Here is a 144179-nt window from a genome sequence, read left to right as displayed (position 1 = left end):
AATTTTTTTAAAGAAAATCCATTTGAAAAAGTCTGTATCTTCAATTTACGGAGTAGGTATATATTTTGATATCATTAATTAATTAATTTTATTTAATATGAAACTACGAATCGAAACGTGCGTTAAGTATACTAGACTACATTAAGAAGAAATAGCAAGAAATATAATAAATACTTTAATAAGACAAAACAGGTATAGAAAAGAACAAATAAATAGATTTCTTTCCTTATTACAGTGAAACAAAGTAACTTATGTTTTCTAATAACGATAATTAACGATAAAAATAATAAAAGATAAATTGTATTATATTTTAAAATACTAAATAAACAAACAAAAATTAAATATTTGCTTGTGTAAAGCTATATATGATGGGAAGATGCGCGCGCAGGTCAATCGAGTTGCGTCCTCGCACGGTTCGTGTTGTGTGTGATTATGCAGTGAATTAGGACTCGGGCGATATGGTGAGCTTAACTTTTTTTTTAATTTTTAAATATAAGTGGCCTGTGTTTTACAAAAGAGGTTTTATAAAAAAAAATTACTTTCGATAGTTTTTTTTTTAATTTTTAATTAGTTTAGAATACGATAAATAGAGAAAACTCTTTTAAGTTGCTTTTTTTCTAATTTTCGTTTATAAGTGGCTAGTATTATACAAAAGAGGTTTTATGTAAAAACAATATTCATTATTATTTTTTTAAATTTTAAATACGTTTTGGATGTTAATTCTTTGTAAGTCAGTGTAGTTTATTAAATAAGTTACAATTTTATGCAAAGGACGTTGAAAGACATTTCTTATTCTTATTATTTTTTGTAGTTTAATATTACCGTTGTTACCAAATAATTCGAAAATGCTTTATTAGAAGTTTTAATTTAAAAATAAGATGTTGTAAATACTTAAAATATAGTTAGTAAGTAACATTTAAAGTCACGTTTCTAATATTATAATAAATTCAAATTAGATTCTATTGACATTAGGCGTGTTTGAACTTAAGCCTCAATATTTAGTAATAAATATAAGTTTATATCAATCTATGAAATTAATAAAAAAATATTTAAAAAAAACTATTAAGACAAATTTTAAATTATAATTTTTTCCTATGTTGTATATAATATAGCGCTAAAGAGCTTAGTAATCAAGCTGCTTGAAGCGCTTTATATTACCATGGAAAAAAAATGCAAAATATCTAATTTAAATTTATGATAGTTCTACTATAACATACTTTATTTTCTTTAGTAACGTAATATCGATGATTTCATTACTTCTATTAATTGCCTTTTACCTGACCCGTACATTTTCATATTTGAACCTAGGTCAGCGTTAATGGCGGTCACGGAACATAAACTATTACGAAAATGGTATCAATTTTTTATGCAACTGATTCGATTTAAATTATTACAAAAAATACAAATACATATTTAGTAGGAATATTATATGGAATTTTCGGAGCAGCTAAAGAAACCATCGGATACCTGAAATAACAATCTATCCGTAACTATAACGAAATCTGACATATTATGAGTCCATTGCGTTGGCGTAATTTACAGTGACTTTCTGCTCCAAGTTGTGAGTTTCGAGTTTCATTCTAGTCCAGAATCTGGATGTAATAATATATTTATTTATTTGATACGCATATTTAAAAAAAAAGTGGCTGTATCCATTACTGTAACGAAGGTAATAAGTGTGGAGCAGACGACCGTGTACATACACAATTACATACATACTATGTTAAAATATATTTATATGTTTCATATATTCGAATCTCTAGTGATATTACATTTACGAAATTTATAACTATTTCAAATTTAATTATTTTTCATATTAAAAATATGGAAATTAAATCAAAGTAATTAAAAAATAGTAGTAAACTACTTCCGTTTCCTTGCTGTTCTTTGTGTCCTGTTTTACTTCACAACCGTGTATATGTTATGGATCGTATTAATATTCAATTATCTACATCTGTTGTTAAACTTGAGTCATTTCAAACAGTGCCAAGTACGATGCACACGATTATATTTATTACATAATACATAATTTAATTTAAAAAAAGTCTAATCCTTATATTAATCTGCAACTTTGTTGGGTTAAAGCTTACTAATTTTTTTTTCTATGACTATTAATTTTTTTATTTTATTATTTATATTCATCTAAATGCTCAAAACAATCTCCATCTGCCACTTTTAGGACGTAAAACCGGTAGAAGTAAATAAAAAGAGTGATAGAAGATATAAATGACCTTTGAATCTCACCCAAGTTGTAAATGTCCCTAATAATATTAAACCATTAAAGCGACCTAAAGATTTGCTTACAACTATAACATAAAGTGGCCCTAGTACACTTTCCTTGAACGTAATACTTACATAATATTTACCTAAACACTGGCATTTAGCTGCCAGCCTTAGAAACAGACAATTGTGTGTATTTGTTAAAGATTTAGACTTAAAACTTTGTAGCAATAAATAGGTGTTGCTCGCGACCATGTTTTTGTAGAAATTTTATGTCACAAGAATATACACAGGATTAAATATATATATTAATAAAATAATTGTTGGTTCTAAAACAAAAAAAAAATACACATTATTAGGAACAACTCAAAACTCTTCAGATTTCGCTCACTCTCTCCTTTTTGAATTAAAAAAAAAAAAACATCAAAATCGCTACTCCCAGTTAAAGTATGAGGTAAAAATAAAGTAATAATAATAATAGAATAATACATACAAAAATAAAGTCGAAATTCGAAATTGGGATCCATCTTTTTTTAACCGACTTCCAAAAAAGGAGGAGGTTCTCAATTCGACTGTATTTTTTTTTTTTTTTATGTATGTTACATCAGAACTTTTGACCGGGTAGACCGATTTCGACAAATTTTATTTTAATCGAAAGGTGGTGTGTGCCAATTGGTCCCATTTAAATTTATTTGAGATCTAACTACTACTTTTCGAGTTATATCTAATAATGCGTTTTTACTTGACGCTTTTTTCGTCGACCTACGTTGTATTATACCGCATAACTTTCTACTGGATGTACCGATTTTGATAATTCTTTTTTTGTTGGAAAGAAGATATCCCTAGTTTAGTACTTATGGTAAGGAAACCAGGATCTGATGATGGGATCCCAGAGAAATCGAGGGAAACTCTTGAAAATCCGCAATAACTTTTTACTGGGTGTACCAATTTTGATAATTCTTTTTTTGTTGGAAAGGGAATATTTCTAGTTTAGTACCATGATAAAGAAACCAGGATCTGATGATGGGATTCCAGAGAAATCGAGGGAAACTCTTGAAAATCCGCAATAACTTTTTACTGGGTGTACCGATTTTAATAATTTTTAATTTAATCGAAAGCTGATGTTTGTCATGTGGTCACATATAAATTTTATTGACATCTAATAACTACTTTTTGAGTAATCTTTGATAACGCGTAGTTACTTGACTATTTTTTCGTCGATATACGTTGTATTACTCGTCGATGTAATTGAAGTCGGTTTTTTTTTCGTTTGTGAGCAAACACAATTATTCGATTAAATTAGCATTAAACTATCTTCTACGCTCTATACCTAATTCCATCTGGACCCGTAAAGTCATTCGAACGTGATTGAATAAAAGATGTCATCGTTTTATTAATTTAAATTAAATAAAAAATAAACATCAATAATAAATAATTACATTCGAAAATAAATTGATAATTATAAATTGTTACTATTTATCATTAAATATATTTTATTATAATGATAATTCTTTATTTATGATATGACAATGAAATTGGAAAGTGAACTTTTGTATTGGTTCAAAAACTCGCTACGCACAAGAATCCCGCAGATGTCATTTAACGTGTCCAATTGGTGTTGCATGTGTGTGTGTGTAGCGTTACATCACAACAATGCGTCAATACATTTGCGAAATAACGTGATTTTAAGAAAACTCTTGCTGTGCCGCTTGTATTTCGCGGGTATTGAATTTATTTTATCACACTACACTAACCGACGCCATTTTTTTCGTTAATTTACCGATTTTTTTTTTCGTAGAAACCTTATCCTGATAATAATGAACGCAAATAAACTGCATATTGTGCACATTTGCACAAACATTTGCTGCAGTCATTCGGAATTTGTTCGGTACATACATTTTAGCAATTCATTTTAGTTATATGGACTTTTATCTCATCATCATTCCCATTCGGTCTTTAACACAACCCACTGATTCAATCCAATTCGATCATATACTATTGATTTGTTTATTTGTATAAAATCGACAGCGCTTACAATATACAGTACAGTATTTAGTTCAAAATCAAACCCACGCCATTAAACACAATACAGTACCATAGGAAATTAAATATATGTTACTAAGGTCATAACTTGGGTATTTGCAAACGAAGGTAGGGACTGACTCCTAACTAGACCTGTGTTTAGGATATCCATTCCCTGCGTACTTTGTGTCTTCCTAGTACAACCAGTTTAGGTTGAACAATGATGACGTTAACTTATTGTTTTCTAATGTTTACGCGAATTTCATTCATTGAAATGAAACAACTTTTTCGGATTTTATCGCGGTTCATTAACTTTTTTAAAATTTTTAAAAAGTTGCTTCATTTCAATGACATTAACTTGTCTAGTACTGAAGATCCATTCCATCCATTTATCTCAATTTTTCCACGTGATCGGAAATGACACGGGTAAAACCTCGATGCTTAACTAGTATATAAAAACATTCTGTCATCTGTGTTAAAATATTTTAATGGCAAAAAAATGTCCAAACGTCACTTGTGATTGAGAAACATGTGCAGAAACGAAATAAGCAATTAAGGTTTGGACATCTGGACAGATAAATTGGTGTGAAGAATTTTCTTATTTAAATTTAATAATAATAAACGGAAAGATAATGTGCAAATTAATTGTTACAGTTGTAGAAATTACTTTTTTAGAGGTAACTCCTTAGAAGACAATATAAGGCGCATGGTGTGAAAAAATTGGGAGTTAAATCGTGTGAAATACGCTACTAGCATTTATTGTTTTGATACATATAACAAGCGGCAAGATTTTATTAGAGTTTAATTAATTAATTTGAATTTTTCTTAATATCACCGTCACAGTTTTTAATATTATCCATTATTTTTACCATTCGATTCTTAAGACTAAAATTTTTACAGCTGATATCTAAGAAAACTTATGCTTTCGATCCTAGTTAATGTTTTATTTATAGAATCTTAATATACTACATAATTAACTGCGGGGTATCTTCCCGTTTCTTCTCAGACTACATTCCGAATTGGTGGTAGCATTTCTTTAACAATAATAAATAATTTAATTTGTAAGTTGACGATTCGAAAGCGCTTTTGAAGCCTATTTAAATGAAGTTAATTTTTATTTTGATTATACGTCGCAGTCGTTATTTTAGTAGCAGTTATTCTTGAAGGTTGTTTATAGTGGCCATACAGATATTTTAATGGTCTGGACATTTTGAGCTATATCAGCGAACCTTGGTTTTATAATTTTATTCTACTTCCTGTTTTCTTTCTTTTCGTTTTTTTCGCATTTTAAGCTCCTTTTATTTGCTTACATTCGAATTTTCGACATACGAGTATGTTCCTATTTTGTTGTTACTAATGCTTATATATTAATGATAAATTTAGTTTTTGTATCTCGACAATCATACTTTTAAAATTTATAAATCATTGCGGTTGAGATTGGAACGGATGACGTAACAAAGGTTATTCTGAAAGGTTGTGGAGCTCCATTATGGCAAGTCGGTATAGTCGTAGAGTCGACAATTTCGCTTGTAATGCGATAAGCGAAATTTTCGTCATTGTTGGAATATTTTAAATTAAACACAATATGCTTTGAAAATTCATATTTACAAATTTTTTAAACTTTAAACTTTTTTGTACGATTAAACGGACCAATGGGCAATTGGACCAACATCGCTTAGGTTCAGTACTTACATCTAAGGTCAGGTTTGCTTGAGTAGTCGTTAAAATTTCGGATAATTATCTGACATACAATACTACCCAAGAGTTAAAATTAAAAGATGTGTTCCACCATCAAAGTTCACTTTGTCTCTTAGATATATGATCGATGTGTATTATATTAGTTGAGGTGAATATGCCTCATGTATTACATATAGATGATAAAGTCTCTGATAGTCTATTAGTACTTAGTTTCCAATAGTTTCTTTTTATTAAATTTATAAACAAATCAGTTACATTTATATCATTATGATAAATTAAAATCACGATTAAATGTTTTCAAATAATATATATTTAAGTATTGACAGTGATAGATATGGCATCATAAGATTTTTATCTCTATAACAAATCAATATCGTTGACAGTTAGTGAACAGCTGAGGAGAAGTTTTGTGCTAAAAGTCAATCAAGTTATCTGACCTTTCTAAGTGACCTTCAAGCGGTTGCGTCTTCGAGACTAAAATGATCTTTGGTGCAAAATGCTGTACGCATATTTTAATTGATGAAAGCATTTTGAAGTTACATTGTATACCTAATTACATGGCATCAATTGGTTAATAGTATCTCATATGGTTTTCACCTTAAAAATTGAAACATTATTGTTAGCAATATTGTAGTTCGAATTTAGTTTCTTGTGTAATTACTGTTGACGAATGTAATGTAACTGGTGATGTTTGATAAATAAATACCATAATAGAGTAAATAGCTAAGAAGCTTCCAGACTAAGCCCAATGCTCATATAACAGAAATATTTATTGCAACCAAACAAAAAGGAAAATTAATACAGAAGTGAAGTAAAACAATAAGTTTGCTATTGTCGCGACTTTTGTATCTAACAAAAAAATAAAAAAATAAAAAATAAAACAATGAGTGGGCTATTACATAACTTGAAACAGACTGGCTTGATAATTTTGCAATAATTGCTGTCAAATTGAAATTAAGTCGAGTCGTTATCGCTTTTAAGTTGTCTTTGCGATAACTGAGCGCTATGCGCTTCGCTTCAGCCTGTAATATCACACTGCTGGGCATAGGAATCTTTTCTCCGTGTAGGAGAACAATCACAGCTTAATCCACCACGCTGCTAGAATGCGGGTTGGCAGATATATTCCCTACTACGAGTAGCGATCAATATCAGGCGTACATGATAATAACCGCTACTCACGGCTTAACATGCTCTCCGAGACACGGTGGGGAGACTCACTTAACTTAATTTTTTGTCACACTCTTTCATGATCTATGCCAGAAAGTCGTGTAGAGTTCTAATTATCCACATTATATCACTTAAATAAATTAATTTACTTAATAACTTAACATAATTAACCCTCCACATACAATTCAAATTATAACATTCTGTATTTTGTCGTGGAGTGTGAACCTGTAACCGACAACCTGTACGAATATTTTCTATAAGTCGTCGATCAAACTCGCGGCTGCTGGTGTAACAGCCTGTTGCCCTGATCACTGTCCCAACATATCGACAAACAATGAAAATCAAACAATACCAAAAACATAAAGAACATATTTTTCCAATCGATGCACGCGCGGAACGCCACGTTCAATAGAACAATGATGGTTTTTTAATACTTATCCGAGGATCTCTACACGCTTCAGTTACAGTCTTGCGACAGACTGACATCTAGTGGCGATTGTTGGGTATGTAATGAATGATTGATTGATGATGTTTCGTTAATATTAAGGTTATTGGCAAATACATTCGGTCAAAAGTAAAATCAGTCATTTCGTGATCATTCACTCATTTTACGAGTAGTTTGAAGGCTGTCAATAATTCACAGATAACACAGATAATTTCAATAATGTCACCTATGATAGAGAATATACAAAGGATGTTGATTGGTGCGGTCGAGATTACAAACTTCGTAAAATAAATAAACCAAAGTTATTCATATAGTTAATATCCCTTAAAATAGAACAATGCAAACATTAATGTAAAAAATATGATTACATTTATATGATAATAAGTCGTTAGCTGTAATTAACAGTTAAAAGGATTGTCAAAGTCACATCCAATTAAAAATTTCACAGATTATGTTCTGTTTTGATGTATTCTTAAGTTAAAGGTTAACTATTAATTACTAAACGGTCCTTAAAATTTTATTGAGCTAGCAATCTCGACCGCATTAATCGTTGATATATAATAGAAATATTTGTTAGATAAAACCCAAGTCCTGTTTAGTAATGCTGATTGTGTAATGTTGTCTCTTTGCCAGCATTGTAACTGATGCATTAGACCTCATAACATTTACATAGGTCGCATAATTTAAACTAAAGTTATTACATATTAAACAAGATAAAATTTTGTTTTACCCAAAAAGATCTTTCATCTCCCGTTTTACAAGGAGTTCGCACTTTTATGATATCCTCGATCAGTTGTCCGAATACCGTGGATTTTTTTGTGGGTCCTCGTGCCCCTTCACCACACCTCAAAAAAAAAAAAAGTTAAGAATCAAGTTAAGTCCTGTAAAACCGTTAATTTCGGTTTTTTATTCTCCTATCTGAAGTATGAGGTTCCATTATCCCATTTAAAATAAAGAATATTGTTTTACAAAATACTTTAGACTCTGTTATGTATGACAAACATAATAGGCACGAGAACACAGCGATGATATGTGTGACCGTCAAGTCCGACACAAAATTTGCTTCTAGTATTGCATTACCGTAGAATAATAATAGGCTATTGTATAAAATGTCACTTAATATCTATTTTTATGCAGTCACTTAAGTTAGCAATCACTTATTTCATATCACACCTATCTACGTTCTAAAACGATTAACTTTAATGAAATATCAGTCAGTGGCCTATAAATTAAATTCATTACCGCCTTAAGTAATAATCAAATTAATTTTACAAGAAATCATTATTATTTTTTATAAATACGCCTCACTAAACGGCCCTCGGTCATCGTTCAAATCTTCAAGACGTAGATAATGAGATGATACAAAAATGTGTCAATGAAACATCGTCAAGTTCGATTTGTTATAATCATTAATAAAGTATAGTAATATTTACAAATTATCCACTAAATAGTTCTTTAAAACATTGCGCAAACCACCTTGGAGTTGACAGCTGATTGATATGTAAATAATATTCAAGATGCTGTATTGAGATGTCGTTTAATCAAATTGTTTTTTTACTATACTGTACCGACATCGACGACGAATTGTTTACTGTGGAATTCCTCTTTGGTATAGACTTTTGTTTTTAAGAATAGGTCGGTAAACTGCACACCATAAGTAATGCAAATGCGTTGCGGACCCTAGCCCCCAATCCCCCAGGGGTCTGGTCAACTCACTCAACACTCTTGGGGAACAAACTCTCACCACAACACAGCTTGAGAACAGTATTATTTGACTGTGAACTTCTATGAAGACTGCTGAAACGACTGAAGTACTTCTGTTAATTTGGGTTTATAGAATATTTCTCATCCATAACATGCAGTTACATTACAAAATAATAACTATATAATATATATAACTTGGATAAAATACTAAAAGTATCTGGTAGTTCATAGATGCATTAGGTTATATATATGTAGCGACATTGTTGTGTCTGGTGGGCTAAGGTTGAATATAGTTCATTTAGGCAATTAAAAATAAGGGGGGTAGCTCTACAAACTGAAGTAAGTAGGTATCTGGTGGGTAGTTCTACAAACTAAAGTAAGTAGGTAACTTTTTAATTTGGTGTAAATGCGTACGCAAGGAAGGCGATCGAGACGCAAAACCGGTTTGTTACAAACACTTACAGGATGTTCTGGTGAACTCAAAAAGTACTTGTTATATCTCAATTAAATTTAAACGGGACCCAATGACACGTACCCCTTTTCGATTAAAAAAAATATTGAATTCGATCCACCCAGTCAAAACTTCTGAGGTAACATACATAATAAAAAATACAATTGAATTAAGAACTTCATCCTTTTTTGGAAGTTAGTTAATGAAGCAGATTTTAATGCGAATATATAATCATTCAATCAATACAAACGACTGAACTGAGTAACAAAAACAATCTAATACCTGTATATAACAAAAACAGTTATAACAGAGATGATTCAAATGATGATTTACGGTTAAGTATATCGCAGAAGAAACATTATTATTATTGAAACTATAATTTCAGTTCGCGTGCGTTTCGTTCAAATTTATAATTACAATGCAACAAAAAGCCTACCATCGAGTTAATGACTGCGGTGGCACGTACATTGTATTTGTAATATTTATAAAACAGTTTATCTTTAACCAAAAACGCTATTTTACTTAATCGTTATGTTGCTCCATATTTACGCATATTATTAAAAAAAGATTTTTTTTTAATATCTATCTGTCTATGGCCTTTACATCTATTGCAGATGTTTTAAGCAGTGTAAATCCATGTTGGTTTCACTGCTCTTGAGATTGCGATGGTGCGATGCGAGTGTCCTCTCCACAGATGTTAACTGCTTTGACTGGGTTTGAATTTAGGAAGTGCAGATTTTTCTACTGCCTACACCATGCTGTGTGGCTACGGTATTAAAGAATATAGTCACCCCCCTCTCTTCCCGTGGTTGTCGTAAGAGGCGACTAAGGGATAACATAGTTCCACTACCACCTTGGAAGTTATAAAGCCGACCGATGGCGGGATAACCATCCAACTGCTGGCTTTGAAATACACAGGCCGAAGATGGGCAGCAGCGTCTTCGGTGCGACAAAGCCAGTCCGCGGTCACCAACTCGCCTGCCCAGCGTGGTGACTATGGGCAAAACACGTGAGTTCACGTTATTTTTCTCTGTCTATCTCCAGCAGTAGACTGCAATAGGCTGAAATGATTATGATGATGATGATACACCATCCTCTCGACTATGCCAGCGGGACCCACGGGAACGACAAGTCGCTACGTGTGGAGCTGGTTCGGTTGCGGGAATCCGCTCCGAGTACCTTTAGTCGCCTCTTACGATACCTGGTACTTGAGGGGGGTACTATTCTATTCTGCTGATTCCCCAGGGCTGTTTAATATACACACATGGTAATCTGTTATTAAGTGTTTTGTGTATGTATGTTTGTTGTATGTTTTATTTTAGTAATATACAATTACTGAAGTAAAACTTCTTTATACATACTGGATTTGGGGAGTAAGCTGGTGAATGCGTGACGAGAGCGTTACGAAAAGTGTGATCAGGCGAGGCGACCGGAAATTTAAAAGGGAGATATAAGTTAGTGATGATAGAATGAGAGAGAGTTACGTTTCGTAAGTTTTACTTCAGTCGTGTGGTCTAATTTTTATATATTCTAACTTTTAATATAATAAATAACTTTTAAGAGAATATAACATTCCGAAACAAAATCCTACTAATATTATAAATGCGAATAATTGTGGGGATAGATGCATATATACATATGTATATATGTGCGTATGTTTGTTACCCTTTAACGCAAAAACTACTAAATGGCTTTCAATGAAAGTTGGTACGTTGATAGCTGGAGATCATCACATCATATTCACATCGTGAAATTGCTACGGAATTGAAAGTAACGCGGCTGAAACCGCATGGCGCAGCTAATATCTGAAATATTCTTTTAAAAGTTTCAAGGACGTCTCTGTAACACGACTCTTAAGCTATAAATTTAAAAAAAAAAAACTAAAAAAACAGGTCCAATTGTTATATGATATCACGTCTATAGTCACGTTAACAAATTTTATTTAATAGAAACAATTTAAACGTAAATAAATAAAATAAAACATAGACAAAATAAAAAATAAAACAAAGCACGATTAGCGATCGTCGAATTCGGCATACAATTTCAATTTAAATAAATTGTTTTATAGTCACTTGCTTTAATTATCAATCCAGTCAATAATTCAAACACGGAGCGCGTTGATGTCTTTTGTTTACGAAATAAATTCGCTTATGTTGGGTATCTCTTTAAAATACTTGACGATCGTTGATTTTGGTTCCCGTAGGTAGCTAAGTCAATAAAAAAAAAAATTGCATGGCATCAAAAATAATACCTCAAAAATTCGCTTCAGATTAACCATAATAACGCTAAACGCTAACTTAGCAACGGCTAAGACATTTGTGCAAACCCGTCGAGTAAAACATAGTCAAAATGTATTACTCACAAAATAAATATTGCTTTTTTAATCTATACTAATATTATAAGAAACTGCTGGTCCAATTTGATAAATTTTTCCAGTGTTAGATAGCCTATTTATCGAGGAAGGCTATAGGCTACATATCATCACGCTAAAACCAATAAGAGCGGAGCACTAATGAATAATGTTTCAAAATCGGGGATTTTCTTTTCCCTTTGAGAACTTCCGCTAAGTACGCTGCGTTAAAACGTAGTCACGGGTTAAAGTTAGCGTCAACCCAAAGTAACTTCCACGCGGACGAAGCCGCGGGCAGAAGCTAGTATGATTATAATGTATAACTAATAATTTGAACAACTCTTAAAATATTACTAATGACCTTAAAATATTTTGTCACGTTAATAATAAAGTTTAAGTATATTTCGTAGTATTGAGAAAGTGATTTCTGCAAAATTGATGGATCTCCGTACGCAAGGTCCACCGGTTCGATGTTGAGTAACAACAGAATCATCTTCTGACTCATTACGTTGATATCTTTTCAAAATATATGCAAAGAAATAATGTGTATGATATTGACATTGAACAAAATTATTCCGAAATGTTTGTTAAATTAATTAATATAATGAAAAATACTGCAAATCGAAAATGTGTATGACTTTTTATTATGTGGGTCTTACATATTTAATCATATTGAAATTTTTCTCTGCAAGAGCTCTGGTTGACCTGACTCGCCAGAGGAATACAATATCACTTGAGCAGTATTATTTGACTGTGATCTCCTTCCTGTAAACGTACTTAGACAACTGTCTTCTTTTAAGTTGAGTTTAAAGAATATTTATTTCTCACTAATAACATACAGTTACTTAAATGACAAATAAATAACAATAATTTGTGTAAAATACCAAACAGCCCTCACTAGAACCTTCTTCTGTATACAAGACCACGGCGAACATTTGTATGCCTGATACAAATGCATGCCATGCGCCGGTGTTGTGATCGTTGCGCTAACGTATCGTCAAAATGTTAGCTAATTGATATCCAATCACTCATAAACTCTAAATTGTAACGGTCTGTAGAGGGTCAAGTGCTAGACACCTTTTCTTCTGAATGGTGTCATATCAAGTCACGAAGAACATCCTTGGTGACGACACGTTGGCGCAGCGGTCACAGTACTGACTGTCGCGCTGGCGGTCGCGAATTCGATCTCCGCTCACGACAGATATTTGTATTGGCCATATAGATGTTAGTCGTGGTCTGGGCATTTGTGCATGTGTGTTGTGTATGTTTCCGGACTCATAACACAGGAGAAAATCCTACTGAGGGACGTTGAGTGTGAAGCGTTTATTTACATTTATTTATTGATTTATTTGTATAATCACAAGATTGCTAATCATACGTAAAATCTTTCCACCATCGTCTGTAAAGTGAACTCTTGTAGTTGGAGTCCAAAAAACACACGATACAGACTTAAACACTTAGCCTAATACAAGAAGACCTTAAGATTGATACAATAATTTTCATGTTTCCAAAACTAATTAACGAACATATTTCAAACACGTTTTTATGTCACATGCTCTGATCACTGACGTCATCAGTCGTCAGATAAGAGCTTTTTTTGAAACTAAAATACTTAAAGGTTGCTTTACTACAGGTTGGATGGATATAAGTTTCTCTATCACATTGGATGGAAACAAGTCCCAACGAAAAAGATGTAAATAAGTATATAAACCTGTCAGTTTTGGACTGTGTCCAAGATCTTCTAGGTAGTCTGAGAACTGCTGTAGCTGTCATTTTCAATACTCCGTCTATCTCTGAAGAATTATAATCATAATAAATAAATATATACATAATACCCACACGGTCATCTGTTCCTAAAGTAAGCAACTTAATACTTGTGTTATAGGTAACAGACGACTGGTATAGCTACATTTTTTTTCGATAAACATACTTATAAATAATACATATATAAATAAATATATACAATAAACCCAGACTCGCGGTGGGAATCAAACCCACAACCCCCGGAGCAGAAATTGGGGTTATTACAAACTGCGCCAACGGGCTAGTCATTATAATATAAGTCCATTCAAATTGTGTCAAAATGTATCGCTATTTCTCAAAACCAGAGATAATATTGAAAACGGCTATAAAACACGTGTGATTACGAGCTCGTGGATGTTATATAATTAAAAAATAAATAAATAAGAATTCATCAATTCAAAAATGTATACTATTTTATATTTATTTTGTTTAAATATAATAGTATACATTTTTTAAATATGAAAAAAATATTAGGAATAATGATGAGTTTGACTTTTTAACATTTGAAAAAAGAAGGATCTCGATTCGATTTTTTTTTTATGTATGTTACCTCAGAACTTTTTACTGGGAAGACAAATTTCTATGATTATTTATTAATCAAAAGGTGGTACATGTCATTTGGTCCCATTTAAATTAAATCTAGCTCCGGCAAGTATTAACTTGACTATTTGTTTGTCGAACTACGTTGTATTACTTATCAATGTAATTGAAGACGGTATGTTTCGTTTGCGAACAAACACAATTATCTCATAAAGTTTTCATAGTTAGGTATAGGACTATAGGTATAGGTTTATATCGAAAATATCATTTTAGTGGCTTATGATTCTATTTCTAACAATATAATAAAGAAAAAATAGAGAGAAAAAAATAGACAAGATGAACATCCTTGACTTGACTTATTTCTATGATTTATACGTATATTTGATTGGAATTTAAATTAGCATTTAAAAAACGCTATAGATAGAGCTATAGATTTTTTTTTTGTTTTATTAACATTTTGTACGTATGATAGATTAACAAAAATGTTATTGTAATTCCCTTTATAATCCGTAAAAAACATTTTTAACAAAAAAAAAAACATCTCAATTAACATAAACATATATAATAGACAAAGCCAAATACCGTTTGATCAAGAAAATATACGTTATTATATGTATACTAGCTGACCCCGTAAACGTTGTTTTGCCATATATGTCATTAACCCCCTTAATCCCTCCCCTATAACTTAGGGGTAAGAAAAATAGATGTTGGCTGACTCTCAGACCTACCCGATATGCACACAAAATTTCATAAAAATCGGTTCAGCCGTTTCGGACGAGTATGGTAACGAACATTGTGACACGAGAATTTTATATATAAGAAGAAATATCCTTCTTTATGTAAATCTAAAAAAGTCAATATCAAATTTTATTATACAACTAGCCGACCCGTGCCCACTTCGTTGGGCGCTAATTATTATCTTTGTGATGCAAATATACGGTAAGGTTTTCATCTCGCTCGCATTTTTCCGGCTTGATTTACATCTACTATTATTTTCACTGAATTTTTTGTTCAATAAAAATAAAATATAGCCTATATCACTAATGAATAGTGTAGCTTTCTGTTAGTGAAAGAAGTTTCATGATTTGATCAATATTTGCGAAAATTACCCCCTACAAACGAACAAAGTTAGAAACTTTACCTCTTTATAATATTAGTTTTATATATAAGAAGATATATCCTTCTTGATGTAAATCAAAAAAAGTCAATATCAAATTTTATTATAAAATTCTCAAACAAAAAGACTATTGACAAATCACTACAACACATCGTAATCTTGAACAACGAAATATACAATTTTATTAATCTCTTACAACCAGGATATCCGCAAGACCACCGAAGTGCACAATACCAAAACATTCAACACTTAACAACCACAATTACACTTGATAGCTCTTAACACCAAACCCATAACACCTAAATTCGTAATTAACGTATTAATATGACAAATTATTCATTTATTTCAATGTCAACGGGGATACACAATAGCGAGAAAAATCTTGCGCTAACATGTCTAAAATATTCACACGACTTTCGCCCTTATAACCTCTAATCTAAAACATAAATTAACATGCACATATTAAGAGTGACATCAATTGATCTTCTAAGATAAGAGTAAATATGTCGGAGTGAGCTGAAGAGTGTTATAAGGAAGAAAAACACGGATTCAGCGATATCCGTGTTGAGTAAAAAACAACTTAAAGTTTATAGGAGTAAGTCACATTTTCGAGTGTTTACTTTTAATGAAGTGGTTGTTTTAATTGCGTCATATTGTTAACAAATTTTTTGAAATAAATTAGTGATTTGATTACAAAATTGATTGATGTTTTTTTTTTTATCTCAGTAATTATTTAAATGTAACTTGCTAAAAATGTTTAGCTGAAAGTCAAACTAAGGAATGAGGTTCTAATCATATTTAATACTAAATAAACTTAGTACAATTTTGCTTAAAAGCGGCTTTAAGCCTACTTGAATGAAACAAAGTGTAACATGAGACTAGTTAATGATACGTTGCTATAATAGATTAAGTTTATTAAATAATCTTCAATGTAGTTATTAATGAGTTTATAACTCTTTTTATAAATAATACTCGTTGCATTTGTTTTTATATTTTTGTTTTTTTATTTTATAAAAAAATTAAAATAAAGTTTTTTTAAATTTTTGATATGATATTCAAAAATGTTTAGAATTCCTAATGTGTGGGTAACACAAAAATAAAAATCGTACATATTAAAATAAAGTGTTAATAAAAAACAATAATTAAATATAAACTTTTCAATTGTTAATAATATCGATTGTATCAACAAAATTATCTACAAAAAAAGATGTATAGAAATAGTATTTGCTCGAAAAAAAATCGACTTCAATTACCTCGACAAGTAATACGAAGTAAGTGGACGACAAAATTGTCAAGCAAATACGCGTTATCAAAGATTACTCAAAAATAAGTCATTCGATCTCGATCAAATTTTAATGGGACTGCAAAACGTTTTTATTATCACTAAGGCGACAAATAAGCAAGCAACCCACCAGGAGCATCACAAACGCATTGGTGAGCTATACCCTCGCTGTCAAGTAACAATACACCGCTTCCCCAGGAGATATCTTCCTATAATATTACAGTATTTTAAAGATTAAATTTATTTTCAATTTGCTATCCTCCATGAGTTCTCTTACTTCTAATGAACTTAGGTTAAGCACAATATGACTGTCGTAGCATTAACAGCATTTTTACAACTTCGGTCAAGGCTAAAATAATTTCGTCAAACCAGCTTTGGTTTATAATACTATAATACACGGAATTCGATGATCTGGTCGTATCCGCTCCAATGTATAATTCTTTGTAATAAAAGATTTGTATTAATCTAAAAATATAGATATATCTCATGTAACTAAGATTAGCGGAATTGATTTCTTAATTATTTTTGTTGGTTTTTAATTAAATCTAATTTTTATTTATTTGTGGCAATCTTCATAAGTTTTGGTACTATATTTATTTAAATGGCTTGATAAAAAACTTTTAAGTCTGTACGATTTACGATTTTTACCAATATTTTTAATTCTCTTGATTTAAATGTACAAAACTCATTTAGGATTCCACCTCTAGACTATTATATTGTTTTTACTTACTGTTTTACAACAGTATACTTATAATTCAACTATTTTGTATTACGTGCGTAAAGACGGTAGGTACTGATGCTGATTTTTTAACGGATATACCATCAGTATGTTGACGAGGCTCAAGCAAACGGGAGCGAAAACGAAAGGTAGAGGGCGCTGTACCAGCTACTATACACTTATCTACAGACCCTAAAGGTGGCGTTCAGAAATCAATATATTCTTTTTTTTTTAACTAAATAGTGACGATCAATGACAATGAAGCAAAAACTATCAAATTGTTTTTTATTTAATTTTTACTGATAAGCGATATCCATAACCATAAGAGATTTAAGATTTTTTCTTATTTTCTAACTGAAATATGGTTCGAATGAATTGAATGATCGAAATACGATCTAATAACATTCTAAATTTAAATATTAATTATGATGATTAATTTATAAAAAAAACCAAAGTATTCCCGAGCTGTGCGGTACCAGCCTTTTCCAATCGAACAGACAGATTGGATCTAAAGCCTAATTTTACTTGTACATTATTGGATATTTACGTCCACATATTTAAAAGTCCTTCTCTAAACTTACAGATTTCTCCTTAATTGGAGACGAGATTAATGTTGAAATCTTAATAAGCTGTTAAGAAATCCACATCTTTCTAATCTTGTTTTGTTTGTTCTTTTATTCTTTTGAAATCCATATCAACAATTCGATTTGAGAGAATTTATATATTAATGACGTGATGCAAAAACTTTGTACCCCTTTTTAAGAACATTGCGCGGACGGAGGAGTGTGAAATTTCGTACACTTTATAGTTTATGTAGGAAGGGGTGCAGAATGCTATAATATTGTTTTAAAATTGTGCATAAAAATGCATTAAACCAATAAAAGAAACATTACACACACTACCATGTATTTGATATACACACATACATATACAATAATATACATACATACATATATATTAATTATGGTCGACTTTCGACCGCTGGGCGACCACTAGTAGATAATAATCACGTGCATACGATAGTCTATTATATAATCTTGGATCCTTTGATTATTTAAATGCCAACACAGACTTGACTGTGTGACTCGCTTATATAAAATTATAATTTCGCAGTTTTAAATCAATTTACATGTGTGTATGTATTATTTTTGTATACATGCTGATGTGTTTATTTGTTGTGCTCGTGTTAAGCAGCACAAATGTGGTTAATAGATTCTTAATTTAAATTTTTGTTATATTCGTGTGTAATTTTGATATTTATATTGTTAATTCGTTTAGTTATTCCAACCGCTCCATGAGTTGTATTAAGATTTTTTTACTACCTAAGGTGTGTAGTGTATCCTCACCAATATCGACAGTTCCTAAGATTATTGTAAGTTAACAAAGTATCTCCTCTTCGATATAATATTTTATTACTTGCAAAAATGTATATCTAAATAACTCAATTAAAACGCTTAAATAAATAAACAAACGCTTCACACTTAACAGTAGGATTTTCTCCTGTGTAGTGGGTCTGGAACCCCATCCGGAAACACACAATACACGCACAAACACCCAGACAACGACAAACATCTATATGGCCAATACAAATATCTGTCGTGAGCGAGGATCGAGCCCGCGACCGCCAGCGCAACAGTCAGTACTGTGACCGCTGCGCCAACGTCATTTCATCAGATATTTTTATTCGCAATCCATAAAACCCTAAAGTTCTAGTGTCTTGAGATAAAATAAGCCCTGCTAGGTTGTATTGTGTTGTGTGTTCGTGCTGATAAATCATATCAGTAACTTATAAGCTATAGTCAGCAACCGAGAAAACAGGTCATACCGTTTCAAATCACAAATAGAAACAAAGACAAAGCTAATTATTAATATCACGGTGACTCACAGAAATATAAATTTCATGCTTATTATGATGATTAAAATGAGAAATACAGATATAATTATCGTTCTTGTTAAATACGTATGTTTATAAAGATGTTATGGGAATGAAAATCATTAAAACAGATCTCCGCTGAAGGCTATTTCGAAACGTAGGCATCATGTTGGCATTCTTAGGTACTTTGTGAGATCTAGGATTGACATTAACAGCTTCCATATATAGTATTAATAACGCATTCACAGTTCTGTTAATGCTTTTGCTCAATAATAAATATAAATTAATTTAATAATAATACAACAAAGTATTTCTTTAAATAAAATATCAAAGTATTGAATAATAATCTAAAATCTATACTAATATTATATAGACGAAAGATTTGATTGTTTGTTCGTTTGCATTGAATAATAATTTCCAGTTTTCTTATGTATACATACACTTACCTACACTCATACACGCACACAGATATACACACAAACTTACACATATAAATTTATATAATTTTTTATCCATTTCTACAAGTATACTTATCCCTTACCGACAAGTTAGTGTACTTCTTATGTACATTATAAAAATATTTGCGCTGTAAGCGCAAACAATATCAAAACCTCTTAAACAATCAGTGTTCTTCTACTATATTATGCATGTATAATACATATAAACCTTCCTCTGGAGTCACTCTATTTACTAAAGGAAACCGCATCAAAATCCGTTGGGTAGTTTTAAATATCTAACATACAGACATCTGGAAGCGACTTCTTTTTATACTATGTAATGATTAAGATCACCGGATTGGCATTGAGATGTCCAGCATCCAAACAAAACCAGTGAACAAGCATCTTTTCAAACTTAATATTACCGTCATAGATGCGGATGGCAAGACCACAGTGCCTCTTGAATATTAACTGCGTGGTTAACTCACGTACGTAAGTGATGAAATAATTAAAAATACAATTACGATTAAAAGCAAATTAATCTAGGGGATATAATTGGATTTTTATTTCTGTTAACCATTTAAGTGTTTACAACCTACAGTTACCTTAGAAAACGAATGTAGAATAATCTTAATATATATAAATCTCGTGTCACAATGTTTGTCCTCAATGGACTCCTAAACTACTTAACCGATTTTAGTCAAATTTGCACACCGTGTGCAGTTTGATCCAACTTAAAAGATAGGCTATATGTTATTTTGATATATTATGTTATTATTATATTTCAGAAAAAAATAAGGTGATACGAAGTTCGCCAGGTCAGCTAGTATGTTTATATAATTTTAATTTGATTGTATTAATCCTTACATCGTATGTGTGTGAAGTAGTTAAAATCTAAATTGGTTGTATTTTGTGGAAAATGCTTATTAATAATAATAATAATTTATGGACTGACTTAAAAAAAATATTTTACTTAAGAGTAAAAAGATTCTTCACAAAGAAAAGTGCAATATCTAAATCCTTATAAAAAAACCTGATCTACAAAAATTTATAGTTAGTTAACGAGTCAGTTACAAAACTGATAAATCATCATCATAACGAGATTTTATATTGAGAAATGAAACCTTAATCTTTTCAAATAAAAAAAACTAGGTACTCACATGATGGTAAGTGATTACCGTAGCTTATGAACGCCTGCAACACCAGAAGCATCGCAAACGCGTTGCCGACCCTATCCCAATATTCCCCAGGAGCACTGGTCACTTTACTTACCAACAGGAATACAACACTGCTTGAAAACGTTGTTATTTATCTGTGATCTTCTGTAAGGTACTTCCCCAGTCAAACTGCTCCAAACTTTGACCAGAATATTTCCAGCTGTACCCACCTCAGTTAAATAAGTTATCTAATAATTTCATTTCGTTACAATGTAGTAAAATCATAATTATTTCTTCATAAAAAAAAATTGGACATAAGATTTTCCCGATGAATCTGAGACATTCTGACTCGACCTTCTCGAATTAAGTAATTTACGATCTCTTTGTGGGCTTTGAAAGTGTCAAAGGTCAATTTGCGGCTGCTGACAGTTGAGATTTTACTAGGATATAGTCGCTACAAATCATCTTGTCAACTTGTACTAAGTGCGTCAAACTTGTATATGTATGTATACGTATAGATATAGTATCATTGTGTGTGTAACCACAGGTATATATGAGAGTATTTTTGGTGTAACAATGTAAATGAACGCATGTCTTCTAGTTTTCAAAAAAAAAATGTAATTTATATTTTTATTAATTGTATGTGAACATTGAAGTGATAAGTCCCCGTGACACTTGGATTCCCTTCCTTGCTAGCTGTAGCCTAGATTGGATGATAACATTCAATGAGCATTTTCTATGTATTATTTTGTCTTTTTTTCTGTATCTATCGGTTTCACTTCCTCTATCAAAGATAGATGTGATTGATATTTCAAAAGACCTTACAATTAAAGCTTACAAAAAGTTTTCACTGTACCTTCACCATCCCACATGACATTGGCGAAATAATATGTGTCAATTTGATAAGTACAACTTAAAGCGAAGAATGGAAATGAACCTTCAGTCTACGAGAGTAAAATATATTTTAAGTTAAACCTTTGAGATATGTTTACTGAAATAAGTAAAGCGGAGACGCAGCAAATTACTTATTGAATATTCAAAGATTTTATCGCAATAAGTTTAATAATTCATGTAAATAAACAAACTGGATTGTCACTTGAATGCAATTAGACAATATTTTATTAGCATATGCTTATACATAATTTATAGCCTTTTCGCGTTAAGAAAATAGTGACTCACCACTGTTAATTAGCACAACTGTTGTCCAATCAAATCGTAGTAAATTAGAATGATTGTCTAAATTGCTTTCATTATAAATAAATGAAATCGTGTGAAAATAAAATCGTGAAATTAATTTAGTTTCACAGATGTATAATGTTTGTAATGTTTGTTAATTAATTCACATAAAAAGGTATATAAATAGGATGTTAGTACAATTATCAAGAGATATAAGAATACATAATCATCATCATCATCATTTCAGCCTATTACAGTCTACTGCTGGACATAGGCCTCCACAAGTTCGTGCCAAAAAATGGCGTAATCTCATGTGCTTTGCCCATAGTCACCACAGTGGGCAGGCGGGTTGGTGAAGAAAACATAAGTATTAACTATTTGTAACATAACGCCTTTATAGAATAAAAAAAGTACGTGCGTACAAAGTACACACGTCAGAAGTGAAACTTCTTTGGCAAACTAATTTTTAAGTCTCGTTCATATTTATACAAATATAAAGCTTTAGATTTCCGTTCCAGCGCCATCGACAAAAACGTTGCCGTTTCATGAAAACGTTGCCGTTTCATCCGTAAAAAAATTACCCTCATGCTCCTAAAGAACTTTCACTTCAAAAAAAAGTATCATAGCAAAGCCTATTGATTGGGAAAACCCTATTAAAATAAGCATACACCATACGAACATAATAAACGAGGCCAAGTTCAGTTACATAAAAAAAATCAATTTACTCGGTTGTCCTGTCGTCGGCGTCTTTAATTCCGTCAACTTGCATTGAGTAACTCCGCTGGGCCAACTGACCATTTATGGCACATGACATCGTTGTCTCTTATTCACTGCGTTTTACAGAATTACTGATACTTTACCGTGTATTATACTTTTGTGGATATCTTAAAGTATTTTAAAGTTTTTATATAAAAAGGGTGATGAATTTTTTTTGGTAGATGTTAAGAATAGATAGAAGATAATGAGAAATTGTTATGTTAAGTTTCAAAGCACATGGAAGAATTTTCCAGATCATAAGTAAAATATGGATGAGGGTTTTGCTTTGTACGAATCTCTACTACAAAACCTTCCATGTTTCTCCTATGAAGAAGGAGAAAATAGAAGAAGAGGGAAATTTCTAAACTTTTATTGTAAAGCAAAAAAGAAAAATACAGTATTTATAACTCTTTATCATGACTGTGCTGTGTGGCTACGGCACTAAAGAATTTAGCCACCCCCTCTCTTCCCGTGGGTGTCGTAAGAGGCGACTAAGGGATAACAAGGTTCCACAACCACCTTGGAACTTAAGAAGCCGATCGATCGCGGGATAACCATCCAACTGCTGGCTTTGAAATACACAGGCCGAATTCGGGCAGCAGCGTCTTCGGTGTGACAAAGCCAGTACTGCGGTCACCAACCCGCCTGCCCAGCGTGGTGACTATGGGCAAAACACATGAGTTCACGTTATTTTTGGCGCGAACTTGTGGAGGCCTAAGTCCAGCAGTGGACTGCATAGGTTGTAATGAATGAAAAAAATCATGAATTAATTTTCATAAACAATATATTTGGTAGCATTACTCTGTGATAGAATTTTAATTTAAAAATTAAAATTTACTTAGATGCGTAAATCGCAGATCAGTTATATTAAGCCAAATAAAAAAAATGTTAAATAAAATTAATGTTCAAAGACTAAATATGTAATCAAGCCAATGAGGTATTATTTAGTTAGAACGCTTGAATCGATGGCGAACAGCTGTTCTAATCCAAACTAAAAAGTTAGAGTTTTCAAGTCAAATATCATCGCAACATCGTTAAAAACTTAGAATATTCCAGAAGAAATCCTAAAACTTGTGCGAACATATTAACCAACCATTAGTGGATCTACCAAATTAAACTTATCCCTTCATAAAAGAAGCCTACAACATTACGTATTTATTGACACATGTAACTTGTCTGACCACTAATATAATACGAATAAAACAAAGATCTTTTTATCATTTACGAAGCCAGACCGTAATTTAACATGACATAATACTTGACACCGATATTTGGTGGGTCTTACGATAACGGCTACGCTTAAGGCGACGTGAGCTAAAGTCAATTGTAGTACATTTCGCAAAGAAGATCGATGGATTATAAATCGTAAGTTTTAATGGCTGAGTCTATTGTTAAATTAATGAATACTAGTTGCTTTATGTGGTTTTACCCACTCTTTTTTTTAAAACTTACTTATATAATTTGAAATGTAACTACGAATTTTCTTGCTGATTCTTCTCTGCAGAATCTACTTTCCGGATTACCGATCACAGCAAAATAATACTGTTTTCAAGCAGTGTTATGTTCTTGTTGGTGAGTAAGGTGACCAGAGCTCCTGGGAGGATTGGGGATTGGATCGGCAACGCGCTTGCGATGCTTTTGGTGTTGCAGGTGTCTATAAGCTATGGTAATCTCTTACCATCAGGTGAGCCGTACGCTTGTTTGCCGACCTAGTGATATAAAAAAAAAAGAATTGATAGTAGCTTCGTTTCAACTATAATTATTTTATAGATAATTATTTATTTATTATATATTTAATTAATTTAAAAAAATGGTATGTGTACTTGTACGCGCGTAAGAAGTTATACTTCATCGGCTAGCTAACTTCACGTTGCTAACTTCTTCTTCGTTGACTAGCTAACTTCAGGGTGTCGTTATTTTTTCGTGATTATGTGCGCGCGCATCGTAAAAATTTATTCTCGTCCGTTTTCCCTGACGCGCTTAAAGAAGTATAACTTTAAAAAAAAATGTAAATAAAATTTGTAATATAATTATTGAAAAGTGCTTTTGAAGCTTACGTGAATAAAGAAAAATTTAATTTTGATCAGTCAACGTATCTATATATATTGTCGTGTCATGTATATATTGTTGTGTCATGTATATATTGTTGTGTCAGAATCTTTTATCGATTATCGATTATTTTTAAGCGGTTACTAAAATTAGCATTGCCCCGTTGCCGTCACTACTCTCAATCCCCTCAGGAGTTCCGGCTACCTTACGACATAAATACAACACTGCTTGAAAACTGTTTTATATAGCTGTGATCTTAGCTTTCTTATTTTAACTAAGCTTTATTATTATGTATCATGATTTATAATATGCTTGTTATATATATATTTAGTAACAACTAATCTTGATCCTTATCTGCAACTCTCCCAAGATCATTTTCTCAAAGTATCATTTATCAACCTTTACTAAAAACGATTGTCATTTTCAAATTCTACTGATGGTCGAATATATAATATCTACCTATATTCATATATAGAATTGTTAAGGGTAAATCACAAAAAGAAAAAATTTAATAGTGGCACTTATCAACCCTATAAGGTTTGATAGTGCTAAAAATTATCGTAAATATTGATATCATGCCATTAATAAATTAAAGGTGAACCATTATTTCTTTAATGACAGTTAATTCCTTGATACTGCTTCGTCGGACTTTTATTGTTAAATAAAAAGAAAAATAATATAATGATGACCCGTAAAGTACAATCTTTGTGAAAAGGTCACGTTTTATTAATAGTTTTATTATATTTGAGGTCATTACATGATTTCTAACACACATATTTAAATTTGACCTGTTCGAAGAGGTCACGAGGACGACTTAACTAGAAAAAATATTTTTTTAAATCTAAATTAACAAGAAATTACTAATATTTTTTTAAAAGATAATTTAAATAATTTAGTCGATATTCATACAGATGCGTTTAACATATATTTTAATATCATTGACATTTAATATCAAAACAAAAAAAATACGTTCCAATTTATATATATATATTCTTTGTATTGAATTTCCTTTAAAACCTATGTGAGCACAGTGGTGTGAGCCTGGTAGTTACATATTAAAAATCAATTGTCTACGAAATCATAATATTAAGATATTTAGGAGTAGATTTTTATCTAAAACAGAGTACAAATACCTAAAATTCCGTTTATGTTAATGTAATTCCCTGGAGGAGTCACTTATCGTTTTGAGTTGCGCTAAATAACTACACATACTCTGGTTTATCCGTTACAACACATAGGTACTATTTTAAACATGAAAAATATTTGTTTAATTTATAAGTATATTGGTACTTTTTGTGACTTTAATTAGTGAAGACTTTTTTTTTTTTTAATTAAGATAGGTTTACGTTTGCCCACTGTTTCACCAACGCAATCTAAGATAGAACACGCTTTACCTAGAAGTAACCTATTCACTCGCGGCTTAAGGATCCCCAGATTGTAAGATTGATTAATGATTAATAAATGACGACGCGACGACGCACATGACAAACATTTGTATTGGCCATACAGATGCTAGTCGTGTTCTGGGCGTTTGTGATTGTGTATTGTATTTGTTTCACACAGGAGAGAGAGACTTGAGACAGGAGAATATCTCGACTCTATTTTATTTCTAACTTTTATATATATTAAACTGGCTGACCCTGCGAGCATCATACCGTCAGATTTTTTTTCGCAAACATTATGTTTTTTTTACCGTTCCAAAAAAGGAGGAGGTTCTCAATTCGATTGTATTTTTTTAAATGTTACCTCAGAACTTTTGACTGGGTAGACCGATTTTGATAAAAAAAAAATTATTTATTTAAATTTATTTGAGATCTAACCACTCCTTTAGACTTATATCTAATAACTAGCTGTGCCTGCGACTTCGTCCACGTGGAATTTAACAAAAAAGTTATTGTTCAGTTCGCAGAGCCATAAAGTAAATAAATTTGTAAAATAAAAGTAGCCTAAGTTACTCCTTGTTACATCAGCTATTTTCCAGTGAAAGTACCGTCAAAATCGGCCCGGCCGTTTCAGATAATAGCCGGAACAAACGGACAAACAGACAGTCAAAAATTGTAAAAATTGCTATTTTGGTATATGTAACGTGTATACATCCATATGCATTTAGTAAAAAGCTGTTATTTTAATAACAAACAGACACTCCAATTTTATTTATTTATATGTATAGTATAAGATTTGTTGATTCTATACCTTTACTATTACACAAAAATATGACAAAATATTTCGCTAACGAAAACTCAAGCTATGTCCAAAGTAAGACATACCTATTTACACAACCGAGTGCTATGAAACAAGTCAACAATACATAACCTAATTCGCTGATAACAGACAAACACAAGTACAGACTATTTCTATGACAAACGGTTATCTAATACGCTTTTCATTCATTCACAGCATCGTACTGGTTAAGTTGAAATTCCGTGAAACGTCTGTTTACGTAAACGACGTCACTTCGAGGTCAGGTTCATACGGTCTATGTTGAATAATATTAGTATTGTCAATATTCTACATACATAATATTATAGTTACTTTTTTATATACACACTTTTCTAATGTGACAATAGGAGAAGCAACCGCGAAAGATGGTTGTATTTGTAAAAATGAACTGCATTGCACGACCACGAGCCTTATGTGGAACGAAAAGACGTTGCAGTCGTTGCGGTCGCTTAGTGGAACGCGCCAATAGTTAGAAACTGATAGATTCCTATATTTAATTAGAACCATAGCCTTCTTCTATTTACAGCTTTAGTGATAAAATATTAATTTATGTAATGGAATTGGTATTTTTGTATGAATATTTCCTCTTTGACTACAAAGTAACGGTTTTGCTAATTAATAATAATAAATATACATTTATATACAATTTATGAATCTTTACGAAATAATTATTACAAATGAGATAAACAAAAAACAACATGTTGTGTGACCTTTTTGTCTTCAACCTTTGAGAGATTGCAAAGTTTTTATATAACACTAACTGTGCCCGCGACTTCATCCGCGTGGAATAAAAAAGTTATTGTTCAGTTTGAAGAGTTATAAAATGAATTTCGTAAACTAAAAGTAGCCTAAATTACTCCTTACTACGTCAGCTATCTGTCAGTGAAAGTTTCGTCAAAATCGCTCCAACCGTTTCAAAGATTAGCCGGAACAAACAGACAGACAGACAGACATAAAATAAAAAGTAAAAAATATTATTTTGGTATATACCAAAATAACAAATATTTAGTTATAAACGGTTATTTTAATATTAAAAACAGACACTCCAATTTTATATATTTGTGTAGATAAATGATATAGACAACAGAATGATTTATGTTTTATAAGATAACATACCCAAATGTGCTTTAATTGTTAAGATATTTATTAGTTTTTAGCTCTGTTTTGTCAGTGACTTTGCTGCATGCTGCAAACTGCATGTTTTACTTGTGGAGTAAGCTCGTGAATACGTGACGAAAGCGTTACGAACAGTGTGATCGGGCGAGGCGAACGGCAGTTGAGAGGGAGGTATAAGTTAGTAAAGATAGAAAGAGATCGTTACTTGTGGTAGGGAACATATCCGCTAACTCGCAGTGGAGCAGCGTGGTGGATTAAGCTCGAATCGTTCTCCTACATGTAGAAAGAGGCCTATATAGCTGTGGCTTTACAGGCTCAATCGTGAATCGTGAGTTTGTTGTGCATTTTATTTAACAATTTCAAACCTCTGTTAATAACTATATTTCTAAATAATTAACCTCCGAAACCTCTAATAAATTTTGTCATAACATTTCAGCCCTAACGGTCTTACTTATAAACGTTTCTTAATATTTAATCAATTGCTTAACAACGGATTAGCAAAAACCTCACTTATAAACACTATTTAGCGTTAAGAAGTCGTTAAGTAGGGTTTAAATAGCCGTCAAAATTAAACACTGCCGAGACATAGTTTAACTCTCGCTAAGCGGCAAGATGGCGGATTTCACATACATCAGCTGTTCTATTGTGACGTCTGATCTACTTAATTGTGTTTGTTTGTTAGAAAAAAATATTATATTTGTGCTTAAAGCATGGATGGATTGGAAGATCTTTGTGATTTCCAAAATGACGTAGCTGATATAAGCTAGATAGATGTAGCTGATTTTGATGAGAAGAAAATTATAAAAAATGTTATTTTGGTATATGTACCGTGTATGCATACATATGAATAAAAAAGCGGTTACTTTATTATTACAAACAGCCACACCAATTTTATTTAGTTGTATAGATGACAATTTAATTAGAATACAATAATCACAATAAAACTCGTTCATTTTCTTTTAATTTTCTTAATTTAATTTTCCAATTATTTTAATATTACAAACAGATACTCCAATCTTATTTATTTGTATAGATGAAAATTTAATTAGAATACAATAATCACACTAAAACTCAGTAAAATGTTTACGATAAAACTCATTCATTTTTTTTAAATTTTAATAAATTAAATAAAAATGTTGAAAATTAAATAAGTACTACTATTAAAAATGAAAGATAAAAAATTATTAAGATAGAAATTCCCGCTATAAAATATACCTACTAAATGAGCGTTATCTGTCAAATTCACGACACTCGGACATTGTCATAGATGATATAATATGGAAAAAATAGAACTTTTAACAATTTCGTTCATTCAATTTCTTTATCTAATCGATTATTTTAGGTATAATCTGTGCCAGCCATCTATGTATCGTTCTTTGTTCGTTTCATAACTAAGTAACAGCTAATCAACGTTTATAAGTAAACAAAAGTTAAACCTGGATTTATAGTTTAAGAGCGGTTTAACTAAGCGGTGGCTAAGTATTGCTTAGCGAGATTTTTATAAGTAAGACCGTAAGAGTTTATTATTACTTTTTCATTAATCAATACATCAGTTATAACCAAACAAAAAATAAATAGCAACAGACGGATAAATACATTCACATCAGTAAAACAAACTAATGTATCATAAACCATGTAACATTAGGCTTCAACCTTTTCATTGAATCGAGGACCGTCTAAAAATTGATGTTACCCGCGAGCCCGCGCGTCTCGATAGTTTATTTACATGAACTTTGACTTCGAAAATTATCGGAATTGTCATTTCGAAATTGAAGATATTTCGGTGACGTTGTGGACACCATGTTCATAGATTACTTTGATTATTAATCACATTTACTATATCTTTAAATATATACACTAGGTCGACGAACAAATGTACGGCTCACCTGTTAACAGTTGAATGGTTACCGTAGCTTATAAACGCCTGGAACACCAGAATCATCGGAATTGCGTTGCCGCCCCTACCCCCAATCCCCGAAGGAGCTTTGGTCTCCTTACTCACCACAGGAACACAACACTGCTGCAAGAAAGCAAGATCGGTGCTACCCTAGTCAGACTGCTCCAGATTTTGAGCAGGATATGTTCCGCTGTGCCCTACCTCAGTTAAACGTGTAACGTAAGCCTGCGCTTATTATTGAAATGTTCACAGGCATCTACCGTATAATATCGTATAATAAATGTCGTGATCATGAAGTCATCGGTACCTTAAAATTCAAGAATTCCAAATAACAGAACCTTGGAGGAGTTTTATAATGACAATACTATCCCTGTAGCGTATATCAAATCCCTGTAGCTGACCGTGCTTGCCTGTGAAAGCTTAAGCCTATATTAATATTTAAATTAACTAAGCATAATTATGATGCATGATGTATAATAAAAATCATCGGCATTTTAGAACCAATGGATGTTAAATTTAAAATTTAAAAAGTGTGTATGTGTGTCAGCTCCGATGCGTGACTGGAGTTCACTCCTTCAAATCGACTGTCTAAATAGGCACAAAAAAGGATTACTAGTCTAATAAAAAGATTAATACTATGTCAAATGGTAAATAAACGAATCAAATAACGCCATCTATCGGAACTTAATAGGGTTGTAGATGGCGTTAACTAAAACGTAACGAGGTCATTTGTTCAGTAGATTTGACTGATCATATTTTTTTTCATAACAGGGGTCCTATATGGAATCGATTCTTAAATAGTAAACTCCAAGACCCATTAGTATGTTAATCAGTGTTCTGTTGTTTGCCAGAAAATGACATGTTAGTATAAAAATATACACAAAACGCTTTTAGATATATCAAAATGTGCGAAATCTTATGTTAGGCATAGGGCTTTAAATCGTGGCCAAAGAAACTTACAGGCCTTGAAACGTTGCTAATAATGTTATTTGACGAGCAGCTGTATCGAATAGATAAAAGTTTCTCGTAGATGTATATTTTATTTTACTTATTATGTTTTAACATCAAACACCACTTGTCGTATGTTAAATATTTCTGTTTGCAAAATTTAATAAAAAAGTTACAGTTTATTGGTGAGTCGAAACTGGCCCTCAAGACCTCCAACTGATAAGCTCTATCACCAACTTATTTGAGAGGTTAAACAGGCCTTAAGATTTGATACATTTGGAAGCGCTTGCTTGACAACACAGTAATCGCAACTGGTTTTAACTTTAGGATATTGAAGTTATGTCCTGTGGTGAGTAAAATAGCAAAAGTCCTTGGAAGATTTAGGACAAGGGTCGGCAACGCGCTTGTACTGCTGATATTAAAAGCAGCCAGTGGATACGGTTACTGCTTAGCAACATCCGAATCGCACGATTGTTTGCCATCTTTGCATTATAAAAACTACACCTCAGAAAGTTTTATTTATTTATTTATACTTTTTACACCACAACTGCATATTAAGCATTGTAAGAGAGTTACACATTGTGAAGTACAATAGGCGGATTTAGGGCTATTTAGCCATGTCTTCCAGACAACCCAAAGTATTCATAGTTATCAAAATAGTACAACAATAAACTGGTAACAATACGTAAACTACTTTTAGTATCAGTATGTACAAAGTATTTATAAATCCTTGTCATTTAACAAAGCGGTACATCACTGTATTTCAATTAACGATTCTGTTCTCGGACTAAATTTGCATATAGAACAATGCAACCGTGTCGCTGTTCGTCAGCCCACGTGAATCCTACATATACTCTAAGATTTATAGTCATTGTATTTGACAAATACGAAGATGTGAGTCTTTGGTCATAATTATATATAAATATCAATGTTCTTCTTATTACGAAATATTTCTCCATATAAATTTTTGTATCTTGCGCCTGTTAATTTAATTGGGCAATAACACACGAATGACTTTATTTTCTTGTTATATATTAATAGGCGTATTAAAATTCAAGGTCGATTGCGTAATTTTAAAACTAATTTATGAGTATTAATCAATATGATAATCGAAAATAAAATTTAATTTTTATAGTTAATTAAAATTTATAGTTTAATTTAGGTAATAAATATTATATGTATTTATTTATTACCTATACTATTGACGCGTTATCAAAGATCACTCAAAAATTAGTAATTTGATCTCGATCAAATTTAAATAAGACAACATGACAAGCATAATTTTGGATGAAAGTAAAATCATCAAAATCGATAGACCTAGTGAAAAGTCATAACTTTAAAAAGTAGTCAACTAAATACGTATTATCAGATATAACTCTAAAAGTACTCGTCAGCTCTCAATGGTACCATATGACGCGTAACATCTTTCAATTAAAACAAAATTCATCGAAGTCAGTCGACCCAGTCAGAAGTTCTGATGTAACATACATTTAAAAAAAATACAATCGAATTGAGATCCTCCTCCTTTTTGGAAGTCAGGTAAAAAGCAAAACAGTGAGAGTTTAGTTATATTATTGGTGATATCACGAAACATTATAAGATTATTTATTTTAATTTATTACTTAATCTAATGAAGATTATTGATTGTGTAAGACGATCCCCATTCATTCACATGGCTGAATGATTATTATAGGTGTGTGCATCTATTAGCGACCTAAAAAAACAATAGTTACAATTTATTTCTTTAATTGTACCATTAGTAATTCCAGTTTTTTGAAGTAAAACTTCTATACGCACGCTTGACTTTTTTTTATTTTTTATTTTATTTTATTGTTAAGGAACACAAACAGTTAAAAATAAACACATACAATTAAAGTTACAAACATAATACACAAACCAAAACTGTGTCCACAAATAAGTTTAACACGATCAGCTTTCGCCAAAACTAAAAGCAAGAATACATTTGTTAAATAAATTAAAAATCAACATTAGCATTTAAAAACTAAATTAAGGCTACAACTACAGGCAAAGGAAGAAACATTACGAAACAACTATATAAAGATTTAAAAATTAAAAAATCAAAAAATTAAAAAATCAAAAAATTAAAAATTAAAGGCCAGACATCACCAAGATTTGTTGCAAGTCAATTCTCTAACCCTACTCTTATAAAAATTAAGTGAGCACCAGAACTGGTCAATTATTTTAAAATGTTTATTATATGATGAAGTTGCACGTGGAATGAATGTGTTGCCACCATACTTGGTTTTGGTCTTAGGTATATGGTACGACTCCTTTGACCGAGCACTAATACGTGGACATTTTATATCAATGTTACGTAATAAAAAGGGAGAATCAATATAATTATTAATAATTTTATATAAAAAGCACTGATCCCTTTCTAATCGGCGAACATACAATGGTTGAATAGGATGAGAAGTCAAGTCAGCGTTTAAAAGAAATTCACTCCTGCGATCCAGATGTTTCAAAAATTTTTTGTTTATTTTTTCGATCTTATTAATGTATTTTTTATATTGGGGATTTAAAACCACTGAAGCATATTCAAGTATAGGTAGCACAAATGATCTATATAAGAGTATGTAAGTCGAGACAAACATGAAGTCTCGAGATACTCTCAGAATGAAACCTAACATTCGGTAGGCCTTATTAACTATATACTCTATGTGAAACTCGAAAGATAGCCGTGAATCAATGTATACACCCAGATCCTTGACAACGGAAACCCTTTCTACAAATTCATTATTTAATTGATACTTGTATTACATATATATATATATACTTATACTTGATTAACTTAATTGATACTGACTTGGGCAGTAAGCTGGTGAATGCGTGACAAGAACGTTACGAAACGAGTGATCGGCTGAGGCGAATGGAAGTTGAGAAGGAGATATAAGTGAGATGGAGCTAAAGAAGTTTTACTTCAGTCGTGTGGTCTAAAGCACACTTGTGTTATTTTTATTTTAAATGAATATGTAGTACAACTGTGGTTGTTATGGTATGGTAGTACAACTGAGGCTGGTATGTTGTACAACTGAGGTAGGGCACAGCAGGAATTTCCTGCTCAAAATATGGAGAAGCCCGACTGGGGTAGTACCTCGATCTTACAGAAGATCACAGCAAAATAATACTGTTTTCAAGCAGTATTGTGTTCCTGTTGGTGAGTAAGGTGACCAGAGCTCCTGGGGGGATTGGGGGTCGGTAACGCGCTTGCGATGCTTCTGGTGTTGCAGGCGTCTATAAGCTACGGTAATCGCTTGCCATCAGGTGAGCCGTACGCTTGTTTGCCGACCTAGTGACATTAAAAAAAATGTAGGGTCTATATTGTCTATGCCCTTTATAAAACATCATTACGCATATCCCACAGGTGATTTATTACGCAAGACTACAGATCCACAGTACTGTGTCTTATATTAAAGCTAGGACGTGGTCTGACGTTGACGGTATTTCTCTATTAGTATAATTTTAATTATGAATAATGTCAGACTCTGACCGAGACTGAGGTTCTCTGAATTCTCAAGTCTTTGTGGATGTTGGCGATCGCCAAACGTCAAATAAATGAAAATATTTTTTATATGTAAAGAAAAATCAAAGTATAGTTTGGATCGGAATATTTCTCTTAAATTTTAGCACTAAAATTATAACAAACTTAGTAGTGATGCTAATTTTACGTGTACTGTGTACATTCAGTTAAAATTTCGTCACAGCCTTACGTAATATTTTATCAGATACAAAAATCTTTCTTAATGAATTCAATTTTATATTCCTTTGAAAGCAACGGCTTTGGTGTAATAGTGCGTGGGCCTTCAGCGGTGCATAAATATAGACGGTCGTGGGTTCTATTCCCGCTTGGAGTGGATATTTGTGTTTATAGAAATATTTATTACCTGTCTGGTAATTAGTCCTTGTTGGTCTCTCCACCGTGCGTCGGAGAGCACGTTAAGTCATCGGTCCCGGTTGTTATTATGTACACTTGATAGCGATCGTTACTCATAGTAGGGAATATATCCGCTATCGCGCAATGGAGCAGCCTAGTGAAAGAAGCTCCAATCCAGCTCCTACATGGGAAAAAAGGCCTATGCCCAGCAGTGAGATGTTATAGGCTGAAGCGATTCCTTTACTGTAGTCTTCAATTATATAAAATTGCATAGTAACTGGTCTATAATAGCTTCATTTACTAGACCGCACGGCTGGCTATAGGTCAGACAATGTTAGGCATTGCAAAACCTAGGCGGTATTTTTGACCTAGGTTCAGGACAAATTGTTGCTAAGATTAGTCGCGTTTGTTGTATATATAGTAGTATTTTTAATAAAATTGTGTATCTCAAATAATACTTATGTATCTTCTAAGACCTTAAAGTATATTTAATATTCTTAATTATATTTAAGGATGATATGTTTGTACATATATATTTTTCGTTTTATATTTACGCCATAAGGTGATTGGCACACTTAACGAACGTCAAAAAAATATCATTCACAAAAATAAACTCAACAAAAATAAAAGATAGTTAAGGTAGCATAAATATTAATCAATAAAATAAAAATTTACATCTAGGTAAATTACAAACATAAATAATTTACAAAGTGTTACCCAGATCTCAACAATTTATCAAGAACACAGGCCACATTTTTTTTAACAAACAATATACCCGTTTGTTATATTGTAACAAATCCATAATCCCCACATATATAGCTCCAACTGTTTGGGGCGCTAAATTCTAATTATAAAGGTTTTTAATGAATTGGTATATTTGTAGTTAAGTAGATAACAACCGATATACTCACCACATAATTTAATATAAAAAAACAATATTAATTTATTTTATTTAATAAAAAAATATATTGATTAAAAATTTAATCAAATAAAAGTAAAAAAAAAATATTCGCGTTTATTTCCAAAACTTTTGGCTTATTTATTCAATGACTGTTTACCTAATTTATTTATTTTACTTACAGAGGCTGTCACTGCACATAGCGGTGGTCCTACTCGCGGTGTACCACACCTGCCGAGCGGACCGGCTCTACCGAGCCATACCAAACACACCAAACCAAAACTATGCTGTCTTCGGAGCGTCTATATCAGCAGATTTGAACGAAGATGGGTATTTTTACCCCAAGCCAAAAATCCCGTTCCCACCACCACCGACGCGGCCGCCACCCCCACCATCAACGCAGCCGCCAACCCCCCCACCAACGCGGCCGCCACCACCGCCTCCAACAATACCACCACAGCCTACTTCTGAAACTGGATACGTATACGAAAAGCCTCGTATACCTTTCCCACCACCAACTACTAGGAGCCCTCCGCCTCCTCCTCCACCACCAACTACTAGGCCCCCTCCACCCCCACCTCCACCGAGTACTAGGCCCCCTCCACCCCCACCTCCACCAACTACTAGGTCCCCTCCACCCCCACCAACAAGGCCTCCTCCACCACCATCAACAAGGCCTCCGCCGACTCAAACAACAGGCTACTACTATAGTACGCCTAAAATTTCTTTCCCTCCACCGACAAGACCACCTCCGCCCTCAACTGCACCCCCCACATATTTACCACCAACAACAAGACGAACAACACAACCATCTACTTACTTACCGCCAACACGACCACCACCACCACCTTCACCTACGACAAGACCACCCCCTCCACCCACCACAAGACCACCCCCTCCACCCACCACAAGACCACCCCCTCCACCCACTACAAGACCACCCCCTCCACCAACCACAAGACCACCCCCTCCACCTACCACAAGACCACCTACCCCACCACCGACAACCAGACAACCAACATATAGCACAATAATTGACAACTTTAGAACGACTGGCTACGATTACCCAACACCAAAAGTACCATTTACTTTTCCAACTAGACCTCCAACGACAAGAGCAACACCGCCACCAACTCGGCCACCAACTACTTATATTCCACCTCGAACGATAAGAACGAGACCGCCACCACCTCGTACGCCTCCATCAACATATTTACCTCCCACAACAAGGCCGCCACCACCTCCTACGCGTCCATCAACTTATTTACCACCTCGCACAAGACCTCCACCTCCACCAACACCTCCATCAACTTATTTGCCACCGACAACAAAACCACCACCACCTCCCACACAACCTACCACTAGGCCACCTCCACCTCCAACACGGCCATCGACTTACTTACCACCTCCGACAAGACCACCTCCGACAAGACCATCTCCACCTCCGACACGCCCATCAACTTACTTACCACCGCGAACAAATCCGCCACCACCTCCAACACGTCCTACAACCTACTTACCACCCCCAACAAGACCTCCACCCCCACCTACCACAAGAAGACCACCTTCACCCCCACCTACCACAAGAAGACCACCTCCACCCCCTACTACAAGGCCCCCAACATACTCGACAATAATCCCTGACTATAGAACTACTGGATATGACTATCCAACTCCGAAAGTAACATTTACAATACCTACTAGACCACCGTCAACGCAACCACCAACATATCTCCCTCCCACAACTCGGCCACCACCTGTTTACATTCCCCCATCAACAACAAGAGCTCCTCCAGTGTATATACCTCCGTCTACTACAAGGGCTCCGCCAGTCTATATTCCCCCGTCAACTACAAGGGCTCCGCCAGTGTACATACCTCCTTCATCGACTAAACCACCAGTATTTATAACGCCTCCAACAACTCGACAACCAACGACAAGACCACCCTACACGACGCGACCACCCTTCATTCCCGACCAAGGATACTTCTACGACAAACCTCTAGTACCTTTTAAGTTCTAAGCTAGTGTAAAAATTTTAAGATGCCATAATAATTATTGTGTAATGTATTTGTGATACCAAACGGAGTGCTCGAACAATAAATTTTTAATTGTTGTTACATCGATGTTGAATTGTTGAATTCAGTTCCAAAATTTAAATGAAAGTATTCGGGACATTTATTTACTCTTGCTTTGTAAATGTACAAATAGATATACGAAAGTTCATCGACCCTTTCGTGTGCTCGTAGTTTTATATGAAAATTATTATATATAAATAATTATTATAATACTCAAAAAACTCGAATGCGTAATCGCCACTGCCTTAAACTAATTGTATTATTAAGATTGTAAAATTTTTTTTTTTTTAATAAAATGATATAAAATTAATATATTTCTTTTCTTTTAATATCATTTTTGTATAATCTAAAAGAATTGCGGAAAACAACGCATATAATAGTATAATCTCGAACTCGGTTAGAAAATTAGATCATTGATACGGTTATGCCGTTCAAAATTTTATGTAACATGAATAATTTAGAAAAGTGATAACTTTTTGTATTTGCAGTATCATCTTATTTACTAGGTAGTATTAAAATATTATATAATTACACATTATATAAATAATTTCTAACGCAAGAGTGATTTTAGGTAACAAATAGAATTTTATTAATAAAAAATGTCTCTAAAAAATAATTAAATAATTTCGTAGTTATGTCAAAAAATTTACGAGATACAAAATGTGAACTCTTGTTTCGTACAATCTCTTTCTGGAGACTATATTCCCTTTTCATTTTCGATATAATCGATGGTACTTATGAATTACTATGAAATGGTTTTTAATAAATATTGTGAGTGATTTTTAATAGATATTGTTAGTGTTATTTACAGTTTATTATTATTATTTGTTAAAAAAGAATAAGAAAAAATGGGAATGAAATATCTGAGAATTAATGCCTCAAGCAAGATATTAATACAATTAATAAACTGTAAAAATATTGTTTTTGCTTGCTTAAATAAAAACCGACTTTAGTTACATCGTAAAGTAGTCCAAAAAAATTGTCACATCTCGATCAAATTAAGACATCACGACAAGCACCAAAATTTTAATTAAAAAAATAATGATCAAAATCGGCATACCAAATAAAAAGTTAGGAGGTGACACACATAAAAATACAGTCGAATTGAAAACCATCATCATTTTTGAAGTCAATTAATAAACTATATAAATGGATTTGATCATGTTTTGCAGACATCAATCAAACATTCATTCAGAGAGTTTGTGACATCAGCGAACGATAAATCATAAACACTTTTTTCACACTTCTGCACTATTACACGGTTTACTATTTCTTCTAGTAATTAATAATTATTAAAATGGTTTGAAATTAATATTAATGCCTTAATCTCGGTTTTACTTTTTACTGAATTTTTTGTATTTAATAGTCTTTCTGTAGGTACAAAAAGGGGCATAAAATTAATATCGCGCACTTCGAAAAAATCGTAACAAAAACAATTTTTATTTTAATTATAACTACGGCGGCCATATTTTTTACCGACTTCCAAAAAAGGAGGAGATTCTCAATTCGACTGTATTTTTTTTTTATGTATTACATCAGAACTTTTAACCGTGTGGACCGATTTCGACAAATTTTCTTTTAATCGAAAGGTGGTGTGTGTCAATTGGTCCCATTTAAATTTATTTGAGATCTAACAACTACTTTTCGAGTTATATCTAATAATGCGTTTTTACTTGACGCTTTTTTCGGCGACCTACGTTGTATTATACCGCATAACTTTCTACTGGATGTACCGATTTTGATAATTTTTTTTGTTGGAAAGGAGATATCCCTAGTTTAGTACCATGATAAGGAAATCAGGATTTGATGATGGGATCTTAGAGAAATCGAGGGAAACTTAAAAATCCGCAATAACTTTTTACTGAGTATACCGATTTTAATAATTTTTAATTCAATCGAAAGCTGATGTTTGTCATGTGGTCACATATAAATTTTATTGAGATCTGATAACTACTTTTTGAGTAATCTTTGATAACGCGTAGTTACTTGACTATTTTTTTCGTCGATCTACGTTGTATTACTCGTCGATGTAATTGAAGTCGGTTTTTTTTTTCGTTTGCGAGCAAAAAATTATTTATTTTAAAGATTTTTTGTCTGTTCATATGCTTTTTCGCTTATTTGTTTGAGTGCATAAATCTGAAAAACTAGCATAGTAATTTCAGTGACAAATAAAAAATACAGTCGAAATGAGAACCTTCTCCTCTTTTTGAAGTCGGTTAACAAGATAACTGCATGTTATGTCTATTAACGTATGACTGCTTTTAACTACTCTTAAATTTGACTCTATCAATTTAGTCATGGCCATTTCTACTAGATTTCATATGGTCTACGATTGGTGTTGTATGTAAAAAGGTCGGAATATGACCCGTGTGATATGAAACTTAAAAAATGATGTCATAAAATAAAATTAAAACGTTTTCACTCCGCACTAGGTGGGATTAGAGCACTGTCCGTAGCGCACGCTCCACTGCCCCGCACGCGTGCGTGTCTAGTGATGTAGCTGTTGACTATTATCGATGTTTTAATAGATTTTCTCATTAACTAATTCTTAAAATGTAGTACAAAAATATTTGTTTTATAATTCTTTATTTAATATTATCAAATAAAATAAATAAATCTGTATTTACTTTGATATTATCGGATAAGAGTATACATTAAGAATTTACCAGTTTGAGCTCGTTGATCACAGGAGTAAAAAAACCATATTATTAATATAATTATTATATAATATTAATTAATTTTATATTGAATAAAATTAAAGGGTACAAAAGTTGATGATAATGATACGAATTAAACTATAACTAAAATATCAATATTTTTAACAAAAAAAGATTTTTATAATTACATTTGTATGTATGTAACGAAAAGTTACAGTATTACATTTACAGTCTTTATACACACGGAGATTTGTATTAAAGTGGATCTGTAAGCTGCGTACGCTACTGTATGGGTAGTGATTAATAAACTAATGTTTAAACAAAAAGCAAAACAATAAAACGATTCATTCTGTAACATCCAACTGCCGAGCATATACCTCTTTCTCCATATAGGAGAAGGATGGAAATCTACCACGCTACTCCACTGCGAGTCGGTGGATATGATGTTAGCATAAGTAACAATCGCTATCAGGTATTTATGACAACAACCGGGACCAACGGCTTAATATTATGTTCTCCGAATCACGATGGGGAGACCCACAAGGACAGACATTCAAACCAGAAAGAAGTATTGGTACAAACACAAATATTTAACTTGTACAACTAAAAAACCGTTGGTTTTGGTGACTGCACGCAATAGTACAACATTATAGTAGTATTTACAACAACATTAAAAAAAAACTAATCTCTAATATCTTCATCATTTATATATTTATTTAGTTCTACTTTAATTTCGGAAAAAAGGAAAAAGTATTACATATATATACTTGATATTAGCTTAAACATTCAAAATTTGTGTTTAAGTGTAATAACTTTTAATAGTAAACGTATATTACAGTATTTAATTTAAAAAAATAAATAAATAAAAAACTATCGATATCCACCAAGAAATATGTAAAAGTCAATATCCATCCTTACGTCATAACTCTCAGAGAAAAAACAACAGTCAACGCTCACAAAGAATCCGTCGCATTTTTCAGTACGGACGCGAGCGATGCGCGTGTTTTAGTCGCGGCTAGAACAAACAAATAACTCGGAGCATTATTAGTGATGTGAACTAAACGACACGATGTCGACAGAGGGGTCAGACAGCGTCACCAGCTCCCAGATCAGGCGCTTCGGTTTATACAGGACTATCGATGCGAAAACCGAGGAGTTCCTCCGGCTGTCGAGGAAGCGTCAAATGAAGCAGGGATGCGCGTGCGCAGCCATTTCCACAACGATCACCGTTACCATTGTAGTTGTGAGTATTTTATAAAAATCTAGTGAAAGTTTATATTTATATTTGTTTAATTAATTTATTATAATAACTATGGTAATTTAAATGGAAGGTTGTGTACTTGTTATTCATTTATAATTAGTGAAATTCGAATTTAATTGTTCTTTTTTGTTATACGTTTCGTATTTATGTATTTTTAACCGTTTCACCGTCTCTATTAATAGTGTTTTCATTAGTTTGTAATTTTTATTAAAAGTATGAAGTTACAATATAAATTATAATTTTAATAAAAATATTTAGTAACTATATGTCATGTCCGTGATTAACTTTTTAAATTAGATTTGTGAAACTATTAATAATAATACTGTTTTGTATATATTTATTTGTAACTTTTTTTTTACTTTTCGCAATTCGTATTATTATTTTTGTTTTAGAAATCCTGTTTTAAGAAAGTTTGCTATAAGTTGTAAATAATTTGTTACACAATATAACAATTTGAAATTTCAACTTGTTATTTTTTAGAAAAAATACCAAATATTACGTCTATAGGCGTCTAAAACCGCAATGTACGCTTTGTATAATAAATTTTTCCACATTATTGAAGAAAAATATTTAAGATTTAATTCTAATGATTAATTGATTAAAAAGCGCTAATTAGTTTGTTAACAGTCAGAACAGTCCATCATTAACCAGATTTGTTAGATTGCCTTTAAAATCGAAAGTCAATCTGTCAAAATAAATATAATTTTTTGCTCGCAAAACGAAAAAAAGATCGACTTCAATTACATCGAAAAGTAATACAACGTAGGTAACGAAAAATAGCCAAGTAAATATATAAGCGATTCAAAAAGTTCCTATCAGATCTCAATCAAACTTAAACGGGAATTAGTGACAAGCGCTGGCTTTCAAATAAAAAAAGAATCAGCAAATGAAGTCTACCTAGTAAGAAGTTATGAGGTAACATACATAGAAAAAAAAATTAAACACAATGCAGTCGAATTGAGAACCTCTTTCTTTTTTGAAGTCGGTTAAAAAGTGTTTTCAGGATTGAGTCTTTAAAAAAAAGTCAAATAAGTTACGCTTCAGCCTGTATGTCCCACTGCTGGGCATAGGTTTCTTTTCCCGACGTAGGCGAAGGATCAGAGCTTAATCCACCACGCTGCTCTAGTGCGGGTATATTTCTGTATTTCCCTACTATGAGTAACGATCGCTATCAGATGTACACAAGGTGTACATGATAACAACCAGGACAACGGCTTAACGTGTTCTCCGAAGCACGGCGAGGAGACCCACAAGCACTGCACAAACACCCAGACCACGGCAAGCATCTGTATAGCCAATACAAAAGTTTGTCACGTGTGAGGATCGACCCCCAAACGCCAGCGCAACAGCTACAAACCAGTGCTTCGACCGTTGCACCACGACAGCGTAATTGGTAAATAAGGTACACAAGTAGAAAAACACTTTACAAACGAAATAATATTAATTTTGTCATCAGATTGTATTAACCTATTATTATTAATAGTTTTAATTTTTAATTATCCCCAATAATGCATATTAATTAAATTTTAATCGATTATTTTTTCTACAGGCTACGTGGATCATGTTCTCAATTAATTACTTGTAGATGTCAATTAATGTCAGTTTTTTATTTTGTTTGATAACAAACACAATCCCTTTTCTTCTAAATCTTCGATGCGACAAAGCCAGCCCTGACGTCACCAACCCGCCTGCCCAGCGTGGTGACTATGGGCAAAACACATGAGTTCACGCTATTTTTGGCGTAAACTCGTGGAGGTCTATGTCCAGTAGTGGACTGTATAGGCTGTAATGATGATAATGATGAAAAAACACAATTGAGTATAAGTATAGATATCAGCTGACATATAACTAACATACGACTATGCATCGCTCGGCCTGTAATATCCCACAGATACAGGCCTCTTTCTCCATGTAGGATAAGGGTTGATCATGAAACTGTATAAAGTATTCCACCCACAAATGCAAATATAATTTCGTGCCTACGTGTGTGGAATTCAAAGCAATTTTATTATGTCAACAATAATTATAAAACTCGCACATTCAATCTTCCTGTTGTTTATAAACATGTAACGTGTTTGTATTTTCTCTTGTCGCATTGTATTATGAGAGTTTTTCTTGCAACAAATAAACAGTGTTAAATTGGCCTTGACAAAATTGCCTATTTTTTGTTAAATTATGGTTAGAATTACATTTTATGAAAGTTTAAGCGCTCATTGATATTTAAAACAGTTTACGATGAAACGTATTGACTATATTTAATTTGTAATATATTATGTTATTAATACTTTTTAAATGTGATATTATCAATTTTGATAACTGTTTTTTTTTTATTTCAGCTAGAAAATGTTACGGTTACTTACGTTCTTTTTTCAATTATAAGTTTTAAGCTTTGATATACTGAACTTAAAGTGACTCTTAAATTAAATAAAAATTTTTTTGTGGATTTCATATGTAAATGAAAGATAAATTTTATAAGTAAATTATTCGATGTGGACGTTAATAATTGTGTTTGCCCCCAAACTACATCATACCTTCATCATACTATTACATCAACAAGTAATTGGTACAACGTAGTTACAGGAACAAATACTCAAATAAATACGCGTTATCAAAGATCACTTATAAAGTCGTAATCAAACCTATATCAAATTTAAATAGAGCCAAAAAACAAGCATCATCTTTCGATTAAAAAAAGAATCATCGAAATCGGTACACCTAGTAAAAAGTTATGAGATATACAACGTAGGTCGGCGAAAAAATAGTCAAGTAAATATGCATTATAAGATATAGCTCAAAATTTCAATTGAACCACATAATAAGCAATGCTTTTTTTTTTTAAAAGAATTATCAACGTCGGTCCACCCAGTAAGAAGTTCTGAGGTAACATAAATAAAAAAATACAGTCAAATTGTGAACCTTCTCATTTTTTGGAAGTCGGTTAAAAAGTCAATATTTTCAATTATTACGTTTTGATTCGTTAGCACTCCGTTGTAATTTTTATATCAAAAAACCTGTGCCCGTGACTTCATCCGCGTGGAATTTAACAAAAAAGTTATTATTCAGTTCGCAGAGTTATAAAATAAATAAATTTCTATAATAAAAGTAGCTTAAGTTACTCCTTACTATATTACAGCTAAAGACATAAAAAAAGGAAATGTACGATAAACAACCAATCAATAAATCAGAAACTTTTAGAAATTCGATTATATTTTTCTTAGTCTAACGTAATAAAAATTTAAATTATTTCTAAAAAACCGTAATTAGTTTCGGTAAAAACCGGTCCTCATAACCGGAAGTCACTAATTAACCAAAGCTAGTGATGCACGACACGCCTAAAATGCTTCTAAATTTGAAAACATTGTTTAAAATTTAGTTTATTACTACTGTATTATTTCTATCGAGATGTCCGATACCGTAGCACTGTCAGGATAAAAAGTAACCGTTATTCTAATACTCCAGCTATCTTATCTTCTCGAGTTTCATTAAAATCAGTTGAAGAGTTTTTACGCAGAAGAGTAACAAAACTTTCGTATTTATTATATTAGTAGGATTTCATTTTATAAGGAATTAAAATTTATAGCCAGCGAGGAGATGGAACGGCTAGATGTGAGATCGTAATTAATAAATGCATAAAATTCAACTTTCATCTAACAGACGACGGTATGGCGATACGTCACGACTGTCAATACGATTATCGTTATAATAATCGCATTCAATTAACATATCCATATACGATTATATACGATTATACTTCTCGATAGCAATTAGATTTCTATCGATGTCATGCTAAGTTGCTATCGCTGTACAGTCGATGACTTCGCGTATAATTTTATAATGGTTTGTTTGTGCCAACAAAAAAAAAAATAGTTAAATACCCATTATTACGTATAACATAAAAAGCATTCGTTAAATCTCGGTTAAATTTTAAATGGACCACACGACAAGCACAAGCTTTTGATTAAAATAAAAGAATTATAAAAATCAATACACCAAGTAAAAGCTTGTGAAGTCACACACGTTAAAAAAATACAGTCGAAATGAGAACCTTTTTTAAAGTCAGACAAAAACAGACGTAAAAACATTGAATTAAAAGGAAACCGTAACTCAAATAATAATAATTACCTGAATTGCAATTTCAATTGTAAAATTGAGTCTCTGTCCGTAAATAATTTTATCAGTATTTATTAAAATAACTGTCTGGCTTCTGGCTGGCTGGGCACCAGACGTTCCGAAGTCAGTCCGGGTAAAGACCTGTAAGCTTATGACAGGGTTATCCTCGCCAAGGGAACTTCGCTCTCGGGATTAAGATTTTTAGCGCGATGGGCCGAGGCGGTAAATATAATAAATATACTATTGCCCTGCGAAACTTATTAATTGATTTTGACTTATTAAAATGACAATTACAATCTAGATTAGATCAAATTAAAATTTCTAAAATTACTGTCATATAATTATGTATGTTTTGGGTAAGGCTTTAATACTGGTAAAGAGTAAATATTGTCGAAAGTAGGGTCATAAAGTTTGAATTATAATATTTGTAAAATTACCGTCGACCCTATTACATGTGGAGAATGCGTATTCACATAATAATGATGCAACATAATAATACAATCATAATTAATTTAATTACATAATTATTTATAGTTAAATAAATATAACTAATAGTAAATAGATGTTTATATTTCTCTATAATTACCTACTAACGAATATTCGTTTTATCATAATCCATTAATATAATTACTTTCCATTACTTTAGTCTTTATTTTTTTTTTGTTTTTTTTTTTTCAAATTCTTCGAAAGAAACTTATTTAAAAGTGTTCATCAAAATTTTAGTATTCTTTTTTATATTTGTGGAGTTCGCGCAGTGGTAACAGTACAGGCTGATGCGTATTTCGTTGCGGTTCGATGCTCGCTCATAACAAATTTGTTTTGATCATACTTATTTTTGTCTTGATCTGTGTTTGATGAACTCTAAAAAAAGGATAATGTGCTAATTATAAGTGACTACACATTTTTTTTTTTCATTTCTAAGTCCCTTCTCTGGGTTTAATAAAAGTAATATTAAATAAGTGTTTTTATGTTATTCCAAATGTGTACTAATTGTGCTAACCTGCACAAGAAAAGAAAGGTAAGTCTGTATGTGTTAATATATACTTTAATTTTGTAAATAAAATTTAACGCAGCTAAATAGACTTGTTATATAACTTGGTGTTGTGTAATATCGTAAGCTATATGGTTTCTCGTAATATCAATTATTGTAAATAATTATTATGGTCATTCATGAAGTTAAATTATTAATAGTTATTATTTATGATAGTAGATGTTAATTAAGTTTATAGAGATGGTTACATACATTTCCATAGATATAGAAGTGATTCCATGCGATAAAAATTTAAAGATTATTTTTTTTTTGTTTTTTTTTTTTTTTTAATTATCGACTACTTTGGGTAAAAAGAAAGATCGAAGGAAGTCTTTGAAATTATGTTATTAATTTATGTTTATGCCGAGATGTATCACGTATGCTTAGATCAAAAAGAAGTGGTATGCCTACTTGCAGATTACGTTATTATATCAAGTATATGTAGCATCTTACGCTTTTGAATACGTTTAGCTTAAGAGTCAATATTTTTTTATATAACTAAGTCGCTAAACATGAGTACGGCTGATGATGGCGATTACCGTAGCTTATTGACGTCCGCAACACTAGAATGCGCATTGCCGATCCTACCCCCAATTCCCCCCAGGAGCTCTGGTCGCCTTACTCACCAACAGGAACATAGCACTGCTTGAAAATAGTATTATGTAGCTGTGTCTGTAAGGTACTTCCCCAATCGGGCTGCTCCATTTTTTGAGCAGGGAATTTCCTGCTGTGCCCTACCTCATTATGTACCTACTGTACGTTTTTACAAAATTTACGTTTTTTTTATAATGAATCGATGAGATGTTTATATGTTTGTGTGTCTTAGGTTAGAAATAATTGTCAGTAGAATAGTAAAATGGTATTTTTAGGACTGCTTAGGGGTCTTATTTTCATAATTATGGAAATTATTAAAATGATACCCGGTACATTTAAAAAATAAAATAAAATGTTTTTTCTTTTCAGTGCGTCATCCTGATATACGAGTACACATTGATCTCAGGAACTAATTCGAGAACCACTTTGACACCAAAATGGCTTAATCTAATGAACAACAGCATCAACAATCTCCCCTTCGAGGTCAAATTAGATAAAGGAAAAATAGGTCTCGATCCTGCTACAATTAAAATTCTCCCACTAATATTGAAAACTTTAAAAAAGAATAAATATTTCTATGAAGAAACTTCGAGTCATGATCCATTACCAGATAAAAGGGAACCGACAGATCAGATGTATTACAAAAACGTATTTTCAGATACTAGAAATTGGATGAAAGTTCCAACGTCAAGACTTTATACTATAGAATACAAAACTTCGCCCATAGTTTATTTCAAAAACCCAACAAGAAATATAGATTACTTCAAGAAAGTGAGAAAGATTAGAGACTATCAGAGAATAATGAATTATGTTGATAAAATGATAAGCGAGAAAGTTACATTAGGATCTACTGTACCAATGAATAAATATTTTTACGATATACACAAAAACTCAATGATACCGGAATATACTACTCCAATGACGAAAAGTAAAGACTCTAGAATAAAAACATTAAAAGAAAGCACTAAAAAACAAAAAATAGAAATCTCAAATGAAAAAAATCGCTGTAGTTGTCCGAAGAAAATGAACGAGCTTTTAAGTAAACTAATAACAAACTTACAAAAATTATTACCTAATTTTACAAAATCATTAAATAAATCAAATGTGACAAAACCATGCAAGCATTCAAATTATGAATTAACTACAAAATCACCACTAACAATAACTTCAAAACCATTATTGGAATTTATTACGAAGTCCTATAGTTCTACAGCACTGAATGTAGAAACAACTACAAAACCTTACACGACACAAAGTACAACAACCAATTTACCTGAAATAGATTACACACTGAACGCTATCGTGGCTTTGCTTCACCCTATTATACAGAAAAAAGATGCAAGTAATAACTTATTTTCATTAAATACTACTACGACTAAAAACTATATAGAAGCAACTGATGAAAATTTAGAAAATACTACAGACCCTATTAGAAACACGAGTGATGCAATTTCTCCTGTTACTGTAAGAGATTATATTTTAAGTAGTCATTTAAAAGAGCCAACGAAAAGTTTTCTTAACTATCCAAAAGAATACGAAGATTATGTTGAAACTACTCCTGTTTACATTAATAATGTAAATACACAAAATAATGATATAATGATAAATACAAAAGGGCAAGAGTTGAATGAAATTAAAAGTCAGAAAAGGTTTTCTAACACCAATCATAATAAAGAGTATTACAATGTAAAGAAAGAAGTAGAAATTGATTTAGGATCAACTATAACTACTACAGATATCTATAGCGAAGATGACCCTTGGAAATTGCATCAACAATCTTCCAGTACTGAAACAGCTATAACAAGCATTTTTACTATGACTAAGGATTTAAGAGAAGATTCCTTAAAGGAAAGAGCAGTAACTCGAAGTAATAAAATTGAAAAATCGGTTAAAACAGAAGACATAACTTTAGAAGAAGAATTAGAAAAAACCTCTGATGAAACAGTAGAAGAAAATATAAAAAACCTTGAGAATATAATAAAAGCACTGAACAGTACTGACACGAACAACAAAACAACAACTGAAGCATCTAACTTATACGAATGGGAACTAATAAATATTGAAGATAATTATAAAAACGATATATTTACAAATTCAATGATACCTAATGATAGATCCAGTTATTTAGAAATACAACGTAATGATTGGAAACCGGATGACAATCAAGATTATGATAATAACATTAATCAATATTTATTTGAATAAATTAATTTTATATAATTTCTTAAAATTATTAACCGTATTATTCTAATAAATATAACATACACTCAGTCTTTTATTCCTACATTATTGTAATTGGATAAGCTGTCTTAAACTTAAAGTTCAAATCTAATACTAATACGTGTTGATGCTAAAAATGTCTTTTTTATGTTTCAGATAGTTCTACTAATCTACGAGTATATGATTGCTGTAGAAACGGGTTTTGTACAGGAAAGAAAAGATTTCAATATATCTAGATATTTAAAAAAAGATCTCCCAATAGCGGACAGACTGGACAGAAATTATTTTGGTTTCGATCAAGATTACTTTGAAAGAATGCCACTTCTTATCAATGCTTTGCAAGAAGTCAGCCACACCGAAACAGAAACTCGTACTCGTAGTCCGAGAAGAAAATTGTTTTCGAAAAAAAACTCTGTAAAGACTCGAACTACAACCCCTGTAAATAAATTTATAAGAAAAACTAGTCCCAGACCTTTTATAATTGAATATAGAAGTCCATATCCAACGCCTTTTACAAAAGCAGACGCGAAACCGAGAAATTGGTACGAAGAATACCGTAACGCTCAGAGATTAAAAAACCTCCAAAATATAGTGAAATATTTAGAAAAGACCTTAAATGCAAAATTTGGGGATATTTATCTGCCATCTAGTTCTCAAATAACATTTTCAGAAATGTACTTAGGCTCTTTTGAAAACAAAAATGCTGATGCTAAACTAAGTCAAGAATCACGTACTCCAAAATATGAAGGAAAATTAAATCATCAGTCCGACCCTTTGTATTTTTATAAACCAAATAGTCCAGGAGAAATAAATTTGCTAGCTGATGGCTTCAGATTCGCTCCAACGTTCCATACAAGACTTAATAATGAACAAAATAGACAAACGAAACATTCAGAAAAATCGAAACCAAGCTGCAAGAATATCGAATGTATTATCGCTAGTAAAAAATTTATTAAAATCGATAAGCTTGTAAATTCTGAAGAAGTGACTAATACAGTTCCACCAAAATTTAATAATAAACTAAATCAGGTGCACTGGATACCTGTCAATAGAGATCAAAGTACAGAAAGTACACATCATAAATTTAATTCGGATGAAATTTATATAACAACATCAAAACCTGTTTTTCAATTCAGAAAAAAGACTACAATACCCGGTAAACGATTTTCTTACAGAAGTAGAAAGAGACCAACATATTCGAAAGGAAGGTATACAAACAAATATATATCGTCATCTTTCAATGATGATTATGCGACAATACAAAACTATAATTCTTACACCACGACAAAGAATTTCGACAATGAGATACCAGTGACGCACAACAATAACAACTTTGATACAACCACGACTGGTACAATTGTTAACCCAACTTTAGGAAACATACATCCTATTATTTATCCACAGTTAAACTATTCAAATATTGAAGATTACCATCTGGGAAGTTCAGGTGTGATTCCTGTTGAATATCGACAACCAGCCATATATCCTATAGTTACACCCATAGTACCTTCAACTGATCTTTTAATTCCTACAGTAGCTACGACTACTAATCCACCAGAGATCATTAAATTTAGTCCAGAAGACGCTAAAGTACCAGATCATTACTATAATGTACAAAGGTCAGATGTACAGGAAGTAACAGAAAGCGATATTAACTATCCAGACAGTACTGAAGTCATAAACAATGAAAATGAATCAAATACACTTGTGGTAAAATTAAGAAACATGGTTGAATCGACTTCGAGAGGAACAGACTTCAGAGAAGTAACAACAGATATTGTTGAATCGGAGAACGAAGAAGATGCGCATACAACGATATCAACATATGTTCCTCAAATAAATGGACATTATCGACACATAAAAAATAAAAATTTAAAAATACTGTTGCAAGAAAATTCGGAAAAGTATAGAAAAAAGCGAATCGAGAGCTTAACGACACGAAATCCGACATACGTTCCCATGTACGTGGAAATACGAAGAAGCAGAAACCGTACAGATAGTGACCACAATTGAGGCAAAATAATAAAAAAATAGGTGCAGAAATATTTTCGACGACCCACCGATTTTATTTTTATTCTGTAACATTTTTGCTAACGAAAATATTCTGTTTGTTGTTGTTTCTTTTTGGAGTTGACTTTAATCGCTAAAATCAGTTCAATACTTACAGTAAACCTTAAAGTTTTGAAGATACGTGTAAATCGCGGAAATCGGAATAGGTCTCTTATTTCTGCGGTGCCAAAATTATAAAAAAAAAAATCTAACTTACCTACCAGTTTGGTCACTCACGAAAATATATAAATAATTAGAATTTTAAATCTAGTTTTATTTTATTTCTTTCTATATATATTTATATACAAGTTAATATTCTACTGAACGAATCAATTGTGTTTGTTTGCAAACGAAAAAAACCGACTCCAATAGGTACAACGTAGGTAGACGAAAAACAAGTCAAGTAAATACGCGTTTTCAAAGATTACTCAAAAAGTAGTCACGAGGTCTCGATCCAATTGAAATGGATCAAATGAAATGGATCTCGATCAAAATTACACGCATTGATAGATATAATTCGAAAAGTACTTGTTAGATCTCAATTAAATTTAAATAGGAATAGGACAACATGACACGTACCACCTTTCGATGAAAAAAAATCATCGAAAAAAAATACAATCGAATTGAGAACCTCCTTTTTTTGGAAGTCGGTTGATAAAGTAAATTAAATCGTGAAAATCGTTAACAATATGGTTTGCATAATTGATATTTGAAAGCATGTTGCGACATCTAGGAGAACATAGTAAAACTAAATACAGAGACGAAATATATTCAATCAAATTGGTATCACAGTTTAGTAGTTTCTACATAGATGGCAGCACTGATTCAATGTACTACTATAGCGAGTACGAAATCATATTCTTGTATTTTGTTTTGACCTTTTTAATTTAAAAAAATAATAATAAATTTAAGCAAAGATACCAAAGATATATCATAAAAGTTATGACTGCAACCGATTATTTTGATTATATCGAACTATTTATCGCACATGTTGGCTATTTTCTGCCTCTATTAGATATAAAATATTTTATACTTTCCGCGAATTGCCTAACAATAAACTAATACAATGTTAATTATTATACACTACATAAAATATATACTTTATATTTATTGTATAATAATACTAATAATAATACTAATAATAGACGTAGGTATCTGATTTCTAATGATCTAATAGCGTGAAAAAAAAATATATGGTCTGTCTGATTGTAACTTACCGTAGCCTAGAAAAACCTGAAATACCAAGAACACCGCAAGAGCGTTGCTGACTCAACCCTTGATCTCTTCATGATATCTGACTTACCTACTCATCAACGTAATAAGGTTGTATTATTCGGCTCTAGGTACTGACGATAGCATCTCCGTTAACTTAGAGGATCCACAGGTAATTACTCTCTCCAGGGACACATCACATCACTACTCAAAAGCAGCATTATTTATCTGTGATTTTCTGTAAGAATGAGACATTTCCCCAGTCGAATTGCTCAAAAATTTGAATTACGGATAACGAGATCTAATCTTCCAAGACATAGTCCAGATCCTACGATGTCGAGATTACATTAAAAAAAAAAAAAAAAAAAAAACAGAAACATATTTAAAACGAAAGCAATGCATATAATATTATTATACTACTTTTTTTGTACACATAATTTCTTAAATTTATTTTTTTGCTCAACAAAATTTTGAATATGTAGTAGGTACCTTGTGAAAATTATTTTTTTATTATTTGACGATAATGACACGAGTGGGACTTTAATACAATAAGTAACTTACTTGACTTGAGACTTTAATAATGTTGATATCAGATTCATAAAATGTTTGATAAGTTCTCTTGACATTTTCAAATTTCAATAGTCAATTAGCTTGTTATATCCCAATTTGTTGCTATTATTACAAGAAGCAATAATAATACGTATTCCGATGGTTGCGGGTTCGATTCCCGTTTACAAAAAATACTTTTATTAGTAGGTACCTACAAATATTTGAGTCCAATACGCATCGTTTTCAACTGTGGTACGTCTGTGGTTGTCAAGGTGTTCTAATTTAGCAAGGCGATCAGATGGAACTATCATGTTTATTAGATGTAGGAAATAAAAAATAATTAACAACAACAATAAAATGTATTTTTATGCAATATGGTTAAAAAAGCTTATAAAAAGTTACATTCAGAAAGCTACTTATCTACTACCACAAAGATATTAATTATTGTAAAAAGCTAAAAATAATTACGAAAAAAAAACGTAACACTTTTGCACAAACAAACAAACACAAAGAGAGCAAGAAAATGTGTGCTCGCACTTCTCTCTCTTGCTCCGTTCGCCTCACTCGATCACACTTTTCGTAACGCTCTCGCCACGCATTCACCAGCTTACTCCCCAAGTCAAGCGCGCGTAAAGAAGTTTTACTTAAAAAAAAATAAGAAACTAAATAAAAACATCAAATATCTATAAAATTTATTATTATCAAAGATTATTTTTATTAATAATTTAAATAATTAAATATATTTTTGTCCCCGTGACCTTATAAATGCAACTATTACAATCGTCATTACAAACGGGATTCTATAGTTTATCTCTTTTTAACAAAAGATCCACAGCATCTTGCATCTCAAGTATCATCTTAAGAAAATACCCCGTTACTTTTACCTGTGCAAAAAGGCGCTATCTGCACACGCTTGGAGAAGTATCGAGATATTATTGCTGTCTCTTTTTAGCATATTAAATAAACTTGTCTGTGTGAAAGAGTTGGTTATATTTAAATGTGTATACTCAAGTACCGGTGGTGCAAGTTTTTGACAGTGTGTTTTTAACTTAGCGGAGTCGACTTCCAAGTTCGTAAGACGAAAGATGGATTGTTTTAAATAATTATTTGTTTATAATTGTGTTTGTTTAAAATGTGATTGTGCATGTGTTCGTGTTTGTAGTTTTGTGATATTTATATAAAGGTGGGTTTTTTTATTGTTGTCTATGTCATATAAAGCTGCGTGTATATCGAACTTTCTTTGCATAACGTTTCTGTTAGTCATCAAGGTTATTTTGAAATATGTCCGTATCACACTGACACGGTTTTAATATAATATGAGATGAAGTATAAATTTTAATTTGAACTTAAGTATTTTATACTTAACATTTGTATGTATGTTTCGTGCTTGTTATGTGTGAGTCGTACAAAAAAACGAAAGGTTAAAAAGATCAATAAATTAATAAATTTAATTGTTTAACACTAAAATTAAATAAATACTATACTAATAATATTATAAATGCGGCAAAAAAGTTTGTGAGAATAGATAGACCTTTGTTATTATTTCACGCAAAAATTATTAAACTCATTGCAATAAAACTTATGGCTAAGATCTAGATTAGGTAAAACCGAATTAGAAAAACCGAATTATGGGGTTTTTTTTGGGTGTGGAGGGTGGAGGGTGTAGGGGAATCTATACAAGGTAACACTGTCACACCTCAAAACCCCATGGTTATGGAGATATCCATGGTTAAAGTTTTGAGGTTAGAAGAAGAATTTAAAGCTATATATTTTGCATTGTGTGACAAATCGACACTTTTAAACAAAATAACGCGTCAGACATAATATTCTAATAAAATTAGTAACATTGCGTGCTAGAATATAGGTTTAGAAATTCGAAAAATACCCAAAACCGAATCGGAGCACCCCACTGTCCACTTGGTCTTGGTCTGTCCTACCCCTAGAGTGTTTTTTTTGTGCCGCGGAGGCGCGGAGGGAGGTTGCTTTCGCACGCAAGGGCGGAAGGGCTGCACTTCCCGCAGCGCCGGAGCCAAGCGTTCCTCTAACTTTCGAAATTCTTCTTCTAACCTCAAAACTTTAACCATGGATATCTCCATAACCATGGGGTTCCGAGGTGTGATAGTGGTACCAGGGGTAGCGTTCCCCACCCTCTCCCCCCCATCCCCCCACGGTCCCGAAATTCGGTTTTACCTAATCTAAAGCTTTACCAAACTTATTACGTTGACAACTGGAGGTCTAGATAGGACATACGTACGGGTACGTACTTTTATCCCGACATTCCCCAGGGATTCTAAAGTAGACGGATAAAACTCGGTTCTAGGCACAGTTAATTCATTGCAAATGCTAATAAACTTTGAATGAAATCTGTTTGTTACTCTATCTCGCCTGAACGGCAAAAGCAAAACGAATCTAGATGAAATTTGACCTAAATATAAGTAATATCTGGAATAGTACAAGACTCCTTTTATCTCAAAATCGTATGATTTCTGTGGATACATTACAATTTTAAGTTAGAGGTAGCAGTCTTGATGCTACCTGGAATTATCCATACATATAATACGAGATTGAGATAACTGCATACGGCAATAAAGAGTATACCCCCCCCCCTCCTTCCCGTGTTTGTCGTAAGAGGCGAATAAGGGATAACACAGTTCCACTACCACCGCGGAACTTAAAAAGCCGACCGGTGGAGGGATAATCGTCCAAGTGCTGGCTTTGAAATACACAGGCCGAAGACGGGCAGCAGCCAGCCCTGCGGTCACCACCCCGCCTGCCTGCCCAGCATGGTGACTATGGACAAAACACATGAGTTCACGTTATTTTTGGCGTAAACTTGTGGAGGCTTACGTTCAGTAGTGGACTACAATAGGCTGAAGTGATGACCAGTAGACACTGAAATTTGCGCGTTCAGTCATACGAAAAGAATCTTAATTAATCGAATAATAAAATGCAGAATCAAAATTAGTAAAAATTATAATCTCCGTATATAAAAATCACACGTCGTGATGTATGTACGGGCTAATCCCCGAAACTACTGGTCCAATGAAATTTTGCACAGATATGTAACTTTGTCCAGCTTTAAAAATATAGGCTATATTTTAGTTCGATTAATAATCGCGATATTTTTATGGCAAAATTAAAATCATATGTTGGTACGAAGTTCGTCAGATCAGTAGTATAGATAAAAGATAAATATTATATAAAATACTAGCTGACCCGCCAACGTTGTCTTGCCGCTAAACGCTATTAAAAGTAGGGGTTGGTGGTAGAAGGGTGAAAATTTAGTTTTGTATGTTCAACGCCAAATCATAATAAAATAAAAATATAAAATTTGTCTAAAAAAAAAAAATTCAGAATAAAAATTAGTTGTTGGCCGATTCTTGGGCTTGCCCGATATACACACAAAATTTCATAAAAATCGGTCCAGCCGCTTCGGAGGAGCATTATAACTAACATTGTGACACGAGAATTTTATATATAAGATGTTATCATTCAATGGTGTGTGTTTATGTGTGCAGTTTTAAATGACTTCAACCTCTTAAAAACTATCTGTTACGCATTGAACGCGTTGAAGTCTAACATTATAGAAATACTCTTACACCATCTTTGTACAACAGTAAATAAGTATTTTCTTATCCCACTAATATTAGGTATAAATGAGAAAGCTTGTGAGGATGTTTGTTACTCTTTCACGCAAAAACTACTGGACCTAGTCTAACTGGAAGGTCTAGGAAGGACTGGTCCTAGGAGGACTTGGCTGGAAATCAAAAATAACACATAAGCTACTTTCCCAACATCTCCAAGTGATTGAAAATTACGCGATGAAACCGCGTGGCGCAGCTAGTGTTATATAAAATGTTATAATAATAAACTTTGTTTTAAACAACTTTGTTGGTTTTCAATATTGAAATTTAAAATTTATAAAAAAAAAACGAAATATATTTTCCATCGATTCGTTTATTTTATTTTTACCATTTTATGGAATTATGGAAAGGACGGCCTAAATAAAAGTCGAAATAATCGCAACTAGCACTTGGCCCTGACTATACATACTCCTACTAGGAAAAAGAGCATCGAGTTTTAGAGGTAACTATAATAGGGGCGGCAAAGATTGAATGACCTACTGGCCGCCAATTTGTAAATTGGCTTTTGATTCTTACCATGAAGTATGTTCTAGTTAATTTAATTTATCACTCGCATTGACATTTACGTCTTTTCTACCACAGAAATTATAGAAAATCGCATAAAGCTAGATATATTATATAAAGTCAACTTTTATGTAGGACATATGATTGTATTTACAATGTTGAGAATTAAATTAAATTTTTCTCAGCGGAACCTACAATCCAAACGGTAGTTTGAAATTAACAATAAAAATTTAATACACAATTTCTAAAACGATTCAACAGTGCTTTAGAATTCTATTTGAAAAGATAAATCTTTGCTTTGCTCTAAAGTAAGTCTAAATGTAAAACATAAACGGCAAGAAGCTAAAACGAAGGTACATCAATTCACGCATTTCTCACGGCACCATTGTCTGCAGTTCACTGACTCGGAGGCCGTTACGTTCATGCTGTAAACATTGAATTCATTGAAATTTATCTATGGAACTAAATATAAATATCTATTTATGCTTAAATGAATACTTTATTCGGTCATGTCATAACTTCAGAACGACTCTATCGATTAAAAAAAATATCGATTTAAAAAATAGGAGTACTCGATTATACTACATTTTTTTCCAAGTTTTTTAATCGGTACTCTGTCTTCTACAAAGCGTTAGAAAACTTTTATGGAATAAAAAATTACTAAAAGAATTATTGAAACTTGTGTATATGTAGATAGTCAACGATAAAATACAAGCCTACTCTAAGGGCTTATGTTGCATCGAGGCCTGCGCGAGGGGCCCTTCCGATTATGATGATGAAACGCTAACACAACTAACAAGCTTAACGTAGTGCTTTTGAAACTGATGTATACCATCGAGGCAACTATCCGATTTTTACCCTAATTATATCATCAGTTAACATAACGACCACAGAAAAAGTTCCAGTCTAGTTACTTCAACACCAAACACGTTATAAATTCATTTAAGTGCAAACAGGAAGAGGATGTTATAAAAAAGGTTGTAAAAGTCAACGATATGTACTCCACTTCTTTATCTTGCAAGTGGTTGGCTTCCAGAAAAAAAAAAACGTTACTTTTATGGTACCCTTTTTTGCTGTTAACTTATTTGGTATCCAATAGTGACAGAATAGCAGCATAGAATTGAGAAGACACGAAGGATATTACTCGGTGTGATTGATATTTAAAAGTTCAAAAAACCGATTTGACAATGCAGTACATTTTTATGATTTTTACGATATTTCTCGCCCGATTTACGTAATACATTTACTTATATAATTAACAGTCATTTTCACGCATTTGTAGACATTGAGGGCTTATTTATTACGAACTACATATTATGTGTAATTGAACTTTAGATATTTTTTTATATTAAATTTATTTCAGATTCAGAATTTATCTTGTAAAAAAAAAAAAAAAAACTAAAATTAAATTTGTGTTTAACCGTATTTCGTTTTCTTTAAACTTACTACATACTTCTTTACGTGATCGTTTTCTCTGGGGTATAGTGGAGCAGACCGGAAAAAAAAATGAAAAATGTCTATAATTATAACCAGTTGTACTAATAGTATTGAGTCATCACTAAATCTCTATTAAAATGCGTGATTCACTTGCATCTTATGCATACATATATTGGAATTCGAAATTATCCAGGTAATGTTTGTATAAGTTGACTCGACTTGATATAATAGCTCATGTCCTAAATCTATGAAATTTATTTGACAATGTTCGTAACCACTTTTTAGTTTCACTTATCGAAAAATATTGAAATTTACTTAGGTACTATGAACTTATTATCTCTTCGGGTTTCATCCGATTTTTTGTTTGAAATAAATTTTCTAGGGCTAGCTTTCTAATCGTGAAGGAAGTATAAAAGTACAACTGAGGTAGGTCACACATATGGAGCAGAACATCACAGCTAAATAATACCGCTTTTAAGCAGCGTTGTGTTCCTGTTGGTAAGTAAGGTGACCAGAGCTCCTGGGGGTAGTTAGGGAGAAGGTCGGCAATCGCTTGCTTCTGGTTGGCGACTTGTGCAGACGTCTATACTTAAGTTACGCTAATCATTTACCATCAGGTGAGCCATACGCTTGTTTGCTGACCTAGTTATATATTTAAAATAAAACTAATGTAGTGTATGCCGTGTGGTGCCGGCCGAGTAGAAAAATTAGTAGAAGATTACGCAAATCTGTCTAGGAACCTTGAATCGATAGAAAGGGCATACGAGTACATATAGGTATATAAACCAGCAATATACGTATTGTATTTGGGGAACATGGTCTTAAGTTTTAATTCAACTTTTATGGTAGCATAATATCTTAATTCAGTAAATATGAAATCACGTTATAATTTCTATCAAGCAGATATAAGATCTTAAAACATACAAAAAAAAAAAATAAGCGACCGTATAACTTCCTCCTTATTTGAATTCAGTTAAAGATAACATATGTAAGGAAAAGCAGATACGATCAAGTTTATTTTAATACTAGCTTCTGCGCGCGACTTCGTCCGCGTGGAACAGAGGCGCGCGCAATACTTGATCATTATTTTGCTGCGATGTTATTTTAAAATTGCGATATCTCCTGAGATACTCATTGAAATCGAATTATGTAAAAGGCTATTTTGTTTTCAATTAAATACTTGTGATGTATAACGTATTTATTTAAATAAGGATTAATATCATGTTTATAAAAACATCTTCGCAAATAATGCATTATTTTAGAACAAACTTGGTTAGCATAAAAAAGGTTATAGTGAGCCAACCTTAAAAGATAGATATATGCTGTCGCGGACTTTTTTTTAGAGCTTTTAAAGAGGATCAATTCTGTCATACATGATTTTTGCGAAACTTTAACTGTTTTCACAGCGCACGCAGCGGAAGCTCTCAAAATGAAGAAAGAACCCCCGATTTTGAAACATTCTTCATTGTTGCTCCGATCCTTTTGGCTTTAGCGTGATGATATATAGCCTATAACCTTCCTCGATAAATGGGCTATCTAACACAAAAAGAATTTTTCAAATCGGACCAGTAGTTTCTGAGATTAGCGCGTTCAAACAAACAAACAAACAGACAAACAAACAAACTCTTCAATCTTATAATATTAGTATAGATAAAAATGTCGCTGCGCTTACAAATAAGGAAATTCAAGACGTGACGCAAAACGCAGACGCAGCGGAACGAAAGAACGCAGCGCTGTCACAATCACATACTAGTACATGCATAAATTTACTACCTCATAATAACATACAAACTACGATTTATGTAGTGTGAATATACCTATATATATATATATATTATATTAACATTTACTACTACAGGTATGCCTAACTAAGTATGAACTTTGAACGAATACTGTGCATGATTTTGGTATCAATGAACTAATATGAACTGTATGATTTCGTTTTATTTTTATACGATTTACGCGGTTTTGACGCGATTTGTTGCGCTTTCGATGAGTGGCCTAACGACAGACATTTGTTTGGGCCATATAAATGTCTGTCGTAGTCTGGGAGTTTGTGCCTGTGTATTGTGTGTGTTTCCGGACCCCCGACACGGGAGAAAATCTTAATGAGGGCCGTAGAGTGTGAAGCGTTTATTTATTATTTACCACTTGGATGTCAAACAGGCGTTCTGACTGCCTGATGATAAACGGATACCGTAAGATATGTATGCCTGCAATACCAGCAGCATCGCAAGTGCTTTGGTGATCCGAACCTACCAGTTGTAACATGAGAGCTCTCCTTACTCACAGGAACACAACAGTGCTTGGGAGCGTATGTATGTGTAGTGTATATGTATTAGCAAATATATATACGAGGCTGTGATTTTCTGTAAGGTTAATGCAATAATTTATAGCGTCGATCTCAACTAAAATAGCGTCGCTTCAAATTAGGTATACAATTCTTCCGTAAAATAATATACTTTACTAGCTGCTGCCCGCGACATAGTCTGCGTGAACGCTATACAGCACCAAAAATACCTACAATTATACCTTTTAAAATAACATTCATTTACCCGTTTCTTCTTTACATTTCATATCTACAGAAAAATCTCATAGATGGCGCGGCTTTAAAATTGTCTTGTCTACTTATATTCATTTAATTATTTTTATCGGCTTAGTTACTTATATTGCGTGATTTTTATAGTGTGAAGCTAGCTTATATAGCATGGTTATTAACATAATAATAACAACATTCAAATATGCGTCGAGATTACACGTTGTTACAGAATGCGTTGAAGAAATAAAGGTTCACTGCTCGTTCCCCGTATGTGTTAGAGAGTGATAATTTGTAGCCTATATGTTGACTCGACTTCTTAATAATATTCGTGCCAAATTTGAAGTAAATCCATGCAGTACTTATTGAGTTTATCCCGGACATACATACAGACAAACAGACAAACAGACAAACATTCTAAAAACCATATTTTTGGCTTCGGTATCGATTGTAGATCACACCCCAAGTATTCTTTTAAAAAAATATTCAATGTACAGTTTTGACTTTCCTACCATTTTATTATATGTATAGATTACAATTCGCAGTAATCTCTTTTCGTTACCTCATTGCTTTTTTATTTTTATGTTTAACTTCGCTGGTCACAATTTTACTATAGATAATAACCGCAATGAACTGAGCTGCACAATCTCACGTCACAGAATAAATAGGGCAGAGTAGGTACGTAGAAAATGCCGGATTTTCTGTCTATGCTAATACTATAGACCTCTCTCCGTCCATTTTCTTTATTGTTAAGGAACACGAACAGTTAAAAATAAACACATACAATTAAATTTACAAACATAAAACATAAACCAAAACTGTGTCCACAAATAAATTTACACAATCAGCTTTCGCTAAAAACTGAAAGCAAAATTAATTTGTTAAATAAATTAAAAATTAACATTAGTAATTAAAAACTAAATTAAAGCTACAACTACAGGCAAAGGAAGAAATATTACGAAACAATACTAAACAAAAAAATAAACCTTAGACATCACCAAGATTTGTTGCAAGTCAAATCTCTAACCCTACTCTTATAAGAATTAAGTGAGCACCAGAACTGGTCAATTGTTTTAAAATGTATATATGATGTGCATATGATGAATTTGCACGTGGAATGAATGTGTTGCTATCTTATATACTTGGTTTTGGTTTTGGGTATATGGTACGACTCCTTTGATCGAGCACTAATACGCGGACATTTTATATTAATATTAAGTAAGAGAAAGGGAGAATCAATATAATTATTAATAATTTTAAATAAAAAGCACTATTAAAAAGCATATTTTTTATGAACACATCATATACTAAAATCTTCTCCGAAATACGCACCGTGTTATAATATATCTTGTATCTTATGGTGTAAGTATTATTCCGATAGGTCCAGTAGTTTACGCAGTATAACCGAACAAAAAAAAAACCGGCTCTTCATTTATTAGTATAGATATTATGCAATGTTTCACTGGTTGTCGATCAAACAATTTGACGAATAACGGTATGAAAATGCAATGATATACGTATATTTTATTTTTCACCACCGAATTACATTTTATCTATCAGATAGTTTACTCGTTAAGTCGTTACCTATCGATCGTATAGTTGTAGTTAGTTGAGACTCCCCTTATTTGTCTCGTGATCACTTCATCGAGATATTCGAAAAAAATTATTAAAATTAAAGCGTACATTGTAAGTTTGTTTATTATATACTTGAATTTATCTTATAGCATAATAGATTTCTTCAAGATTTTAGTGTTCACCATTGAAGCCTAAGTTAAATGTGTTGTTGAGCTTAATTATGTACTTATGATTTATATGTACATTTACTGCTAAAATGGGTATATACTTGTATGTGCCGGTTGTTATCTATAACACAGGCATTAAGTTGCCTATTCTAGGAACAGATGAAAGAATTGACAGAGATTTTTAGGTTAAGAAACGCCATACATGGACATGATAAAGAAGATTAGGCTGAAAGGATGATGATGATGCATACTAAAAATTATAGATGTAACCTTGTTATTTCATGATTTAAAATAGTCTCAGAATACACAATGAGTTCTTAAAAAGGTCATTTAATTTATGCAACTATAACAAAGTGAATGCGAGCTCTGACCGAGACGCAACAAGCTTGATTAGATCTCATTGCGAAACTAAACCGTGTAGTAATTAAAGCGAGCCATTAACGATAAGACTTACATGAACTGCCTTTTATTAAAAACTGGTAAACATTTAAATAGCTATATCATCATACTAGTATCTTCAAATAAATTAGTTATTTATTTAATTTGATTAAAGAATTAAATTCTTATCGCACAAAAAAAATAACATGGTCTCAAAGCTATACACCGCCTTATTTACCAGTCAACCTAAAGACGTATGAAGCTATAATTTGTTACCCGAAAGCGTGCGACAGTCGTTACATGTATGGGTAAATAAACCAGACATTACCAAAACAACGGTTATGTTTAACTGTTTCTGTAAAAATTAATAATATTGTTCGCAAAACTGGTTTACGACGTCCAGTTAGAACGAGTCGAGTAAACGACTAATGCCGTCGCCAATCTAAACGCGTATTTAGATTTATGTTAGAATGTTAAAATTATCTGTAATGTAATGTTTGCTTTTGACAAATTTTTGTTTTATAATCGAGATCTGACGATTGACGCGTGACGAGATTGCTACGAAAAGTGTGATCGGGCGAGGCGAACGGAAGTTGAGAGGGAGATATAAGTTAGATAGAGCTAGAGAAGTTTTACTTCAGTCGTGTGGTCTAAAGCACACTCGTGATTTTTTTTGACCTATCCCTAATAATACATATTTAATTGAGTTTGATTTCGACTACCTACTTTGACGATTTCTGATTTTATTACTTTTTTCCTAACCATAAATGCATTTTTTTTCTATGATAATACTAGATAACGATAAAACGAAAATAAAACATACATGACTTTTTTCTCATGTCTCTTTTGACCAGGGCTTTAAAAACAGCGCCCTAGTTCTCTACGTATCTATGAATATTCATTAGAATCTTTCCGATGAAATTTGTTAGATTATCACAGCATTTTCTTTTAACCGCGGAGTAGGAAATTACTTGCATCTTCATTGCTTATAATAATTTAGGAGTTAAAACAATATATATTTTTATTTATTCAAAAACCAAATTACGTTTTTCTCGCTAGCCCTTGTCAAAATTCTCGATCATGCGCTCTGAGCTCTTTCTAGAGCGTTCTTTTAGAAATGTCAAATTAATTCCAATTTAATAATTGCTAGAAATAACTAATGTCAAATACGCCGTATACTACGGGTATCGTGCGGATATGCTTGTTTATTAAATATATATAAAATAATATTTTATAAATTAAATAGTAAAAGTTAATATATGTGTAATACAAAAAAAAAATGTAATATATGTACTTAAACGAATAATAAATGTCAGGTAGCCTACAAGAACTAACTACTTGAAAGAGTCTTATAACATTTTTTTTTTTTGGTTAATAATATCGAGCCAGGTTGGTCCGGTTACAGAAATTGATTATGGAAGATTATTAACAATTCTCACGACTTACAGACATTTTCAATAATCTACTCGTATACCTTTGATTTTGTTACTATAGGTAGAATTTAACACATTTTAAAAATTACATAGAGATCTATCTTAAGGAATAGTCGAAAACTCGATGTTTGGCGCGAGCTTGGGGAGACCTATAATATAACTTAGTCCAGCAGTGGACTGCGATAGGCTGAAAGCGTGATATATGACGGAATAGAGAAATAACCAATATGTGATACTGCATAGTAATCTAGATAGTTGAAGTAAAACTTCTTAACGTACTCATGACTTAGGGAGTTAGCTGGTGAATGCGCGACGAGAGTGTAACGAAAAGTGTGATTGGGCGAGGTGAACGGAGCTAGAAAGAGAGGTGCGAGTACACATTTTCTTCCTCTCTTTCTCTCATAGCCAGTTACATTTTTAATCGACTTCCAAAAAAGGAGGAGGTTCTCAATTCGACTGTATTTTTTTTTTTAATATATATATGTTACTTTAGAATTTTTGTCTGGGTGGAGCGATTTCGACAAATTTTCTTTTAATCAAAAGGTGGTGTGTGTCATTTGGTCCCATTTAAATTTATTTGAGATTTAACAATAACTTTTCGAGTTATATCTAATAATGCGTTTTTACTTGACGCTTTTTTCGTCGATCTACGTTATATTATACCGCATCACTTTCTACTGGATGTACCGATTTTGATAATTATTTTTGTTAGAAAGGGGATATCGATAGTTTGGTACTATGATAAGGAAACTAGGATCTGATGATGGGATCCCAGAGAAATCGAGGGAAACTCTCGAAAATCCGCAATAACTTTTTACGGGTTTACCGATTTTGATAATTTTTAATTTAATCGAAAGCTGATGTTTATCATGTGGTCACATATAAATTTTATCGATATCTGATAACTACTTTTTGAGTAATCTTTGATAACGCGTAGTTACTTGACTATTTTTTCGTCGATCTACGTTGTATTACTCGTCGATGTTATTGAAGTCGGTTTTTTTTTTCGTTTGCGAGCAAACACAATTATGTATATCTAAGACACAGTGCAGGCCTACTGCTAGAAAAGTTTTATTTCAGTCGTGTAGTCTAAAGCACACTCGTTTTTTTATTTAAATCCTGTGCTATGTTATATGTTATATGTTGTAGATATGTAGAGTATGGGTAAAATTTGATTGATTGTTCATGCAAATAATTCTCTTATAAATACAAGTTTTCTGAAAATTCTAAAACTGATATAATATTGATTTTTAATACTTCAATAATTTAAACTATAACCATTATAAGTACAAGACAAACACGCTGGCTTGTGCTAAGTATCCGTTTTAGTAATATCCAAGGGTCCGTTAAGCTGTCCCACAAGCGACGGATATGTGCCACTTTCAATTCTAGTCGACAAAATACCGGTTATTTGCTATAATGACAAGGCCATCTTATAAATTCCTAAGAACGTCCACATTAATAATTCTGAATGTATCATCTTTACTACTGCTATATCTACTACGTTGTTTTTTAATTTGAATTAGAAATGTTAATGTCAACAAGTATTAAGTAAGTCTATTGTTATAATTATTTTTAAATAATTTACTTAGTAAATAAATGTTTAAATAAATATCCTCTTTAAATGAGTGGCGTTTTTTGGGACAAATGTTTGGTTTTTAATAAGGCATTAGACTTCAATCAAATTTAAATGGAAGCACAAGACAAAGATCAAATTTCAATTAAAATGAGGATCATAAAAATCGGTACAGCCACTGAAATTTGTGTAGTATAATACAACGTAGGCCGACAAAAAATAGTTAACCAAATACGCATTATTAGATGAACGAAATGGGATCACATGACACGCACCACTTTTCGACCAAAAAATCATCGATATCGGTCCACTCAGCCAAAATTTCTGAAGTTACATACATTAAAAAAAAAAACAATCTAATTGAGAACCTCATCTTTTTTTGTTATTTGTTGCCTTTTCGCGTAAAAATTACAAACATGATTTTAATGGAACTTGTTACGTAGGAACCCTTTTGAAAGTTCAAAATAAAAAACGACGATTGTATGGGATGTTATTGTAAACTGTTGTGTGTTTGAAAAGGAATCCCAAAATTTTCATACAATTTTTATCGGTTTTTATCTGGGCTATCTGGATCCAGAAAGGCCTTCCCCTTACTGAAATATTCCCACGGGGTCGGAAATTTCGATGGTTTAATTGCTCGATAGGTATGTGCCGTTAAGTATGTGTAAATTTTATCATTGCAGATGGCTGAAATAATCCTTAAACGGCGTAAAGTGGCGGCGGTGCTAATAGAACCAAATCCTTTAATCATATTATTAATTATATCTCTACTAGAATTATGTGTGGGGCAGGCAATTAACAGAGCGCCGCACTTTATCCCACAAACGGGAGACATGTCGCAGTTTAGTTTGCCAGAAAATACACCTGTGGGAACTCCGGTGTATCATTTAAAGGGTAAATATTATTCTAATGCATTAATACACTTATAAATATCTATGATAACGCTGTAACTGGTTTGTATTGGTATAGAAGAAAAAGAAAAACGTGTAAAGGATCTTCATAGGGTCAATAGAACCCAAAGAAATAATTTTTAAAATTTAAGTATATGCTTATATCTGTATGTATTTATTGCGTCTCACGCAAAAGCTGTTGAATAAAATTTGACGTAGTTTGAGCAGTTATTTTGTCAGTCTATCTTAAAATTGTTGCATCGTCTTCAAACGTGGCATAGAACCTGAAATATTTACAATATTCTAGGCGAATATTGTCGCAGTCTCAGCTAGTAATAATAATGATGCTAGTATTAATATTGATTTTAATCCGAAATACTCGTAGTAAGTCCATAAACGTATTTACATTTTATTAAAATTTCATGTTTACTTTTGCCAGGCATTGATCCTGAAAATGGCCCTTTAAGGTATTCTATATCAGGACAATACTTCAATGTGGACTCTGCGACTGGAGTTGTGACATTAGCAAAGTCCTTAGATCGAGAGGAACAACCTAAATTAGAGGTCATTATTAGCATTACAGGTAAGAATAAGAAAAACGTTATTTTTACTTGTACTTCCCAAGAATTTCGTCAAGCACAATTAAATCCCAAAAAACCCAATTTATTGTTGTAGTTTACCTTTAGTTTGTAAAGTCTGGTTGCAGCCAATTGATTATAATATATCTGACTTAAAACATCACGATATGTAGTAAGTGATGATTATATGTTTGGGAAATTTCTTGAAAAAGTCTTGACGTAGCTGTCATAAATCAAGTAACATTATCCTACAATGAATTAAAAGTGAAAACTGACGCTTTACTAATTCCAGATGAAGGCACAGAAGACATGGAACCAGAGACCAACACAGTTTCCCTCAGAAGGGTAATTCCAATAAGAGACATCAATGACAATCCTCCCGTGTTTCATAATAGACCATATATTGTAAATATCAGTGAAGCAACGCCTGTTGGTAGCGAAATTGAGGTAATTTTTTAAAACGACGTTTTACAAACTTTCAAAATTCTATGACGCAGTATGAATGCGTATATTAAGTGTGTATATTTGAGCCATTTTTATTTTCTATTGTGTTTTTTCTTTTCGATCATTCACATACATTCGCCGGCGGTTGCGGGTTCGATTCCCGCACATGACAAACATTTGTTTTGGCCATAGAGATATTTGCCGTGGTTTGGGTGTTTGTGCAGTTCTTGTGGGTCACCCCATGGTGCCTCAGAGAGCACGTTAAGCCGTCAGTCCCGGTTGTTATACCGTGTACACCTGATAGCGATCGTTACTCATAGTAGGGAATATATCCGCCAACCCGCATTGGAGCAGCGTGGTGGATTAAGCTCTGATCCTTTTCTTACGTGGGAAAAGAGGCCTATACCGAGTAGTGGGATATTACAGGCTGAAGCGTAATATGGTCAATTGTATTACAGGTTACTCCCAAAATAATCGTTACGGATAGAGATGAAGGAGATAATGCAAATATAAAAGTGAAATGTTCAGCCAAAGAGAGGGGAAGCGATTCGGAGGCGTGTTCTGTTTTTAGGATTGGTACAGATGTGGTAAGTTCGTCGTTTGATTTGCTTTCCCTAAAAATTACCAACACAAGTATTTATCATACCCTATGGAAAAAATCTCATAAAACATGGACAAATGCAGACCAAATTCTCATACCAAGTTATGAGAATCTATCAGAGACTCTCATAACGCTGTATGAGAATTTGATCTGCATTTGTCCATGTTTCATGAGATTTTTTCCATAGGGTAATGTCGAAGTATTTTTTCACTTATTACGAAAACTGGAGGTTTAAATAATAGTATGCAGCGGAATTGGTAAAAAAGACTTTAACCTGGGTGGTACTATTGCTTTATTTTATTATTTCAAGGATTTATTTATTTCACACATATTTGACAATTTGTAACATAAATCTAATGAAGTTGTTTTACAGATACCTACAAAAATCAAATGACACTGATACCAAATAACATACATTTTAAGTAAACTAACATTCCATGCCGTACAAATTCAAATACGAGTAGACTCTTTAAATCTCGACTAAACAAATACATTCTGAAAACATACAAATACAGACAACAATAATAAAATAAATCAAATTGTAGATATCACCAAACAAACATCAAGTACGAATATTCCTAGCCAAACCTCTGGACTTTGAAAGTCGGTCAGCGTATGTGATATCTCTAGAGGCGGAAGACTCTTCAGAAAAGCCCTTGCGTGCCTCGGCTAGTGTGTCGGTTGCAGTACGAGATGTTCAAGATCAGCCTCCAGCCTTTCTCAATGCTCCCTACTCGGCCACTGTCGCTGAAAATACACCACCGGTAAGATTTGTATTTTATATTTGGTTAAGGTTTCTCTTACTAACAACTACAGTGGCTGAGAAAACGCCGTCATTTAGACATTTTAAATAGTATACCATATTAAGCCAATGTTTCTAAAACTAAAAATTAGAGTATATGGTCACAATTCTGGTCAAAACATTTGACAATAAGCGTACCGATGTGAAAAATGAAATGTATTTTTTAGATTTTTTGTATAAGTATATACTTTTTTACCTTAAATTGTTTTTAAGAACAAATCCTAGTATTCAGATTGCAGTGCAATCAGATCTTATTACGAATCCAAATCATTGTAAATAAATGTACAATAAATTTAGACAAAAAAATATAAAAATTTATGACATTTTTTTTTTTATATGAAGCTTTACCTATAAATCAATTCGTAAAATGTTGTTTCTCAGGAAACAAGTATAATGGATATCATAGCAAAAGACGGAGACACTGCCAATCCACGGCCAGTATTGTTGACACTCGAAGGCGATATGCTGCGATACTTTCGGCTAAGACCCGAAAGGCCAATCGGTCGCGCTACATTGGTCACCACGGATATACCCGTAGACAGAGAGAGCGATGTAGTTGTGCAAAATGGTGGCGTTTACAACTTTTTCGTAAAGGTAACGTATTTTATGCCTTTAATTTGAAGACTTGTATTTCTAAAATCTCGACAATGTTATGCCACTTACTTCTGCAGAAAAATGTCTTACAAAACAATATAAATATGACTATCCCGTTGGCGCAGTTTGTAATAGCCCTGCTTTCTACTCCGTGGGTTGTGGGTTCGATTCCCGCCTGAGTCTGGGTGTAATATGCATATTATTTTCATGTATGTTTATAAAAAAAATATTGAGCTATATCAGCCGTCTACTACCTATATATTAAGTTTACCTTAGGAACAGACGACTGTATGTGTATGTTATAAGATATTAAATTAAAAAAAAATAGCAAACATACGGCGCAATAATTTAGCGCATAGTTTCGTCTTTATGATTTTTGGATCACCTTTATTTGTATATTAATTTATCTTTTACAGGCAACAGAACTGATAAACAACGAAGTGCCATCAGACTTCACCGTCTCACCAATAACAATCATCGTGACTGATGTAGACGATCATATACCTAAATTTAACAACGACGTTTTCGATATTTCGATACCAGAAAACATTGAAAACGGCAGTCCGCTGCCTGGACTATCGATATACGTTGAAGATAACGATTTAGGACAGAACAGTAAATACGATTTGAAACTACGAGATGTTTTCAACTCAGAAGGAGTATTTGCAATAAGCACAGATCACGGCGATGGTAGAACACCCATCAGTATAAAAGTAAAGGATTCATCCAAACTTGATTACGACATAGATGATGATGAGAAGAGATTATTCAGTTTTGACATTGTTACCTCAGTTAATGACATAGAACTATCATCCGCAAGAGTTAATATCAAATTACTAGATGCAAATGATAACGCACCCGTGTTTGATGAGCCACAGTACAAATTTAATGTGCTAGAAAGTGAACCAATCGGGTACAAAATAGGCGATGTCAAAGCGACGGATAAAGATTACGGTATATATGGAGAGATAGAATACTCTCTCTCTGGGTTCGGTTCGCATTTATTTAAGACTGATAAGAATAGTGGAGGATTATACGTAGCGAATACATTGGATTATGAAATACAGAGGAGCTACAGTTTAACGCTCTTTGCCAAAGATGGCGGCAGGAAGGGAACGACTACTAGTATATTTGTGGAAGTTGTAGATGCTAATGATAATGCACCTATTTTCGAAGCTTCTGAATATAGTCGCACTATTAGAGACGGTGCCACCACTTTTGAACCACAACTTGTCGTACGAGTAAGTTTAACTTTTTCTAAAGTATAATAAATTATATTTGTGTAGTTTTGAATTTGATTTATGTCCATAATTTTTATGGGAAATCAGTCTAAATATTTCTATTGTATTGCATCGCATTCGGCCTGTAGCGTCCCACTGCATAGGCATAGTTTTAGGCAACTACTCGCACCAATACACGAGAGTGGATGTTGGTTTATTGTTCTCTAGTATGTGTTTCCGAAACCGTGTAATGAATTCTCATTTTGCCGAGGCTGTTAAGTGTGTTGTAATTAATATTTGTTATTGATCACTTCGGCCTATCGCAGCCCTGAACTCCCCAAGTTCCCGCCAAATATCCCAGTTTTCGGCAATCCTCATCCAGCATACACCGGTAATCTTACGTAGTTCGTCAGTCCAGAGGTCCAGCGTCCACTGGACCGACGACCTGTTATTTATAAAAACAAAAATTCCAGGCCACGGATCTAGACGGACCGTCACAAGGCGGTGGACGCGTGCGATATTCTTTAGAATCAGATAACAGCATTGCTCATAAGGGACAAGTGTTCACAATAGATGAAGATACCGGAGAGATTAGTATTGTGGACAAAGTAGAGACGATGGACACTCCAAGAGGACAGTACGAGTTGGTCGTTAGAGCTACTGATTACGGTTCGTTAATTGATTTTTAAATACAATTTAAAAACCATCATCATCATTACAGCCTTTACAGTCCACTGCTGGACATAGGCCTACACAAGTTTACGCCAAAAATAACGTGAACTCATGTGTTTTGCCTATAGTCACCACGCTGGGCAGGCGGGGTGTTAGTTTTAAAGATCTTAGCGTTCAGACAGTTTTATACTGTGCAGTGTTAGACTCAGTTACAAAGTTACTAAAATTTAAATGAGGAATATAGTTTTATTGCGTGAACTCATGTGTGTTGCCCATAGTCACCACGCTGGGCAGGCGGGTTCGTGACCGCGGTACTGGCTTTGTCGCACCGAACACGCTGTTGCCCGTCTTCGGCCTGTGTATTTCAAAGCCAGCAGTCGGATGGTTATCCCGCCATCGGACGGCTTTGCAAGTTCATAGGTGGTAGCGGAACTGTGTTATTCCTTAGTCACCTCTTACGACACCCACGGGCGACCACCCACGACATTTAAAAAATAATAATTAATATTAGTCTTTCAGTATCAATAACGATATATATGTGTTCTGATATGGATAAATCTAAGATAACTTAACGTTTGTGCTGTGTTTCTAGACTTTATAAGAATATATCCTAATAGGGCTTAGTGAAAGCTGTGTGTATAAAGTATTTGTTTTTAGGTAAACCACCAAAATTCAACGAAACAAAAGTATATATAAGAGTAGGAGTCCCAGGCAACCAGCGACCAACGTTCAAAGGAAACTATCACCATTACAAGTATACAGTTAATCAACGTATTCCTGACAGCAATGACGATTTCACGTTTGATCTTAATCCGATGAACTATAAAGCTAGTATACGGGAAGATGCTGAACCTGGACAAAACGTTACCAGGGTTGTAGCTAACGATCCTGATGGTTTGGACGATCTTTTGACATATCATATTGTAACTGGCTCTAAAGATAACTTTGTTATTAATGAAAAGTAAGTACGGCACTTAATATAACTGAGTTAGGGCACAGCAATTTCCTGCTCCAAATATGGAGCAGCCCGACTGAGGCAGTACCTCGACCTAACAAATAAAATTGCTATCAAGCAGTGTTTTGTTCCTGTTGGTGAGTACGGTGACCAGAGCTCCTGGGGGGAATTAGGGATAAGATAAGCAACGCACTTGTGATGCTTGTAGTATCACAGACGTATATAGTCTACGGTAATCGCTTACCATCAGGTAAGCCGTACACTTGTTTGCCTACCTAGTTATATAAAAAAGTATAGCTATAAAATTCACACAATTAATAAATTGTGAAATACTGCCAGCATTCTTGGCATAATTGCACGCGGATATGATTTGTACCAAAACTATCTGTAAATATTTAGTTCTTAAGTTGTGAATTGTAAATATATATATATGTTTAAGAAATTTTTATAATAGTAAAATGTAATACTTGCTCACTTCAGTTGTATTTTATTTGAATTGTCTTATTTTCAGGACTGGTCTAATAACCGTTTCCAATGATGCAAATCTTGATCGAGACATAAATCCAGATCGATATGAAATAATAGTTTCAGCTGTAGACAGTGGCGTCCCTATACCAGAAACAGCTACAACCACAGTCTTTGTAACGATACAGGATGTTAACGATAAACCACCGAAATTCAACGTCACCGAATCAACCATATACATTTCAGAAAGGACTAAAATAGATGATGTAGTTACTAAAATAGTCGCTCACGATTCCGATTTAAATGCTAAGCTTAAATATAGTCTCATCGAACCAATAAAGGCTTTCTCTAAAGCTGGTGTACAGCTTAAGCCTAATTCAAATTATGATTACAAGAATATTTTTAAAATTAACGAAGAATCTGGTGAAATCTTAGTTAACGGTAAATTAGATTATAGTCAAGCGTCTATTGTTATATTAACTGTTAAAGTAACTGACGTCAATGCTGAAATAAATAAAGATGAACAATTCGCTGTAACGGAACAAACAATATACATTCAGCCCTATGCCGATAAGAATCCGCAGTTCACCAATCCGGGCTGGACTAGCTCTAATCCTGTAATCCATCAGAGAGTTAAAGAAGATCAACCTCTTGGTAGTACCGTGTTGGTACTAATGGCCGAAGACCCCATGTCTGGTCACATGGTGTCTAACTTTAAAGTTATAAATTCCCAAACGGGACTATTACAAGTGGACCCTCTGAGTGGGCAAGTTGTTCTCACGAAACATTTAGATTACGAAGAGTTAACAAATCCAAACTTGACACTAACCGTTCAAGCTACAAGTAACGATGGTAGCAAACACAGTACAGCTAAAATAATCATTGAAGTTGTTAATATAAATGATAACGCGCCAATTTTTGAGAAAGAGGTTCGTTTATTTTTTAAATATTAATTTATCTGTATCTTAATACAAATTAGTTTTCAATGATATAATATAAATGATATTTGAATTGAATATTTTTATTTAGTGTAGTAATAAAATATTTTTCAAGACGGGACAAATAAAAAGTGCCTGAAAAATTTGATAGTATACAAATAGCCTTCATCTTCAACATCGGAAATTGAATATGTATCTGTAGATTTAGATATAAGTACAAATAGTAAAGCATAAAAAAAAATATTTCAGATGTACAAAGTAAGTGTTCTAGAGTCGATAGTCCACCCGGAACAGATAATAACGGTAAAGGCGGTAGACAAGGACGCTGTGCTGACCGAGGAGGACCGCGCCAGTGGGTACGCAGATGTGCGCTACACCTTGAGGGGGGATAATGCAGAACTACTCGCGATTAACAGTGTTACTGGAGATATCAAGGTATTTTTTGTTAACTTATATTTTGTTTTGTTAACATACAAACGTTGCCAATGCTCAAGAATTTGTTGTAGTTCAAAGTAGGTTGTATATAAATTTAGTCCTCTTTTTGGTTTGGAATTGACTTTTTTTTGTTTTTGTTTTTTCGTTTATGACTAACGTGTGATAAAAGTTAGTCACCAACTTTTTTTTGACAATTATATCATTATACATTTTCATATTTGAAATAGTGATTGACTTGATTAATTAAATAAACCAATATACTTTAACTTTTTTAAAATTTTATGAAAGTTACTTGTTCCTTTGGAGGGTTAAGTAAAATAGATTTCTTATGGGATTTCTTTACAAATGCTGGTCGCGTGCTCATACAACATCAAAATTGAGCATTTTGATAATCCTTAAGCTTTTTGCAGGTAGCACCAAATAAAACATTAGATCGTGAACGGCAATCCGTCTTACGTCTGGAAGTGGAAGCCTTCGACACGCCACAAGGTGGAGGGGAGCGGCTAAAGTCTACTGCGACGGTACTGATAGATGTGTTAGATGTGGATGACAATACACCTGCCTTTGACAAGACTGTGTACACTGGTAGGTATAGGAAAGACTAGTAGAAAATAATATTTCCAAAATAATTATCTATTTTAAATGAATGGTCAAAATTAACAAAAAGTTGAGTTAAAGAGACAGGATTACCAATAACAAAAACATCATAGCAAATAATACTCCTTTCAAATGTTCTCTTGCTTTGGTGATAAAGGCTGTCAGAGCTTAAACAATAGAATAAAATAAATAAAAGAAAATGGCTTAAGAAAAACAATGCGTGAACTTTATCTAGTAAATCTAAGCTGCCTGATAGTAATTACTGAAATATTTTACTATTAACTTTTGACAGAAAGAAGTCTGTCCGGGCAGCTAGTATGTACATACATAAATTTACACAAGTAATCAAGCATTAAGCATTGTATAATTACTTTTCTCCAGCTGTAGTACCAGAGAACGTACCGGAAGGGTTTTCAGTGATCAAACTGACCGCTACTGATCCAGATGAGGGTCTCGGCGGAGAAATAACATACGAGTTCCTGGATGAAGGCGAAGCTAATGGTAAGTGGGACTTCTTGTGTATTTTTGAAGTAAAACATCTTTATGCACGCTTTACTTGGAGAGTAAGCTGGTGAATTCGCGACGAGAGCGTTACGAGAAGTATGATCGGGTTAGGCGAATGGAAGTTGAGAGGGAGATTATAAGCTAGTGAAGATAAACCCTGCAGGCAGAGTTGTATATACAATATTAATTATCAAACATGTACATTAATAATATTTATAAATTTAATTTTGCGCTAATTAATTTTCAACTATTATCACTAGCAGTTTTATTGAAGTCACTTGTTAATTCGCTTGCCATTGTTACTATATTTAATATGGTGTTGAAGATTTAAAAACTTTACGAAAATAAACCGTGTTTACTTGTTTAGTAATTAATATTTTTAAAATGTCAATTATGTCATTTCAACATCTTTTTTTATAAGGTAGATAGGGATGTGGTGATTATATTTTTAGATGAGAATTAGTATAAATGAATTAACAAAATGAACGATAACATAGACTGTGTCCTTTACCTATATTTTAAATTTTTACAAACTATAATTTGTTAATAAGTTATAAAACAATGTTACCGTAAAGCGATTTGTTATTAAGTTTATTTATTTATTTATTTTACTGGAAAATTTATGGCTAAATAACATGGATTTAAATATACAAATTGGTACATAAAAGCCAATTAAAAGTTTCCACATACCACACCGTTTCTTGTCGTTTGTGTGTTGGTATTGAAAAAATTGAAATGCACAAAAATATTTCGATTGACTAGTCTGTTGGCGCAGTTTGTAGTGACCCCGCTTTCTGCTCTGGGGGTTGTGGGTTCGATTTCCGCCTAAGTCTGGGTTTAATTGTGTTGTATATATATATATATATATATATATTGTACCAGTAGGCCGTTACCTGTAACAAGCTCTGTCCGCAGGGCTGTTCTCGGTCGGCCCCGCGACGGGCGAGGTGCGCACGCGCGGCCCGCTGACGGGGCGCGGCCGCACGGCGCCCTACCGCCTGCTGGCGGGCGCCGCGGACGGCGGCGGCCACCAGGCGGTGGCGTCGCTGGCGCTGTACGTGGGCGACGTCAGCACCAACGACGGCGTGCCCACCTTCATTCGGCCCGCGCCCGGGGAGATCGTCACTGTTAGCGAGGTATCTTAGTCTGCCCTGTTTATTTTATACGATAAATCCGCTTAGAGTGGATATTTGTGTTTATATTAATACTAGCTGACCTGGCAAACGTTGTCTTGCCGCTAAACGCTATTAAGATATAGGGGTTGGTGGTAGAAGAGTGAAAATTTAGGGTTGTATGTATTTTTTAATGTTGTATCATAAAAAAATAGAAATTAAAAATTTTGTCTAAAAAATAAAAAAATAAAATTTAGGGGTGAACTACCCCTAACATTTAGGGGGATGAAAAATAGATGTTGGCCGATTCTCATAGATACCGGATAAGCACAAAAAATTTCATCAAAATCGGTCGAACCGTTTCGGAGGAGTATGGCAACGAAAACTGTGACACGAGAATTTTATATATTAGATTTATTTTCGGCCTAGGAAGTTTGTAACATCCCAGTGTTTGACATTGGCCTCTCTCCACGCAGGACAAACCGAGAATGATTAAAGCTTAATCCACCACGCTGCTCCAGTGCGAGTTGGTTGTTAAGTTCCCAACTGTGAGTAACGATCGCTATCAGGTGTGCGTGATATCAACAAGGACCGACAGCTTAACGTGCTCTCCGAGGCACGAGGACACCCACAAGGAAAGACGTCCAAACCGGAAAGAAATATTTGACAAATATCCATCCCGAGCGGGAATTGAACCCGCAAACCGTTGGTGTTTTTAATAATAATAATAAACGCTTTACACTCAACGGCCCACCGTAGGATTTTCTCCTGTCCCCAACACTCTGTCCGGAAAACACACACAATACACAAACACAAACACCCCGACCACACAAACATCTGTGTGGCCAATACAAATGTCTGTCATAATCGGGGATCAATTATCCAACGGGTCGCATTTTAGGCGACTACTTGCATGAGAACATAAGAACGGTTGTTTAAAAACAATTATTTTTTTATCGTAGTGAATAAAATATCAAAACTTTTACCAGAACGCAACAATAGGCACAGTGGTGTTCCAAGTGGTAGCGATCGACCCCGACGACCCCACGCAGCCATCCGGCCAGCTCGTCTACTCGATACAAGAAACTAACGCTGACGCTAAGGCATTTGCTATTGGTAAGCTAACATTTATCTACACAAGTTCATCATTCACTCCACGCGACTGAAGTAAAACTCCTTTAACTCCATCTAACTTATATCTCCCTCTCAACTTCCGTTCGTCGCCCGATCACACTTTTCGTAATGCTCTCGTCACGCTTTCACCAGCGTACTCCCCAAGTCCATCACGCTTAAAGAAGTTTAACTTCAAACAGCAGAAAACTCATAAACATACTCCATACAAATTAATAGGACATTTGTAACGACATGCCATAATTTTTATATTATCTAAAAAAGTTTAAGTCCACATATAATATAATAGACACCTATCGGAAGTTGATTGTTTCCTTTTGCGATTTTTTTTATACAACAAGTCGGTAAACAGGTGTACAGATCACTCTATGTTAAGCGATTACCGTAGCCTATGGACGTCTGCAACACCAGAAGCATCGCAAGCGTGTTGCCGTACCTACCCTCCAATTCCCCCCAAGAGAAATTATTTCACAAAATGGAAGGTTATTCTTCACTTGAAAATTTAAAGAAAATTTTATTTTATTTATACAATATCGAGCAAAGACCCTTGTGCAGTATATCATAATATATCGTTTCGCTTTCCTTGTGATGTTCATTTACAATTGACAGTAGTTAATATTTTCGAAAGATAAAATTGAATGTTAATCTTTAAAGTATTACTTTTGTACATAATATCTGTAGCGTTACCTCAAAGTAACAGATCTTAAATCATAACACTATGGAAATAGCTAAAAAAAATTGGCAGTTATAGAGACTGCCAGAGAAGTGAAAATTTAGAAAGTTTGTTGTTGTTTGAATTAAAATTATCAACATCAATCATGTCGGTGACGCAAACGTACGAGATTTCACCCATTCAAAAGGCGTCTAACGCGTCCAGCTCACGGCCACTGCGCGTGCGCTAGTCATGAGCGTGTCGGTGACGCGAACCCATAAGATATTCCCCTACCAAAAAGTGTCCAACACGGTTAAAGAAGTTTACACATCAACATATAAGACGCCGCATTGGTACTACGGTCACAGTTATGGATTGTGTCTGTTGCGCTGACAGTTGCGGGTTCGATCCCCGCACGTGCCAAACATTTGTATTGGCCGTACAGGTGTTTGCCATGGTCTGGGTGTTTGTGCGTTTCTTGTGGGCTGCCCCACCGTGCCTCGGAGAACACGCGAAGCTGCGGTCCCGGTTGTTATCATATCCCCCCCCGCAGACCCGCACAGCGGCGTGCTGCGCTCGCGCGCGGCGCTGGACCGCGAGCGGCAGGCGCAGTACACGCTGCTGCTGCGCGCCGCGGACGGCGGCCGGCCGCCGCAGCGCGCCGCGCGCGTGCTGGCCGTGCGCGTGGCGGACGTCGACGACCACCGCCCGCGGTTCGGCCGCGCGCTGGTGAGTGTGCTGTGTGTGCACTATACACAGCGGCGTGCTGCAGTCGCGAGCGGCAGGCGCAGTACACGCTGCTGCTGCGCGCCGCGGACGGCGGCCGGCCGCCGCAGCGCGCCGCGCGCGTGCTGGCCGTGCGCGTGGCGGACGTCGACGACCACCGCCCGCGGTTCGGCCGCGCGCTGGTGAGTGTGCTGTGTGTGCACTATACACAGCGGCGTGCTGCAGTCGCGAGCGGCAGGCGCAGTACACGCTGCTGCTGCGCGCCGCGGACGGCGGCCGGCCGCCGCAGCGCGCCGCGCGCGTGCTGGCCGTGCGCGTGGCGGACGTCGACGACCACCGCCCGCGGTTCGGCCGCGCGCTGGTGAGTGTGCTGTGTGTGCACTATACACAGCGGCGTGCTGCAGTCGCGAGCGGCAGGCGCAGTACACGCTGCTGCTGCGCGCCGCGGACGGCGGCCGGCCGCCGCAGCGCGCCGCGCGCGTGCTGGCCGTGCGCGTGGCGGACGTCGACGACCACCGCCCGCGGTTCGGCCGCGCGCTGGTGAGTGTGCTGTGTGTGCACTATACACAGCGGCGTGCTGCAGTCGCGAGCGGCAGGCGCAGTACACGCTGCTGCTGCGCGCCGCGGACGGCGGCCGGCCGCCGCAGCGCGCCGCGCGCGTGCTGGCCGTGCGCGTGGCGGACGTCGACGACCACCGCCCGCGGTTCGGCCGCGCGCTGGTGAGTGTGCTGTGTGTGCACTATACACAGCGGCGTGCTGCAGTCGCGAGCGGCAGGCGCAGTACACGCTGCTGCTGCGCGCCGCGGACGGCGGCCGGCCGCCGCAGCGCGCCGCGCGCGTGCTGGCCGTGCGCGTGGCGGACGTCGACGACCACCGCCCGCGGTTCGGCCGCGCGCTGGTGAGTGTGCTGTGTGTGCACTATACACAGCGGCGTGCTGCAGTCGCGAGCGGCAGGCGCAGTACACGCTGCTGCTGCGCGCCGCGGACGGCGGCCGGCCGCCGCAGCGCGCCGCGCGCGTGCTGGCCGTGCGCGTGGCGGACGTCGACGACCACCGCCCGCGGTTCGGCCGCGCGCTGGTGAGTGTGCTGTGTGTGCACTATACACAGCGGCGTGCTGCAGTCGCGAGCGGCAGGCGCAGTACACGCTGCTGCTGCGCGCCGCGGACGGCGGCCGGCCGCCGCAGCGCGCCGCGCGCGTGCTGGCCGTGCGCGTGGCGGACGTCGACGACCACCGCCCGCGGTTCGGCCGCGCGCTGGTGAGTGTGCTGTGTGTGCACTATACACAGCGGCGTGCTGCAGTCGCGAGCGGCAGGCGCAGTACACGCTGCTGCTGCGCGCCGCGGACGGCGGCCGGCCGCCGCAGCGCGCCGCGCGCGTGCTGGCCGTGCGCGTGGCGGACGTCGACGACCACCGCCCGCGGTTCGGCCGCGCGCTGGTGAGTGTGCTGTGTGTGCACTATACACAGCGGCGTGCTGCAGTCGCGAGCGGCAGGCGCAGTACACGCTGCTGCTGCGCGCCGCGGACGGCGGCCGGCCGCCGCAGCGCGCCGCGCGCGTGCTGGCCGTGCGCGTGGCGGACGTCGACGACCACCGCCCGCGGTTCGGCCGCGCGCTGGTGAGTGTGCTGTGTGTGCACTATACACAGCGGCGTGCTGCAGTCGCGAGCGGCAGGCGCAGTACACGCTGCTGCTGCGCGCCGCGGACGGCGGCCGGCCGCCGCAGCGCGCCGCGCGCGTGCTGGCCGTGCGCGTGGCGGACGTCGACGACCACCGCCCGCGGTTCGGCCGCGCGCTGGTGAGTGTGCTGTGTGTGCACTATACACAGCGGCGTGCTGCAGTCGCGAGCGGCAGGCGCAGTACACGCTGCTGCTGCGCGCCGCGGACGGCGGCCGGCCGCCGCAGCGCGCCGCGCGCGTGCTGGCCGTGCGCGTGGCGGACGTCGACGACCACCGCCCGCGGTTCGGCCGCGCGCTGGTGAGTGTGCTGTGTGTGCACTATACACAGCGGCGTGCTGCAGTCGCGAGCGGCAGGCGCAGTACACGCTGCTGCTGCGCGCCGCGGACGGCGGCCGGCCGCCGCAGCGCGCCGCGCGCGTGCTGGCCGTGCGCGTGGCGGACGTCGACGACCACCGCCCGCGGTTCGGCCGCGCGCTGGTGAGTGTGCTGTGTGTGCACTATACACAGCGGCGTGCTGCAGTCGCGAGCGGCAGGCGCAGTACACGCTGCTGCTGCGCGCCGCGGACGGCGGCCGGCCGCCGCAGCGCGCCGCGCGCGTGCTGGCCGTGCGCGTGGCGGACGTCGACGACCACCGCCCGCGGTTCGGCCGCGCGCTGGTGAGTGTGCTGTGTGTGCACTATACACAGCGGCGTGCTGCAGTCGCGAGCGGCAGGCGCAGTACACGCTGCTGCTGCGCGCCGCGGACGGCGGCCGGCCGCCGCAGCGCGCCGCGCGCGTGCTGGCCGTGCGCGTGGCGGACGTCGACGACCACCGCCCGCGGTTCGGCCGCGCGCTGGTGAGTGCCTGTCTGGCTGCACATGGCGGATACGAGCGACAGACGTCAATACAACCACGTATTTTGCTTACACACTATAGTAACTGGAACTACCTTACCTACCTTATAACTGAGGTAGGGCACAGCAGGAATTTCCTGCTCAAAATATGGAGCAGCCCGACTGGGGTAATACCTCGACCTTACAGAAGATCACAGCTAAATAATACTGTTTTCAAGCAGTATTGTGTTACTGTTAGTGAGTAAGGTGACCAGAGCTCCTGGGGAGCTCCTCCTTGCGATGCTTCTGGTGTTGCAGGCGTCTATAAGCTACGATAATCTCTTACCATCAGATGAGCCGTACGCTTGTTTATCGACCTACTGACATTAAAAAAAACTCCCGATATTACATAAAGCCGGGCGACTCCCTCAGTTAGCTCGATATTGTGATTACTCCCCAACCGCTTTTCTATGCCCTGTCCTACCGAAAGGTTGTCTGGAAAAAACCGCTCCTTTAGCGATAAAACCGCCTTTGTACATCTTCCTCTAATTGTACTACTTTGGTTTGTATCTTTTAATAGTGTACAATAAAGGATATCACTATTATGCTGGCTCATAAAGTCTAAGTACAAGAGTTGATAGTAACCGTCAAATATATAAAAAAAAATGTACTACACATATCATTACTAAACTTGTACAAGTACTAAATAGTCGAATGGGAGCAGTAGCTTAGACTAAAGATTACAACTGAACTTAGATTCGTTGAATCTTATAAATTTTCGCAATTATAATATACCATACATAATCTAGTGATAAAAAATGTTTCAGGATGATCCACCAGTAATTATAACAACGATGGAAGAAGTGCCAGTAGGAACCGTGATCGGAGAGATCGAAGCAATTGATGAAGATATTGGAGAAAACGCTGAAATTGATTACATTATAACAGGTATGTAGGATGATAAAAAATTGTCAGTTATGGAAGAATAAGCTTTAAACCTTCTCCTATCCAAGAATGTTTAGTAAGTTCTATTCAGGAACAGAAGTAATTGCCTTGCAATGGTCATGGGCGTACCCACAGGGGATCAAGGTGCGACATTTGCCCCATCTTAACTCGAAGCCAATAATTGATATTTTAGATTTTTAATAACGCTGCTAAATTTAGTCAAAACCTTCGTAAGCTATTATTGTAGTAATTTAGAAAGTGAAAGTGAACAATAAGTTGCAGTAATAAAAACAATTCAATTTTCTACTTTTACGAACTTGTCTAGTTTTAACTAATTTAGTTCAATTAGAGTAAATATCTTACCTGTATACACCTGTTACCTGTACTTAAATTTATAAAATTGAAATTAATATGTTTAATATAGAGATTGAATTAGTAATAATTAAAATTACAGTTAAAACAATCAACTCTGGGACAAAAGAACCTTCAAAAATTGGGTTGTCTGGAAGAAATGGCCAAGTAGCCATAAGTCCGCCCAGTGTTGTACACAATCTGTAACTATCTTAAAATATGTTTAATGTGTATCATGTAGTTGTGGTGTGCAATAAAATATAAATAATGAAAGTAATATTTTAATTTCTTTTACAGCGGGAAACGAACTGGAATTGATTAAAATTAAACGCACAAACGACAGCAAGGCGTTATTAATCGCAGGTGCTAGGTTGGATAGAGAAGCCGTGTCCAGGCAACTGCTTACTGTCAAATGTTTCAAGTACGGCACCGTTCCTAGACTGACCAAGTCGTACAATAGATTGGTGAGTATTGAGATATACGGACTAAGGTTCACTTTTTTACATCTTTAAACTACTAATTCTTTTATGATGGAATTCGTTTGTTTAAACAATTTAAATAACAACTTCTACTAGAGATATACAACATAAAGGTGCTAGCCATAGATAATGCACCTTCACTATTTATTGTTACTTACCTTGCTTTTGAATAAAACACGAACTGAGCGGCAATGTCGCATTGCTTCCAATGTTGCGACGTTGTCGCTCCGTTACAGAGCAGTGGCGTAGCAGTAAAAGGGGGAATCATGCCCCAGGCGCTACTCACAAAGAAGCGATAAATGGTCCGCAAAAGAAAAACTCGCTAGATATATTATATGGTTTTCGAGTGGGGGGGGGGGGTTGCTAAAAAATAAACTAGGTAGTTACAAAAGTACTGATTACCTTTATCAATATAAGAAGCTTACTAAACTGGAATGTAAAGAAAAAGGGTGAGTTAGAAAATCTTCAATATCTCCAAAAGTACCCGGTCTAGCTTTATGAAATAGAGACTAAATTAACGAATACTTAATGACACACAATAATATATAAAGCCTTTTTATTTATTTTTGATAATTGACCCTTTCTCTTCGCGGTCCAGTATCACTACAGCCTTTACAGTCCACTGCTGGACATAGGCCTCCACAAGTTTACGCCAAAAATAACGTGAACTCATGTGTTTTGCCCATAGTCACCACGCTGGGCAGGCGGGTTGGTGACCGCAGTACTGGCTTTGTCGCACCGAAGACACTGCTGCCCGTCTTCGGCCTGTGTATTTCAAAGCCAGCAGTTGGATGGTTATCCCGCCATCGGTCGGCTTCTTAAGTTCCAAGGTGGTTGTGGAACCTTGTTATCCCTTAGTCGCCTCTTACGACACCCACGGGAAGAGAGGGGGTGACTAAATTCTTTAGTGCCGTAGCCACACAGCACCCGTTGCCACACAGCACAGTATAGTAGCCTCAAAATAACCGTTACTGTTAATTCCAGGACCTGACAGAAATCCAAGTCGTGATCAAGATACTAGACATAGACGATCATTTACCAGAGTTCGAAAGTTCCAATATGACAATTGGTGTACGTCTCAACGTCCCTGTCGATACGGTCATTGCTACTGTCAAAGCCATAGACAAAGACCCGGACGCCTTGAGTATAGACTATAAAATTATAAACATGACGTTTGAGTCGCCCATAAAGTCGAAATCATCTAATAATGTCACAGGTGTGATTGTTATAAACAATGCTACTGGAGAAATGAAGATAATGAAGAATTTGATTCATTACGCCGATGGTATATTTAGGTAAGCGGTTTTTATATTGTAATTAATTTTTGACTTTGTTATATAAACGTTATTAATGACTTTTTTTTTAATTAGTAAGACTTTTTTAATACTTTTAATTTCGATTTGCAAGAATTTTAAATATATTTGCTTCAGTGACATTGACCTTCGTAATGGAATACAGATAATAATTTAACAATGGTTCGATATAATGTGTTTCAGTGGCGTAGCGAGGGTGGGTTTCATGGGATACATCATGCCCGGGCGCTAATCACTAAGCGGCGCCAATTGGTCCGCAAAACAAAAATTTGCTGGACATATTATATGGTTTTCGAATGGGTGGGGGGCGCTCAAAATCTGTCGTGCCCGGGGCGCGAGTTAAGCTCGCTACGCCACTGATGTGTGATTTGATGACAACTCGTCGTAATGTAACGCTTGACTCTCAATTGTTTTCTGTTACATTTTAAAAAATTGGTTTTGACTATTCTTGATTTACCTGCCCACACCAAATTGCATGCATGTAAGGGAAGAATCCTTTGTGGGACACTTTTGATCATGCAGGACTTACTGTGGTTGTATTTCGAAGCTCCTGATATATCGGTGACGTTTCATCCTACATGGATAATAATTGTGTTTGCTCGCAAACGAAAAAAAAACCGACTTCAATTACATCGACAAGTAATACAACGTAGATCGACAAAAAAATAGTCAAACAACTACGCGTTATCAAAGATTACTAAAAAAGTAGTTATCAGATCTCGATAAAATTTATATGTGACCACATGATAAACATCAGCTTTCGATTAAATTAAAAATTATCAAAATCGGTACACCCAGTAAAAAGTTATTATGGATTTTCGAGAGTTTCCCTCGATTTCTCTGGGATCCCATCATCAGATCCTGGTTTCCTTATCGCGGTACCAAACTAGGGATATCCCCTTTCCAACAAAAAAAGAATTATCAAAATCGGTACATCCAGTAGAAAGTTATGATGCGATGCGGTATAATACAACGTAGGTCGACGAAAAAAGCGTCAAGTAAAAACGCATTATTAGATATAACTCGAAAAGTAGTTGTTAGATCTCAAATAAATTTAAATGGGACCAATTGGCACACACCACCTTTCGATTAAATCAAAATTTGTCGAAATCGGTCTACCCGGTCAAAAGTTCTGATACATAAAAAAAAATACAGTCGAATTGAGAACCTCCTCCTTTTTTGGAAGTCGGTTAAAAAGGCCTATGGCCTAGAAATGTTACAGGCGGAATTAATCAATGAATCAAATATACCAATCCTTCCTCATAAAAGGAGGACAATTCTGAGTTCAGCTCTAAGATGTTTACACGCTAGGTCACATACTTTAGCCTATCGCAGTCCACTACTGGATATAGGCATCCCCGAGTTCAAGAAATTCTTGGCGCGATCTCATCACGCTTGTTTATTTCAGTATATTATATATATCATATATTTATTATTTTCAGACTGACTGTACGCGCCAATAATTCAAATGAAACCGGCAGATATAGTGACCTTCATGTTGAAGTAAGTATCAAAGTGTTTCACATTGCTCAAGGCCGAATTAATGATTAGAAAATGATCCATTTTTACTAATTCATATGGAAATAAAATTGATGCCGCGTAATTAGTTTAGGCGCGTAAGATTGTGTGTGTGTATGTATGTTGTGTACGTGTGCATGTTTGTATGTTCTCCAATTAACAACAATAACACGCTTTAAAACGCCGACTTTAGTAATGGCTGGATTTATTTTGACATAACCTAAAACTTACCTAACCTAAACTACCTACCTAACCTACCAATCCATACCTAAACTACCAACTATTTTAACCGTCTTCCAAACTTAACAATTTTGAGCAATCATTTAAGCCATGAAATCTACCAAGGCATTCGAATGAAATAATAAAATTAATAAATATCTTAGAACATACACACGCGGTCGTCAGTTCCCATGTTAAGCAACTTAATGCTTGTGTTATACGTAACAGCAGACTGTTACATCTAAATATTTTTTTTTTGATAGATATACAAAGAAATAATACATATATTAATATATAAATACAAATATTACACCCAGACTCAAGCGGAAATTGAACCCGCAACCCGCGGAACAGAAAGCAAGGCCACTACAAACTGCGCCAACGGGCTTGTCATGAACGACTATACAACTGGCAATGAATGACAATTGTGTTTGCTCGCAAACAAAAAAAATAATGACTTCAATGTTTTCATCCACAAGTAATACAACGTAGGTCGTCGAATAAATATTATAGATAATACGCATTATTAGGGATAACTCAAAAAGTAATCATCAGTCATCTGATCTCGGTCAAATCAAAATGGGGACACATGGCAGGCACCCCATCGATTATAAAATCGGTACAAGTAAAAAAAATTACAATCTAATTTAGAACCTCCCCCTGACTTTAAACTCAGTAAAAAATGACTACGTCTAAATCAATTCAATATTAATTGGAGTATTTCTGTCAGGTTGTGGTGGTGCGTGAACGCGACCTTCTAAGGCTAGTGGTACCTGACGGTCGTTCCCGTCTCGCTGCGTTAAAGGAAGAAATATCGAAGATTCTAGAACCTCGTAATTTAAAACTGCAAATTCATGACGCACCGCAAGCAGCCTTCTATGATAATGATGGGTGAGTTGCTTTTTTATTCGGCTTTTCTTTTCTTTTTTGTGTATAAAATTTAGCTGATTGGTTACGGCAGTAAAGAATATTGCCACCCCCTCTCTTCCATTAGGTTTCGTAAGAGGCGACAAGGGGTAACACAGTTCCACTACCACCTGGAACTCAAAAAGCCGACCGATGGTGGGATAACCATCCAACTGCTGGCTTTGAAATACACAGGCCGAAGACGGGCAGCAGCGTCTTCGGTGCGACAAAGCCAGTACTGCGCTCACCAACCCGCCTGCCCAGCGTGGTGACAATGGGCAACACATATGAGTTCACGCCATTTTTGGTGCGAACTTGTGGAGGCCTATGTCCAGCAGTGGCTTATACATTTGTATTAGCCATACATATGTTGCCGGTCTGGATGTTTGTGTTTGTGTATTGTGTTTTTCCGGACCCCAGATACGAGTAAATCCTAGTGGGGGTCGTTGAATGTGAGACGTTTATTTATTTATTATTTATTATACTAGATGTACCCTGTACGCGTTATTGCGCTTTTTTAGACGTACTCAGAAACCTTTGTGGGTTCATGCACAACACTTTGATAAAGATCATGACGTGATCATATGCATAGTTTACGATTCTATAAAGGACATACAGACAAAAATTCATTTTATATATATAAATACAAAAGGATTGTCGAATAGCAGTAGCCGGCAGACGTTGTCCTGCTCGTAAAACAGCTACCAAATTTGATAGCTTACATACCGATAGCAATGCCACCTACCGGGTCGACTGAGATAAAATGTACCATATCTCCCAAGTTAGACCAAATTACAGATGCTTACAAAATTTGATAAAATTTGGTTCAGTAGTTTCGAAGCTACATACATTTAAAATATTGTTAACCCAGCCCCCCCCCCCAATCTTTTTGGGCATGAGTTGTCATATAGGAGATTCCTACCAAATTTGGAGTCGATAAGAGCTGTTTAAAAATGGGAATTTCTTAATTTCCTAACGCCCCTGCAACCCCCCTTGGGGGAGGAATTCCTTAAAATCCGGTCTTAGCTGACTTCTACTCGGCGAAAGGAATATTCCTACCAAATTTCAAGTCTCTACGCCTTATGGTTCTAGAGATATCGTGATGAATGATATAGGTGGAAATCTCTTATATACTCCTAGATTATTATTTTATTAATAAAATGAAGACGTTAGAAACTAGACGTTCAGAAAACGTTAGCAATACGAACACGACAACGTTTTGATAAAGTAATTGTGGAGTTTCTTGTCGAATCGTCTCTGTAAAAGAAGTCTGAAAAGTCTGAAAGTTTACATTAATAAGTAAATTTTAATTTTGATTATTTTGAAATTCATATCGACCTTGAAACTCTTGTAGAGAGAATAGACTTCTGAATATTTAAATACCAGCACAGACTTGATCGTGTGACTCGTTTATATAATATAAATGTTCCGTTGAGCGCCCTCCATTCCGACGATCTCGCTCGGAGACACCCTTAGGACGAGTGTCTCCCCCGAGCGCTTTAAGAGGGTTCATCTTTCTTCGCGGCCGGTGTCTATAGTACCCGGCCCCTCTCATCGGTGACGCTCTGAAGACCAGTAGATCTCTTGAGCGCCTGGCAAAATATAAATAAGCAAGCGTATTTAGTAATGCAAAAAAGACAAAAAAATATGTGATGATGCGATGCTGATATGATATTGGAACGTGTCCCGCAGGCCGTGCTTCCAGTTCCGTAAAACAGACACGGGCGAGGCGCTGAGCCCCGCAGCGATGCGTACAGCCCTGCGCGCAGCGGGCGGCGCGCTGCAGGCGGCGCTGCTGCGGCACGGCGCGCGCGGCGTGGCGGGCTGCGGCGCCCCCCGTACGGCGCAGCACTCGGCGGCGCAGCGCGCGCTGCTGCTGCTCGCCGGCGCGCTGCCGCTCGCGGCGCTGCTCGCGGCCGGCGCGCTGTGCTGGCTGCGCGCCAGAGGTGTGTGGCGTGTGTGGAGAGTGTGGTGTGTGTGGCGTGTGGGAGGGATGCGTGTGGTATATGTATGGTGCGGTTACATCGCGCAGCACTTGTCCGCAGCACGCGTAGCTAATGCTCGCTGCCATCTTGAAGTGCTGTCTGGACTCGAGAGCTATGAATGGTTTGATTTTAAAAAGTAAGGGTTATAAAAGTTGTACAGATGTATGCTTAGATAAAAAGTAGTAACCAATTTACACCGATTTTGTTTAATGTTGACAATTTTTTTGCTATCTTGATTATTTGTGCCTTTTATTTGAGAAAATAATTTTTTAACATTTGTTAAGTGTATACAATGTACTATGTGTCTAATATATACAGTAAATATATTAATAAAATTAAATGTCGCGTGTAGCCAAGAGCCGCCTACGCGCCGCTGCGCGAGCCGCCGCGCCCACTCGCGCGCCGCGCCTGCTCGCCGAGCCCGCCTACCCCGCGTGACCCGCGTGACCCCATCTACCCCGCGTGACCCCGCCTACCCCGCGTGACCCGCGTGACCCCGCCTACCCCGCGTGACCCGCGTGACCCCATCTACCCCGCGTGACCCCGCCTACCCCGCGTGACCCGCGTGACTCGCGCAACCCGCGTGACCCCGCGCGCTGGCGTCTGACCACGACACGTCGTAATTATAATCGTACTCATTGAAATGAAACTTCCTTACGCACGCTCGACTTGGGAATGTGATTGTGATCAGTCGAGGTGAACGGAGCGAGAGAGAAAAAGGTGTGAGCATACCTTTTTTCTCTCTTTCTCTCATAGCCAGTTACGTTTCTTATATCTAAAACACAGTGCAGGGCCATTGTGCAGAAGTTTTTTTCTTCAGTCGTGTGGTCTAAAGCATCCTCGTTTTTTTTTTTTTTTCAAATTTCGAACGTGAATATTGTTAAGCTCTAATTATTACTTGACACACGGCGCTGTCTGACCACAAACATAAAGTAATTTTAAATTTCGAACGTTCTGAGTAGTCGAGCACAAAACGTTACACAAATTCGACTAATAAAAGTTAAATAGCAACGGCTATATATAGTGTATATAACGTGTTTCGAATCATGTTTCGTTTAGGGACATAAAAATGCATGTTTTTTTTTCATGATAAGACGCGTTTGCGATCTAGGATGAAGCGTTTATCTAGAAATAACCTATTCACTCGCGACTTAAATGAACTAAATGTAGCCATTACATAGCTGAAATTATATGTAAAAAAAAATAGATAATTACATCTCATTACTGAGTACTTTCAAAATATACATGATAAACGTGACACTAATTCTCTTGAAGTGTCATCAATTATCATTGATATATTTTTTAGGTTGTTTTTATAGTAACGATAGTAATGCAAAATACATAATTAACCCTAAAACCCTATAAACACATATTTTATTGATTTTAAATTATCGTTAATATTTGGGTAACGTAAATGTGTATTTTTATTGTCTGTATGTCCTCATTTGTTTCTATTACATTACATACAAAATTTGAAATAATTAACTATAAAAATAATTGCCATGTAAAATAAAATAGAACTTGCCGTTTCTTTTTTTTTAAACTTTATTTGTATAAACATAAAAAAATAGACTGTGTGCTTAAGACCACACGACAGAATTGAAAACTTCATGGCGATCGCAATCAAGCAATAATTCCAATAAGTCCCGAGATCACCCGATCGAGCCTTTCACCTCAGAGCGTGACGTATCAGCCTAACTTACTACCAACGAAAATATATGTGTGCGGTGCGTCAAAAGAAGTTTTATCTTCAAGAAAATTGTGTGTCAGCTTCGACACGCAACTGCAGCTAATTCCTTTTGAACGATTATCGTGACAATTAAAAATATTATCTTTGCTCGCAAGAAACTTGGCGCGGTAAAACGTCATTCCCATGACAGGTCAGACTTCCTATTTCACAAGACTTCACTCCCAGACTTCACTCCCAGACTTCACTCCCCATTAGACCTTAAATCGTTTCTTAAGGAGTTATCTGCTTTTTTTATTGTACAGATTTTTCTAGACGGTTGTAAATATTGTTTCGATACATTTTAAAAAATATTTTGAAAATGTATGTACAAATGTTAACGTGTGCAGAATAAAACATTTCTGTTGGAGATCAAGTTAGCTGTAATTCTAAATAGTATGAAGACAAAATGTATATGTTTAAAATAAAAAGGTTTTCATTTGGGAGCAAAATATTAAATAAATGCCTGTGCGACCAAACTAATTGGCTGAAAATAGTCTAAGCAATATTTATTGAAAATATAAATTTTTCGGCCGTGCAAATCGCTATAAACTTTATCAAAATCGTTAGAGCCGTTTTGTGACAACGTTGTTATTAATTTTACTTCTTAGTAGATTTTTTCGTATCAGAGTCTGATTCAGCTTGTAACATTCCTCTGCTGGGAATAGAACTCTTTCTCCATGTGGAAGAAAGATCGCAGCTTTATCCACCACGCTGCTCCACTGCAGGTTGGTGGGATATATTCTATACTATGAGTAATGATCGCTAAGAGGTATCTATAATAGCAACCGGGACTGGTGGATTTAGGTGCTCTCCGACCTCACGGTGGAGAGATCCACAGGGATCATCGTATCCTGTTTGTATGTCATACTGTTTAGGAACTTGAATCCATTAGACAGTTTAATCTGTAGAAGAAATTAATTGAAGATTAATATGTATTTACAATACATAATAGTGTGATAATTAGCTATTAGTTTTAAGTCTAAGTCAGTACGTTATTTTTTTATATTTCCTTAAGGAATTATTAAATATTTTATCCTTGTAAATAAAATAAAATAAAATATTGGCGTTGTTTTTTTTTTATTTCTCTTCATCATGTTCTTTAGGATTTTAAGCTTTCAATAGTGCCAAATCAGCACAGATTTTTAAATCCCTTGGTTGATTGATTGGTGTAATGGTTAATTCCGCCAATGTCACGTAGAGCTTTATTGCTCTTTGGACATTGACAAGGTTCCACTTCAGGAATATTGCAGTGTGCCTATTAAAAAAAAAATGTGTTTTATGAGACCACGATGCAAGTGAAATTTATGTGAATAAAAACATTTACGTTAATACACGGATCAACACACACAAATACCGCGGAAATAAATGCTACGTGGTCAGCTGATGCGACCTATGGGCGCCGCGATGTTGGCTTTGGCTGCTCCGCCATGCGCCTTTCACTTTATCCCTACTCCGCGGCCCTGTAATGCGACATGCGATAGATGAACGTAAAATTTTGGGGTGATAGAATAAAAGGTTCAATTTTATTTTTTGATTTTTACGAAAAATTTTTTGTGAGTAGGTAAGTCTTCTCACAAGAGATGGCAAAAATACAGCAATGGTAAATAACATGGAACTTATAATCTAATCCTATCTTTTATCCCTACATTAGTGTTTTTCAGTATGTTGTTTTTAATTAATGAAGCTTCAGTAATGTTAATAATTTAATTTTAAGTTTAAAATTGATCTCAGTATTTGACTTTGAATGTTCTTTTATTTCAACCGACATCAAAAAAGGAGGAGGTCCTCTATTCAATTTAAAAAAAATTATGTATGTTACCTCAACTTTTTTTTAAAATCGAAAGCTGATGTTTATCCTATGGACCCATTTAAATATGATGCAGATCTGTCGACTACTTTTTGAGTTATCTATGTATAATAATGCGTATTTACTTGACTATTTTTCGTGTACATATGTTGTATTACTGGTCGATGTAATTGAAGTTTTTTGTTTTTGCAAGCTACCATAACTAATTGTCGCCTTAAATTAAAAATAAATCAAATAAAAAACGTTTACAATGTCAAGAAAAAAAGCTCATAGTTAAATTACAACTCTGACATACACAAAATGAAAGCACAATGATTAATTTTACATTTTTTTTAATATTTAAGTAGAGAAGAATGTAGTAAAGAATGAGGTTCTCCATTCGACTGTATTTTTTATGTTGCCTCATAATTTTTTTATTGGGTGTATCGATTTTGATTATTCCTTTTTTATTTGAAAGCTGGTGCTTGCTGCGTGTCTCATGTAAATTTGATAGATATCCCTAACAATACGTATTTAATTGACTATTTTTTCGACCACCTACTTTATATTATTAAAAATAAATAACTTAAAATAAAATCGATTTCGTTTCGTTTAGTTCTCACAAATACGATAAAATCTAATCACTTCAGCCTGTCGCAGGCCACTGCTGGACATAGGCCTTCACAAGTTCGCGCCAAAAATGGCGTGAACTCATTTATGTTGCACCGAAGACGCTGCTGCCCGTCTTCGGCCTGTGTATTTCAAAGCCAGTAATTGGATAGAGGTTCCAAGGTGGTAGTGGAACTGTGTTATCTCTTAGTTGCTTCTTACAACACCCATGGGAAGAGAGGTTGTGGCTATATTCTGTACTGCCGTAACCACACAACAAATTCTAAACTCATTAAAATATGTGATTCACTGTAACATCCCACTGCTGAGCATAGGTAATTTTATCCATGTAGGAGAAAGGTCAGGGCTTAATTACCAAGCTCCTTCACTTCCGGTCGGTGGATACATAATCCCTACTATGAGTAACGATCGCTATTTGGTGTCTACGATAACAACCGAAACCGACAGATTAACGTGCTCTCCGAGGCACATTTATTTGTTATGTAATAAAATAATATGTATGGTTTTTGAACAAACAATTCGTTACATGAATTGCCTATTTTACTTTCACTAGTGGCAGTAGGTACCTACTTTAGTGTTGTAGGTATAATATGTTGTATTATTAAGTCTTAATCTTTGCTAAATAATTATTTTTAATCATTCATTCTTTATCAATTGTATAAAAAAGAGTATAGGTATGTGTTACGTTATGTAATCGTCATTTGCTTAAATATAACTCACTTGTGAGTAGCGGCAGTTGGCAACTCACGCACTTTGAGCTCGCTTACGAATTCAAATTCTGAGTATTTATTCCATCAATCGACTTAATCGTAGCTTCATACATATTCAATTCAAATAAATTAAATTCTAGAAGTGCGTTAAAAATATTAGTGCTATTTTTTAAATATTTACTGATAACTTTACTATGTTTGTGTACACATTGTATACATTTTGCGTTTTAATAATAATTTTGTTATTAAGCCGCTATCGGAAGAAAACGAACGCAATATGCAAATCAAAGAAGAGACTCGATGGACGTACCACAATCGTCACAGGTGGTACGAGTGGTATTGGCTTGAATATAGCCATTGACTTCGCCACCAGAGGCGCTAGGGTCATTGTGGCTTGCCCTTTCGAAGACGAAGGCTTACAAGCTGAAAAACTTATTATAGAAAAGACAGGTAACAGAAATGTTGTTTTTAAATTACTTGATCTATCATCTCTAAACTCAGTCCGTGAATTCGCAAACGATATAATGAAAAATGAAAACAGATTGGATATATTAATGAATAACGCAGGCGTTGGTATACCAGCAGACTTCTTAACAAAAGACGGTATGAATTTTATAATGCATGTTAATTACTACGGTCATTTTCTTTTGACTATTCTTTTGCTCCCGTTGCTGATAAAAACGGGAAAACCGTTTGATAAGAGCAGAATAGTCAACACGACGTCAATAAGTCGTCATCTTAGTTCATTTGATGTTGATAATTATGACAAAACTAGTTACTGGTTCAGAATTAGAATATACTCAAACAGTAAAATGTGTTTAGTGCTGTTCTCGCGCGAGCTGACGAAGAGGATAGAGAATTGTAATGTCGTTGTGAATAACGCTGATCCAGGATGCGTAGCAACAAGGATATATGACAGCTGTAGTTCAACAATAGGATTTTTATTGGGATTCCTAGTGAGAATTCCCTTGCATCTGTTTTTCAAGAATCCATTCGAAGGAGCGCAGACAGGGATTCATATAGCCCTGGACGAAGACGCTGGATTAGTTAGCGGTGAAATATTTGATAACTGTGAGTTAGTTACTAAGGAATTGTTTAAAAAGCAGTCCAGTGCATTTGACGTGGCTGCGGCGAAACTATGGAAAAGATCGATCGATCTTGTGCAATTAAAACAGCACGAATTGAATTTTTTGACCCCGTAGTAATGAAATTGAAATGTTTTTTTTTTATTTGTTTGAAAATTAATACAAAATAATTTAATTTATTATAAAAGAAAAATTATATATAATTATATATGTACAATAATAACAAATAAACACGTTCTAATTGTATCGGAGCTACTAAGTCTGTACTTTAGTTATAGAATTTTCAATGAAAAAAAAAACAAAATAAAACCATCAAAGATAAAGATTTAGATAATTAAAACACACACACCCACACACACACAACACGCGCCGCGCGCACGCACAAAACTAGATTCTCAACTTATATAAGTTTTTTTTTTTTAATATCATATCAAAAATTGACCGCTCCAGCGGGATTCGAACCCGCGTCTCCGACTGATACGATTTTATTTTTGTGTTTACCCCCAATGTGTGGGGGACACAAAAATAAAATCGTACATATTGTATAAGTTTTGTGTTTTGTAAACATTTATCACATAATTATGTCTACTAGTATATATAGTTAAATTAATATATTTAAGCCCCAACAGTGTAATCCTATTTTGCTAAATGTTATATTGGTAAATGGTAATTTTTATATGATACTAGCTGTGCCCGCGACTGCGTCCGCGTGGAATTTAACAAAAAAGTTATTGTTCAGTTCGAAGTTATAAATTGAATAATTTCTAAAATAAGGTAGCCTAAGTTAGCCTTCTTATTACATCAGCTATCGGCCAGAGAAAGTCCCGTCAAAATCGGTCCAGCCGTTTCAGAGATTAGCCGGAACAAACAGATAGACAGACAGACAAAAATTGTAAGAAATGCTATTTTGGTATATATACATCTATATGAATTTAGTAAAAAGCAGTTATTTTAATATTAAGTACAAACAGACACTCCAGTTTTATTTATTTGTATAGATTTAATGGAAGAATTAATATGAATTAATATATTTAAACTGTTGGATTGTTAATAAGTAAAAAAATTAAGTAGGAATTAATTATAAATAACAAAACACACTAGACACATACCTATTCAGTACAAAAAAATGTTACTCTACCTGTTTAATGTTGTTTTTATTATTACAAAAAAAAAAAACGTAAGCCGAAAATTAAATCAATTTGACTTGACCGGTTTTTGAACTAGAAGTTACGCGTATCTAAAACTTACACATCATTAATCTTTATTTACGTGAAGCATAAACTTTGTGCCCCTTTTTACGAAAAATGCCCAGAGGGAGGAGTATGAAATTTCGTACACTTATAGTTTATGTAAAGAAGGAGTGCAAAATGCTAATATTTTTATTTTAATTATGCATAATAATACATTACATTAGAAACAAAAACATTACACACTCTATTACGTATTTGACACACGCAAGTATACTATATATACTCTACTGTTTTTTATTATAAAAGTATAGTCTTTGACAACACAACCTTAATAATGGTCAAACTTATAATTTAAATTAATTATGTTCGAATTTCGACCACTGGGTGACCACTAGTAATTACTAAATATACTCAGAATGTAACATCTCACTGCTACGCATTGGCCTCTACGTGAACACTATTAAATAATATTCTGATCTTTATCTATCGTCAACGTTGTTCCATTGTGGGTTGGCAGATATATTCTCTACTATGATTAAATATTGCTTAACGTGCTTTCCGATACACGATGGGATGACCCAGAGAACAGGCACGAGATCGGAAACAAACGGCCCGCGACTGCGACCTTCGCACCAGAGCGGTTGCCTATTGTGTAGTGTCGAATTAAAATTAATACGTCGTATATTCTAATGTCAGTTTGCCTAATTTGTTTTGTGCGTACATCCACTGGTTACAAATTTAAATAAATGTGAAATCCGGTTATTAACTTGTTTGTTAGTTATGTATGAATATTATATAATATAATAATTAATAAGTATTAAAGTTTTTGTAACAATTATGTTCATAACAACGTTTTTATATTTCTACTAAATACGACTTTTGTTATTTTAAGTTGGTTAGTTTCTAGCTGAACCAGCGAACTCTGTACCGACATTTTATTATGGACATGTCATATTTTTGAAAATATTTTTTGAGTAAATTTCAGCTGTACAAAAAATAAATAAATAGGTACCTTTTAAAGTTATTTTCCAACTACCCGAATTTTACATTTTTAGTAATTACAAATAAAAATATTAGTAATTATTGAGAAATATAATTTTATGTATATGGACAAATTCAGTTCAAAATTTTTGAGTAATTTTAAAAAGATTATTAAAAATTACGATTTAGTAATAAAATAATAAGAATCTAAAAATTAAATAGGTATAATAATAATAATAATAATACATTTTACTGTAAACCAGAAACAGAAATAATGTATAGCAAAGAAAGAATAATATTTTAACAATATATTCATTAAGTACAAGAGCGGCCTTTTTAATATCTAAATCAATCAAATGGTACAATAAATTTAATAAATATTCAAATAATTAAACTTATACATAAACGTGTACATGATAACAACCGAGACCGACGGCTTATCGTGCTCTCCGAGGCACGGTTGGAAGATCCATAAGGACTGCACAAACACCCAGAGCAAACATTTATATGGCCAATACATATGTTTGTCATGTGCGGGGATCGACCCATCCGCGCAACTTACAAAATAATCATATACACAAAGGCGGTCTCATCATCATCATCATCATCATCATCATTACAGCCTAAACAGTCCACTGCTGGACATAGGCCTCCACAAGTGTACGCCAAAAATAACGTGAACTCATGTGTTTTGCCCATAGTCACCACGCTGGGCAGGCGGGTTGGTGACCGCAGTACTGGCTTTGTCGCATCGAAGACGCTGCTGCCCGTCTTCGGCCTGTGTATTTCAAAGCCAGCAGTTGGATGGTTATCCCGCCATCGGTCGGCTTCCTTAGTTCCAAGGTAGCTGTGGTACCTTGTTATCCCTTAGTCGCCTCTTACGACACCCACGGGAAGAGAGGGGGTGGCTAAATTCTTTAGTGCCGTAGCCACACAGCGGTCTCATCGCTACAATCTAATAATATAATAATAATATAAATAAATTATAAACATATAAATAAATAAATAAATACATACCCATTACATTATGTTTTATCGTAATAATAAATACACAAATAAATGTATGCATATTACATTATTTATTAAGTAGGTAATGATTCATCATAAATATAAAATTGAATATTTTATTTACAGCATATTAACAGATAACTAAATTTTGGTAACGGTAAAAAGGCCCCCAGAATCATTACCAAAACTCAAAATCATTTCTTTTATTTTCTTCTTTATTTGATTTTATTTGTCTGATATTGATTAATATTGTAAGCCTTGGTGGATGAGCGGTGTACCTAGTAATACGGGACCAGTACACCCTTGCGACTTGTTTGTTAAAACTTATTATTATCAATAAACTATTTTGTATTTTGTATTTATCTCATTTTGTATTCATTTTTTTTTTATACCGTAAAGACGAGAACATATTATTTCATTTTAATTACGCGAGCGCCTGACAAAATAAAATAAACACGCGTTTTTTTTTGACGCATCATAGATACCTGAATCACCTGATATTTACTTTTGGACAGGAAATTATTTGCCAACCGACAGTAGAGCAACGTGGTGGATTAAGCTTTCCTCATATACGGAGAGATGGCCTTTAATGCCAATCAAAATCAAAATATAAAATAACTATTCAGATAGTCTTCAAGAGCACTTTTGAATCGTCACTTTATAAATTAAAATTATAAAATGATTATTATTTTTAAAAGTGCAACTACCACTGATTCGGAATATAGATTCTGCAAAAAACAATCAGGAAGAAACTTCGCAGTTACTTTTTGAAAATAATATGTAAACTGTGTTTTAGTTCTGTTGTGTGGCTACAACTATAAAGAATATAGCCACCCCTTCTCTTCCCGTAGGTGTCGTAAGAGGCGACTAAGGGATAACACAGTTCCACTACCACCTTGGAACTTTAAAACGCCGACCGATGGCGGGATAACCATACAACTGCTGGTTTTGAAATACACAGGCCGAAGACGGGCAGCAGCCTTCGGTGCGACAAAGCCAGCCCTGCGGTCACCAACCCGCCTGCCCAGCGTGGTGACTGTGGGCAATACACATGAGTTCACGCCATTTTTGGCGCAAACTTGTTGAGGCCTATGTCCAGCAGTGGACTGTGATAGGCTGAAATGATGATGATGATGATGATGATATGTTTTAGTACAAAATTAGTAATATGAATGTATGAAATACATCATCACTAAGTCCACACATCTTTATCATCTATGTAATCCTGCACCGAATAATACACTTCATCTAATAATTTCTTTTTAATGAACACTTTCAATTATTATGTTGAGACAATTGCAACATTGTTTGTGGGATTTGGAGCAGTGGGATAGACTGAATCAATCAATGAAAAACAAATTGTTAAGGCTGCAAACTTTTACCTTGTTTCTTTATAAGTAGGACTTGGTTAATCGGTAAACCTGTTTTCAAGAATTAAACTACACTTTTTTCACATGAGGTAAACAAGCCGACGATGGTACTATCTAATGTTTCATGGCTACCGTTGCCTATAGACATCTGCATCATTAAAGGAGTTGCCGGTGAGTTGCCGGCCTTTAGGGAAAACCCTCAAATTATTGAGTTGATGAGATATTCCACAGTTAGAACGTTCGCGGAAAAATAATTTTGAAGCTCGCATATTAGATTCAAACCCAAGTGGTGTGGATGAACGGTTCGGAAGTTTTACGGCGAAGGTTGTTATTCTAGAAACGAGACTCTGTCACTTTATCGAAGAATTCTTCAGAAATCTCGCCATTGAATACAGACGGAATAAAATACAGAGTCAATTAAATATTTTATTAAAATCTTCTTAACAATAACAGAAGGAAAGAAAAAATAATATACAAAACATTCATTATTTCAAGTGCGCTAGATTTACTAACGTTTTCATTCTTGCTGACAATTAGTTTGGGTGGATGATAAAAATATGTTTGGTTTGCCATTTCTTCGTAAAAGTAGTCACAAAATGTGTCACTTGTAATTTTAATAATGCTCTGACCTTCATCTCGGTAAGGAGTGAATATATCATGTAAATGTTGTACACCAGCTTTATCATATAGCTCGTCCCAAAATTCCATTCTCTCTTTATCCGCGTATTGTCCCATTACAAGCGGCTCGCCGAGGTTAAGGTATTCCTTCCCATCCCTGGTGTAGCGGTTCCAAATCACTCCTAAACTATTATCAGGTGTAGGTTTACTGTGGAAGAAAATTGCATATAATTATTATAATGAAACAACTTTGCGAATTTTATCACGGTTTATTAAGTTTTTTTGACCATGGTTTGACCATGGTATGACCATAAAATCAGAAAAAGTCGTTTCATTATAATGAGTGAAATTCGCGTAAACATTAGAAAACAATATGTATATAATTAGTTCAGATTCGTCCTTTTAAACTGCTCTGCTTGGTGGATAAGGTCTCGAACTATTTGTAAGACAGCAAATGATTGAAACTGATGAAGACTAATAGTGTTTGAGATACTTTTAAGTTTAAACCCAAAATACTCAGAGATTGAATTACCAGAAACGAAACTAACAATTTCTAAATAATAAGAATAACTTTGCTAAAGTGATACCAAATAGTTTCTGAAAATTATAGTGCCGGTTACTTTATGGTCTCTATTAACACGTTTTCAAAATATGGAGCTGCCCGACTGGGGTAGTACCTCGACCTTACAGAAGATCACAGCTAAATAACACTGTTATCAAGCAGTGTTGTGTTCCTGTTGGTGAGTAAGATGACCAGAGCTCCTGGGGGGGGGGGGGGGGGGGGATTGGGGATTGAGTCGGCAACGTGCTTGCGATGGTTCTGGTGTTGCAGGCGTCTATAGGCTGCGGTAATCTCTTACCATCAGGTGAGCCGTATAGTTTACCGACCTAGTGATATAAAAAAAAATTATACTGGATTGTTGACTGTTTGTGACGATTATTATCCTTAAACTATTAATGATCAATTATTATCATCGTTTTTCTAACATCAAAATTTAATACGAAAATATAATAAAGACATGATGTTTTATTTCCTAAAATGGCGTTTATCTTTTCGATGGAGAAGAATCTTGTATCGAGATTGAATCGTTAGACGATTTTTAAGTTCACTAATTACGTAAAGTGCAAATGTAAGGCGGATTTATATTTGACTGACGTCGCAGCAGAACAGAATCGATATCATACACTTTGTATGACAATGTTACATTGATGTGTTGTGTCATGTCGTGATAGCTTCTGATGTGTCGCATCAGAACCGATCCCGGTTCGCGTCAGATAAGCGGGTTGCGGGAACGGGGCCATCAGGACGCGTCAGGTTGATGTGAACAGTGTTGTCGCATGACGCGTCAGTGTCGCTTGTTTATTTACGTAAATTGTAAAATAATAGTGTATTTGGCTGGCTCTTAAAACACTTCAGCCTATCGCAGTCCACTGCTGGACGTAGGCCTCCCCAAGTTCGCGCCAGACATCCCGGTCTTCCGCAATCCTCATCCAGCCTATACCGACAATCTTACGTAGATCGTCGGTCCAACGGGCCGGAGGACGTCCCACACTGCGTTGGCCAAGACGCGGTCTCCACTCTAGGACCCGTCTACTCCAACGGCCATCGGTCCTGCGACACAGATGACCAGCCCACTGCCACTTCAACTTGCTAATTCTGTGGACTATGTCGGTTACTTTCGTTCTCTCGCGGATAGTCTCATTTCTAAACCTGTCTTTGAGAGGCTCTTAAAAATGGATGACTTAATTGAAATTGTACGATAATATAATGTTATTTATAATATAAAATATAAAGAATATAATATATAATATATTTGTCTATTGATTGGATGAATCCAAAATCTCCTTCTCTTTCATTCTTTTTTTTAAAGAGTTGCGAGCATTAAAAGTTGAATATCTTCTTCAAAATCTGAATCAGAATCCGATGACTCATAGAAGAACATTTCAAACGTTTGACCTTTTCTAGAGCTGCAGCTGTAATGATTTAAAATATTGTTCTGATGCGTCAGACCACGACATAATAATGTAAACGCTAGCCATCACGTCATGACACGACACGACACGACACGACACGTCAGTCAAATATAAATCCGCCTGTACGCGGATCACGTCAGATTGTTAGGTTAATATAACTCACAACCGCTCTGACGTAGTGGTGCGACTAGTTCTCTCAACACCGACGGTTTGCGGGTTCGATTCCCGCTCGAGATGGATATTTATATATGTACAAAATAATATTTCTTGTCGGTTTGGATGTCTGTCGGTTGATAGCTATCGCTACTCATAGTAGTGAACATATCCGCCAACACTCAGTGGAGCAGCGTGGTAGACTAAGCTCCAATCTATCTACTACATGGAGAAAGAGACCTATGCCCAGCAGTGGGATATTACAAGCTGAATCGAAGTAACAGTAGGTACGCTTTCTTAATTACTCGTTTAAATCATAATTAATGTTTTTTTCTTTTTTTATATTATTTGTAATAATTATATTGACAACTATTTTGCAATATATTGTTACAATTATAATGGTATAGGAATATGATCTATATAGACATGAGATATTCTTGGATTTTCCATGCTGGAGGGTTTTTTCCACAAGGAAAATCGTACTATATTAATCTAAGTGGGTTTACATACATGTCTCTTATTTATATTCTAAAAATCCTATTTTTTATTATAATTAGTATTAAAATGTTTTCTACGGTGTTATTTACATTTCCATTCTACAAGAAAATAATAATTTTCTTACCCTGTTTTTGCGAAGTTGGTCCATAGTTTGGTAATTTTAAATATGATGTCTCTCAACTTTTCTTGGTCTCTGTAAAGATCTTTGTTCGAATCAAAATAAAACATATAAAATAGTTCGTCTCCGTGGCTAGCACCTTTTAGATCCTGAAGACCAAAGGATGCTTTAATGATGTTCAAGTCTGTCTCGTAGTTGAACCTGTACATGTAGGACACTCCACACATATAAGTGTACAAATGCGCAAATCTATGCGTATTGAAAGAAAAATGCATATCGGTTAGCATATCTGTGATTATATTTCCATCATTCTCGGTAATATTTCTATCTCCGAAGTAAATTTTTTTAATCCTATTTCCAAATTCTTTTAATTTCTTCTCAGAAACTAAATCCGCTATCTCTCTTGGCACGTAATATGAAGGGTCTTTATTGTACACGTCCAATTTCTTGTTATGATCTTTAACTAGCACTGAACCTTCGCCAGAGTTATATCCAAGCATAAGAAGGGCTGTACTAACATCGCTTGTTTCCTCAACAAGCACTTTCAATGGGTCTTTAGTGATGAAAGCTTCAACATCAGAGAATCTCTTTTCCGCCACAGGCATGAAGTGTTTTGGGAGCCCCCTGTAACGTTCATCTGGCGTTAAGGTTGCAAAAGTAAGATTAGTAAGAACATTCGCGTCTAAGCTTCTGAAAAATTCAAGCAACTCGTAAACATCGCTTGTGTCCTTCCCCAAGATCTTGCCCGCCCTGAACGCTCTCTCTTTCGATCCCTTTCCAATCGCCCAATCCTGAATTGCAACACCGCTTTGTGCTATTACTTTTTGAAACAGATCATTCGACATAGGAGACAACATGTGGTACGTGACGGAAGACGCTCCAGAATCCTCACCGAAAATAGTAACATTTTCGTCATTCCCACCAAAATTAGCAATATTCTTTTTAATCCATCGCAGGGCCGCTACCTGATCTTTCATCCCAGCATTCCCGGGCACTTCTGGTATATCCAACGATAAAAAGCCTAATAACTCGAGTCTATAGGTCAATGTTACTAAGATTACATCGTGTTGCAAGAAGAAATCGGGCATATAATTGCCTGAGCCGTCGTAATAAAATCCACCGTGGATGTACACCATAACAGGCAATGTAACATTACTTTGTAAGGACTTTGTGTACACGTTTAAAAACAAGCAGTCCTCGTCGCCTTGGTATGACTTTGTATAGTCGTTATATTGTTTACAGATAGGACCAAAGTCACTTGACTCTCGAAGACCTTCCCATTTCACCGGCGGTTGAGGAGCCTGGAGTGTAAAAAAGTAAGTGTTAATAAAATTAAATTGAAATAAACAGCAAGTTTTATTGCCAGGATAACATAGATTTTTTTTTATTTGATAAAAATTAATCAAAATATAAGTTACTAAACGGGATAAAACTCGAGGACTGGACCGATTTGACTTAATTTTTTATAAAAATTTAATAAATTAGAAAATTAATACAATAGATTGTCCATTAAGATTAACAAGTGATTAAACGAATCAATCTACTCGTAATAAATTCTATATTAAAAATATGAAATTTAAGATTTACGACCTTGAACCTCAGATTCCCAACAGGTGCTGCTGCATACGGTATTCTTTTAAAACTGTAGTACGGGGATCCATCAACAAGCTCTTCGATAGAGCCTTTTAATTTTCCTTCACTGACGGTTACTATAGGATCATTCTAAATAATAAAAAAAAAAAACAAAATTAAGTGTTTATGACAAATAATATAACCATATATTTTGGTAACAGGGAAAATGTTTTTTTTTTCATTTATCACGAAAGGCTTAATTGATTTACCCAATACAACACATAAGCTTGTATAATAATTTAATGTTTCATACTTTAAAATTCTTATTTTACATGAGTCGAGGTTATTTTCTTTAATTTTTATCTGTAAAAACTTTTTCTTAATCATTCAAGAAAGTAAGACAAATTGGAGTCGGACTAGGGCGAAGAGATCCGAATTTAAAAATTTTTTTGTACTCTTAATATCATTGATACTGTAAAAATTTCAAATATACCTAATAATTTTCTTAAAAAATATATTATAAAGTCTAAATAATATGATTGAAAATAATTCTGAAAGAATTTCTTTTAACTAATTTCTTAAAAGTTCTTAAACTAGTGACGTCTGAATATTTTGTTTCTTAGGCTAAATTTCGCCCTTTTCAAACAACTTTAAGAAAGTAAAAGGTTCTATATTTAAATATATATATTGGTCTTCGCCGATATTTTTACCTATTTAATTGTCTTGAATATTTTCTCACCTATCATTTTATATTTTATAGGTCTATTTCTGGAGTTTTACTCCTTAATCCTTAAGTAACGATATAAGGTCTGTGGAATGAAATCGTATGAAAGAAAAGTTAACGCTATTGATTTATTGTAATTTGAGTAATTTGATAGGCCATTGTAATTTTTTAAATATCACGGTAATCTGGTGTTAACTCCAGTCGCGTGTTGAAGCTGACGAAAAGCTCCTTCAAACTAAATAAGTTAAGGGGCTACACTACCTCAGCTCAGATTTCACCCGTACTAAATACACATGAGAATTGAGAGCGCTTGGTTGTTCATCGCGCGAATTATATGTAGTTTCTCCCCACAAACATTATCAATAGTTATTTTTTTTAAAACGCAACATATAAAATGTTTTTCATACTTATTTCAATTACCATGCTTAATCTCAAGTCCATAACTTCTATATTTACTGAGATATTAAGGTTTTAATACAAAAATAGAGGTAACTTTGCGATTTTTTTGTATCGAGAAAATTTAATGGAATCGTGTTTTCGAAACATATGAAATATAGTTTATGTCCTGAACTTTACCATACATAAATTTTAAACTTAAATATTTAGTAGTTTGGAAGATATGGACATCCTGCCTAGTGGATAATAAGCAATTTGAGGTAGCGTACACTCTTAAATAGTCATACTCACTATTCCAGATTTTGATAATACCACGTACACTTGTAAGACAATTAATATTACGACATATTTGAAATAATTTAGATAATACATAACGAAGTCTTATTTCGACCAACGCCGAACTTGTAATAAATGAAGCCATGGATATATCTGTATGAATAACATGCCTTATAAACCTGTTTTTTATTCAGTTTTCCTTAAACAAACCTTAAAAAAATCAGTAGGTATATGACAGCGAATATCTTACAAACAATTATCTCGTTCATCAACCAATCTACGAGCTTTATTTTTACGTTTATTGTCTTAGGGTCAGTTTCACCATTTGTGGATTAAGTTTATCCCGCAAATAAGTTACGATTAGACTTTAACAGCAGGAGGTAGAATAGGGCAATTAATAAACTACAAGTTTTAGATTCATATATGCGAATAGATATTTCATAAACATTCGTGTGTACATTTAATATTAGTTTACTAACTCATATACACATGATGTGTACGGCCTAATTTAGTCCGCATACTGTTTATATATTCATAAACAAACCAACGCACTACGCAGAAAAGGCGTCGCCTGCACATATATATTTCATCTATATGTATATACCTGTGTTTATTATTATTTCACACATACATATGTACTTATACTGAATTAGAATTTAGGCGTTATGGTTGTATTATTGTAGACACAATCACAAAATTGATTACTAATTTAGTACTAGCGACCCGCCCCGACTTCGCACGGTAGCAAAAAGTATCAGTGTTCCAGTACTATATTATGATGCGTTATATATTTAAACCTTCCTCTGGAATCACTCTATTAACTAAGGATTATCGCATCAAAATCCGTTGCGTAGTTTTAAAGATCTAAGCACACAGACAGCGGGAAGCGACTTTATTTTCCTGGTTGTTATCACAGACACCTGATAGCGATAGTTACTAATAGTAAGCAATATATCTGCCAACCCGCAGTAAAGCAACGGCTGGTAGTGGCTACAATCTATATTTTAAACAAGTCACCACCATTGAACTATTATTACTAACGTAAGTAGTAATAATAACTCAATGGTCACCACATGTAAAATCGAAACTAAAAATCTATGCTAAGATTTTAAAGCTAAAGAGTATAATAATAGATATATAATAAATTGTTGAACGCGCTAATGCGGGATTTGAAAATCGGTTATAGTGTTGGATAGAATATTTATCGATAACGGCTACAAGCTATCCCTCTCCGACCGTTAGTAGCAGAGGATAACTATTTTACAAAAAAAAACACTTCGGTATCAAACTATTTTATACATGATTTTTAACCGACTTTAAAAAAGGAGGAGGTTACTTAATTCGACCGTGTATATATATATATTCGGGGATAACCTCGTCGTTTCTGAACCGATTTTGATAATCCTTTTTCTGAGGAAAGGAGATATCCTAGGTGTGGTACTGTGATAAAGAAGTCAGGATCTTATGATGGGATCCCAGAGAAATCGAGGGAAACCATTGAAAATCCGCATATATTTTTACTGGGTGTACCGATTTTGATGATTTTTAATTTAAACGAAAGCCGATGTTTATCATGTGGTCAAATTTAAATTTCATAGAGATCTGATTACATCTTTTGGAGTAATCTTTGTTAATGCGTATTTACTTGACTATTTTTTCCTGCCCCTACGTTGTATTACTTGTCGATGTAATTGAAGTCGGTTTTTTTCGTTTGCCAGCAAACACAATTATATTTTTTGTTATTTTTCAATAGACAAATAAATAAATCATCAACGTAACCGATTTCAATAAAATACACATATTAATATAAATAACTCAAAAATTAATCTAGATCACGCTCAGGATTAAATTTGACCGACAAGCACCAATTTTTGATCATACAAAATCGTAAAAATCGGTACAAACATTATCAATACTAAAATATATATAAAAATTGTTTCCTCCGTGCCGAATAAAAATACCAAAATATTATGTTCTAAATTGTTTTATTAATATATTCATTATTTATACTTTGCTATAACTAAAACAAAGATTTTCATTTAAAATAGTAATAGATGGTTCGTGTTGCTTTATTTGATAAGGAAAGAAAATATGCTTCAAGTGCTGAACGCCGGCTTCCTCATATATTTTGTCCCAGAAGAGCATTCGCTCCTTGTCCGCGAATCGACCCATTACGAGCGGTTCGCCGATATTGAGGTACTCCCTGCCTTCCCTAGTGTAGGGTTGCCATGTCACTCCTAAACTCTCATCAGGTGTTGGTTGACTGTAAAAACAAATATTTATATAATAACAATTTTGTTATTAATAATACCAACATTTAGTCGTTTTCGAATTATAATAATTAAGTTTGCTTGCAAACGAAATAAGCCTACTTCAATTACATGGACAAGAAATATGTAAGTAATAAACGTAGGTAGACGAAAAAATATTTAAGTAAATATGCATTCTTAAAGATAACACAAAAGTACACGATAGACCTCGATCAAATTTAAATGAAAACACATAACAAGCACCAGCTTTCGATTAAAACAAGAATCATCGAATCAATTTTATTTTTTACGTAACTCATAATTATGTAACACATTTGTCATTAAATTTCTTCGCTGAGAAAATACACAAAAACTAATACAAATCTAACTATAGTGTTCAAGTACAGATTTTAAGACTAAGTCGATAACCCTAATAACCCACATTAGAATAATTTTCCTATCGTGAGTTCAAGATGATTATTAGATTTGCTACAATGAATAAACAAACTGCCGGGACTGATGACTTAATTCGATTGAAGGGAGAATTCGTCTAAAAATAGATTCTTCAAATGACTACAGCACATTTTTTTATAAAAAGGCAGGTAAAACTTTAGCACGAAGGAAACCAAATGGTTGGCTAAATATTTGAAAATAATAATATTCTCAAAAAAAAGAAGCTTGTTTTCTTACTGACCCAACCGTATACGATACACCCAATCTTAATATATATAAATCTCGTGTCACAATGTTTGTCCTCAATGGACTCCTAAACTACTTAACCGATTTTAGTCAAATTTGCACACCGTGTGCAGTTTGATCCAACTTAAAAGATAGGCTATATTTTATTTTTAAATATTATGTTATTATTATATTTCAGAAAAAAATAAGGTGATACGAAGTTCGCCAGGTCAGCTAGTTATTTATAATATTTATACAATTATTTCTGATCCTACTCCACACTGAAAATAATCGAATTTATTTATTTATTTAGGTGATTTTATTGTCCCTGATTACTATGTGTACATTCGTTCCATAAAAAAATCATTTTAAAATATTAAATTATTATTTTAACGTGAAAACAAAATAATTAAATATTTAGAAACTAATTTTTTGTAAGATTAATACGACAAACGAAAACATAACAGGATAGATCCCGGATGGTTAAAATGTGTGCTGTTATGATTTGGAACATTTGGAACACTATTGCATTAATTTTGAAGACCACAGCTAAATAATACTGTTTTCAAGCAGTATTGTGTTCGTGTTGGTGAGTAAGGTGACCAGAGCTCCTGGGGGGATTGGGGATTGGGTCGGCAACGCGCTTGCGATGCTTCTGGTGTTGCAGGCGTCTATAAGCTACGGTAATCTCTTACCATCAGGTGAGCCGTACGCTTGTTTGCCGAACTAATGATATAAAAAAAAAAAATATTACTATTCTTATGCTCAAACATTGCGCAACGGGATTGTCCCAGAATAAAGTAACGCGAAACGGTCTCACTCTATTCACAATACAGATAATCTACGACATTGATTGGTTCAAGGTCAGATGCATAAACAACGAGGTCAGATCAAAACATGAATTATCCTATTACTTGTAGAGCCAGCATTTCTTGTTTTCGAAGAACTAAATTACCCGGTAAGATTCCTTAGATTAGAAGAGAGAAAGATTGGATTGGATTGGATGGAAAGGCCAAAAGGATTTCACACAGCTTTTGGTTAATTTAATTAACCGTATCCTTAAAAAAATATCTAATGATCTAATCGGTAAAATAACCTATATTACCTTAATATATTAATTAAACATTTCTCCGAATATAAGCGGAAGATAGCACATAGTTATCGTTACGATAAATAAAAATTTTTAGTAAACAAGGAAAATTACCATGTTTTCGTAAACAGATTGTTTGACATAATATTTATATGAAACTGTTTAACTTTATCGTTTGTCTTACCCAGTTTTCGCGAAGTTAGTCCATAGTTTAGTGACTTGAAACACGATGTCTCTTAATTTCTTTTCATTATCGTAAGGTATTTCGTTTAAATAATTGTAGAACATATAAAATAGTTCATCGGCATGGCTAACTCCCCTTAGATCCTGGAGACCCAGAGCTATTTTAATGATGTTCAAGTCTGTCTCGTAGTTGAACCTGTACATGTAGGACACTCCACACATATAAGTGTACAAATGCGCAAATCTATGCGTATTGAACGAAAAATGCATATCGGTTTGCATATCCGTGATTATACTCTTATCATTTTCGGTAATATTTCTGTCTCCAACATAAAATTTCTTGATTCTATCGCCGAATTCTTTTAATTTCTCTTTTGAAACTCTTTCTGCTACTTCCCTCGGTACATAATACGAAGGTTCTTTATTATATACGTCCAATTTCGTGATGTGATCATTTAGTATTATTAAACCCTCACCAGAGTTATAACCAAGCATGAGCGGGACTTTATTAACATTATTAATTCCCTTAACGAGTACTTCCAAAGGGTCTTCAGTGATGAAAGGTTCCACGTTAGGAAATTTCTTTTCGACCACAGGTACAAACTTTTCTGGAAGTCCTCTATATCTTTCGTCTGGAGTTAGGGTCGCAAAAGTAAGGTTAGTCAGAGAATTCGCGTCTAAGCTTTTGAAAAAATCGAGCAATTCGTGGACGTCTTTCGTATCTTTTCCTAAAATCTTTCCTGCACGAAACGCTCGCTCCTTTGACCCTTTACCAATGGCCCAATCGTGAATTGCAACACCACTTTGAGCGATCACTTTGTGAAACAGACCTTGCGACATAGGTGACAACATGTGGTAAGTGACCGAAGATGCTCCTGAACTTTCGCCAAAAATAGTAACACTATTCTTGTCACCTCCGAATTGATCAATATTTTTTTGAATCCATCGCAGAGCCGCCACTTGGTCTTTCATACCAGCATTACCTGGCGCTTCTGGTATATCTAACGATAAGAAACCCAGCAACTCCAGTCTATAGTTCAATGTTACTAATATTACATCGTGTTGCAAGAAGAAATCCGGCGTAAAGAAATCCCCAGAGCCCTCGTAATAAGAACCACCATGGATGTATACCATAACAGGTATTTTAGCATTTTTGTCTAATGATTTCGTGTACACGTTTAGAAACAAGCAGTCCTCATCACCTTGGTATGTCGAATTGAATTGTGTACAAATAGGACCGAAGTCTGTCGCATCGCGAACGCCTCTCCATGATTTCGGTGGTAGAGGAGCCTAAAATGTTACGAAACATTAAAACAAAAATTTCAACCTTACCTCATCTAATTTTAGTAACTAATTTACATAAAAAACATTTATTTTATATGGTACTAGCTGTTACTGTAGTTGCACACGGCTTCGCGTGTGTAGAAATTACAATATTTCAAAAGAGTTCCCAAAATCCTTACATACAAAATACCATCCCCTGATACCCTCTAAGTGGTAAAAATTACTGCTAAGGAAAAATTTTCTGACTCTAACCCGACGGAACAAAAATGATGAATTTTCAGGCTAACATACGAATTTGAAGCCAACCGCAAACCCTGAAATGAATTCTAACTTCATTTACTCAATCAGTAGTTTCCCACTTCATTAAATCACTTTAAATCTATAAATTTTTTTGGTGAAACTAGAATAATGATCCTCGCGCGATGTTCCTCAAACCTAAGATAAAGTTATATTCCTTTAGAATTATTTATTATTATTATTATTATTATTTTTTTTTTTTGTTATCACTCTCCTTTTCACATAATTTACTTGGATTTTACCAGATTACGACAGTTTTAGGTTCAAAAGGATACAACTTTAGATACATAAGTATTCACGAAAAATGTACTGAAAATTTATTAAACCGCACTTAAATCACAAAGAACAAAAGAAACTGTTGAATGCTTATAGTGATTCATTTCTGACAAAAGGGTATAATTTAACAAATATCTATTTTCAAGATTTTTAACTAAGTGATATTAACTTAGCGCAAAAAAAATATTTCTGTAGCTATAGCAGATAGTTTGAATTAATGAATTTTTTGATTTTTGATTTTACTTTTACTTTATTTAATTTTATTTTTACTTATTGTTTTATTAATTTAATTTTGTTTTGTTTTTTATTCTAAATGTTGTTTTATTGTACTAACCCAATATGGACTTAAAATCTAGTCTGAAATAAAGTATTATTATTATTATTATTAGAAGGTGAATTAGATTAAAAAATTCTATTTTTTTTCTGATAATACCCACGTTAATATCGCAAAAAGGGTATAATTCGACTTACATCACTTATCACAGTAGGTACTAATATATTGTCATAGAAATTGAATTAACTTTAAGTTGTTATCATGTTATTGTACTTTGTATTAAATGTAGGCATGAACAGATTTATTAGGAATGATGACGATGTAGATGTAGGATGGTGTTGTTTTGTAATTATATCATTTTTTTTTTTACAATAGTTATCAAAATCAGTAACAGAATTAATCATAGTAAATATAATAGGTATAATAGATAATTATATTTATATATTTCATAAAGTTCATTCAATTTTAGTTAGATATTTGCTTTTACGCAGAATAAATAATTACGCTTATGCTTGATTATGCAGCCTGTAATGTCCCACTGTTGAGCATAGGCCTCTTTCTCCATGTAGGAGAAGGATCAGAGCTTAATCCACAACATTACTCTACTGCGGGTTGGAGGATATATTGCCTACTATGAGTAATGATTGCTATCAGGTGTACATAATAAGAAGCAGGACCGACAGCTTAACATGCTCTCCGAGGCAGTGGGGATACCCACAAGGACTAACAATCAGACAGAAAATAAATATTTTGTATAAACACAAATATCCACTCCGAGTGGAAATTGAACCCATTACCGTTGGTTTTTAGGCGCTGTCGACAGCGCACACGCACCATTACACCAGAGCGAAATAATTAATTAATTAGTTAAAAATAATATAAACAAAATACATCAACAACAAAAAAATATATAATAACATTCACTAGCAATAAAATAATTTATTTTAAAGGAAAAAAATATCAGTATGTAAAACTTGAAAACTGACAGATGTTTACAAAAAAAAAAAAAAAAAAACTAGGAGAAAGTTTTTGTACACAAGATTTGTTTGGAAAATAAATAAAATTTGGGTTGTCTGGAAGAAATAAGACCATAAAACCGACTGCCTATTGTTCTACACAGTGTGTAACTAGCTTTAAGTTTTGTTTTTGATGTATTTGTAATGAATTGAAAATATCTTTTTCGTGTTGAGCAGTCCATTTACTGAGTGAGGATGAAGGCTATATATGAAGGCTATAGGCGATATAATATTGTAGTATGTTCTTTTCTCAAATCATAGCAGGTAAAACCACTGCGCACAGCTAGTCCCATTTATATTTGAACAGAACCATTTGTAATCATAGTACGACAATAAATTATTATTATTTTTTATTCATAATTATAAATATATTAAAAATAAAAACATTTTTTACATTTTACTGACCTTAAACCTCAGATTACCAAGAGGTGGTGTTGCATATGGTATTCCTTTAAAACTAAAGTAGGAAGAACCATCAACTAGCTCTCCAACGGACCCTTTCAATTTCCCTTCACTCACCGTCACTATAGGATCATTCTAAAACAGAAATACACAGTCCTAATTGTGTTGATTATCACTAACAACTTTCTATAAATATTGAACCAAATTGCACTGCAGGTGCTATATTCTTTTACAAAAATGATTGTTCACAGTTAAATACATCAGTTGCACAATTGTGAAATTGTGAACAGACATAACTATTGGAAGCTTTGCTAGACTTTTTCACAACATTTTACTCCAATATTGAGTATAAGATAAAATATTTCAACAAATCGTGATAACACTAAGTAATCATTTTTATAAATTCACGCTATATAGGTACGCACTTGAACAATTCTTGAAGAGATTACTGCAAATACTTGTAAAGAAATTAATATTACTAGACATTTTATATTATTCAAGTCAAACATAACGTCCTATTTCTTTCAGCGATGAATAAAGAATAAGCTAGCCTCGAAGGGAATACATTTTATATATAACAATAAGTAAATAGTAAATAGATGTACCTAATAGTTACTTGTTTGTGTCAAACTTTTCCTTAATGTTTGGAATTCCAATTCTGCTTCAAATAATTAATAAAACTATCATAATTACATATAGATAAAACTTGGAAATACACTTAGTAGTAACAATTTTGTAAAATACTATCAGAAATTTCTTCTAGCATTTAATAATTGTATGTATCATAGCATTTTTTTTAAAATTCGTACCTACTAGTACTAGAACTTCAAGATTAACATTTGACATTGCGATGTTACCCTTACCTTATCTAAACTTTCCCAAATCTTTTTATCAGTTGACTGATGCCTTAATTGTAATCTACGATATATGATTTTTTTAACGATTTATAAATGAAAAAATAGTTAATATAGAAATTACAAATACACACGTCAAATCATTAATAAAATAAGTCAAATAATATTTTAAAATCGTTAGAATAGGATTTTAGGCAAGTTTGTTTAATCTTTATCTATACTGATAGAAGCTAAAAAGTTTGTTTGTTTAAAGCGTTAATCTGAGAAATTACTAGCTCGAATTAAAAAAAAAACTCGATATTCAATTTACCGAAAAAGCTATGGCCTTTATTTAGGTTTCATTGCTTTAAGTATTTTATTTTACAATTGAAATAAATTTGCGAATAACGTTTTATAGTATAGCGATTATTGAATTATGTGTCGTAAAAATTTTCAGTAAAAAATTATATTGGAATTAAAGTTAAAAATCAACTGATGTAAATATTTTAATCATTACAAACAGACACTTGCTGTGGTAAGTAAAGAAGCTTGAGCTCCTGGGGAGCCCTGGAGCCCCAGGAGTTGTGTCAATTAAGTCGCCAATGCTCTTGCAATGCTTCTTGTATTAAGTAATAACCAACTTTACTCAGAACAATTATTTTTATTTTGTAGCCGACTTTTTAGCCGACATAAAAAAGAAGAGGTTTCTCAATTCGACCTATATATTTTTTTACGTGTTCCCAGATAGCTTCGTCGGTTATGAACCGATTTTGATGATTCTTTTTTTGTTGGAAAGGAAATATTTCAATAACGAAACCATGATAAGAAAATTAGGATCTGATGCTGGCATCCCAGAGAATTCGAGGGAACCTTCGAAAATCGTAGTGGCGTTTGTTAATATTTTTCGTCTACTTACGTTGTTTTACTTGTAGACGTAATTGAAATTCGTTTTTTTTTCCTTTGCTAGCAAACGCACTTATTTTATTCATAAAGAGACTTGTAACAAGCCACTGTCATCAACCAGTTACATTTTAGTTGGAATGAGTTAAGCAGCATAAAAGTCAAGTGTTTCTTTTTTTAAAATCAATTTATGAGTTTATTTAACTTGAAACAAGATCAAGATGTTAATATTAGGTATATTACAATAAACATTTTATTAGAATATTAATATTCTATTAACATATGCTAGCAATACCCTTGCGAATAATTCGCACTAAATAAGTAAAAAAATTACCGACCGTCAATCATGTTGACGTTGTTTCAAAATTAAAGCCGTTATTTATATATATATATATAATTTTAATAATTAATTAATTTACAAAAACAAAAGCAATAATAAACGTTTTAGTTGTTGATACCGGTAGAGCAAGAAATTGTCTATAAAATGATATACAATTTATGTGGAGTAGCTGTGAGTTTTTTTTTTTTTTTCTAAAATGGGAGGCAAATATCTTAACCTTAGCGTATTGATATTTAAAATATATTAGTTTATGATTTTTCTATTACTACAATTTTAACATGCATTTTGCTACAACTGTGTTATTTTCATTAAATTAAATACTAATTTTTCTGGTGAAATTTATGTTAGTAATACATTATGATTAAAAAGGAATGCAGGGCCGTTGTCGATATAAATAACACACGACAATACGTATTACTTTTTTATTTATGTAACAAATATCAATTTCAAGTTCTCTACAAATAGGTAGTAAGTACATATCCATTTATAAATTTTTAGATATATGAGGAAGGCCAGCTTCTGCGTAAAGTTGATCCCAAAATTCCATTCTTCTTTCATCTGCATAATGTCCTAATGATAAAGGTTCTTCTATATTAAAATATTCTTTTCCTTTTGTCGTGTAAGGTTCCCAAACGGCTCCTAGACTGTTGTCCGGTGTTGGACGCCTTTATCAAGAAAAAAAATGAGTATGCTTTAGACCTCAAAACTGAAGTATAACTTCTTTAGTTGCCCCTATAGTAATATACGAAACGTAACTCTCTCTCTCTTTCTATCTCCCTCTCAATTTCCTTGCGCCTCACCCATCACACTTTTCGTAACGCTCTCGTCACGCATTCACCAGTTTACTACCCAAGTCAAGCGTGCGTAAAAAAGTTTTACTCCAAGAAAAAGTGCACACGTTACAAAAAATAGCTTTTCTAGTAGACATTCATTAAAATTATCGTATACATTTGCAATAGTAATAAATATATGTCTATATGAAACAAAAATATAATTTTATTTTATGACAAATCAAAGTAATAACATTAACGGTTTAGCCATTAACAACGTAATTATATATTATGCAACAGTAAAAACCCGTTCCAACTTGATTTAGGTGAACGTTCAATGAATCAACAAAAAGCCCATCTTACTGATTTCATGTAGTAAATGTTAAGGAAAATATTTTATCCTTGAAATATAGATTAACTACATACATACACAATATTGTTTCACCTGTCTGCGTCAATAACGCATTGCATGTTGTGTCATGTTGTTTATCAAAAGTTATTCGTGGAAATATACTTATTATGGTACAATTACTAAACACGTACCTATGTTTAAACGAATTATTGTAAAACTGAAGAGATTCATTTGTTTATTTTAAAAAGGTGCTATTTAAGAAGCTACATACTACCAGTTCTAATACGGAAAATTATTTAATTTCACAAGAATGATTCAGAGATCGATTATTTTATAATCTAATATTACACGATCAACAATAGAATCGAAATACGTAGTAAGACAAATTCTGAATGAAACTTATTTTGTGTATAGTGCACGCGTAATATACATACACAAAAGTTAGAAATAGACAAAGTTCTTAATAAACATAATGATCTAATATATAAAATTCTTGTGTTACGGTGTTTGTAGTTAAACTCCTCCGAAACGGCTTGACCGATTCTCATGAACTTTTGTGTGCATATTGGTTACATCTATTTTTCATACCCCTATGTTATAATGGGGGGGGGGGGGGGGGATCAAGGAAGGTTAATAACATATATGGCAAACAACGTTTGCGGGGTCAGCTAGTGTAAGTATAAATTATCTAATTTCGTATGAATGTTATTAAAGTTTATCTACAGAATACCTACCATGTAAATATGAACTGCCTCTAACAGACTGATTGACAGACTGTTAAAATTTTAAGAAAGCAAAAAATAATAAATTTTAAATCAAACACAAAAAGTTGTTCTGTATAATACTCACCCTGTCTTAGCAAAATCTGTCCACATCTTCGTAACTCTGTACACAACATCTCTCAATTTTCGATTGTTTTGGTAAGCATTTTTATTTAAATAATTATAAAATAAGTAGAAAAGTTCATCCCCGTGACTAGCACCCTTTAAATCAGTCAGACCTAGAGAATTTTTTATAACGTTCAACTCAGTGACTAGGTTGAACGAGTAAAAATAGGTAGAATCAAAATCTGTGTACAAATGTGCAAACCTATGAGCATTATACGCGAAATTGATATCAGTTTGTAAGTCACGTATTGCATTTAAATCGTTTTCAGTTATATTTCTATTGCCAACATAGAATCTTTTGATTCTATCGCCAAAATCTTTTAATTGAGTTTCTGTAATTCTTTCAACCAGTTCTTTTGGAACATAGTAAGAAGGTTCTTTATTGTATGCATCTATCCTCGCAGCATGGTATTTAACTAGTATTAGACCTTCGCCAGAATTGTATCCAATCATTAGTGGTACTCTATTCGCTTTACCCTCGAGGAGAATCTTTTCTGGCTCCTCTTCGATAAATGCCTCCACATGAGGAAATTTCTTCTCAACGACTGGTAAAAATTTAACTGGGAGTCCTCTGTAAACTTCATCTGGTGTGAAAGTCGCGAAGGTTAAATTAGTAAGTGAATACGCGTTTAAGCTTCTGAAGTAATTGAGCAGCTCTTGAACATCGCTAGTTTCAATTCCCAGAACTTTTCCTGCACGGAAAGCTCTTTCCTTTGCACCGGAAGCTACTTCTACTAAATTATACGTTCCACTTTGGGCTATAGCTCTATGAAAGAGGCCTTTCGACATTGGAGATAGCAGATGCAATGAAACACAAGACGCACCTGCACTTTCACCAAATAAAGTGACACTATTTGGATCACCTCCAAATTGAGCTATATTTTCCCTAACCCAACGAAGTGCAGCTACTTGATCCTTCATCGCTGCATTTCCAGGAACCTCGCGTGTCTCTAGGGACAAAAAACCAAGCACTTCTAGCCTATAATTAAAAGTGACCAACATAACATCGTGTTGTAATAGAAAGTCAGGCAGAAAAAAGTCGCTAGACCCTTGGGTGAATGATCCTCCATAGATAAATACCATAACAGGTATCTTAGCATGTTCGTTCAAAGATTTCGTATATACGTTTATAAATAAACAATCTTCCTCGCCTTGGTATGTAACGTTAAACTGCGTACAACTTGGACCAAAATTCACTGCTTCACGTATTCCTTTCCAAGGTTGGGGTGGTAATGGTGCCTGAAATTAATATCACAATAAGTACTATGCCCTAATAGGAAATTTAATGAGTATGTTATCTAAACTAATTATATAACTGAAAATTTTGTATGTTCGAACTTGTATACCAACGCCATATACCTACCATCAACACGATTTTAGCTATTGCATTTTAATCAATCAATAACAATTTTCTGTTGTAGAGGTTCGAAACACAGTTTTCCACTACCATTACTTAAACTTAAAAAGCCGACCGATGGCGGGATAACCATCTAACTGCTGGCTTTGAAATACAGAGGCCGAATACGGGTATCAGCGTCTTCGGTGCGACAAAGCTAGCCCTACGGTCACCAACCCGCCTGCGTGGTGACTATGGCAACACATATGAGTTTACGCCATATTGGCGCGAACTTGTGGAGGCTTATGTCCAGCAGTGGACTGCGATAGGTTGAAGTGATAATGATGTTCGAAAAAAATATCACAACGCTAGAAGTTGTGAGTTCAATTGATATTTTAGCTTTCATTTGTAATAAAGATTTTTTTCTGTCTTGACTGTATGTCTCTTTAATTTCCTTATCTTGCGTCGTAGAGCACAATCCATTCGTCACGTTTGTTATCCGTGCATTGATAAGTTTAGAGCCTGATACATACATATAATTAGCACAAAATACATCCAAGTTTTTAAAATTATACACAACCTTGACACACTTACGCTACACTTTTTATAAATCAGTTATTACATATTACTAACATTTTTCTTTGACGTTACCTTAAATCGAAGATTTCCAATAGGTGGCCTGGCGTATGGGATTCCTTTGAAACTGTAGTAAGGTGATCCATCAACTAAACTGCCCAAGGAACCTTTTATCTTTCCTTCCTTAACTGTAACTATTGGTTCATCCTACATTTAAAAAAAGTAAATAAGTATAAAATGTATCCTATTAATTCTATCCTACTTTTTCTTAAGTTACAAGCGAAATAATTACTAATAACGAACTACAATTACAAGTATTTAAAGTACCTAATTCGTATTCGGATAGCTAATAAAAAAATAGAAAAATAATAAAAAAAATTGTTGTATATCCAGTAACTAGACATTTGCTTTGCGAGATGCGAGTTTCAATAAATGCGCCTTTGAAAAATTATTTAACATTACACCGTAGTAATTTTACTCGCGCGAATGCAATGTATGGAATACCAAATATTAATTTACAGTTAGTGTAAATTTTGCGCGGTAACAAAATAAAGCACAAACACATGGTGGACTAATTTATCTAATATTGTAAAGAAAAAAAAAATACACACCACTCACAAAATCAGTATAAAAATTTAGTCTTTTATGTCTTAAATTTTATTTACTTGTACGAATAATATATTATATTAGTATGTGGCTACACCCGTATGATCTTTTTTTGTGCCTAGGCACCATATTTATTATTGCCCTCATTTCAGCACTATATTTCGATATAGGCTTAGTAAATATTGACAAGTCAATTCCACTTAAATGAATGATATCTAACACTGATGAATAAATATAGTACTAAAAATAACTCACTTGATGTTTCATTGAGACGGTAAAAGGTATTTGTAAACAAAGCACGATTACAATTAAATAATGTAAGCGAAACATTATTAAATATTGTTGTTGTGCAAAGTAAATAAATTTAAAACTTAAATTTGTATTATATGAGAACTACCGCGTAAGCTGACCACTTTACCGATCTCTCGGTAGAGAGTACTATATTCCTTGTTACCGATCAACTGAGTAATTGAAAGTGTAAAGAACGTGTGATGTTTTTCCTTAATATGACCACATAAATAATCTTGAAACAATCAGTTGTATTATTAGACAAATGTAAATAAATAATAAAACATACTTATATATAGTTTTTAAACGTGTAAACTGTAAACAAAGTTTTTTAATTTTTGTACTTGGGTAATGTTGCCAGATTTGGAAATTTTGTCCATTAATACAAAATATGAAAAATCGCATTTGAAAGAAGTCAACTAAGAATATAGAGCAATAATAATAATTAATTTGTTAATGGATTTCATACGGGACATGTACCTAACTAAATAAATACTAAGCGATGTAGGTATTTACAATTTAAAAAATAGTAACTTGATTTTCTCTTCGTTTCTTCTTAGCTATTAGCTCTACACCTCTTTAGCTTTGATCTGTAAAGTTGAAGTATTTCCCCAGACGGGCTACTTCAGATTTAGTGCATGATATCCTGCTGTCTCCTACCTTAATAAAAATTACTTTAGAAAAACAGTTAAGTCCTGAGTATTATTTATTAATTATATCAATTTGTAGGTAGGTATATTCTACATTTTGTTTATAATTAAGTTTTCTAATTGTACCCTTGGTCTCACTTCACCGGTTACTGATATCTGACCTATAATGGTATTTCATATAACAAGTTTGTCATATATTTTGAAGCAATTATCAAATTGCAAGAAGCCTGCCCAGCGTGGTGACTATGGGCAAAACACATGAGTTTACGTTATTTTTGGCGTAAACTTGTGGAGGCCTATGTCCAGCAGTGGACTGTATAGGCTGTAATGAGATAATGAGAAGAAGAATGACAGCTCTGGTGTAGTGGTGCATGTGCCATATACGCGGCTAAGCACCGGCGGTTTAAGGGTTCGATTCCCGCTCCGGATGGATATTTGTATTTTTATAAATATTTCTTTCCGGTTTGGTTGTCTGTCCTTGTGGGTCTCCCCACCGTGCCTCGGATAGCACGTTCAGTTGTCTGTTCCGCTTGTTATCATGTACACCTGATATCGATCTTTACTCATAGTAGGTATTATATCCGCCAACGATAAAGAGCTCAATGCTCAGCAGCGTGGTGTTACAGACTGAATCGTGAAGATGGACGAAAATAAAAGAAATCGTAAATTAAATAGTTGTTTATTTGGTATAAAATACAATAAAACGAATGGCCTACTGATAAGCTCTTGTAAGTTTTCGTGGCAGGCTTATGTATAAGTTTTAACTATGTGTTTTTTGTATTTTGAACAAAAAAAAAAAAGTCAAATGGCCAAGAAATCTCTAAGTCCACAGTCTATTAGAGGGGTCCATTGGTGTCAAATGTCAAGTTCAAAGTTTTCTGTATTCCTTTTTAAATTTGGGAGTTGAAAGCCATTAACTTTAAGAAAAAGAAGAAGAAAATTGGGAGTTTACTTCAAAAATGAAATATTGTTTATAGCTGTTTCAAACTAAGCGTGTTTTTATTTGTCGTTGTTTCTTTATCGGATTTTTACGTAAGCGAAGTCAAGGGCATAAACTTAGTCTACCAAGTGTATTATTTTCGCCAAGTTATATGTCTCCAGATAAAAAATCCTAAGTTTAATGGTATTTATCCCAATTGAAATCGATTATTTCGTATTTTCCTCAATTGAAAGGAGTCCTCAGATGTTTTATTCTAAAATACCCCTAATTTTTACTGTTGTAATTACTATTTAAGATCCACGAATTTGTTACATCGTTTTTTTTATTCTTAAAAAAGAATAGGAGATTTAATATTATAATTAATTTTTAATAATATATTTAAATTTTGCAGAAAAGGTAGGCTATCGGAAATCCTCGAACGGTCGAGGTGCACCGAGCCACGTGCTGTAGTGTACTTTTCGAGTCCGACAAAATGACTAAATCATACCCCCGGAGTATCAGCAACATAAGTAGCAGCAAAGACTTAGTGATTTTTTGAACCTGACCATTTAAATGTATGTTACTTAAATAATTAACCATCACAGACAAAGAGAGATTTACCCTAAATTAATTCTATATAATAAATTTTATTATACTTAAAATTAGATAACAATTCTTGCGCCTTTTTTATAAATATATACGTGCCAAATATATCGCACCTTCGGTGCAACAAAGTCACAACAGCTCATTTCTTAATTTTACAGGAGAGGACTTTTAATTTTTTTTTTTCGCATTATATCCTCATTTCTGGATTACTATTTATGGTTTTAGGTTTAAAATCTTTATAAAATTAATAGTTTACTTTCTTTGCTATAGTTTAAAAAGTTTATATTAAGTTATCAAAAAGTCCTAATAAAAGACAACAAAAAGTGTCCTGAATTGTGACTTTGTTGCTACGAAGGTGCAATATGTAATGCTTTGTTTTAGTAAAATCTACATTCAATAATTATTATTGTTTTTAAAACTACATTATATTGTACAATTCGCATATACAATTTGATTAAAAACAAAACAAAGTTATATTTTGATAGTAACCAAACCAGTCAGAAATAATTAAATATAATGAATCATTCAAAAACAAAAATGAAAACTACAATAGGTAATGCCAATCTGTTACAATTCTTTGTTAATAATATCTTTATACCAAAATCCTTTCATTTAAAAATTAATAAACCTTTCAGTAATACCCTATTACCCAACACATATAAATTATTAATAACCCATTCCATAATTGTGTTTGCTCGCAAACGAAAAAAAAAAACCGGCTTCAATTACATCGACAATACAACGTAAGTAGACGAAAAAATAGTCAAGTAAAAACGCGATGTCAAAGATTACTCAAAAAGTAATCGTCCGATCTCGATCAAATTCAAATGGGACCACATGACAAACGTCAACTTTCGATTAAACAAAAGTCATCCATATCGGTATCGGCCTCCTTCTCGAAGTTGTTGCGGCCTAGTTGGATCGTATGGCCTAGGTAAACATAATTCTGAACAACTTCGAGAAGGGTACCATCGATCGAAACCGGTCTCGGTATGACTTGGTTGTTACACATAACTTTCGTTTCGTCCAAGTTCATACCGAGACCGACTTGTCGGGAGGACTCGTTCATGCCGGCCAGCATTTGGCCTGACTCATCCAACGTCCCCATAAAGATGACGATATCGTCGACGAAACGAAGGTGAGAGATATATTCGCCGTTGACGTTGATACCTCGTTCCCCCAAATTCAAGGTCTTAAAGACGTCCTCCAGCACAGTGATGAACAGTTTCTGTGATATTACATCTCCCTGTCTTACCTCATGCCGGAAGAAAATGGGTCTTATTCTTTGGTCTTCGATATGAACGATCATCGTCGATGCGTCATACGATATGACATCTCTATGGGTCTTAGTAGTAAGTCGTAATTCAAAATAACATAGAATAAATAAAAAAAACTTAAACCTAGGATTTATATTTTTAGGAAAATAAGGTTTGAGCATATTTCGTGCATTAATGCGAGTCACGGCCTGTGTATTTACAAATTACTTTTACTACTAGCGGGAAGTCCCGCCTCAATGTAAATCTTGTCCCAAAATTCCATACGATCCTGTTCACCACTTTTTCTCATAGACAACTTTTCATCTATATTAAAATACTCTTTATTCGATTTTGTGTACGGCGTCCATTTTACATTCCATCTATTATCTGGAGTGGGATTTCTGAAAAAGTAAGACAATATTAAGGAAAATCATTTTCATTCAAGTTGAATTTTTAATATTTGTAATTATGTTCATTCTTTGGCGACATAATCGACATGACCCATTTACTTTTAATTATTTTTCTAACATACAGCTTTGTAAAAGTTTTTTTTTAAATCTTAATTATACGATATCTCTCAAGTTTTAACATCAAGTGACTAAAAATATACAAAAAAAAAAAAAAAATACCCATATTTAGCAAAATCAGTCCAGAGTGTCGTAATCAAATTTACATATTCCATTAGTTTCTCGTTTTCTTTGAATTTATCATCGGTCAAACTGCTCTTAAACATATAAAACATATCGTCACCGTGACTAGCTCCTTCTTCAGCTTCGAAACCCAACATTGTTTTCAAGAAATTTAAATTCGTGCTTAAATTAAATCTGTACATGAAAATTGATTTACAATGCTCCGCATAAAAATTAACAAATCTATGAACCGGGTAAATTATATATCGGTCTGCCAATAAGTCGGATAAAATTTTCATGCTATCTTCTGTTATTTCTTCGTTATCAAAATAGAATTGTTTCAATCGACTACCAAATTCTAAGGCTTTCTCTTCTGATATACTCTCCATTAACTGTTGAGGTAAAAAGTGTGATGGAAACTTATTTTTAATTTCTAGTTTTCTCAATTCAGGCAATACAAATACTAGCCCTTCTGCGGTATTATACCCTGCCATAAGCGGGACTTTGTTAAATCTGCCCACTGTTAATATGTCAACAGGATTTTCGGTCAGAAACGCCTCTGAATTCGAAAACTTTTCGACAACAGGTGTGAAAATCAAAGGTATTTCCTTAAGCCTTTCGTCTTTTGTTCTTACGTGGAAACCAATTGATATTAGTTTATCAGACGGTACGCTCTGTAGGAAATCGAGAAGTTCATATGGATCGTTTGTTTCTTTTCCTAAATGTTTACCAACTTTGAAAGCTCTTTCTTTGCCATTTGTTTGGTGTGCCCAACTAGCTAGGCATGCTCCACTTTGAGATATAGCCTTATGAAACAGTCCTTTAGACATGGGCGATAACATATGGTAAGTGACTGACGCTCCGCCGGCACTTTCTCCAAAAATCGTAATATTTTCTGGATCACCTCCAAACTGGCCAGCATTATTTTTAACCCACTGAAGTGCAGCGACTTGGTCTTTTAAACCAGCATTTCCCGGCACTTCTGGAATATCGAGACATAAAAATCCGAATACTTCCAATCTATAGTTAATAGTCACTAGAACAACATCATGGTGGATTAAAAACTCCGGACCGTACATGTCGGTATTTCCAGACCCTGATGCAAAACCACCGCCGTGAATGAAAACCATGACAGGTATTTTTGAATCTGGTTTCAGGGATTTGGTATAAACGTTTAGAAATAGACAATTTTCACTGCCATCTATTTTTTCTTGAGTTATGAGATCATTTTGAGGACACACTGGACCATGTTCTATCGCATCTAAGACTCCATTCCATGGCTTTAATGGCAGAGGCGCCTTGAAATAAAAATTTGAATTTATGAAAATCTTACAGACGTATAAATTTAAAATGAGAAACAGGGTATCCACATATACCTAATGAGTACAAGTTTGTTGTGTTGATAGATAAATTAATTTAAAAATATATAAAATTATCTATAATTAAATTAATTATTATATTTAAAAGAACCACGCATTGATAAACTTGCAAAAGTGACCACGCAAAATAATTCTGTACCTAATTATAAGTATACAATTTAAATCTATTAATGATAAATTTTTACATAAAAAAATTTAAATTTTGAAGTTGTGAAACTATGTACCGTCCAAAACAATTGAGATAAAGCCATAAAATAATTTTATCAAAAGAGTCTAACAAATAAAGATAATTAATTATTATGTATGTATCATTTACAGTGTGACTAAATAATGAGGTTGTTGTGCCTCGGAGAGCATCTTAAGCTATCGGTCACGGTTGTCATCATAAATACCTGATGGCGATCGTTATTCATAGTACGGATATCCGCTAACCCGCAGTAGAGCAGTACGGTGAATTAATCCAATCCTTCTCCTACGTGCAAAGAGTGGCTTATGACTAATAGTGGGATATTACAGGCGGTATCGTACATATATTTTGCTTTTTATAAAGATTTACTGTATTTACTACTTTAATATTTGTACTGTACGAAATGAATAGAAGAAAAAAAAAAAAAAGAAAATGACTGAAATTAGTCAAATGGTGAATGGAATTTTGTGCTACTGGATAATACTTGATGTTGATACAGTTTTTTTTCAATATTGATTCATTTATTAATTTGTTGACCTAATAGAAAAAGAATCACAGATATTAACATAAGAAAAACATGTAGACTCTTTGTCTTTAATGATATCAATATTTTTCATACCATATTATGAACTGTTTAACTTTTTCCATAACATAGTCTCACCTTAAATCTCAGTTTTCCAACAGGAGGTTGAGCATACGGGATTCCTTTGAAACTATAGTATTTAGATCCGTCTAGCAAATCTTTTACTGCACCTCGTAGCTTGCCTTCTCGAATTGTTACTACTGGGTTTGACTAAAAACATAAATTACTTAATATAGTTATATAAACAACCTTTTTGGTAACATTAAATATTATTTGGTAATATAAAATAACTTTTTAAAACATATTATGTATTCAATGTAAAATTACATTATCAAAAGTCAAATTTTATTATTGGTTAGGGGCGTTCATAAAATACGTGAGATGTTTAATGGGGGGAGGGGGTAGATACAAATCTCATGTAATCTTACGTTGGAAAGAGGGAAGATATCACGCAATTTTTTTCTGATTGAAACAAAAAAGAATTATACTATTTTGGTCCATTTAATCCAGATTGTACATGCTTAAGATTTAATCTTAAGCGTAATCGTAATACGATTAAGATCATTCACTAATTCGTTCGAAAGAAAATAATTTCAATAACAATCTAACGCGTTTACGTAAGAAACCCACATTTTGAAAAATCTCACGTGAGATTGGGGGTTGGGGGAGGGGGGTTGAATAAAATCTCACAACATCTCACCACGGGGGGAGGGAGGGACAAATTAAAAAAAAATACCTCATGTAATTTATGGACCTCTCTTATATAATATTTATATTAATATTAATTTTAATTGAACATAGCCTTGCACACCTATATTTTTTTTACAGTGTCCTTTGCCAACCTGCCTGTGTTGATTGGAAGATGTTGCTTTGAGAGATATTTTTTTAATATATATTGGCTGTAAGCCTTTTTTTATTTATAATCTGTGGTATACAATAAAAGTATACCATATTCATTAATTCAAGTTATCAATTTAGAACAAATATTTTTGATAAAAAAAATACTATAATAAAGTATTAGAAATCTGATAAGGTAACTTACCATTGTTTTTGAAGTAGCAAAGGACCTAAAATTAAAAATTATCTTTTTGAATATGTTTCTTTGTAACCAAGCCATATTTAAATAGTAATTTAATAGTTTTATCTTTGTTTAATAATTTTTGTTTTTAATTTTTGTATATAAAAATAAAATAAAAAATATTTATAAATACACGCTAAATAATCTTGACCATACGAGCTCTGGTATGGATGGTATTAGGACCAAACAATACAAATACATTAGTAACCTACTAGCTCAAAACCTAGGAAATTGTTTTAATATACTTAAGAACATCTTGACCATGTGATACCTGTTTGAAAGTAACGTAACTCTTAAATTAATTTGAGGTTCGTTTTTATATCACCACTATTTGTTTACTTAAGTATGTGGGAACTATATAAAAAAAGTAAGAAAATAGAAACACGTCACTGGCTTACGTACACAATAGCACTAGTTTATCAGTTGATAAAATAATACACAGTTAAAAACTTCTCAAGAAAATAATTTTTAATTAAGCTGTTACATTGAATTTTTGTTGCCAAGTTTTTACTCATTAGATTGATTTCTTTAATTAACATTTACGAATTACTGATTCATTTACAATTAATGCACGTTTTTAAGTCTTCGATTTATTAACATTAAGGAAAAAACTAAACACGAAATGTAATATTTTTATTACTAACATTAATACGACAAATGGTTATGTCACTGTCATCGGTGATAGTGAATAGTGATGACCCGGAGCCGTTGTTGCCAACTCTCAAAAATTATCCCCCTAAATTCCCCAATCAAAAACCCCTAAAGTCTTTACAATTACTAGGGAACCCCACTATTTTTTTTTATTGTTTATAAAATGAATAATTAAATATTTTTAAATAAATAATACATTAAAAATAATTAATAAATAGTATAATATCATTAAACATATAGTATATATTTGACAATACTTTTTTATCTCTAATATTAGATATTTTAACGAATGATTTGCTGATAAACGTACGAATTGAACAAGCAAATAACTAATAATAATCAACGTATTTGTAGTAAACTTAAACGCAGTTTAACCTCGCATTTTATTTATTTCTGCTTTCTTAGTAACAAGCAATCGCACTAGATGTTGCTAAGGCAGTATATATCAAAATGAATATAATTCACTACTGGCTAGATTGGATTATCCCAGGGCATATTCTATTACACTTTTTTTTGCTTATTTTGAAATAAACACTAAAAAAAAATATTTGTAGTAAAAATCCCTAAAAATACTTTTATAAATGATACCCCTAAAAACTCCCCATCATGGAGCGGTGACATTGAAAACAAAAAGTATCAGCAGTGCTGCCATTGGCATCAGATTTTTTGTCTATCGTATTTTATAGCAACATTGTAACGATATGTTTTACCTTAATAATGTTGTTTTAATACAAACAATAGTAATGTTTACTTTATATGTCTAGTTAAATCTTGCGGTCTTGAATCGACCTTGAATTGGTCTCGAATGACGAAAAAATTCTGATTAAACTCTTAATAGTTAATAATTGATCACTGGTTTTTCGTGTATTTTAGTATTTATACCATAAATAAAATCAACTATAAAATTGTATATAATGACGCTATAGGTGTTTTGCAGATTTATAAACACTTTATAAAAATATAAACCGACAGAGAAATTACGACGACTCTAGGAAAGGAGGAAAAAAAACATTTCTCTGTGAAATATGGTATTTAATTTATCTTTTGACTTTTGGAGTTTATGGAGTATTGATAATAAAAAATAGTTAACGTTTTTTTTACTGCGATTAACTATTATTACTTCAGAACTACGTGCCATAAGTATCACTATCTTATACAGTGATCACTGATCAGTGTAATTTTAATTTAAAAAACTCTGTAACCTAAAACAAATAGAATTAAATTATTAAATAAATTTATAATTGATAGTTAAATATAAAACCAATAAAGGAACTAAATTTATGTATCACTGTAACCAAAATAATAAGCTAATGTAATTTATTCAATGAGTAAGTTTATGCGTATAACGAAATGATGGTGCTATGTACGTGCAACGGAAGCGCGCGAATTTTCAAAAAAGCGCGACAACATAAAAATTAAAATTTATAAAAATTTATATTTACATTAAGCCAGAAATATTTATATATTTATTTTACGCAATTATAAAAAGTTTATCCAGTAATATTGTGATACGGGTTGAGTGTTCGACTGCAATGATTGGATCTGTGCGATTTTCGCACTTAAATTTATTAATAGAAATGGCTCTTTTTGTCTACCTACTTGCTTATCGGTTCACCCACTTCAAACACTTCTAGTGTAAATAAGGATTACCTATATTATCAATTTTATTGTGACCAGGAATTATTTTTTTAGAGCGCAAATCCTGTGATATCTGCGCAAAATCGGACATTTGTGCAAATAAATTCTAGTATACTTTTCATAGTAATTATTTATTTTGTATCATTTGTATTTATTAAAGGGTTTGCACGTGTTGTTTTACGGTGTATATTCACCTTGTAAACGACAGGTTTGCGATATATGCGAGGATAACGCACGATAGCCGATGTTTACGAGTTGGCATCGATGTTTGTAATTCGTTCAGTAGTTTTCGCATTTAACTTCTGTTATTTTTGAATGTAGAAAAACATTTTTTTTTCTGAATCTCAATTGTGATTATAAAATAAAACTACAGTGTTAAGAAGAATAATTGAAAAAAGGTCGTGCTACATGACAACACGATCTTCAATTTGCGTATCAAGAATTATGAGAAGTACGTTAGGTTTTGAATATTCATTTACAATATCATCAAGATTTCATATAAATTTAACTTATTTTTATTACATACTTTTTGTTTTTCATTTTTAAATAGACAAACAATAACAGGAATATTAAAAAAAAATATTCATGTAGGTTTAGCAAGTAATTGCTTATTTTCATTTTGCTTTTTATAACAATGCCGGTTAAATATTTTAGTTACACAAATGTCCGATAACTTGTTAAAAAAATAATATACATTTTTGGTATAAAAATAAGTAAGGAAATTGTATACAAATTTTAGAATAAATAAATAAATACATATAAAAAAAGCTGTTTTGCCATATATGTATGATGTCAGGTAAGCGTAGCATTGGCTGACTTCTCAAAAGGTGTGGCTACATATAATTTAAAAAGAGAGGATTTCCATCGGTTTTAGGCTGTTTAGGACCACCCGTATTAGGATTCTATGAAGACAACGTATTTCAATTGAATGATTGTTTAGTGACAGTGTACATATTTATTAAAGATGCATGATATCTATCGCTGATTTTTTTATAAGGCTTAATGAATTATTTTATAGCCAGAACAATCAGTTTGGAAGTCTGTTAATAACATTATGTTACTTGTTTTTTTTTTTGTTTGGCTTTATTTTTTGGCTTACAAGACCATATTATATTGTTTTTCACGAGTTGACAAAAAGTTTAATAACTCGAATTAGTTTAAAATATGCACATACCTGATATCTCTGTGTGTCTACATTGTGTCCCAGTAATATACACCATTAAGGCCATACCGCAACAAAATACATAATAATCCCTGAAAATCTTTTACTTTGCCATTCTATAAATTGTATTATTTCTAAGTGTCTTTTTTGTCTAAACACGTTCTTGTATTATTTCGGCATAAAATTTTATCAAACTGCATTGGACTTATTGTAACGAAATCAAAATATCTAACTACCATAGACATTTTTATTACATCACACAATAAGAAAAATGAAACGATAAAACTTTATAACAAAAAAAGTAATTTATTCCACGAAGAAATTAATATTTACAATGCTTTTATATCGAAATCAATCATGGAATATGGAAACCAAATCACGAAAAATGAGCGTGTTAAATCGAGTTATTGCTTTTGATATTGCAAAATTTAATAACGCTACTATCTGTCATTACACAGCTGACGTTTCGTGTTATTTTTCTCACGAACGTCACATTTTTATTAAGGAAATAACTCCGTTATTTGACGCTGAACAAATAACTCATTGGACATATTATTAGTTACGCATTGAGGTGTTGTTTATGATTAGTATTACTAAAATAATCTATGTTTATTATTTTTGGTAAGCAGTATAAAAAAATTAATACATTGATTAAATAATTAGTTTCAACACATTTTTTACGCTATAATTTTAGTCGTTTTTACATTAGGAATGATTAAATTTTTTATAAATGTTTACAAAATGTCTAACACACAAAATCAACCAATACTATACCTTATTATGTCACATAATTCTGAAATACAAAATAAAGTTTAAATTTTATATAAATAAATTTGGTGTCACAAAATAATTACAAGTCCAAAACATATATATACACCAGTTCGATCACTAACTGTTTAAGAATTTAAAAGGTCGTCTTTTGTAAAAATAAGTAAGGACTATTTCACAACAATCTATTTATTGCCTCACTCATCATCATTATCACTTCACTTATCGCAGTCCGCTGCTGGACATAGGCCTCCACAAGTTCGCGCTAAAAATGGCGTGAACTCATGTGTGTTGCCCATAGTCACACTGGGCAGGTGACCGCAGGGTTTGCTTTATCGCATCGAAGACGCTGCTGTCCATCTTCGACCTGTGTATTTCAAAGCCAGCAGTTGAATGATTATCCCGCCATCGATCGGCTTTATAAGTTTCAAGGTGGTAGTGGAACTGTGTTATCCCTTAGTCTTACGAAACCCACGGAAAGGGAGGGGGTAGCTATATTCTTTACTGCCGTAGCGACGTAGCAATTATTACCTAATTTAATTAATTAAAAAAAAATACTATAAGTATTAGAGCAGAAATAAATAGATTGATTAATAGGTTTAATGGCTTTCAGTTCTGCCAGTGGAATGAGCAGAAATAATTGATTTTAGCGAAGTACGTTTTAATATTGGCATTCACATAGTCTTTAACAATTTTTTCGTCCTAGTGTTACCAGCCGTAGGCAATGTTCATTTATTTGAAAAATTAAATCCCAGTACCAAAATTAAAGAATAGCAAATTCATTTCTGGTAAACTTATGATATAAAACTTTCTACTTGACTTGACTTTGACACAAAATTTTTACTTGTTGACTAAAGATCGGTTTCGATAAGATCTATCTATAAATTCGCTTGCTGGTAATAATCTTATACAATTCGCATCAAATTGTACAAATTTTTAGTCTGTATCTCTATTAAGCAAAGTCAAAAATAGATGTATGTCATTGGCTGTCTAAATCATGGGTCTATATAACTCTAATTAAATAATATTTTTTTGAGACCAAATCTATGATTTAAAGAAATTTAAGCATTTAAACTTTTTTACACACAGCTAAAACATGAAATCTTATATTTAGACTGAAAATGTTCCTAAAAAATTTTAATGCGTATTTTTTTTAATATTTATCGATTTTTAAAGTACCTTTTAGAAAACAATCCATCCACCCTTTTACTCGCGACCGTTTAGTTTTCTAAAGAGTTGCACCGTCATTATTTACAACCCTTCCGTAAAGCCCTTAACGACAAAGCATTTTAACATTTTAAAACTGCGACCCACAATAGATGATGCATTGAACTTTTTTTTTGACCTCGGCTTATTCGGGTCTCGTATAAATGTTTTAATATTTAAGAGATTAGCGTCATGTTAGCATGTTTGAGTGTAGGTAAATATTTTTAACATTAAACGTGTTTGCACGTTACTATTTGTATAATGTTTTTGATTTTCTAAATCGTGTCAAATTGGCTTTTAAATGTAACCCTTCGTTTTAAATATTAAAATATGACAAAACTTTCTTCCTGTCATGAAATTTAATTTTTAGTTGATTTACTTTTAACTTATTTAACTTGCGATGTAATTAGTGAACGTTAGACGCAACAGCAAACAAACATTTATATATTCAAAGATTTTTTTTGAATATTGAATTTGGTAAATGTACTTCAGCGTTTAATTTCAAGTTGTTAAAGGAAAACATTGTGAAGCTACATGTCGTTAAAAATCTGAAAGATGCAAACAGAGATATTGGCAAAGGATATGGCAAACTAAGCTTCAATTCATTTCTATAACAAGCGAAGAGGTCTTACACAAGTAGTGGCACATAATTATATCTACTGTTATATTACAGAAAACCGCAATGCTGGTTAAGATAAAATCAATTTTTTAAATTCGAGCTTTCTTATGTCTTCCTGACAGCTCAGTTCAAAAGCAATCAGGGAAAGCCTAACATATTACTCTATATTATACCATCCTAATTCCAGATTCATTACATCTTTACAATACTCAATAGACTATAGATAATGTTTTACGTTTCATTTACCAATTTTTAAACCGGTTTCAAAAAATGAAGAGATACGTGTTACTAAGTATTTTTATATTGTGAAGGTTTTAATTGAATTCAACGATTTTGATGATTCTTTTTTTATTCAAAAACTGGTTCTCATCATCTCATTTAAATTTGAACGTGATCTGACAAGCTTACAGACGTTGATGATGTTCTCAAGTCTAAACTTCTCATTCTATTGCTTGTCAATGTAAATATAAATCGTTTATTTTTGTCTGTAAGTAAACAAATTAAAGACATAACATAACACTTCCACTGCTTCTGCAATATTTGTACCGTCTTTCGATAAATAAATCACAAACAAATCACGTGTTATCTACGATTCTTTGACTGAAATAAAAGAAATAATAAATATCTCAGTTTGTTTGAATTATTTTTGCTATAAAAACATTCCCAAATCAAATAGTCGATAATCTGAAAACAAGCATATAATTATCTGAGCGCGTGAGCCGCTAAGTCCGCAGAATTATGCTCGGTGGCGACGTTCTTGTTTGGGACACGTGAGGGGCGCGCGCAAGGGTTGACGTAGGGATGGAATGAAACTAAATATACATTAAGCGTATCGCGCTAATTAATAGGAGAAATTTTCGAAGAATCAATGGATAGAAAACTCGGTTTGAACGTCTAGCCAGTACCAATAAGTGTTGGTAGATTTCTTCTTGAAAAGATGGGTATAGTTACGATTTTCCATTCATGGTATGGAATGGATCGTTTAATTTCATTAAAAAATGTTTTTCAGCAAAATTAAGCACCATTAGAAAAATCATTTAACCTGTTTTGTTATTAGGGCTTGAATAATTTATCATATTATTATTGGATTATTGTTTGTCTCGTAAAAAGTTTTTTTTTTTCAGGATCGATAATATCGATATTTTTTCACAGATTTAAGAACATCACTATCCTCCACTAACCCTTTAAACGGGTACGCGTGTAGAGGCGAATTTTAATGCATTCATGGGCTCTCGAGCGTGGCGACTGCAAAGTAACTAACAGCCCCATCGCCCCACCCCCTGTTTTTTATTTATTATTTTAAACGGCACTGTTATAATTTTAAGATTTTTAAATTTTTCGGGGGACGAAACGATGGTTAGCGTCTAGTCGCACCTGTTCTGTTTGATTAGGTTTTTAGGTTTTAGAGACTTATTATATTGAAATTAATAATAGTATAAATGCAAACTGCTATATGGTTACGGCAGTAAGAATATAGCCACCCCCTCTCGTCCCGTGGGTGTTGTAAGAGGCAACTAAGGGGTAACACAGTTCCAATACTACCTTGGAACTTAAAATGCTGACCGATGGTGGGTTAAACACCTAACAGCTGGTTTTGAATGAGTTCATTTTTGGCGCGAACTTGTGGAGGTCTATGTCCAGCAGTGGACTCTATTAGGCTGAAATGATGATGATGATGATGATGATAAAACTGATGTGTGGCTACGGCAGTATAGAGAATATAGCCACCCCACTCGTCTCGTAGACGTCGTAAGAGGTGACTAAGGGATGACACAGGTAAACTATCACCTTGGAACTTAAAAAGCCGAATAAGATGTTGGCTTTGAAAAACACAGGCCGAAGAGGGACAGCAGCGTCTTCGGTGTGACAAAGCCAGCCCTGCGGTCACCAACCCACCTGCCCAGCGTGGTGACTATGGGCAAAACACATGAGGAGGCCTATGTCCAGCAGTGGACTGCGATAGGCTAAAGTGATAAGTGCAAAAACTTAAAGGAGTGTTTTTTGACAAAATACTTGGTATGTACAATCATAAGTGGAGATCAAAAACACATGGCCTATTTTTATCAAGAAATTTGCCAAGTCTTGATTCAGCGGTAGTACTAATCCATGTTAATTCAGTATAGCCACCAAAGTAAGTTAAATAAGCAAAGTGTGATTTTCTTTTGTTACTTTATTTAATGACACGCAAAATTTTGTTAACTTTTAACTATTCGTTACGGCAGATGGAAAACTGGTGCAAAAATTTGATCATGTATTTTTTTCTTTTTGTATTATTTTTTTGTGTAATACTCACACATGAGGAAATTATAAATATATTTTGTAATTGCAAACCCAAAATCTTGTTATCTTGTTGGAATGTTCCATATAGCGCTAACTAAAGTAGGTATATAAGTAATGCCAACCCATTTAACAAATATCGGAACAACGTGAGTGAAGTCAAAAGGGACGTCTAGTTATACAAAGTGCAATGCCAAGTTCGAACCCGTTCGTTTAACACGCGTATCGCAATTTGTCACCACTCGGCAAGAAATCGCCATTGAGCCGTGACGATCAACATTTGTTAAAACATACACGGATGTTTATCGCCCGATCATCTGGAAAATAATAAAAAAATATGACATTCGGCACAGAATTAGTTTATATATATATATATATATATATATATATATATATATATATATATATATATATATATATATATATATATATATATATATATATATATATATATATATTTTTTTTTTTTTTTTATGAATTTACAGACGACCGCTCTGCAGTGCTATTCTGTAAATAACAATTTCGATATCGAGCTTCAACCGAGTGACAGCGCTCACTTCGAAAGCGAACCCACTTCACCTTGGTTTGGAATTCTGTAAACATTCCGTACGCACAAGCGATGTGAAGTGAGTGTCGAATCGAAGAGCGGCAATTTAGAGCTATGTTTATTTTATCGATATTCTTTTCTTATGACTTTATTTTAGAATATGTATATGAAGTCAAGTGTCGAATCAAGTCTCGAATTGTGATGTGTGAAGTGGTAAATCCCCTTACAGAATACCGAATTCATACTATTAAATGTCAACGTTGTCACGCAACAGGGTTCGACTCGTCGCCGCACTCACAAGTGTGGCGCTACGGGACTGTCGAGTTTTAATGAATACGAATTTGATATCTCACCGCGGATTCCGCTGTCGAGACACGAAAATGTTCTTACAGAATAGCACTACTGGTGTGATGGCGCGTGTGCCGTGTCGGCGACGCCTGAACACCGCGGATCGCGGGTTCGATTCCCGCTCGGAGTGGATATTTGTGTTTACACAAATATTTATTTCAGGTCTGGTTGTTAATACTTGTGGGTCTCCGACTGTGCCTCGGAGAGCACGTTAAGCTGTCGTTCCCGGTTGTTATCACGTACACCTAACTCGTCCTTCCCTTCTAATCGTTACTCGTAGTAGGGAATGTATCTGTCAACCCGCATTGGAGCAGCGTGGTGGATTTAGCTTTATAATAATAGTAATAATTCTTTATTTCAGGCAACAATTTGACCCATAAAACAATTTGACTGTCTTCAATTCTTATAATCAAACATAACTTAAAAAAAAAATTAATAAATGTCACGACAATTTTAAAAATACAATTACAATAATAAAATGAAACTAATAACAATCACAAAATGTCCAATATGAATAATAATAATAATTAATATTTAAAGCTTTCGCTCCGGCATTTGTATCGCAAGGTGTCTATCGCAGCAATGCCGGAGGTAGAAGCAGTCAAAACGCTCCGCGATCATCTTCAGCACACTGTTTTGGCTGCCCGTTACTCTACGCACAAAAGATGCGCATCGCTTACGCATGGTGGTGTGGAAGCAGTCGGTTCTTGCGTCTGCAAACATGCCTGAGGCGCTGCAGCATCGGGGCAGCCCCAACAGTATCCTGAATGCATTATTGTAGAGGACACGGAGGTCACTGTATCTTTTCTTTGTGTAGTCCGCCCATAAGCTACACGTATAAAACGAGGTACAATATGCTCTAAAAAGTGTTATCTTTACTTGGGCTGAGCAACGAGCAAACCTTCGAGCTAACATGTTCGCTCTAACTGACAGTGCCCTCCGCTCCCTCTCAATATCTAAATCCTTGCTTTGATCCTTCTCCTACATGGGGAAAGTGGCCTATGCCCAGTAGTGGGGTATTACAAGCTGAAGCGATATGAATTTATTGATACAAAATAGTACACCAAAATTTTTAACGACGGAAATGTTTCTTCTAGTAAATTTGATAAGATAAAATTGAAAATTTGATAGTTAATTTTTTGTGTCAAAAAAAGCGATAGGTAATTTTTTCGGTCTAACAGGTTCTTCAGACATATTGTGTTGAACTGGTTGGGAAATTGTACCTTTTTGCTGGTGTCATGAAACAGAGGTTACTTGAAAATTACAATGCCCAGGAATAATGGACATAAATATTCGTTTTCGTATTTAGATAATTACGGGCTGACAAATTTTATCTTGTACATAGTTTTTGATAGGTTATTATATACACTTATCAGCAGGAGGTGCAACTGAACCTTGGGGTGTCTTTCAATACCACTTGGTTACTGGTTGTGAATAGAAATATCAAACAGATTCAGAGGAATGCGACGGTGAATAGAAAATACTTATCAGTGACCTTTACCTGTTGGATATCGTTAATGGTTCGATTAGTTATCACTGGTAAACAGGCCTTCTGAAAATGTATGATGTGTTGCTTTTACATCATAAAACGTTACCAAAAATTGGCGTCCACATTTTTTTCTAACGCATGGATCTGAGTCGTGTGACAAATCAAATATTAACGTAATTTATTACACGTCGATATCGATAAAGGGTTGTGTTACAAAAAGACATTTTCATGCACTATTAACTCGTTAACTAAACAAGTTAACGGTGAACGCGTTTATTCGCATCTGTTTATATTTTAGTTACCTAACACATTTATTGACTTTACTAATATTTCCAATACTACGTAATCAACTAATTTAGCAGTTAGTAAAGAGTTGATTTGGTCACCTACCTACACCTAAGACAAACCTGTACGTACCAAGTTTTCAAGCAGTATTGTGTTCCTGTTGGTGAGTAAGGTGACCAGAGCTCCTGGGAGGAATTAGGGGTAGGGTCGACAACGCGCTTGCGATGCTTCTGGTGTTGCAGGTGTCTATAAGCTACGGTAATCGCTTACCATCAGGTGAGCCGTACGCTTGTTTGCCGACCTAGTGACATAAAAAAAAAGATGATTCAAAGAATTTTTTTATGTTATATCTGTGATTAATTTATGTTATTAATTTCATAAATTCTCATCACTTAAAATGACTATGGAAACTATCAAATCAGCAATAAAAGTACTTTTTATTAAGGTTAAGCTACGGTAATCGCTTACCATCAGGTGAGCCGTACGCTTGTTTGCCGACCTAGTGACATAAAAAAAGATGATTCAAAGAATTTTTTTATGTTATATCTGTGATTAATTTATGTTATTAATTTCATAAATTCTCATCACTTAAAATGACTATGGAAACTATCAAATCAGCAATAAAAGTACTTTTTATTAAGGTTATACACAAAAAACAATATCTTGCTTAAAATCCGAAGCAGACCGACTGATGAAAATAAATACGTTAACATTACAGAAGACCACAGTCAAAAAATGCTGCTCTTCATCAGCGATGTTCTTTTAGATAGCGGAGTTCATGAATGATCTTAGATGTGGATGCATTGTTGTAGGGTCGCCTAAGGGTTTGTAATACTGACGCCTAGAGCCTACGGTAACGGGCGGTATATGGCGGGTCGTATGCTGTTCCAACTTTGTGTTTTTGGGTTTAGTTGCACTGACATTCATAATTATATATGACTGATATTATAGTAGTTCTAATTAGCTTGTACACAGTCGTAATTACTTGTATGAGTAATATTAACGATTTGTAAAAGATTCACTTGTTTGTTGTGAGTATTTGGCTGATTCTTCTAAGCGGGATCTTTATTCAGTGAAGTATCCTGTGGTAATTGCATTGAAATAAATTATGAAAAAATGCTTTATAAATGTATGAATGCTTTTAAAGCCCTTTTTAATAACGAAATTTTGACTAACTGATTGTATATAAGCTATAGCAATTAAATGTTTTACGTTCTATACATACATTAAATCAATAAAAAAAAACCTTACACACACACGCATACCTATATTCTCTTTTGTTTAATATTATAGAAGTATAGTCTTTGACAACAGAATCTTAATAATGTTCAAACTTTTAACTTCAATTAATTATGATCGAATTTCGACCTCTGGGCCAACCATTACTAATAATTAATACGTAGGCTTTGTATCCCCTTATACAAAAATTGCGTGAATAGAGGATTACGAAATTCGCACATTTATATTTTACATAGAGAAAGAGTGCAAAAAGCTAAATTATTTTTATGATGCATAAAAAATACTTTAATTCATTTTAAAAAAAATCACACAAACTACCATGTATTTGAGAGACACGCATATACCTATCCTTTTGTTTATTATTATAGAAGTATATTTCACAACAGAACCTTAGTAATGTTCAAACTTATAATTTAAATTAACTGTGGTCGAATTTCGACCTCTGGGCGACCACTAGTAAATAATAATTTTTTGAAATATTTTAAATTAACAATCTGTGTAGACAAAATTTCCGTCTAATATTTTCTATCGCCATATTCGAGAATGGGGCGTGTCCTCGTACACCTACAATATTCCATTGGAAATTTTCACCATAAAACTAGGGTGAGCGTCGCTCGGCCCACAGTAGCGTCACAGGCGCGGGAGCACGCGGCCACAGATAGTACTAGTCATGGATAATTTATATATTTTTAATTTAATAGTTTAATGACAGTGACACGTGATTTTAGTGTTTTGATTTTGTGTTCAAAAATTATTGCTTTCGTGAGTTTCTTTTTTTTATTTCTATAAGTTAAATTATTAAGAGTTGTGTTTAGATTAACATTTGTTTTGCAATAGTAAATAAATAATTATAAAACAAAAGAAACAACTATGAGACGAGCTGTTGCATTCAATAAATTTATACAAGAAGATGGATTTACAAGTAATAGATAGTTAAGGACTTATAATTTGTAACTGGCAACTTTTGATGACGATTTTGTTTTTACGATATATATAGGTACAATTGAATTTTGTTTTTATAATTTTCTGATAAAGCGTGAAATAGGTAACCGTGAAGGCAGTTACATGATAACTAATCTTTACAAGAAGGTTGAATGTATGTAAATATTTATGTCATATACTATATATACTATGTCCGAGTTTTTATACACAGTTACCTAAACAAAACAAAACTAACGCACACAGACAAACAGTAAATTTCTATTTTTTTATCGTAATAATTTACACTATACTCTATTTTATATGTGTAATTGTAATATATGTTATTAGAAAACTGGATACAAATAGTTTTGAACGGGGAGTCGAAATTCAGTCTCAAGGGATATAATTTATCATTTCAATGTAGTCAGAGGTAGTGTTATAATAGTTTTATAAATTATAAGGCCTGACAATGTGTTTAACTATACTTTGTAATTGTAATTTATATTAAAATAACAGCAGAACCACTGCTAAATACAGGTATAATTTTTAATGCTTTTCATAATCAACGAATTGTGAATAAGGCTACGAATGAATTTAAGTGTTAGGCATCCTTCATATACCTATAGATTTTTGATAATATAAAACAAATTTATAATGATAGTTTTATTCCTTCAATAACTTTGATTGTACCACGCTTTTATTAGCTTGGGTTGTGTGTATAATTGATAATGTTGCTTGCAACAGCTACGCTATGCTACGAGGCGCGTTTGTAGTGCGTCGTAGACGCGTAGCGTCGCTAGATCTTCACTTCAATAAGTTTTATAGGCAGTTATGAATCATTAGGTTTTAGTATTTCATAGTTTATGTAGTAACTTACTACCGTTTATAAGTGTTCAGTACCCGGGTGACCGAGCTAAGCTCGGTATTTTTAGTAAATCGTGTTTTTTGGAAATCATAAAGTATAAATACAAATTACATATTGATAAAATATGAATAATATTTTTCGATTTTACCGACATAATAATAAAAAATAAGAACAGCCTATTTAAATAAAAAATAACGAGTGCAATTAGAAAAAGAAAAAGAAAAAATAATTGATCAGGGACATGGGGATTTGAACCATGATCTTCTCGGTTGATCCCGACCGACCGATTTCCCACCGAGCTATTGCAACTAAATTAACAAATGCGAAATTTACCTTCGCATTCTAACGACATTTTTTTCACTCCCTAAAAACAGGGATAAAACGACATTTTCTGAAAATGAATCCTAGCTAGATAGATTTATCTCCCCCGAAACCTCCTATATACTAAATTTTAAGAAAATCGTTGGAGTCGTTTCCGAGATCCAGATTCTATATATATATATATATATATATACAAGAATTGCTCGTTTAATAGTATAAGATTTATTTCGAAATTTTACCATGTTATACATATTTACAATTCACAACTTAAGATCTAAACGTTTACAGATAACTTCCTGTATATATCATGTCCGCGTGGAATAGCGCTATGTCGATATATTACTATGTAGATTATATTGAAAATATAAATAAACTTTTCGAAAATCATAATTTGAAATTTTTGAATTAGTGGAGCGCCTGGGGATTTTGACCTACGATCTCTGGGGGTTGAATAAATTTAACCAATGGGATTTAGTTTTCTATACTCGAAATTACAACTTCTATCAAAATTATATTGTGAGATTGATTTTTAGTCGTTTAAAAAAATGGTAAATTAATATAGCAGCATAATATTTTCTTTAAAGTCATGTTTTTTTAAAGATATTTTTTTTATGTCACTAGGTCGGCAAACAAG

The 144179-nt window shown here is 34.1% G+C and overlaps 8 protein-coding genes and 1 long non-coding RNA gene across 9 annotated transcripts; 4 read left to right on the top strand and 5 right to left on the bottom strand.

Annotated features, from left to right (window-relative positions):
* Positions 1 to 11043: 11043 nt before the first annotated feature.
* Positions 11044 to 28483, bottom strand: LOC123654442. The gene is made up of 3 exons (XR_006743246.1): positions 28380 to 28483; positions 21091 to 21094; positions 11044 to 11056 (listed from the first exon to the last, which is right to left on the bottom strand). It is a non-coding gene; the product is annotated as an uncharacterized LOC123654442 (long non-coding RNA).
* Positions 28484 to 34164: 5681 nt separating this feature from the next.
* LOC123654810 (proline-rich extensin-like protein EPR1) lies at positions 34165 to 38327 on the top strand. The gene is made up of 2 exons (XM_045590695.1): positions 34165 to 34185; positions 36124 to 38327. The coding sequence occupies exons 1-2, from the start codon at positions 34165 to 34167 to the stop codon at positions 37960 to 37962; spliced, it is 1860 nt and encodes a 619-aa protein (XP_045446651.1). The 3' UTR covers positions 37963 to 38327.
* A 3416-nt stretch (positions 38328 to 41743) lies between these two features.
* LOC123654809 lies at positions 41744 to 52204 on the top strand. Its single transcript, XM_045590694.1, has 2 exons — positions 41744 to 41917; positions 50046 to 52204. Exons 1-2 carry the CDS (start codon positions 41744 to 41746, stop codon positions 51900 to 51902), a joined length of 2031 nt encoding a protein of 676 aa, XP_045446650.1. The 3' UTR covers positions 51903 to 52204.
* A 15428-nt stretch (positions 52205 to 67632) lies between these two features.
* LOC123654808 (cadherin-23) lies at positions 67633 to 90905 on the top strand. The gene is made up of 23 exons (XM_045590693.1): positions 67633 to 67843; positions 68279 to 68422; positions 68710 to 68864; positions 69320 to 69448; positions 70008 to 70226; positions 70646 to 70858; positions 71275 to 72099; positions 72552 to 72747; positions 73408 to 73711; positions 74217 to 75099; positions 75358 to 75543; positions 75954 to 76128; positions 76522 to 76641; positions 77560 to 77780; positions 78746 to 78872; positions 80093 to 80268; positions 83579 to 83699; positions 84345 to 84511; positions 85511 to 85821; positions 87282 to 87342; positions 88307 to 88467; positions 90175 to 90428; positions 90820 to 90905. The coding sequence occupies exons 1-23, from the start codon at positions 67633 to 67635 to the stop codon at positions 90903 to 90905; spliced, it is 5445 nt and encodes a 1814-aa protein (XP_045446649.1).
* A 2871-nt stretch (positions 90906 to 93776) lies between these two features.
* LOC123654807 (retinol dehydrogenase 11-like) lies at positions 93777 to 96725 on the top strand. The gene is made up of 2 exons (XM_045590692.1): positions 93777 to 93796; positions 95573 to 96725. The coding sequence occupies exons 1-2, from the start codon at positions 93777 to 93779 to the stop codon at positions 96522 to 96524; spliced, it is 972 nt and encodes a 323-aa protein (XP_045446648.1). The 3' UTR covers positions 96525 to 96725.
* Positions 96726 to 101369: 4644 nt separating this feature from the next.
* Positions 101370 to 105468, bottom strand: LOC123654695 (acetylcholinesterase-like). Its single transcript, XM_045590586.1, has 2 exons — positions 104324 to 105468; positions 101370 to 101782 (listed from the first exon to the last, which is right to left on the bottom strand). The coding sequence occupies exons 1-2, from the start codon at positions 105451 to 105453 to the stop codon at positions 101386 to 101388; spliced, it is 1527 nt and encodes a 508-aa protein (XP_045446542.1). The 5' UTR covers positions 105454 to 105468; the 3' UTR covers positions 101370 to 101385.
* A 3794-nt stretch (positions 105469 to 109262) lies between these two features.
* On the bottom strand, positions 109263 to 115143 carry LOC123654441 (esterase FE4-like). The gene is made up of 3 exons (XM_045590345.1): positions 115038 to 115143; positions 111487 to 112775; positions 109263 to 109548 (listed from the first exon to the last, which is right to left on the bottom strand). Exons 2-3 carry the CDS (start codon positions 112617 to 112619, stop codon positions 109290 to 109292), a joined length of 1392 nt encoding a protein of 463 aa, XP_045446301.1. The 5' UTR covers positions 112620 to 112775; positions 115038 to 115143; the 3' UTR covers positions 109263 to 109289.
* Positions 115144 to 117515: 2372 nt separating this feature from the next.
* Positions 117516 to 121916, bottom strand: LOC123654440 (esterase FE4-like). The gene is made up of 4 exons (XM_045590344.1): positions 121890 to 121916; positions 121104 to 121235; positions 119079 to 120355; positions 117516 to 117772 (listed from the first exon to the last, which is right to left on the bottom strand). The coding sequence occupies exons 1-4, from the start codon at positions 121899 to 121901 to the stop codon at positions 117592 to 117594; spliced, it is 1602 nt and encodes a 533-aa protein (XP_045446300.1). The 5' UTR covers positions 121902 to 121916; the 3' UTR covers positions 117516 to 117591.
* Positions 121917 to 125491: 3575 nt separating this feature from the next.
* Positions 125492 to 129905, bottom strand: LOC123654694 (juvenile hormone esterase-like). The gene is made up of 5 exons (XM_045590585.1): positions 129854 to 129905; positions 129174 to 129198; positions 128210 to 128341; positions 125983 to 127280; positions 125492 to 125754 (listed from the first exon to the last, which is right to left on the bottom strand). Coding segments are annotated over exons 1-5 (1641 nt in total). The 5' UTR covers positions 129856 to 129905; the 3' UTR covers positions 125492 to 125570.
* Between the last annotated feature and the right edge of the window lie 14274 nt (positions 129906 to 144179).

This window comes from Melitaea cinxia, chromosome 6 (assembly GCF_905220565.1).
Source record: "Melitaea cinxia chromosome 6, ilMelCinx1.1, whole genome shotgun sequence".
In the NCBI taxonomy this organism is placed as follows: Eukaryota; Metazoa; Arthropoda; class Insecta; order Lepidoptera; family Nymphalidae; genus Melitaea; species Melitaea cinxia.
This window is presented reverse-complemented; position numbering and strand designations above follow the sequence as displayed.

Excerpts from the sequence above, each read along its gene's own strand:
- LOC123654810 (XM_045590695.1), top strand. The coding sequence starts at position 34,165 with ATGGTAGTACAACTGAGGCTG. Across the intron at positions 34,186-36,123 it reads TGGTAGTACAACTGAGGCTG|AGGCTGTCACTGCACATAGC; the intron begins GTATGTTGTACA and ends TTTTACTTACAG.
- LOC123654809 (XM_045590694.1), top strand. The coding sequence starts at position 41,744 with ATGTCGACAGAGGGGTCAGACAGCGTCACCAGCTCCCAGATCAGGCGC. Across the intron at positions 41,918-50,045 it reads TCACCGTTACCATTGTAGTT|ATAGTTCTACTAATCTACGA; the intron begins GTGAGTATTTTA and ends TTTATGTTTCAG.
- LOC123654808 (XM_045590693.1), top strand. The coding sequence starts at position 67,633 with ATGGCTGAAATAATCCTTAAACGGCGTAAAGTGGCGGCGGTGCTAATA. Across the intron at positions 70,227-70,645 it reads TCGCTGAAAATACACCACCG|GAAACAAGTATAATGGATAT; the intron begins GTAAGATTTGTA and ends GTTGTTTCTCAG. Across the intron at positions 73,712-74,216 it reads AACTTTGTTATTAATGAAAA|GACTGGTCTAATAACCGTTT; the intron begins GTAAGTACGGCA and ends TCTTATTTTCAG.
- LOC123654807 (XM_045590692.1), top strand. The coding sequence starts at position 93,777 with ATGGCAAAAATACAGCAATG. Across the intron at positions 93,797-95,572 it reads ATGGCAAAAATACAGCAATG|CCGCTATCGGAAGAAAACGA; the intron begins GTAAATAACATG and ends TTTGTTATTAAG.
- LOC123654695 (XM_045590586.1), bottom strand. The coding sequence starts at position 105,453 with ATGGTGTACATCCACGGTGGATTTTATTACGACGGCTCAGGCAATTAT. Across the intron at positions 101,783-104,323 it reads ACCAACTTCGCAAAAACAGG|TAAACCTACACCTGATAATA; the intron begins GTAAGAAAATTA and ends TTTCTTCCACAG.
- LOC123654441 (XM_045590345.1), bottom strand. The coding sequence starts at position 112,619 with ATGGTATACATCCATGGTGGTTCTTATTACGAGGGCTCTGGGGATTTC. Across the intron at positions 109,549-111,486 it reads ACTAACTTCGCGAAAACTGG|TCAACCAACACCTGATGAGA; the intron begins GTAAGACAAACG and ends TTGTTTTTACAG.
- LOC123654440 (XM_045590344.1), bottom strand. Across the intron at positions 120,356-121,103 it reads TTGGAAATCTTCGATTTAAG|GCACCATTACCACCCCAACC; the intron begins GTAACGTCAAAG and ends TATTAATTTCAG. Across the intron at positions 117,773-119,078 it reads ACAGATTTTGCTAAGACAGG|GCGTCCAACACCGGACAACA; the intron begins GTGAGTATTATA and ends TTCTTGATAAAG.
- LOC123654694 (XM_045590585.1), bottom strand. Across the intron at positions 128,342-129,173 it reads TTGCTACTTCAAAAACAATG|TCAAACCCAGTAGTAACAAT; the intron begins GTAAGTTACCTT and ends TTATGTTTTTAG. Across the intron at positions 125,755-125,982 it reads ACTGATTTTGCTAAATATGG|AAATCCCACTCCAGATAATA; the intron begins GTATTTTTTTTT and ends TTACTTTTTCAG.